The sequence below is a fragment of the Vicugna pacos genome, chromosome 8, assembly GCF_048564905.1.
Source record: "Vicugna pacos chromosome 8, VicPac4, whole genome shotgun sequence".
NCBI lineage: Eukaryota > Metazoa > Chordata > Mammalia > Artiodactyla > Camelidae > Vicugna > Vicugna pacos.
Window position 1 is genome coordinate 20,883,017 of NC_132994.1, and position 144,179 is coordinate 21,027,195.

The 144,179-nt window shown below is 36.7% G+C and overlaps 1 long non-coding RNA gene across 3 annotated transcripts; it reads right to left on the minus strand.

The window, feature by feature from the left end:
• Window positions 1–41,044: 41,044 nt before the first annotated feature.
• On the minus strand, window positions 41,045–111,565 carry LOC107033196 (uncharacterized). Of its 3 annotated transcripts, XR_012075213.1 has the most exons (6): window positions 111,440–111,565; window positions 110,087–110,215; window positions 95,569–95,759; window positions 64,906–64,955; window positions 60,125–60,193; window positions 41,045–41,248 (listed from the first exon to the last, which is right to left on the minus strand). It is a non-coding gene; the product is annotated as an uncharacterized lncRNA (long non-coding RNA). The 3 variants fall into 3 exon arrangements; XR_012075214.1 differs by lacking the exons at window positions 41,045–41,248; window positions 60,125–60,193; window positions 64,906–64,955 and adding an exon at window positions 80,375–80,458; XR_012075215.1 differs by lacking the exons at window positions 41,045–41,248; window positions 60,125–60,193; window positions 64,906–64,955 and adding an exon at window positions 94,796–94,847.
• Between the last annotated feature and the right edge of the window lie 32,614 nt (window positions 111,566–144,179).

Here is a 144,179-nt window from a genome sequence, read left to right on the forward strand (position 1 = left end):
TACGGTATTTGAAAGAAAGCATTGGCTGCTACGAATGAATCACCCTGCTCCACATATGAATGTGTGCATACATTCGGGGCCATGCCTCATACCTCTGCTAGAGTGTCTGCTTTCTGTGGACAGGGACACACCACGTAGCTTTTTGTTAGTTGGCATATGGTAGATACTCAACTGTTTGATAAGAGTCAATATTAGTAAATAATTTTTTATTGACTGATCTTGTCTATTAAACTGAGTTTACATATTTATGGCTTACAGGGCTTCAAAATTCTACCAAGAAGAGATTCATGGAAAGCAACAGTAATTCAGTTTCATAAGATGATTGAAATCTCAAGTATGTAATATGCTCATTATTGAAAGTTCATGATAATTAGAGTTGATCTTATTTTTAGAAAATAATATTTGATATTTATAATTTACACATGTTCCAAGTTTATACAGTTATTTAAAGTATTCGGTATGGGAGAAGTGAAGACATATATTCTGAAGGCATAGATACCAAATATGTGATTAGAGTAGATTTTTAAGTTAAATCTATTGTACTTAGTTAATTCATAGTCTGGTAAGAAAAGAATGTTTCTTTTTTTAAAGTCTCCAAATAAATATGCCATGAAATATTAAAGTGGAAAAATGTGCATATTTTCTCATTTGTCTTTATATAACAAAACACACATAGAAATAGATCTCAGAAATATTGTTTTACCAAAAATGTGTGCAATGAAGAGTAGTCTTCTTAGGTTGGACAAAACTCTTTTTTCTTTCATTTGATCCCAAACTGCATCAACAGAAATAGTTTTTGTGTGCTTTGATTTTTCTGAGTACTGGAGAGAGAAGCTACTATATTGCAAATTGCCACTATTGTTCAAAGCCATCAGACCAAGCCTATAGAAACCTTGATAAGAGCACTTGTAAGATTCTTTTATAGTGATAACTACAGTGGAGGAAGATACAGTCTTTAGAAAGGAATATAAGGTGTTACAAAGGAGTGTTGTGGACTATTTGAAATTCTGTGTGATAGTTATGGTACTGGATTTAACTCTTAAATTACTTTCATAATCCATCTCTTTTTGTCATATTCCACATATGTACTAATTAGCTTGGGAGGTGATAGCATCCCTATATTATAATAATTTACATATCAATGATATTGCTTATATGTACAAAGAACATTAAAAAAAACCTTTCAAAAACTATATATTATGGCCCTTATTTTTAGGGGGAAGATAATCTTTCTTCAATGTATTTCTCATCTTAAAATGGATATTTCGTAGGCTTTTCTATTCTGGAAGGAAACAATAGTTTAAAGAAATAAAATGATCATGAACCTAATGTCCCTAACAATATATCATTTGATGTAGAATATATCAAATATATAAATAATAGGTACATATAAGTAGATAAAGAAACAAGGCTGGGGATGTAGGAAGAGGTAGATAAATTAAAAAAATGTATTTGGAGGTTTTTAACTATATCAATACTTGAAAAATTAAGCAGACAAAAAGAGAAGATTTGATTAATATGCTTAAGTCTATATGTATAAATATATCAGTACCAGTATCCATATTAATAGAAATAACTTTATACCTAAAAGATAGTATATTTTATTTTTGAGGTTAATGTTAAATCAATGATTTCTTAGGCCACAAAGGAAGTTTCAATAAGAAAGAAACATTATCTTATAGGCTATGATTTGGGGTCATAATTTAATGAGATTAAAAATAAATAACAACATAAAGGTGACAAAATTAAAAAAAAAAGACTTTATGTCAAGAAACAATAAACTGTAAGCATTTTGGCAAAAGAGAAAATTATAAAAGAAAAAAATCCCTCAAAACATAAAGGAAACACTTATGCTGAAACACCAATGATGGCATAATTTTTCAGAATTTGTGAGGCACAGCTAGAACAGTACTTACAGATAAATTTATAGCCTTAAATATACTGTGGAGAATAAATAAAAACAAATGAGTTAAGTATTCAACACAAGATATTGGAAAAAGAGCAACAGAATAAACCCAAAGAAACACAAAGAAAATAAAAAATAAAAGCAGAACTCAGTGGACTGGAGCAGCCACAGTGACGGCCGTGAGGAAGTGGCGAAATGGAGACACTTGTACTAATAGTCATGGGTGTGCAAGCTGGTACAGACGTATCAGTACCTCGGGAAATTGACTCAGCGTATAAACTTGGAGCCAGCAATGGGCACAAAGTTGAGCAAAACTCTGAAAGCAAGTTTTTACATGGAATAAGTGCTGAATAGAGGGGAAAAGAGAGCCAGGAAGCTGAACTGGCAGCTAGAGGTCTGGATTCCGATAAGCTTTTCTGACAATAGGGTGTCATGGAGTGGGCTGTTCACCTCTCTGGGGCTTGTTCACTTCATTTACAAAATGTGGTAAAAAGATTAGATTCACGGCTCTCAAACTAGTCTCTTAAGGAACACTAAAGCTTTATGAATTTCATCCAGGTTTTCTCTTGATAAAATATTAGAGGTTTTTATCTGGCACTTAAATACTGAAGTTTTCCTCCATTCATTTCTCCTTTAATTTTGGTGACTGTTATTTTCCTATTCGTGTAGATTAGCAGATAGCAAAACAAATAAATTATATAAATAATGAAAACACTCTGATACAACCAAAAATGGCTTATTATTTTAATGGAAACACATGGCCTTGGTTGTGATGTCATATTTTGACATGTGATGTAGGTGTATTGTTTGCCAGTGAAATTACCCTACATTTTTTGGAGACCATTAAACAACTAAGTCTTTCTTCCATGGAGTTTCACAAAGAGCACCCAAGGGTCAGGTGTCTCCTTTTGAACAATTCAGAGCACACACTGTGGGGCTCTTAACAGTTATTTTTACCTTTGTAAATCTATCCTTTAATTACTATCTTATGAGGATAACAATTACATATTTATAGAGCTTCTGACAAGGCTGAATAATCATGAACACTTATATTGGGGGTAGAGATATTCTAAAACTAAATTATTAATATAGAATCTCACTTACACCCCTAGAGGACATTTCAATTGTTGGAAACTCCTTTTTACAAATTATTACAAAACTTTCTTTAAAAGCAAACTTTTTAGAACCTAATTGTGTGTAACTTTTATAGTATACACATAGCATGGCTTTTATAGTGCATACATAGTGTACATTTTACATAGCTTACCCTAAACAATGAGTAAATACAACTAATAAAGCAGTGGAGACAAATAACATTTTTCTTGCAACCCTTGTAAAAAGAGAGAATCACCTACCTTAAACTCTAACACAATAATATTAAGATTTCAATATTGGGATCTCTTTTTTTCCTTTCACTAGGGACAATAATATATCACACTGGCAATTCTGGCAACTATCTGATTCCAAAATTCATTGTAGAAGAGCCCAATATGTTTGTTTTATCAACTGGGGAGTACTTTCTTCCAATGAAATAGTTTATAAAACACAGCCCAGCTAGCGCACGTTGGAGCTGCGGGTGGGGGTCCTACAGAGTAAGTAAGTGGGCACAAAGCAGCCCCAGCCCCTCCCACTTTCACTACTTTTCCCTTGGACCCTCCCATTGTAAGTGAAGAAATCAAATAGAAGCAATACAAGAACTGAGAAAATAAAATTTCTTCCCAAAGAAAGGCTCCCTCAAACGGATTTGGGCAGAGACTATGAGAGTGGCCCCTCTGCTCAGGGTGAGGGCTGACACGGAGGTGGCTGAGTGAGAGCGCACAGCCACGGTGCCCTCTGTGCAGAGCCCAGTGCTCGCGTTCAGAAAGGCATCCTGAGATGATTTCCCCAACACACAGAAGGACAACCACAGACAGGTTCTGCTTATGCCAAATTATTTGGAAAGCTAAGAAACTCTGCTTTCTCCCATTTTGAGTATAAATGAGAAACAAGGGATGATGGTAAAACACTGAAGTGACTCATTCACATATCAAAAAAAAAATCCTTTTTTTCTCAAAGAGTTAAATCTGGAATATTGCAAGAGGGCTTATGGAGTCTTTTTTATTGACTTGGAGTTTATGTTCAAACTTATACATGAGATGTGATAATAGTCTTTAAAATTCCCCTGGATCATTTGGACTAAAGTGTTACAACTATAGTATTGTTTATTTTTAATAAAGCAAGAATCATAAAAGAATGCCAATAAATTTCTACATGTAGTCATAGTAGGGAGAGACGGGAAACCTTCATAATGAAAAACAGATTAGTCCTCCCTAATTATAGCTTAAATAATTCTACTCATCTATCACTTTAATGAATTGGTACATTGATAGTAACTTACATTAGACATTTAATTTCATTGAGCAAGTTTCACAGTTATTAGAGACCACAGATGGTGCTGTTATGTCTTCACTCTCCTGAATCTGAGATTTGAAGATACTGAGATGATCCTAAATCATCTTCCATCATAATCGACCCTGGTTCACCTTTAAACCATAAGTAAATTCTCCAGTATCCAAAAATTAGGTTTCCTTCCAATGTACCTGACTCCCTCAAACAAGGGAAGAGTGAAGATGTGACTCTGTAAGTGTCTCCACGACATCTCTTTATTTAAAATTACAAGTGCCTCTTGATTATCCAGAACAGAGCAATGCTTATCTATTGGAATCATCTTGCTAAGCTTGCATGATTTCTGGGAAATAACTCTCCGCTTCTTTAGCTGACCTGCATGATCAGGACCAGAAGTCTACAATGTGTTCGTGGCCAGGACAGAAGCTCATGGCAGGTTGGTCAGTTTGGGGCCCCACGGAAGCCTCGCTTCCGCTTGGCTTGCAGGCCGAGAGCCCGGCCTCCTCTGATTTCCAGAGCACACAGTCCTGTGGCATTGCAGATGGAAGGGCTCTCTGCAAACCCTTACAGAATCGAGATGACTTTCTGCTGGAGTCTCAGCTTTGCTTTCTGATTCATTTTCCATCTCACAAAGGTAGCTATCTTAATTTTACAAGTGATAAAATCCCTCCTGCAAAACTCAATATTAAATTCTTCCCTCTTCACCATCTCGGGAGGATCTAGGTAGAAATAAATTGTTTACCTAATCTGAAGATACTGTACCAGAGACAAAACCCCTCTTCTCTCTATTGATACCCTGACAATGTGTTGTTATATGACAAATCATGTGTCCACCTAGATGTTTCTAGCTAGTGAATTGAATTAAAAGAACTCTCCATTTGTTGCTGTTGCCTAATTAGTGTAATGCATTTCTTTTGCTAGTGTACGCAGATTAGCGCTTCCAACAGAGAGACGGCCAGAAGGTGACTACTTGCTTTAATATTTGGGGGGGGGGGCAAACTTCAAATGACACAATTACCTGTATATACAAATGTAAGTCCTACGTTGAGTAGAGATCACTTCCTATGTGGTTGAACTTTAGTTCTTTTCATCATGAAAATGTGCTTCTTGGAGAGGTGGGAATGACCTTTCCTGAACACTTCTAGTTTATCCTCTGCCTGGAGGAGAGAAAAATACTTTAGATAAACCATCTGGAAAACTTCTCATTTGTTCTATGAAAAAACAAACATTTTGTTCAGTAGAAACAACCCAACTGGCAAGAGTCTTCTTTCCATTTGGATCATTTCTTATCTAGCCTTTATTATTGTTGTAAATTGAATGCTGACATCTGAACTCGGCACCAAGTAAAATATAGAGGACAGCTTCCCCCTGTCCTTCTATCAGATGTTTCAGAGTTAGTGTGAAGACAGCTAGAAAGCTGTATGGAGATGGCCAAAACAAAGTAAAGACTAACGAGAAATGTGTGAGGTGTGTGACTGTTTGTTCTTTCATACCCACAGATTTTAACATGAAGGTCACCTTGTTTAAATCTATATTAGCACAAGGATGATTTTGGTGAGGAAACTTCCTGTTGCTATGTGCAACTTAAGAATTTAAATACATTTAAGGAATGTCATGTAATCAATTGTTAGCACTCTTTTTGTGTTTTCTTTGTTTCTGGAGTGGTACTGAGTGCCTTAAATCGGCACTAGTATCATCCCTATTTTACAGATAATAAGAGGTGGAAAGAGATAAATCAACTTGCTAAAGATCACGGGGCTAACACGTTTTAGAGCTAAGATTTGAACCAAGGAATTCTGTTCTCAGAGACTGTCACTCCTGCTGTATTCTGGTGGACATTTTTCTAGAAACAGCAAGTGAATTTTAAGGATAGAAGGGTACACTCAGTCACCCAATACTGTTTTAAACTAGATAGTTTTCATTTGAAATACTTTCTATTTGGACTTTTGCCATGATATAAGGTCAGTGGACCTAATGTAAGTATATGTATGTAAAATAGTGTGAGTGTGCGCAGGTGGCAAGTTACTGCTTTTTAAGAAGTAGAAGTGAAATAAATTAGGACAAAATGTAACAGCAAGTAGATATGAATTCAGGAGCAGCAAACTGGTTTAAATGGTGGTGGTTTACTGGTGGCACTGTGGTCAGAATCTTCCCCAGTGACCAAACTACTAGGCTGAACGGGCAGAGCAGGGAGGAGACACTTGTCATCTAAACACTCCCGAATGAATCCTCTCCTCTCCAGTTCCACCGTCACTGCTTTTCCCTGTGCTTCTGTTATTTCTGTCCATGTTTAGGTCAGACGGCCCATGGCTGGGCTTCTGCCCCTATCCCCTAATTCCCCAATCCATTCTCCACACTGCTGCCTGAATGAGCTCTGTACAATTCAGATCTGCTTCTCTCATTTTCCTATTTAAAATTCTTCAATTGCTCTCCCTTGCCTTCAGGACAAAATCCAAAATCGGTCTGACATCCCAGGCCTTTCATGTGTGGTAGCTATAAATAGCCAAGTTGCAAACTCTGATGTGGGAAAATGTAACTTTATTTCAATAACTCAGTATGATTTTCTGACTCTTGGAACTCTGTATAATGACAGACAACTTAATCTGGGCACTTTCCGGGTTGCTCTGTCCAAATCATGTGCTTTACAGTCAATTGGAGTTTCAAATACAGTCATAATCAGCATGCTGCCTATATGTTTTCTCCCCTAACCACATCCCTCAGGGGGTTATTCAAAGGGCACCAGGGTGAGTGTGACACACAGCGCATCGTGTGTGAGTTCTGATCTGAATGGGTTGTAAGCTGGTTTCCCTAAGAATACTGATGTCACTCCGGCCTTGGGTCCCTGGAACTGGTGGTCCAACCTCCTTAGACTACTGTTGGAAACCATTTACCCCACAATATGCTGTAGAGTGCCCTTGGCAAGTCCCAGAGTCTTCCTCTCCACTAACTTCAGCATACCTGGGGCCACTGAGAAACTCAGTATGCCTGTCTACTCCATGGGAGAGCAGTTAGAGACGTTGGCAGGGCTGTCTCTGGAATTCCTTCTTCCTGGACCCATTACACCACCCTGTGTATAACCCCTTCCCATGCCCTTGTGTCAAGGGGCACATTGGTGAGGTAGAGTTCCAGAGATAAAGAAATACTACTCCCTGAATATAGATTCTGCCATATCAACAAGTACAAAGAACTAGTACATAGCTATCATGTCCTGCATGGCCTTAGGTTATCTGAGACTGGGGCGAAAGGATCCTACAATGCATCTAACTTCCCTCTGCCTCTCCAAATACACTCTCCTCCCAGGGTGAAGGACCTCCTCTTGATGTGTGAGCCAGAAAAGAACTCTTTCAATTTGATGATGTCTTCCTTCTAACCTATTCTGTTTTACACTCTTCTCTCAATTATTGAAGGTTTGAAGCTGAAGTTGGGTGCGTTGGTTCAGCCTAACAATTCCTGATTGGGTGACCCAGTCTTCATGTTTTGAGTGGGGGATGCTGCTGGGACAAGGCCAAGAGAAGAACTGTTGATAATCCACAAATAAATATTCCAGACTATTATCCCATCACACACACTGACTTCCAGCTTAAACTTCTAGCTGGATCTGTTTCTAGCATCCATCTTGCAACACACATATGCGTATGTGTACTTCACCTGGGTAATTTTTAATAATCTTTTAATACTCAGCAAAGGGATCGTCCTACAACCTGGGAAATCTGCTTGTCTTCTCACACTGCCCACACACAACAGCCTGAATTTGGTGTCCTTCTCATTGTTTCCAAAGCAGCTTGCATTTACCTTCATTATGACATTATAATGTATTAACATTATTTCTTTACTGGTTGTATTTCTCAATAGACCGTGAATGTTTTGATTTTAAGAACTCATTTTTTATCTCTAGATAACCCCATACTCCCAATCCTTCACATTTATCCCAATTATTGGCATTCACTAGTTCTTTGCATATGTTGATTGGAGGAATGAACAACTGATGAGTAAATTAGAGCCTAAATAATTCAGAATAATGTAGGGAAGTGATACTCAAATAATTTTTTTGTTTGTATACTCCATAAAAGAATGTTGAACATTATTTACCTGATTGCACATTTTCAAAGTTGATATTTTAAAATTTTCATTCTAAGTTTAGATAATTTTAAAGGGTATAAAACAAAATACTGAGATTTTGAAATCAAACTGTTGTACTATTTTAAGGGCATCAGACAGAGTACAAATGCTGCAGTAATTTGCTGTCTTCTACTATTCATTTAAAAACTACATGAACAAGTACTTCTTAAATTGTCGGACTTTTTATCTTTTTCTTTTTCTCCCTGAACTTATATTTCAGTTCCAAGTTCCTTCACAGCCTTTTATTCTAAAGTCTTTTATGTTTGTATGTTTTTGTAGATCATCTATCATTTTCCTATACCTCAAAAAAAGGCATGGATTGAAAATTTAATTATTTCTATTAAACCTTCCCCAACCATTAACTTTAAATGTTTTTTAAAGCTCTTGTTTGTATTATTATAGTCATTATTAGTAATATATACTTGATCAAAGCATAATAAATAAGAAATTTTGATAATACAAATGAAAAATAAATTTATTGGAACTGCATCTCTTAATAAAAACTATTGGAGCATGTGCTTCTACTAAAGGAGCTGAAAAATTATTCCTTTGTTTGGCACTTTAGAGGTTTTTGCATGATTGTAAAATGCCAGCTGAGTGAGGGGTACATGTTTAATTTCGAACATGCAGAGATGTGATTGAAAGGGTAGGTGGGAAAGAAGAATTTGAAGTCCGCCCCTTTCTTGAGCAAATCAGTTTGCAAAGAGGACATATGAAATTTATGGATCTGGAAACTGGTTTTCTTAAATCAGTTTTTAAAAACCGAACAGAAAAATCTTTGTAGTTATATGTAGACCTGAGTTAAAGTCAGACCCCTGATCTAGAAGACAGTGGTATTGTTCGGTAAGTAGGAATCAGAGAAGTTTTAATTGATAAAACATGTTTACTTTTAAATAATGTTAAACAAATTGTTAGGGTTACACTGCTCTGTGGATATTCTGAACAATGGAGTTAATGAATTGAAGAAGATTTTTCACTATCAATACGTTTATGGATTCCACACAAATAGGTAACCATACACTACATAGTAATACTTAATTCTCTTGGGTAAGAACATTTTCAGATAACCTACAGTTATTTCTTACTTGGCAATTTTCTCTGGAAAAATTATGCTAAGATACACTTCAACCTAATTAAATAATCAAAAACCTCAGAACTAGTGGAGTTTAATAAATAAGGTGTCTAAATTGTGGTTCAAGATATATGTAAGTGTATCTATTGCCTATTATAGAGGTTTTCTTATTAGAATGTTTTAAATAAGCTGAAAACAGTTCCTTCTATTTTCAACATTTTTCCCCACCCTCAGCAACATGGTTTTATATGTTTGTTTATTGTTTCCACACAACTACCATAAATATGTGGACATGTCAATGCGATACTAGGAGACTCTTAAATATGTGAATATAAAAATTAAGCAAAATACACTCATGTGATGTTATGCATATATTTTATTTATAAAACTTTCACAATTCCTATAACTGTAATTAAAAAAAAATTATTCAGTCTTAATTTAATGCTTTCTTAAATATTACTGTGGCCTCCTCATTCCTTTGTCCCATTTAAGTCATCTCAGCCTTTTAAAATTTTTTTGTCCCATTTAAGTCATCTCAGCCTTTTAAAATTTTTTTAGTGCCAACTCTTGTGGTGAAATGTCTAGGGTAATCCTGTCCTAGTCCAGTTATTTTACAGCGCATGTAGATCCCCACAGAGTCTCTCCTGTTCACCCAGACCCTGCCGAAACGACACTGCACCTGGGCGTTACCCGCAGAGCGTAAGTGAGAAAACGAAGGGCGTGAGCCAGAGAAAATCTCACCCCTCAGCAGTTCACTAGTGTCATCCTCTAAAGGGCCATGTCCTATGAATATCATGACGTTTGAATGTGTTCACCTATAGAATGGAGCAGACCAAAACTCTTGCTGCAAACAACACGTGGGTTGAATTTAAAAATGATACAAATGGGCCAATCCCTGGGGATCTCAGAAGGCGAGATGAAGTGTGAATGACAGCATTTTCTCCACAGTCTTATCTTACCAGGAAATCCTGATCCACAGCGCCTAACTGGGACTCTCAACTCTCAGCTCTTCTAGCACTCGCAGTCCAGGCGGATCCGTGGCCAAAGCCAAGGGCACCCCAGCAGCGCAGAGTTGGTTCCTGTTTTCACTGGTCAACAGGTTAAGAGCTTAGAAAGAGTAATGAGCATTCCCCAGTTCACACTTCAGTGGTCAGGGGAGGTGGGAAGGAGGAAGGGAAGGTCTATAAATTCCTGGTGGAAGTTCATAAAATATATTTAGTTATGGTATTTCATATGATTGCTGTCATGAATACTAGCACTATAGCCCTGTATTTAGTTTATTAGACATTAGGATGCTTTTGTATGATGGTCCAGCACTTTCTTCCTCATTTATAATCATTTCTCTCCTAAGGAGAAATACTTTATAAATTTTGAAGAGTGGATTTTAAGATTAATTGTAGTGAGAAAAATCAACTTATATATTGATTATTGCCTATATGTATATGTATGTCTATATACTTATACACACACAAATATATATATGTATATCTATGTATACATATACACATGTGTACACACAAATGTAAATTTAAATTAAAGATGATTTGCGAATGGAAGGAGGGACAATGGGATTCTCTAAGCATTGGTATTGTGGCTTCTAATTTGACCCCTATTTTTTACTATATTTTGCAGACAAATCTTTTGGATCTACATATGGAGAGCCCTGGCCCTCCCACTAATCACATGATGACTTGGAATCACAGAGAGAAGACTCATAAATAACTAAGTTATACCAAATGACTAGTTAAGATATGGTCATGCCGCAATTTGTCTGAACAGAGAAGATAGTATAGGATGTGAATGGCTGGGACAGGGGTCTTCTGGAAAGGACATCAGTGGGAAGGGCATTGATTGTCTCCTTCCTGGGTACATGGCTGACCTGCCTCCCTGGAGGCAGAGTGTGAACAGTTGAATGTGAGGGAAAGTGAGCAGCAAATTTTGGGCCACTTGCCTAAAAGGAAGTTTCTTTCCCTGGACTTCCTCTATTTTCCTTTCTCTTGATTTGGAACAAGGAGGTACCCACGCCCAGCTTCAACTATGCTTATGAGGACAGGGCCATGAGGATGCGGGTGGGAGAACACAAGATGGAAGGAACTTGAGTTCTTGAATGACTTAATGGCCTGGGATTCCTATAGATGTTTAAGTAAGAAAATTATTATTATTATTATTACTACTACTACTACTAATATTATTATTATTATTATTATTATTATTATTATTATTCGAGGTAAGATTATTATTATTATTTGAGGTAAGATTATTATTATTATTTTTGGATCTCTTTGGTGCCACTACCTCTACCACTCTAAAAGGGCTCAGGATGTGTCTGTAGTGGAGAAGAAAGTCTCCAGGTAATGTGATTCCATGTGGCAGATATACCCCCAAAAATGTGGGTCTTTCAGAAAGCATATGGGTATAGGAAGAGACAGATAAGACTAGTCTACACAGAGATGAACACTTTCAGAGAAATGCTGAGTTAGACCAGCTTGTGGAGGAAGTAAGGGAGCTGGTAAGCAACTTTGTGCCCAAAGATGGGAGAAAATAATTTGGAGCCCTGGGACTGTGCGTCTCCTACTTGAATGTGTATCAGAATCACTGGGAGGGTCTGGTTGAGCAGACCGCTGGCCCCCACTGCGTTTCTGATTCTATAGGTCGAGGGTAGGACCTGAGAATCTGCATTAGTAATAAGATCTCTGGTGATACCGATGCTGTTGGTTGGTTGGGGTGACACTTTGAGAACCATGGCTAGAGGGTGTAGGGAGATTTGAAACATTTTCCAATTTGGTCTGTAGTTTTTTTGTTTTTTTTTTTTTCCAGAAAAGAGTCTTGACCCACCACTCATCAAGGGAGTTGGCAGCCAGACTGAAAAGACCACTCTAATCATCCATTGGATGCTGCACATGGGGATGAAAAAAATTCTTGAGTCTATGAAAGCCAAGGCTTCACAAACCTGTGCCAAAATGAACTGAAATATGTGAGAATATGCACTCTGTTACCTACTAATTCTGTTTAGAATTTGACCTTAAGCATCCTTTGCATTTATAATAAAATAATCTTGTTTTCACATAATTAACTAAACTACTGATTGAGCATTCTGTCTTCGAGGAAAATCTGTAAAGAAAAGGGGAAATGGCTGTGGATATTGGTCTTTGGAGGAGAAACAACTCTACACAATTAACTCAAGAACACAGTGCATGGAGTGCATGGAGAAATTGAAGCAGGAAGCCTTTTTATGGTGGTGACTTTCATGAACTTTATTGTCTTTCTGTCTATTAAATATAAATTATTTAGGCTCTGCCCACAAGTAAAAACTAGAAATTATTGCTTATGCAGATTCTGAGCTGCCAGCTTGTTTCACGGGCTGTTCCTGCCAACAGGTCTGAAATTCATATTTCAGTATTCAGAAGACGAGCTTTTTACTATGCATTCTTGGTCTGACAATCACACTGCAAATGTTGCTCCCTAGAATGTGACACTGCTGTTATAACCACTGTGGTATTAACATTTCTTTAAAAGACTATAATAATAGTAATAATGACTTTTTAATGATCCTCAAAATAGGTACATGTAGAATATTAGATGTAGTTACTTATAAAATGCTTTACTATTGGTTAAAATTCATTTGTACTATAATTCAATATAGAGATTTTAAAGTTATAATACTCTGATAGGGAACAATTGATGCCACTAGCTAATCATTGTTTTCCTTTATATAGTTTCTATTAATACGCACTTGGACTTAGGTTCAGGGACATGTGAATTTGCTACAGCTGACCCATAAATGCCTTTCTTTTGCAACCATGAAAACTCTTTTTGGGGGCACTTATTATTCTTTATTTTAATTATCTGAAACTTTATTGTATCTTTCTGATTACACAAATATTGTCCATCGTCCCTAACAGACTGCTAGGAAACAAGCGAAGGACCATGTATGTAGCATTCATCAAGGTCCCTCACTGCCGTACACAGCACCTGGCTCGTGAGGGGTCAAACATTTCATGAATGAGTGAGAATGAACTAAATACAGAGCTATGAACTGACTCATTTAATGCTAGCTAATTAAGTACCTATATGTTTGTGTGTGTGATTTAGATGTACATACACATACCGCCTTGATAGCACGTTCTTACTATAAACGTGCAGTGTTTTAACTGAAATTAGCTCTTTTGTCTTTCAGTATAAACATATAAACAAGAATAACAATGTCTTTTAACAGTTCGTATCGCCTCCACCCCATTGGCATTGCTAATTAGTGCTATAACTCTATAATCAGTGAGCTGTATAAATAGTTTACATAACCATTAGCTCTTTTAGATACACAGGCTTGGGGCACTTCCTTTATTTGCACTGTTTTGCCCCTGCTGAAAGGTGTTTCTCTTTTTCTGTTGGTTTTTGTCCTTGGACGGAACTATCTGGAATATGTCCTTTTGCCTTTTAGTTTTGGTTAAGCAAAAATCTATTCTTTTGTAGTTATTTTTCCTTTTTTTTTTTCCCCTGGTTATAACAATGTTTTAGGAGCTTCTGTTCTTTTTCAAAACCATTTGATCATGAGGGAATTGGAATGTTACATTTCAAAAATTGAACGCCTCATCCTGAGAAATGAAAAGCTTTGAAATGGAGGTATCCAGTGTCCTTGCATTTAGACCAGAGCTCAGAGTCTGGACTGACTTGAAAGCTGAGACATCAAAAGTATACAATGTAGCTGAGTTTTCTCAAACTAATCTTTAAGACACCTAAAATGCAAGCTTTGCTCATCTGCCTCTTTTGAGTTCCAATACCTTGTTCAATTTCTGAAGCATAAGAATAAAGGTTTTCTGGGAATTTATCAGTTAATTGAACCATGGTTATTGTAAAACTAAAGGGACAGACAAATAATGAAATGTAGGATAATTTTAACATTTTTGACTTAATTTCCAAAATCTGTTAATTTAAATAACATATTCAATATATTTTTCTTTGAGTGGTCACAATCAATACATTTAATGTATTTTTAACTCAACATATATCAGACAGTCTGATGGCCTACTAGTGTCTAAATAACTATTTACACATCTAACCATTGTTGTTACCTTAACTGACAGCAGAAAGTCTATAAAATTTGGTTCAGGAAATCTAATATACTATGTTTTCATATCTTAGCTATTTTTCTTTTGTATTCTTTATAAAGGTTTTCTAGTATTAATACATGACTGCATGCCCTTCTTTTAAAAAACATTTTCATTATGTGATATGCACTCACTGTAAAAATGTGCCTGATAGACAATGTTAATATATCTTCTAACATAAACATGTTCATATAAATAATCATATTCTATCTCTTTTCCAGTCAGGATGGAAATCATGTTTTTTTTTTCAATCATTTTTTTAATCACTTTTTTCAATCAACTTTTAAGATTTTACTTATGGACTTTTCTTTATCATTTTCTGAATATCAGAAATGTCTCTTTTCTTTCCCTTTACACTCAAGTTAAATCCTGCCTGGAAATGACACTAAAATCCCTGCTTTTATGAGAAGCATCTTTAACAAACCACTTTCTTGTGATTTCCAATTGAACATATTGTTGACACTGTGCTTTCGTCACATTTTTAACAACAGCAACAGCTATTTTAAAGCAAACACTATTTTCTCTTGGGGTTATAAACACTCTTAAGTGATCTTTGTAACTTCCTAGCAAAATAAATTGCAAAAACATAGATTGTATAAAATATAAATGAGAGCATTAGAATCACACAAATGAATTCCTTTTAGTGATGCTGAGGTAAAGAATAATGTAAATTGATGTGCTTCTGTAACAGAGTATTTGTTGAGTAATTTTGCTGCAGTAAGGTGGAGTCCGAGGAGGGTGACAATTTTTCTGAGGTGTAAGTGGCATCTATCATACTTCAGACTGAGCTGCTGGCGTGGCAGGAATTTACAAGGCAGGGCCCAGTGAGGGGAGAGCTTTGTGTCGGAGTGTGGGACACAAAGCTTTGTGTCGGTGTGGGAGTGGGGGAAGGTGTCTACGTGGATGTTCAGTAGTCCACTGTGGGTTCTCACCTCAGCACTGGGCTCCGTAGAAACACAGGAAACTTCCTAGACTTCATAGAGAGAGGGCCCTCCGGGGATGGGGGCTGAACAGAGCTGCCACAGGTTGTGAAGTGCTGGGAGATGGGGGGGTTCTGGCGCAGCTGGAGTGGAGAGACCTCCTTGAATCCTCAAGAAGGCCAAACCTTGCAGGTAAGAACCACTCCTAGGGTAAGGGGTGTACTCTAAGAACTAAAACTCTTGGAACCAAACTGAGCGAGAACTACTCTAATAAAGAATAAAACCGAGTCATTCTGGGACCCAGGGGTCTTCCACCTTGTGTCTCTTTCACCTTCAGCACTGGCTCTCAAGGTCATCATGCTGTTTGCATCAGGCAGCTGGAAGGCATAAAATCTGAAGATTGCACACGGGAGATATGTAAGGGCCAGACGTGGAAGATGTGCATGTTATTTGTGTTCATATCCCATTAATTAGATTTCAGGTTCATGTCTATGCCAAACTCTATGCAAAATTGGGAAATGTGGTCTGGCTATAAGCCAGTAAGAAATGGAATTAACTTTGGTGTGTAATTAGCCAAACTCTAAAACAAGGACTATGCATATTGAGGAGTGGAGGGCCTGTTTAGCTGGGGAAGGGAGGGAGGCTGGAAGGCTTCCATGGCTGTGAACACAGTCTACTCTGGATCATTCATCTGGTCTTGGATCCAGGAGTAGACATATCTGCTCAAGAGGAGCTGCCCGACCCTTTCCCCTCCATCCTCAGAGAGAAAATTAGCAAAGTTGTATAAACTTAGGTTAAGTGATCTTCACTCTGGACACCACCGTGCTGGGTCCAGAAAGTTCATTTTCCCTGAGCTGGTGTGTCAGCTGCTTTGGCTTCAATCTGCCATAGGTCTAGACAGATGGAACTAAGAATGCCTTCTGTAGGACTTCTAATGTCAGCAAGAAGCAGCCAAGCATCCAAAACTTTGCCTTTTCTCTGACTACAAGAATGTGCCTAAATTCCTTATCCATCCAGATACACAATACATCATATACAGGTACTCTAGGCACTTAACAATTTGATATTTATGGGCATTTGAGAGTTTAGTCTGTGAGTATATATAAATGAGTCAAAATAAATAATACACATATTTATGGCAGATGAATGTATAGACAAATATTTCCAAAGGCGCCTACGCACAATGGATTCTTTTGACATTATCAGTTAAGTTCATTGCTAAAGAACCTGACATACCTTCTTCCTCTCTGCTTTGCTTTTATTGGTACAGGAGAAAGATGGGGGAATGGGAAGGCAGGGGAAGAACGAAAGATCATGCAGATGGAAATCAAACCTCCAGAGCAGGCAACATATGGGGCATTACTGGCCATTCCAGGTAAACTCTGGAAAAGCCTCCTTTTGTCTTTGTGGACCATGATGAGCCCCTTTGTGTAGAACACCAGAGTGCATTTAGATTAAGTGTCTCTCCAGCCGGGTTCCTAAGCTCTTGAAGATGCTAAGAGCAGAGAACTGAATGATGCCGTGGAGCTTATCCCGAGCTTTAGGAGATTATCCCCGAAGTTGGCCAGCGGGCCTGCAGAAGGTGACCGGCCTGTTATCTTAGAGCACGCCACACGCAGAGATCATCAACGCCATTATGGCCCTTACTGCCCGTAAATGCCTTTAAGCGGCTTTAGATGGAAGATATATTTCGTGGACTTGGAGCAGAAAATTTCAGCACCACGATATCTCTGCTGGGCCCTTGTTTAGAAACTTCGCTCACATCTTTTGGTTTGACGGGAAAACAGCAGCTGTTTTCTGATCAGGAGACCATCTGTTCTTTATGGCTTATATTATTAACATTTACAAGGGCTAATTGGTATTTTGAAATGACTAAGGTGATTGATCAAGGAATATTCAGCTATGTTTATTATAATGCCTGCCTGAAAAATGCCAAAGGTAGCAGCAATTACGTCATATTTTCTCCACTCAAACTGTTATGTGGTCCTCCTGACCAAATTCTCTGTTTTAATCATCAGGGAGCAACATGAAAATCTTTACTTTTTGGTTTTTAAGCCAAATCTGCTCAGCAAAATTGCTTCTTGGTCAGTCCACACGAAACCTCCCTGACTAGCCTCGTCCATAACATTCTCTTTGCCACTTAACAGGTATTTCAAAGTGCACCTGGCATTTAAAAACCTATTATTATTTATTACATGTTTTATTATTATTTTATTTGTGTATTTATGCATTTATTTACTTATGTGTATTATTATTTATTTATCATTTTTACATTTGCCATTATGTCTTTTGTGTTAGATTAGTGTCTAAATAATATGCTTTCTGGAAGGGTAGGACTGTGTTTATTACTTATAATTCTATCTTTTCACATCACCACATAAAATATTAAGCCATAGCTGACCCTCAGTGAATATGTCCTAAATGTTTGAGACAGCCGTAGTGTGGGCTGATTCTAAATAATAAAATAATAGTAGAGAGCCTGCTTTTGAATTTGAAGGGTGTAAATTGTTCATATTGCTGGTTTATACAACTAACATTCATTGAAAGCCTCCCAGGAACCGTCATCTTGCCTGAATTACTATAATATCCTTCAGCTTCTTTCTGTGCCTTTAGTCTTTCTTCCTGGGTTCATTCACCACATCGCAACTAGAGTGCGTGATCCTTGAACGATGCAAATCCATTCATGTTACTAACCAGATTCAAATCTTTCAAGAATCCCTTATTTATTTCAAGGTCAAGCACAAACTTCCTGGCATGACATTCAGAATTCATCATGGTCTGGCTCCTATAAGCCTCCCTGCCCTGCCATATTTCCTCGTTTTATTCAATAACATGTAGATCTTTCTTTATATTATGGTCTCTCATGCCTCCTTCCTCTGCAAAGGCTCCTCTCTCTGCCTAGAATGCACTTCTCTCTTTTTCATCTGGAAAAAGCCTATCAGACCACAAAGCATTGACAAAAGTGCCTTCCTCCAACCTCCGCCCCTCCGACTGGCGCTGGATTATATCCCACCCTTGCATTCTCACAGTGCCCGGAACACCAGCACCTAGCCCTCTGCACCATGTTGACTGCATGTTAATTTGTTCCCCTGTTAGGCTTTTTTTTTTAATTCTTATTTTTCATTGAGGTGTAGTCAATTTATGTTAGTTTCAGGTGCACAGCAAAGTGATTCAGTTATACATATACATACATACATATATTCAGTTTCTTTTCCATTACAGCTCATTACAAGAAATTGAATATAGTTCCCTGTGCTACACAGTAGGTCCTTGTTTATCTATTTTATATATAGTAATGAGTACCTCTTAATCTCTGTTAGGTCTTTAAGCTCTGAAGTTTAAGAGGCATGCTTATTTCTCTCTTTTTAGAGTAATCACAGATTCTGGCACTCATAGTTTTTCAATTAAGTGTTGGGTCAAGATTTATAAATAAAATATTATTGCAACAATATTACTCATTGCTAATACTTTTTTTTAGCAATTAAAATGTAAGTATGAAGTGGTTCCTCTGTGCACTGTATCATTTAATCTTGAAAATAACCCTTTGAGGAAAGCACAACTATTTTTTCTCCACTGTAGACCCCAGTCTATGCTTGGACCAAAGAAATGTCTCAATAAATATTTGTTGAATAGACCTTTATAAGAATCCTCTAATGTAGGTACTATAAACATAACTATTTCATTAGGGTCACACTTAGGTTTAAAGAAGTTAAATAATTGGTTCAAGATCTGATGCTTATTAAATATGAGTTTTAGGATCTGAACCCAGGTTTAGATGATTCCACAACCCATGAACTTTACCATTTTTATGTCTACATCTCACATATAAGGTAAAATACTAGATTCTGAGAGAAAGAAAGAAACAAATATTTGGACAAAAGGATAATTATTCTAAAGCATTTAAAATCTAATCTATAATTTATACAATATATTCATAATTTATATATTTTATAGCTTATCATATATATTACTATATTATATTATAATCCACATTAGATGTAAGATTGTATATAATCTCATATTACAAGACAGGATGATGAAATTCATACTCAAAAAGTAAATGAGCTGTGGTCAGTTGGCAGTCAAGTGAGTCATAATTATGCTCTTGGATATAAGGGAGAACTAATGGAAAAGAGGTATTAAATTGAACCTTGAATAGGATCAAAGACATATAGCTAAGGAAAGCCATACTCAGCTTTGGGATCAGGTACAAAATGTTATGAGTGCATAGATTTTCCTGGCCTACCAGGACAGAGAGGGGGTGAGGAGAGTGGACATGGTGGCAGAATGAAGAAAATACTATCAGCTGGATTCACAGGGCTGAAGAAATGACTTGAATTCTATGCTAAAGAGTTTTGAACTTCATTTTGCAAATACTGATAAAGGGATTTAAAAAAAAAAGAGTAAAAGACAGCTGATCTCTGATCTACTAAGTTATATGAGGGCGACCTTGGAGGAGAAAGAGATGAGAGGCAAAGCCCATCAGGAGACCACTGCGAAGGCCAGGTGAGAAATGACAAAGATTCTACTAAATCAATAGCATGAGGATGGAAATAAAGGAGTAGTTATGAACTGTATTGCAGATTAAGAGTCCACTGGATTTTAGTGACAGATGAGTACGGAGTATGAAGTAGAGGAAGGAGTCGTAATGAATTCTGCAGTTTGTGGTATCGTAAAGCCTTGAGCTACTTCATTAGAATTGATTTAGGACATTGTCTTTCATCAGAGAACCACACTGTAACCATAGTAACGATATTTATTTATTATTGAAATGCATTTATATTACACCTGATTCCAAAGGTTATATGACAACCCATACTAACAATAATAGGTTTTGTGTTTTCAAAAAGTAAGACAATTATTCTTTTCTTGTCAGAAAAGGCAGGCTCCATTTATGTATCACTTTCTCCTTAAGGAAATTGCATTTTCTTTCTGCTGCCTTTCTAACACCAGGTACCTGATAGTTAGCAAATCAAAACCTGACATTCAATAATTTGGAAACTACCAAAATTCAATGAATAGAGTGGGAAGCAGAGAAGTTGGAAAGGAGACTAAAGTCAGGTGTTTCAGATAACAGAGGAAAGAATCAAAAAAGAGATACAGGCATGCTCCAGCGTGACATTTATGAAACTCAGGGGTATGTAACTTTCATAAGTTTTAAACTGTCCACATCATCTCTCTAGGTAGCCCACAGACAGATGAAATCTTAACTTAAAAACGATTCTTCCTGAAGAGAAATAGAATGTGGTCTAAACTCCTTGATTTATCTGTTTAATTTTAATTTTAATTTTAATTTTAATTTTAATTTTATGTGTAAGAGTTGATCATTGTTTACTCATTTGGGTATGCTCTGTGATACAAGAGCATATCACAGATTTTTTTTCTGAAAATAGTTTGTTCTGATTGCAACAGATCAACATATTCTAACTGTGTTATGCTGAATAAAAACTCCTTATTGTCTGCTTCTTATTTTGATATAGTTTTTATTATTATTATTATACTATGATATGATATGCTACTTCATTATACACACACGTGTGTACGTATATGTGTCTATATATATATTGCTCTGCATGCCATAAGTAGTGAATTCTTAAAAATAGTCTATTTTGCAGTATATTTTTTAGAAAACCTTTATTTAGTACACTTATTTCCTCTCAGTTACAGATATTTTGCTAACTTAACTCTCTTTGTTCTGTATATGTTGAGTCTGCACATAAACATCAGCAAGGGGCATTAACCACTAAATAATGTTTGGGGTGTACCTCAGTGTATAAGTTAAAGAGAATGTGAAGCCAGCTGATAATGGCTCCAGAATTGGCTCAAACGTCTTCCCTTACCCATTCCACCATCAAGACTGGACTCCAGTGCCAAAAGAAAATGGAAGCTTTTGAACAAGGTGCCTGACTCCTCCTCCTGGAACTCACCCATCATTCCTTTATGTGCTGTTGGCATCCAATTATCTATCGCAAAATTTTTAGTAACTGTCAGGACTACTGAGGTAGTGTTGTGGGAGAATAGATTCTTGCCTCGCGTAGGAAATTCAAGAGCAAGGGATAATAAGGTGAAGCCAAGTTTATTTAGAGAGATACACACTTCACAGGGAGTGGGTCTATGTCACTCAGAAGGGAAAACCCTTAGGAGATACACACTGTATAGGCAGAGTGTGGGCCATCTCAGAAGGCAAGAGAGAGCCACCGTGAGGTGAGGAGTTGTTAGGTTTTATGGGCTTGGTAATTTCATATACTCAAGTGTAGGAGGATTATTCCAACTACTTTGGGGAAGAAGCAAAGATTTCCAGGAAACGACCCTTTTTGAACTTTCATGGTCAGCCTGGGAACTGCTATGGTGCCTGTGGGTGCACCATGAGGCTCAAGCTCTACTGGAAGTCAAATCTTCTGCCATCTTGGGTCTAACCAGTTTGTCCTCTCCTCAACTGCTGCGTCCTTCCTTCAGTGGTTGTGCCCTGCCCCCTTTGCTCCCCCTTCAGTAGCACCACACAGATGTTCCTTCAGGATCCAAGTGTTCACTTTCCAGCTACTGGGAGGGAGGATGCTGACAGCTCACAGCTGAGTCCTTCTCCTTTGCTCAAGCAAAGCTGCCTCACCCAAGGTCGGACCTTATCACCGGGGACAGCCTGCATTCAATGACAGGGCTTTGCAGGGGCTGTACTTCATGGCTCTGTTGGGACATCTCTGCAAAATTATCCCAGCTCCACAGCAAGCCATGGAATTTGCTGAATCCTCTTTTGACATTGCATCTCAGTCCACCATTTTCTTTTGCTCAGTCCTCACTCCCTTACAAGGTTTGTAATCAAAAGCACTCCCAGGTAAAAATCTCACAGGCTAATCTGTCTCAGATTTGGTCTGTGACAATAACCTTTTTTATTTCAAAGAAGAACATTTTATTTTCCTCTTATGTTTTCTGATTTTGCAAATGTGAATGAAACAAACTATGTGGAGGAAACCATCCCATGAAGATAGAGTGAGAAATGCAAAGGTTATGTTATTTTGAAAACAGACATTTTGAGTGTGTGCCTGAGGTTACTATGTGACTGGGAAAATTATTTACAAATTTCATGTACCTGGACTTACAGCAAACTCAATGGGAGTCATTATTGGAATACTCCATCCCAGAAACTTGAACTATTACTTAGTTGGCTCAACTACAATTTCTCCTCAGATCTCTGAAGGCAATTAAATGAATTTTAGGGAAGAATGGTGCAAAATTTATGCTTTAATTAATTTTATCAGGTGTAGCCACTACTCATAGAATCCTGGTTTTGAATGTGTATATCTTTAAAATAACATATTTATGTGAAGAGTGGGAAAAGAATCTCCCCAAATTAAAAAAAAAAAAAGTACCAAAAAAACTTTACTTCAATCTTGACTTGGCTCTTGTTTTGCATGTTTGTTAAAATTTTGTCACCCTAGTATATTAACTCCTTTTAACTCCTAGTAACTGCCCAAAACTTAGACTGATATGAAAACCACACCAGAATTAGGATACAGAGTTAATATAAGAATTTCCAAAAGTCACATGTGGAATACTAACTCATAGCAAAAATACAAGACTCTTTCTTCTTATTTCTGTGAAGCAGCTGTGACCGTTTCTATGACTATAACTCAAAGCCAACATATGCATGTGCACACACAAAAACACACATTTCTTCACCCTCCCCAAACGAGGAAAAACAGTCACTTAGAAGTTAACTATTCATAGGAGAAGAGTGTTTGTGAAAGTCTTAGGAATTTTATTTATGAGAAGAATTTATATAAACATATATTCACAGTTCTAAAGTTTGGAATATTGATTGTACTGCACTTTGCAAAAAATACATAAAATATGTATAAAATACTTCAAAAGTTAGGGATAATAATGCATGTGCATTTTTTTTTGCATCCAGATTATAATAGTAACCATTAAGTTACTGCAGATCATCCCAGATAGGCATGAGGGAGGGGCAGTCAGGAAGGGGAATATTACACTGGTAATATTTCAGTCCTTAAATCCATTTGAAAAGCATTTTTTATGATCGCATTTTTTCTTCTAATCATTTACACAGGGCTATAAATTTTTTATTTGTTGAAAATAAAGTTCCAAGAAGAACATTTAAATGGAGACACTATGAAAACAGAAACTATATCAATGACTCTAAATTGAGGATGCTTTATGATGTAAAATGTAGAGAGGAGATTGCTCATGTTCAGTTAAGCAAAGACAATGGGTGTAATCAGCAACATGTGCTGTGCTGAGCTACCTCTCAAAATAAACTCAAAGCACTTTTTTCATGTGTAATTACTGCTGATAATTAAGTTACATTCAAAGATTCTTCCTGGATCTTATGTGGGTTTCAGTAAATAGCCATTCTAAAATTTAAATAAAATTATGCATAACTGAATCTCTCTTAATATTAGAGCAAAAATGTATTAAATTTTACTATCCACCAAAATTGAAGATTAGCTGTAGAATAGATCTGAAATACGTGTTCACTCAGTATTTATTACTAATTTAATAGTTGATATGGAAGGCTAAATGGAACAGGAAGCCATCGCTGATATAAACCAATGTATTACCAGGGAACAGAAAAAAAACAAAAATCCCATGTAGTATGGGAGGAATAAGTTAATTAAGTGGCTGCCCAAGCAAGACTTGCTGTCTGCTCTATTGCACTTTCTTATTTTCACAGGGGAAGTCTTTCTTAAGCATACACATACACACACAAATAGAGACATTAAACTTATTTTATATTTGTCATCCGCACTGCATTTTGATTTTTTTCTCTGCTTGTCATCATGAGAAGAGAAAGTCCAGTGGAGTGGAAAGAGCAGCAGGTTTGAAAATAGAATTTCTGAGTTTGAATCATGGTTTTGCTCCTTGAAAGCTGTATATTCTCAGGAAAGACATTAAATGTTGAATCTCTTTCCTCATACTTAGGCAGACTATATTTCTAGTACTCCTACTAATTGTAATTCTTTGAGATTAAAGAGTAATTTTTCTGGAGAATTTCAAGCAAAAAGAAAATGTCTAGCTTGTGGAAGATTTTTAAGGCAGGACTGTTTGAAGATAGGAAAAGCAAATCAAAAATGGCAACCTAACCACAGACATGATCCAGAATTTACCAGGGACTTTCAATTAGCCTCTTATTTTCCAATCATCCCTTATCACTACAAGGGAAATGCCAAATGGTTACGCCTCTTCAATTTATAGTCAATTATTTAGACACCTAAATTGTTATTTTTTCTCAATAAAATACCTTTACTTTTCTTTTTCCCTGATTATATAAATCTGAATTTTGAACACTGTCAGACATAATGTCTACTTTCTGTTAAAAATATCTTAATAACTCCTTTATTATCCTTACATATAGATAACATAGCCTAACTACAAACATCTATTTTTAAAAATAGAAGTAATATGTTAATTATAATATAGGGAAAATAAAAGGAAACTATTTAAAATATTCATAAGTGAGAGTTTTTATTTTGAATTTGCAATTACAGTTTTACAGTAGAGTTAAGATGCTTTCCAAACTGCATTGAATAAAATAGCTAGGAATAAATCTAATCAAAGAGGTAAAAGAACTGAACTGGGAAAACAACTGATAAAAGAAACTGAAGACAATACAAACAAATGGAAAGATACACTGTGTTCATGGATTGGAAGAATTAATACTGTTAAAATGACCATACTACTCAAGCAATCTGCAGATTCAATGCAATCCTTATCGAAAGACCAAGGGCATTTTTTAACAGAACTAGAACAAATAATTCTAAAATCTGTATGGAAACACAAAAGACCCTGATGAGCCAAAACAATCTTGAGAAAGAAGAACAAATCTGGAGGTATCCTGGTCCCTGATTTCAAACTATACTACAAAAACTACAGTAATCAAAACAGTATGGTACTGGCACAAAAACAGATCAATAGAACAGAGTAGAAAACCCAGAAATAAATCCACACTTACATGGACAATTAATCTATGACAAAGGAGGTAGGAACATATAATGAAGAAAAAACAACCTCTTTGGTAAATGGTGATGGGAAAACTGGACAGCTACTTGCAAAGGAACCAAACTGAACTACTTTCTCATACCATGCCCAAAATAAACTCAAATGGATTAATGACTTAAATGTAAGACCTGAAACTGTAAAACTCCTAAAAGAAAACACAGACAGTATTTTTGACATTGGTCTTAGCAATATTTTTTGTATATGTCTCCTCAGGCAAGGGCAAAAAAGGGAAAATAAACAAACGGGACTACATCCACATCAAACTAGGAAGCTTTTGCACAATGAAGCACACGATCAACAAAACAAAATATGATTTCACTTATGTGTGGAATCTAAGAAACAAAACACGTGAACAAACATAATGAAACAGAAATAGACTCAAACATACAGAGAACAAATTGGTGGTCGCCAGAGGGGAGAGGGTTGGAGGATGAGTGAAATAGGCAAGGGAGATTAAGAGGTACAAACTTCCAGTTATAAAATTAATGTCACAAGAGGTAATGTATGGCATAGGAAATACAGTTAATAATATTATAATAACCTTGTATGGTGACAGATGGTAACTAGACTTCTTGTGCTAATCATTTTGTAATGGATAAAAATATCAAATCACTGTGTTGTATGCCTGAATCTAATATTTTAAGTCAATAATACCTTATTAAAAATGCAATAGAATGTGCATTTCCTATATTGTAATCTGATAGAGAATAACTTGAATAATATTATATCCTATCTAAAAATTATTTAAAAGTTTTATATTTTAAAAAAATGGTTTTTTTTGAGTTAACACTCCACTCTGAAACTCTAGTGCAACTATCTTTTTTAATTGGGAATTTTGCCTACCCACATGTATTATAACAACTGATGTACTTGATATAATATACATACCTTACTTTAAATTATCTCTGTTTTATTTTGTTCTTTCCTTTTTAAAATTCTTCTTATTCTTGCTGCTTTGAATCAAGTTATGTTTTCTCTTCTTACATATTTTTAATTTTTGAAAGCTCTAATTTTATTCCATTGGTTCTTATCTATGGTTAGCTAATATTCATAACCCAACACATAATTATCTCCTATTTCAAAATATAAATTACCAACTATATCCCCACACCCAACTAATGCACTCTAATCCTCAAACTTCTTTCACAATAAAATGAGATATTTAGATATTTAACATGTTAAATTTTTCTACCCACTCCTAACTCTCACCATAAGGCTTTAAAATGTCTACTCCCATTTTTAGGCATCTATGATTAGCTAAATAAAAATAGTTTTGTACTTTAAGTCCCAGCTTTGGAGAAGTGGAGAGTGTTTTGATCAAAATTGGGAAAAGAAGGAAATATATATATATAATCTTTCAGTCTGTCATCTTCCCAGAAAACTTTACTTCAAAGTTTCCTTGTTATACATTCCATGTCTCACAAATTATATGACGTGGTTTTAAAACATAGCATCAGTGCAGTTTATAATTATTTTTGGTTTGTCTATTTCTTTACACTTGTTTCAAAAACCTGATAAATTTTGGAACTGTTCCGTGAGTGATTCACCTATGAAAAATAACTGTATCCTCAGGTCTCTTTCATCTATGAAGTCAATAAAAATAAAATAAAAATGCTTGGGAATGTGACCTGATACAAGAGATATTTTTTATCTTTGGGAAAGCTTCCGTGGCCATGAACGTGCCTTTCCAAGTTTTGCGTGTCTCCAAAAGGAGAAGGAAGACTGCTGCGACTTCACACATTGCTCTGCAGCATCACGTGATGCTCTTGTGAAAAGCATGTCTAAAGGGAATCTGGAAGGAACTGAAGTGAATCATAACCCTGGAGGCAGCAGCATTTCCTAACCAGTGGATAGAGAATATCTAGAGGTTCTTAAAGGTGCCCTCTGGGGGACTGCCTTGTTAAAATTTCTGCTTTTGCAACTACTGTTTTAAAAAAGAAACAAACAAAAGATGATCCAAAAAATTTCTCCTTTGAATTGGAACCATATGAGCTGTCTCTGAGTGAATAACAAATAAAAGCATAATTGGTAATTCAATCAGTTTATCACTCACCCAAACACTTAACCAGTGTGATGATTTTGGCCGTTGTATATTAGTTTTAAATCAGTTTTATTGTTAGTCCTAAATTAAATAATACCAATAGTGGAGCATTTGTTAAGGACTGCTATTGAAGTATGTTAATCAGGAGTGTATGAATGATACTAATTCTGATCATTCCTTTTATGATTCTCTTTACTGTATCAATATGTTGTATATTTCATCAGAATTCTTTTATAGCACATAAGGATGTCTCTAGTATCCAAAAGAACAGAAAAAAATGTTAAAATAAGAAAATACAGTTATAATTTATACAAATTGGGAATAAGATTATTCACAAATTCCTCATTTCATTATTTGAAGGGAAGCACTTTATCATGTTGAATCTTTCTTACATAAGTCATACTTTGGAAACAACACTTCAAATTCTAAAAAGAATCTAGTGACTTTTAAACCATGAAATGCAAGCACTTTGGACACCATATTGTAAATAAAGAAAAAATATATATCATATATGCTTATCAACTTTCCCTATCATTGCATAACCTACATTTTAATATGTGTCTGTTTAAAAATCCTAAGAGTATGCACTGTTGTTTTATAGTTGTTTCTTGACAAATTAAGCTATGGATTAAATGCATAATTTAAGCAATAATAGCATTAATCATTTTGTATTTTGAAAGACACAAAATCTGTCTAAATTTTAGCTGTCCACATGTAGTTACTTAAAATAAAGGTTGAGTGAATTAAACAAATCTAAAAATTAAGTTTCTCAGTTGCACTAGCCACATATCAAATGCGTGGGGAGCCTGTAAAGTGGTAGTTTTACAAAACTCCCCAGGTTCAACATGGTAGCCACATAGGTACATGTCTATTGGCTACATTATTAGTTCATACAGAATAGAACATTTTCATCACTCCAGAAATTTCCATTGGTTATTGCTCGTTTTAATGTCATGAAATTTGGTAATCAGTTGATCTTAAATATATGTGCTATATGGTATTATGTTATATATATTATATATTTTATTTCAAACCATATTTATGTATGTATTTGTGTGCTTAAAATTACTTTATTGTTTTGTAAGCAAACACGAGGACATGATGACATAATTTAAAGCTTTCTAAGAACCAGAATAGTTACTTAACTTTCTCATTAACTCTTTTAAAGGTAGACCTTATAATCTAATAAGCTGTTAGTGAGTTGGAATTCAGGTCATATTGTAAAAATCAGTAAGTGAGCACTGCTCTTGGCAGGAGTTGTATAGCAGTTCAGCAAATCACACAGAGTGGGTTTTGCCTGAAGTGTAATGTCCACGTTTTAGGTAACAGATGTGCACACGTGCTATGAAGGATAAAAAACTGGACTTGTATTCTCCATGGAGGACTACAGAACATTCCCATGAATGGAGGATGTAAAACAGCCCGAAGACAGAACTAACAAGTTTATATAGCATGCTGCTAATTGTGTGCTCTATTTTGCACAGTATTTAAGAGTAGGACCAAGAGTTCTAGAAAAACTTGAGCAAGGCAACAGTCATTTGCTCTTCACTGCCATGAAAACTTTAACTTGACTCCTGAAAAATTAAGTATCTTTGAGGATGATTCCATTCTGATTGGCCTCCTAGGTCAAATATTCTCCAAAATGTACTGCCAGACAAATAAATGAGCTAATCTCATAAACTGAGATTTGTAATGAGAGATGGTGATTTTTTGACAACCCTGGTATAGAGATATTTACGGTAATATTTGGTCAGAGGTCAAACAAACAGAGGAGAATGTTATTCCTCTTGTTTGTTAAGGCAGTGTCTGTGGAAGTGATTAGGGCATGGTGTGATGTTATGTCTCTTTAAATTAAAATATTGTCACAAGTCAACTCTGTCCATTCAGTGACTTCTGGTGGTAATGTTGAAAAGGTCTAAATGCATTAAAGCGCTGGGATCTATGGAAAGGCCATACATCTTGTGCAGAGATCAGAGATGTTCAGGGTCCTGTGGAGCTTTTAAAACTGCTGTTGCCCAGATCTTACCCAAACATATTAAATCAGAAGCTCTAGGGATGAAACCCATAAAGTGGTAGTTTTACAAAGCTCCTCGGGTGATTCTAATGGACAGCTAGATTCACGAACTTCTGACTTAGATTAAAGGATTTAAAATTTTCTTTTTAGTTTTCAATTTTTTATTAGATACCACACCTCACTTATCAAAACAGAGATTCTAATTCTTTAAAATAACTCATGGTGCATCTAGTTAGTGGTAAGGGTTCTTTAAGACAATATAATATTAGTATACATTATGTGCAAAACAATATAATTTAATATTTACATTCCATGGAAAGCATTTTCTTCTAGATTCAATTGTCTGATATTTCTTAGCAATTAATTGTAGCTTACGAGCTTCAGCACACAAGGCATTTCAGAAAGTCACTGTATTTGTATTTCATGCCACCACTTTTGGAGCTTCACCTCACCCTTAAGCAAGGAATCACAGCTTAAATTTGTCATTTAACTAACTGGTACTTAAGCCATTTGAATGGAGTCATCCTTACTCAGTTATAATTCAGGTAATGAGACTGAGGATTCCACAATTCTCTTTCTCTTTATGCTCCTCTTTTTCCCAGCACCCTATCTAACTTGGAAGACTATAAGAAATAACTCTTTAGAGTCCAATGTGATTTCTAGGGTTATTGAAGCACAAGCTTTTGGTAGACATATAACTGGATCTAGCTACACATCCAATCCTCTGTGGTTCTCAGGCCATGTCTGGGACTGAATTTCAGTCAAGGTTTTCTTCTGTTTACCTGTTTAATTAACACTTGGTTAAAAGGCCCAGCTTTAAGTGAAATTTACACGGCATAATGCTATGTGTTTTATACATTGTTTTTTACACGGATTTTCTTTTAATTACAATGACAACCCTACAAGTTAGGTACTATTCTTCTCATCTTTGTAGATAAAGACTAGAATTTAAAGAGATTAAATTTCTTGCCTAAATTCTCACAGTTAATAGATGGTAGTATTGGGACTTGGGTATAGTATTTTGAACCCAAATCCAGTGATTTTTTTATTGTGTCATGCAGTGATTTTTTGTTGTTGATGTTCACAGATATATTTTACATTTTTCTGATTTTTCATGATCAGAAACTAGTCATCACTGTATATTTAATTACATAATGCCCCAATTTTCCCCTAGCAAAGGAACCCACTTTTTCTCTTTCATGTCTCAATAATAAGTGTTCTATTCTATCTTCTGTATTTATGACACAGGGAAGTAACTGTACTATACGTGGAATAACCGCATATATAAAGCACAATACAGAAAACAAATTGGGATTTGAATTTGGAATCTAGGTACCCATGAAATTCACTTTGGAGATGAACAGAATTAAACTAGGTCGAGAATTTCCAAGTTTAAAGCCTATTTGCTATATACGTCATTGCTAACTTCAAAAGAATATCAACTGACTGGTGGGTTTTCTGTTTCATGGAGGAAGTTTTCCTTGCTGCTTTAGGTGGAGCTGATTTCTTCAGAGTATTCTCACCTTAGGATGATGGAACTGTGTATGACAGAGCTTTCTGATTTATGTTTGGAAGATTTGGCAGATTGATGATTAGGTGTTGAATTTATTCAAATAAATCCTAACAACCTCACTTTTTTTTTTTTAATATGTAGTACTTTCTCTCATCATTAGTACTGAGTTTGAAATCATTACTACTGAGTTGGGAAGGAGGCAGTCAAAAACTAAGAAGCCTAAGAACAAATGAACATATTAAGAGATGGTAGGTGTTATGAAGGAAATAGAGGGCTAAGATAGCTGACAACACTGGAGGTAAATCTACAGTTTATAGCTGGGGAAGGTCGGTGCGTGGGGCACTAGACAATGAACTAATGCCAAGATGTGAAGGGAACAGTGAGCTTCTTAAGAGTTCCAAAATTGCTGAGTTGGGAAAGAGCTGATCTTTTACAGGTCTTAAAACAGTACACTGATGCTGAAACACTGTGATCAAGGGAGGCATGAAGTAGAACTGAGGAGCCAGGCAGGGACCCATCAAAGGCTTAATGTCAAAGTGGGTTCTTGAGAAAACAAGCAGTGATGAGAGTCAAGGCTTAAGAAAAAGGACAATTTGGTGCCTGGCAAACAGAAAACATTCAATATTCTTGTTTAAAGAATATAGAAAGGAATGTAGAAGATAGGTTTTCATGAAGATAGTTTGTGTTGGTTGTGTGAAAAAAGTAGACATTCCTCTGTTGTAGCTTAATTTTACGGTGCAGATATGTCACCAAGAGTGAGAATGCGGAAGGGAGGTTGTGGGAGGTTTTAGACGGAGGTTATGGAATGATTCTATTATAGAGTAGGAAGGCAAGTGTCCTTCACAAATACATTAGAATTGCCAGACCATGTTAAATGACTATTTGGATTTTCCAATTATAAATTTCAAGCAAAACCAACTTTGCTCGATGATGTGTACTAACACTGTTCAGGTTCATGGGTGCACACACAAATAAATGGTTGAGTTTGCCCAGGGTATGTAAAGTCAAAGGGAAAAATGTCAAGGCAGATAAGGCTTTATGTAAGGTTATGACTGTAAATGATGAGTTGTAGAAGCTAAACTGGACAGAGGAGAGTGAAGCCAAGAAGCTGATGTGAATGAGAAATTGAGCAGATGCACATACTGGGGACTTTGAAAAGCTGAAGATTTGTCCTAGAGAGTTAAAAAGATCAGAGACACTTAGACAGCGAGTTGCTTTTTGTCAGAGCTTCAGTGGAGGTCTGAAGTTCAGGTGATGGCAAAGCTGACTGTTTACTAAGGCAGTGTGTATGTGTGCTGACGTGAACGAGAATCTCAGTGGAGATGATGTCAAGGAACTGAGAGTCTTGGATGTTAGATCTAAGTGGATATTGACATCGCTGAGAAAGATGAGAAGAATTGGTAGGAAGACTGGGGACAGACAAAGAGGAGGGACTGGAAGATCAGCAGATGGTAGTTATCATACTTATGAGGGGCCTGTGTGAGGGAGGAGGTAATGAGGGGTGTAGTCAGGTGGCATGAGCCTCAAAGCAATAAAGTTGCCTTTATCTTGGAAGTTTCAAGTAAAGATCGTTACCCTATATTTTGGCCCACAGGTCCCTGGAAGCTGAGAGAAAATTTAAGCTATGTAGAAGACTGCAGACAAGATGTGTCCTCAGGAGACAGTTCTTTAGCTGCACTATTCTTCCTTATAAGAAATACTTGCCATTTTTAAGGTGATTTTGAAACAATGAAATCATTACTTTCCTATCTTTTATTAAACTTTCTTAGACTTAATTTCTTCATTTTATTAATTTAATTTTCCCACTCAAATATCATTTTAATAGAAAATTAATGTCAGTTTGTGCCAGTTTTGCAAATTAATTGTCTGTAAATATATTTTTAATGCCACAAATGAAACACTTGAAATATACAGAATGTTTGATTGGTTTAATTTTTCTACCAGAAACGTAAATTTTTTTTCTACCTCTTTGGCATTTTATAAATCAAAGGAATACTAGATTGGAGTCAAAGGACTTGGAGCAAATCTTAACTCTACGGATTACTGTTTAACTTTGGGCGAGTAACCTCCAACCCACAATTTCCGCCCCCTATGAAAAGAGTAATACTTGCTCTATCTAACCTCATGAGCTTGTGATGCTATGTTGGAATATAGTGATCCTTGTGAAATCAGCTTTCTGTAAATTGCATGTGAAATATGTTATTATGTAAATGAGTTACTCCTTATGGATCCAAAATATACAACAGTAACACAGCACCTATGCGTCATGAGACTCGCACACCGTGGTTGAGAGACACTTTGAGGATAGTGTCTGGGAATTCTACCTTCCACCGAATGGGCTTTTATCTGCATTCCTATGTGGAAAGGCCAATGGCTGTATTGGCTCAGCCATGATGAAGCCATGCTGCTGCCCTCCGTAAAATTCCTTTACAGGATTTTCAAAACCCCCCAGTCAGGAGACACAGCTTCCTCCGGGAACAGTGCTGAAATCACTCTGTTTCAGTGAGGCTGATGTGTGGTGGGTCGTCGCCATGTTTGGATCTTGTTACTTCACACGTTTATACTGTGCTGTCTGTGAATAGGAAACTGACCGTGTGTTCTGATAGGATAGCCATATATGGCCATTGCTTTGAAGCAATGTATCAAGATGCTGAATTCCAAGGCACAGCTATTACCGTGTTGGCACTGACATGGACTGATGTTCCACAAATGCTTTGCCAACCACTGAAAAGCAGTATGCTAGCTTTCCCTAAATTGCACTTTCTTCTCTCAATGTTATGATCGTTAACAAAGATACCTATGAGTTTTTCTGGTAACTATGTCATTGTAATAGAGTCCATATATTATCCAAAGAACATTTGTCTTTTTGGCACTAAACATCTGGCCAAAATGAAGTAAAATATTAGTGAAATGGTCCATAACCGTGTGCATTCGGGGGATTATAACTACATAGGTGATTTATATCTTTAGCTATTCTCCCCTTGTACTCCTTTCTTCCTTGAATCATCCAGATAAATTGGTGGCTTACATCCATCCTAAATCAGACTTTTTAATATCCCATCCATTAAACACCCTAGTTGAAATATCCCCATTGTCAACCACAGTTCTGACTGTAAGCAGTTGTTCCAGACTCTCAGTTTCCTCGCCCACTGCAACTTCCTTGATCCGTAGGGAAAAAAAATGACTGTTCGTCTTCCTTATAAATTAGAAACTCCTCTTTTTAGTCCTTTATTCTTCTGGGATTTGCTTTTCTTCTTTCTCCTTCCATTCTGCCCTCTATTCTGGTGTGTTCCGTGGTTCTCAGAAGATCTCCCTCTTTCAACCCTGGTCTTACGTAAACTGCCTGGCTGCCTTCAAGGGGGCAGAAGCAGAATTTGGATGCTTTACTGGAACTCCAAGTTACACTGTTCTGCCTCCCTCCTTAGGAAGTGGATGAGGTGTCATTGTCATGTTAATGGTATATCAGGATTCAGCTGTATCCTGACAGAAGAGCTGCTAACTCTGCATTTGTTTGCAGACAAGGCCAGTTACCCGCCCACCCTCCACCCTTCCTCCCCGTGCATCTCACCTTCCAGCTTCACAAAACCACTTATAGCTTGATTACCATACCAAAGTGATGCTAACACACTTTCAGGTCTTTGAATATGCAGTGTCCTCTTCTTGGATCACCTTATCAGTTTGCCTAACAACTCTATGCAGTTTGTGCTCACCTTTCCCTGACTGTTAAATATGCATTCTCTCTGCAAACACAACACTGGATGATTAAGCCTAACAAAGTATACGCCATAAATCTACTGCAAATTTTTAGTTTCTGTGTCTTTCTCTTCAATTAGCTGGAAAGATTCTTGAGAACAGAGACTGGATCATTTTAATATTTTGATCCATATCACCTGGCTCAGTGCCGAGCATATAATACGTATTCTACAGTTACTATAAAAAGATACTACTAAAGTACTGTAGGGATGAGGAATCTGAGAAACAAAGATGTGACATAATTTGTCCGAGACTGGAGAGTCTGGCGTGGCCACGGGTTACACACACTATGACTCTTGAAACCAAGCTGGTAACTGCTATGGGAGGTCAATTAAAACATTTCTTCCAGACCTACACTGGCTCATGGTGCATCTCATTTAACAAATATGTATCCAGTCTACTCTGTGTACTCAGTGCTTTGCTAAATTCAGAGAATCGAAGTTAGATCACATGGACACAGTATGTGCCTTCAAGGATTTCACACTCTTACGCCTGAACCACTTCTGTTGCCTCATCGGGCTACTGGCTTTACTGGCTCCAGCTCCATTTTATTTCTGAAATGCCCCATAGAGAGCTCACAGTGCCCTTTGTTCTAGGGCTTGTGTGTATTTATGGCTCTTCTACTAACAGTCTCTCCATGAGTCTGGTTTTTATTTCCCTTCATCCTGCTTCCATCTAGAGAGGGAGTAAAAGTCACCTTTCATCGGATGGAATTTTCCCTGCTGTAGGTCCCAAAGTGAACACAATGGTAAGTACCCCTGCCTTCTAAAGAGCTTCCACACACTCACCTCCAGGATGGATAAAAGGAAGCCATATGGGTCCTTCTACTCTTTCCTCTGTAATCTCCCACCCAACACGGATTAGCAGAAGACTAGATTTCGTTGGGAAAGTCAAAGAGAGAAATAATTGTTGGTTGGGAAGAGGGTGCTTGGTGTCCTCCCTCTGCCCTCTCGTCAGAGGGGTTGGGTTTTTTCAGCATCTCCTTTCAAGCCAAATGAGAAAGTTCCAAGGAAACACAGGGAAAGAGTAGGTGGCTATCTTCCTCGATCTGGATGCTTGCTGAGGTCACAGACCCATTCAATGTCATTTGACTAGAATATAGTAAGAAAAAGGGGAACTCTAACTGTACTTTTCAAAGTCTGAGGTGGAACACAAACAAAATGACTGGTGTCTGACTCTTGGACTCTTACCTGAAGATCTGAAGGCAGGAGTCTAACTGAAACAGTCCACGATGTCAGGAGAGAAAAGGAGCAGCCAAGTGTTGACTCACTTCAGGGGTTTCAAAGAAAATGCAATTTTCCTGAGGCCCAGGGGATGCAGCAGAGGTGCTGAGCTTGAGATGCCATGAAGTTATCCCTGACAAGAGGGGGTAGGGCACGAGACAGCAGGAGCTAAAGGTATGCACCAAGCATTCAGCTGGAGAGCATCCCCGACTCCGGAAGCTGTCCAGTGCAGAGGCCCCTGTGTGTGTGGGGGGGGGGGGGGAGGGCGCGGCAGGGTAAGAAGGACAGTTCTGAAGGAAAAAGCTGTCATCTAGGAGTCTGCCATGACAGATGGCATCACCAGGCAAGAGAAGAAATAACAGCCACAGCTAAGTGAATGACTTTTTGTCTCTTTTCCTTTCATTTACCATCCTTTTCCTGACCTTAAATGTCCTAACAGGAGGAAGGGGAGGATGTAAGAAAGAGAAGCAGACATCTGTCCTTTTCTGAGTCAATGGTCAGACCTTAACTGGAGAGAGGGGAAATTTGGGAGTCTGTCACATCTATGGGCAAAGGAGAGGGAAGTGGGGTTCCTATCTGAATTAGGAAACGGAGAAAAAAGTAAAGTTGTCCCATGTTTGCATGATTGCAAGTTCACTCTGTTGCATAAATAAGAAAAAGAAATAAAGCTCTAAGATAAATGTGAGTAGTCTTAGCAATTATATTTCTTTTGTTGCTATTGTATATAAATCTTACCAGCATTTTTCTGGGTACCTAACTTCTGCAGGAAAACAATCATAATTCCAAATTACTTGACAAAATCATGTCTTTATTATCATTATCCCATTAATAAGTAATGTTCAGTTAATATGAATTCTAACACATATGGTATAAAATACCAACCATTCATTCATGAATTCAACAAATATTTGAGCATTTATACACCATTAGATACTATGTTACGAGGAACGTGGAGATCAGAGATGTCTGGTAAGTGGCTTAGAGTCAAAAGTCGGTTAAGTGTGGTATCTCAGAGACGTGAAACCAGATCTTCTGACTCAAGATCCTACGTGCCGAACCACTAGACTAGACCACCTGCATTAGGTTCATGTTCTCCTACTTACTGGGACAGGAGGAAATACTATGATCCCTTGCTACGTGTTGCTCAGAAAATTGCCCTATGATAACAGTCATCAAACTTGAGATTATTTGTTTATTGCTGTTCTGCCTGGCTGGACCCTAAGCCCCATGAAGCAGGATCCGTGATGATCTTGGACAAAGGGGTCCCTTCTCAGCAGCTAGCATAACACTTGAGACGTGGTGGACACTTGATACACAGTAGCTGCATTTGAGCAGTGGAATAAATCCCATCAATTCCAGGGTTTTCATTGAAAATAAGGCCATACAGATGAGCACCAACATACTCATGGGGAATCAGAAGAATTCTACATTTTAAGAGTAAAGTAAGGTTTGGCAGTCGATAACATCAGGGAATCCAGGACTTTTTATTTTCAATTTGTATATGACATGCTGGTGGATCCATGTCTCCATGTCACAGCAGTTATCAGAACTGAACTTGAAAGCATTTAAGTTAGTGAGTCTGTGATCATATATTTCCCAAGGAATAAAGAAAAGTATGTGCTGGAATGATAGTAATAAAAAAGAACTCACTCCTTTTTTTAAATAATAATTTTATCATGAAATATTCCACACTTACAAAAAATGTATGTAATGTAATAATGTGAATAATATAAATGTGAACAGTATAAATTATATAAGTATAAAGAATAATCAAACATGATAGCATGCCCACTACTTGGGGTAAGAAGGAGAACACTGTCAATATTGCTGAATTTCTCTGTCTTTCCCCAAATATATCATTTTCCATTCCGGCTTCTCCCCCTCCCACTCCCCCTTCATTTAGCATGAAATTGTGTTTCTCACAATTTCCTTTAGAGTTATACCAATTATACATGATTCCTAGGCAATATGTTTTTGTTTTTCATTTCTAAAATTATCTATATGTGACAGTATGCTTGTATTTTTCTGTAAAATTGTTTTTTTCTTGATCTTTTTGACTCTGAATTCTTTGTGCAGTTCATCCAGGCTAATGCTTGGGTCAGAGCTCATTCTTTTCATTGCTGCATTGCATTTATCCACTCTTCTGTCCATGAACAGTTGAGCAGTTTCCGGTTTTTTTATTTCAACCAGTATAGATACCATTTTTTTTAAATCATCATCATTATCACCACAACCACCACCGTCGGCATCATCATTTATTTAAAAGTTACTTAGCAGGCATTCACTCATGCAATACTCACGGTAAACCAATGAGGAAAACACAATGCTCCACCACTATCCCTATTGCACATATGAGGATATTGAAGCACGGCATGTTTTAGTAGCATGTCCAAAGTTTAGACCTAGAAATGTTGGAGGTGGGATTGGAAACTGGAGGATCTAGCCTCAAAGGCCACGCTCATAATTACTAAGTGAGCTGTCTTCTAATCATCCTCATGGAAATCTCCTGATGCACACATGCAAACGATGCTCTCAGGTATATAGAAAGGAAACTGCTGAGGATTAAAATATGTACCTTTTTGATCTTACAGTTTTTTGTGAGTTTAGACTTCCACTGGCAATGAATAAGTCTTTCCATTGCTTCATATCCCCACCAGGACTTGGTACTATGGGACTTTTCGAAGTTTTGCTCACCTCACAAAATGATACTTCATTGTAGTTTATAGTTGCATTTTCCTGAAAACTGATGAAGTTCTGCACATCCTCGTGCTTCTTTGCTACGTAAAACATGTTCTTGGCTGTTAGTCATTTTTGTTTTTGTCTTATTGTTATTTTGTATGCAGGCTCTACTAATATTTTGTTGGTTATACATTCCGTTAACAAGATGTTGTAGTTTGTGACTCATCTTTTCCTTTGCTTACAGGTTTTTTCTTTTTTTTGAAATAGAAATTTTAATTATAGACTGATGTCGATAGCATCATCTTCAGAAAGGCTTCCCCACATCCAAGTTATAGTTTCCCCATAATTCTACAGCACTTTCATGGCTCTGTTTGTTGGATTCCTTGTTTGTTTTTGTATTTGGTTCTGGTTTTTGGCTTTAATGTTTAGATCTCTACTCCAGTTGGAATTAATTTTGATATATGGTGTGAATTAGTTCCTAGTTCACTATCCAGTTGCCACCCAAACATTTTTTTGAATCTTTCTTTTTCTGAGAGATTTGAAAGAGTATCTTTGTCACACAGTAAATTTCCTTATGTACTTGCAACTACTTCTGGCATTTCTCTTCTGTTTCGTTGGTCTGCGGGTTTACTTGAGCACTGAGGTCACAGTATTTTAATTATAGAGGCTTTGTTTTATTGGTTGTTTTTGTATCTGGCAGGGCTATTTCCCCTTATTGCTCTTCTGCATAAGATGTTCCCAATCTATCTTTTCTTTTCCTTCTGTTCCTTGTTATTTGGTGTTCTTTTTTTTAATTAAGCTTTTTTTGAAGATAACTGTAGATTCATATACAGCTTTGTGAAATAATGCAGAGGACTCTCATGTATCATGTACTCATTTCCTCCAATGGTGATATCTTTCAAAACTGTAGTGCAATATCACAGCCAGGATATTGACATTGACACAGTCAAGATACAGAACAGTCCCTTCACTGCAAGGATTCCTTGTGCTGCCTTTTTAGAGCTATGATTTCCTCCCTCCCCTACTCAGTCCTTAAGCCTCTGCAACCTCTGTAACATTCTCCATCACTATAATTTTATAATTTCAAGAATTTTATATAGATGGGATCATACAGCATGTAATCTTTTGAGGTTAGCTTTACTAACTCAACCTAATTACCTAGAGATTCATCTAAGTTGCTGCTTGTGCTCAACAGTTAGCTCCTTTTAGTCGCTGAGTAATATTTCTTGGTATGGATATATTTCAGTTTGTTTAACCATTCAACTGTTAAAGGACACCTGCTTTATTGCCAATTTTTGGCTATTGCAAATAAAGTTGATAAGTGCATTCACGTACAGGTTTTTGGCAAACCTAAGTTTTCATTTCACTAGGATAAATGTAAAGAGTTTAATTGCTGGAGTGTATGGTAGTTTGCACATTTAGTTTTTAAAAAAACTGTTCCTGGGCATATTTCTGGAGAAAACTATTTGAAAAGATACATGCACACCAATGTTCATAGCAGCACTATTCACAATAGCCAAGACATAGAAGCAAACTAAATGTTCATCAACAGAAGACTGGATAAAGATATGGTATACACATACACACATACACACACACATAAAATGAAATATATACACAATGGAATACTACTCAACCATAAAAAAGAACAAAATAATGCCATTTACAGCAAAATGAATTGACCTAGATATTATCATACTAAGTGAAGTAAGTTAGAAAGAGAAAGACAAATACCATATGATATCGCTTATATGTGGAATCTAAAATATGACACAAATTAACTTATTTACAAAACAGAAAGAGACTCACAGATACAGAAAACAAACAGTAACCAAAGGGGAAAATGGGTGGGGGAGGGATACACTGGGAGTTTGGGATTAGCAAAAAAAAAAAAAAAAACTGCTAAACTGTTTTTAGACTGCCTGCACATGTTACATTCCCATTAGCTGTATGTGAGTGACCAGTTTCTCTACATCCTTGCTGGCTTGGTGTTGTCTCTTGTTTTTTCTTAATTTTATCTAGTTCAGTAGGTATGTAGTGATATCTTTCTATGGCTTTAATTTGCATTTCCTCAGTGTCTACTGAGGTTGAACATTTTTTCACGTGTTGTTTGCTTTTCATGAAATACCTATTCATGCCTTTTGTTTATTGTGATAGGTAATTTTATGTGTCAACTTGACTGGGCTAAGGGATGCCCAGATAGCTAATAAAACATTATTTCTGGGTGTGTTTGTGAAGTTGTTTCCAGAAAAAATTAGCATCTGAATAAAAAAAGAAGACGGTTCTTACCTATGTAATTGAGCATCACCAGGCCATTGAGGGCCTGCACAGAAGAAAAAGGTGGAGAAAGGACTTGCTGTCTGCTAGAGCTGGCACGTCCATATTCTCCTGGTCTTCAGGCCTTCAAAGTCGAACTGAATTACAACACTGGCTTTCCTGGCTCTCCAGCGTGCAGAAGGCAGATCTTCGTACTTCTCAGCCTCCATAGTTTTGTGAGCCAATTCCTATGATGAACAAATAAACAAACAAATCCGATCAGTGATCAGTTCTGTTTCTCCAGAGAACCTTCACAAATACATCCATATTCCATTTGGATTGTTCACTTTATTAAGGTAGCACTTTGTGAGTTCTTCATATATTCTTGAGACCAGACCTTTGACACAAAGGCAGTTAGCAATTTTTCCCCCAATCTGTAGTTTATCTTCCCATCCTTTAACAGAGTATTTCACAAAGCAAACAATTTTTAAATTTGATGATGTTTAATTTATTTTTTTCTTTAATGCATTGAGCATTTGGGGTCAAGTCTAAGAACTTTTTGTCCAGCCCTAGATCCCAAAGATTTTCTTCTATTTTTCTCTATAAATTGTGTAGTTTTAGATTTTACCCTTAAGTCCATAATCCATTTTGAGGTTTTTTTTTTTTTGTATGAAAGGTTAGGTTTAAGTTCTTTTATCCTATGGATGTTTAAGTTGTTCAAGCACAATTTGTTGAAAAGGCTATCCTTTGTCATTGAATTGGTTTAGTAACTCTGTCAAACTTCATTTGCATGTATTTGTGTGGGACTATTTCTGGGCTTTCTATTTTGTTTCACTGATTTAATTGCCTCTCCCTCTGGCAATACCACGATGTCTTGATTATTGTAGGTAAACAGCAGGCCTTAATAATAGGTAGAATGATTTCTACCACATTATTCTTCTTTGTAAAGATTGTTTTAGTTATTCTAGCACCTGTACCTTATTGTATAAATTTTACTGTTAACTTGTCTATGTCTCCCAGAAACCTTGCTATGATATTGACTGGAATGGATTTAAATGTTTAGATCAATGTGGATAAAAAGTAAACTTTTAAGTCAACTTTTGTCATACTAGAAATTAAAAGCCTTGCTTGGATTGTGATAATTTACATATTAACTTGTGAAGAGCTGACATCTTTATGATGTAGAGTCATTAAAGGACAGAGGATGACTTTCAATCAAGTTCACTTTCCTGTTTTTTAAGAATTTAAAAAATTAGCGGGGAAAGATAAATTGGGAGTTTGAGATTGGTAGATATAAACTACTTTGTACAGAATAGATAAACAACAGTTTCCTACTGCATAGCACAAGGAACTATATTCAATGGCTTGTAGTTATCTGTAATGAAAAAGAATATGAAAGAGAATATGTATATGTGTATATATATTATATATATTATGTAAATATATTATATATAATATATGTTATATATATAATATATATTATGTAAATATATAATATATATATAATTGAATCACTATGCTGTATACCAAATAGAACATTATAAATCAAGTGTACTTCATTAAAAAAATGGGGAAAATAATTCAAAATTTAATATAATTTCAGAATAATTACTTTCAAATTTATTAAATATTCTTTGCTGTGTTTATGAATGAATTAACCCTCCTATCACACCTTCTTACTTGTTATTGTTTCTATGTATGAATATTATTTTTTGTATTTTAGTTATATATTACTAAACCTGCTAACTTACTAAATTATTGTATTGTTTTGATCATTTCTATCAATATTCTTGAGTTTTCCATGTATACATTTATACTATCTGTAATTTTTGTACCTCTAATTTTTATAATTTGTCTGATTATAATAGTCTGTGCTCTCAAAACAATGTTAAATATTAGTGGAAATATGAGAATATTTGCTTTTTTTAAAAAAACCTTTATGAGAATATCAACAGGTTTATTAAGTTAAAGTGTAGAAAAAATAGATATTACTATATATACTGAAAAATAGAAATCTTATGGTGTTAAGGAAATATACACAATATTTCTTATTTCTACAAAGTAAATATTTTATGGTGTTAAGGAAGTATGCAATTTATTTTATTGAGAGTGATTTTTAAATCAGGAATGTGCACTGAATTTTGTTAAAAATCTTTTCAGCATCTATGGAAATAATTATATAATTTTCTTTTCATATCTATTAATATTGTAAATTATATCCACAGATTTTCTAATATTGAACCACTCTTGCATTCATGGAGTAAATCCTACTTAACAATGAAGTATTTTAAAAAGTGCTATTGGATTCTGATCGTTAATATAGAATATAAGATTAGCGATATCCACTAATGAAATTGGCCTGTAATTATGTATTTTTTATGATATCTTTATCAGGTTAGTTATAAATGCTACAATTGATTCTTTCTTATGTTTTGAAGCACTTTAGAAAGCACTGGCATTATCTGGTATTTAAAAGCTTAGCAGAATTCCATTGTGAAATCATCTGGGCCTTAACAGATTATTTTTATAACTTTTTCTATTTATAGGAAATTAATCTTTTAAAGACTTCTATCTTTTCTATGTTCAGTTTTGGTAAACTGAATTTTTCTTTAAAATTCTCTATCTCCTGTAGGTTTTCATATTTATTACCATATAGTTGGGTATAGCACTTTTATTTTTGAAGTTACCTTCATTTTGATTGTTATTGTTCACTTATTTTGTGTATTCATGCTTGGAGTTGACATTCTGGGCCAGTTTTCTAGGTATAATGTGAACCATTTAAATAAGTAGGTTCAGGTTTTCTTTTGTTTCTGGAAAGATCACATTATTGTTTTAATTATTACTTATATTTCTTTGTGGTGGTTTTATTTTGTTTTAAGGATTCAAATTATACATTTATTGGATCTTCTTTGCATATCATCCATATTCATCACATTCTCCTGGATAAGTTTTATTAACCCCCACAATGCCCATTTTAGTATGTCCAATCAATTCTACTTTCCTTTAGACACCATGGTTTAATCTTCAATTTATTTATGCTTTTTTCTCTTTGTTTTTCATTTATTTTTCTGAGTTTGGTGAATACTTTCCCATCTTTCTGCTTTTTGTTTCTTTCTTGAATTATTAAACCTCTGATGTGATATATTTTCATATCTGACATTGCTTGTTTAAGGAAATTTAATTGAGTGGAGTGTTGTTTTAGAGTGTTCCTCTGTTTTCTTTTCTCTTTGTATGAGTGTGTGTGTGAGGAGGATGAGGGGGTATGGGCAACAAGAGCATGTTTCATCATCCAAAATGTTTTTATTCCAGTTTTTTTTATTTTCTGTTTATACTAGCTTTGTAGAAATATTGCTTCTTTTTTGTAATTTGTAATTTTTTTTTAAAGCTTTCTTAAGAATTAGTAAGAGGTGATTCTATGTTAGCAGGTGATTGAGGTTTTGATGGCTTAATGAGTTATTATTTCAAAACAACCTCTTCACTTGGTTCACTGAATTGTAGTATCTTTTATCAATGGTGTTTTTCTTTGTTGTTGTTGTTAGTTTGTTTTGTTCTGAAGGAAGAGGTTGGTGTGTCTCCTGGTTTTGTAATCCTGTTGTTTCTTTAGAACACTTAATTTTCACCAGTTGTTTTTTATCCACCAAAGTTTCAAGATATCTTCTCCCTTTTCCATCATTTTTCTCTCCCTCAGAAGTTGTGCCTAGCCCACAACATCTACTCCCATTCCCATACAATTTTAAGCCCTTTCCTTTTGATTTCTCTATTGTCAGTGTTCTGTCTACCAGGTCCCAGACTTTCATTTCTCTCTTAGGTTGAGATTTTCTCTTTCTAGGATGATGTGAAACCATCTTCATGGCTTGCACTATCCTCATTTATTTTCTGCACAATTTGGGCTGACTCTTTTCTCTGCCCTGAGTGCCATATTTCTGTTTATCTTAGGTATTTATTTCTTTAATTACAAGGAAATTAAAGTTTGTAATGTTGTCAGTTATTTGATAGAGTGGTTTATAGGTGGTTTTATTTGTTTACCTTTATAATTTGTATGCTTTGGGGAGGAATTTGCAGAAATCAGATTTAAATGACTTCGATTATTTTGCAAGAACTTTTCTCATGTGATTTAGAAATTCATCTGTGATGAATATGCTTTCTAGATACTTGAAAGTCTTTTTTATTCTTGGTTTTCAGTTAAAAAAATCTTTTTGAATGTCAGATTATTTCTGATTTCTCAAAAATTAGTATATATAATTTGAGGATCTGGATGTATTTCTCCATTTCTCCAGAGGATTTTACTATCGCTTCTGGTCAGTAGCTGGGATAAGGGTAATAATAGTTCCTGATCATTTCAGTCCAATATGATATTAAAAGGATTGGAAGCAGGCTTCAGTCCCCATGAGTGACTACTTCATGTTCTTCTTACCCTTCGAATTCAGTACTTTAGAACCCCCACAAATGCCTTGGTGTTTAGCAGAGTCCCTCTTCTTTGTCTAGCTCTGAATTTCAATTTTTGTCTTCTTACTTGATATATCTGCAAAATAACTTTGTTCAGTTTTTTAGCTTTTAGTTCATCACTCCCAGAATAATTACTTTGTGTGGATAGTGACTTCAAAAGCCTTTTTTATCTGAATTTCCCTCTGTAGGTCTCATTTTGTTCTGGATTATTGACTTGCAAATCTTTCCTTCCTTAGACACCCTCCAATAAATTTAAAGAGATTTTTGTTATTGTTAGGTATTCTTTTATTATGTGAATTACCAGATAGTCTGAGTAGGAGGGTTGGTCTGAAAACCAAAGTTCACATTTACGAGAAAATCTTAAGTACTTTTTCTTTATCTCATTTCTGTTCTCAGAGGTTGTCAATTAGTATTTCAGCTTTATTTTGATTTGTTTAAAGCCACAAATTAGATATGGTACTAACTTATTCAACCAATGCTTGTATAGATTACCTGATATATGTTGCATTATTTTTTAAGCTTGGCTTTTCCACTTACTTTTCAAAGCTATTTCTAGGATTTTTTTTTTATCTCCCAATATAATAACCTCTGTAATTTCCTTTGCTGAATTTCTGCTGTTGTTAAGCACTTTAAATTTCTCTTTGTTTGAACATGTCTTTATTTCATCCTCATTCTTCAATGATAGTTTTCTTTGGTGCTCTGCATTTTTACTAGTATGCATCTATGTGTAGGTTTCTTTTCTTTCTTTTTTTTTTTTTTTTTTGTCCTGTTTGGAATTGACTGTGACTCTTGACTAGGTAGACTCATCTCTTTTGTCCATTTGAGGAAATTCTCGAAAATTGTCTGTTCAAATATTATTTTCCCTGAATTTTTTCTAGTCTCTCCTTATGGAAATCCAATTAGATAGATGTTAAGCCATTTTACTTTATCTTCTGTTTCTCATCTCTCTTTCATATTTTCCTTCTCTTTGTTTCTACAATTTGGTTAATTTAGTCTGGACTGTCTCCCAGTTCTGGAATTCTATCTTCACTTGTGCCTAATCCAGCTGTCAGAGGATTTTAGTGGAGAGTGGCCTTTGCAGACAGACTGCTGAGGTTTTAATCTTAGTTCTGTTATTCAGTAGTTACACAATTTAAGCAAATGTCTTAATCTGTTGTCCTTATTTTTATCTGCAAAATGAAATAAATAATACATATTTCATGAATTTTTATATGAATTAAATTAGTTAATTAATGTAAATGCTCAGAGGGGTATCTTGCACATGGTAAATCTCATTGAGTTAGTTATTATTATTCTTTATTAATATGCTCTCTAACCTATCCATTTACTTTTATATTTAAAATACTATATTTTTATTTCTAAAATTTTGTAAAATTTTTACAAATTCTCTGTCATTTTTTATTTTCATTTTTTTCCCTCCTCATGACTTTGATTCCCATTTTCATTTCTTTAGCCATAATAGACACATTTATTTTATTCTGGGTCTACAAATTTTAATTGAATGAAGCCCCATCATAAAACTACGAGTAATGCTAAAAAAAAAAACCCTATCATGAAAACATGGGTTCGTGTTATCATAAAGTTAATAAAATTGGGTTGAGCCACTCATTTTAACTAGATTGTTGTGTTTTGGGGTCCTCAGATCCCACCATCAATATTTTAAATTATGAATGTGGGAACATTTTACTACATATATTCTTTTTATATATATATATATATATATATATATATATATATATATATATAGAAAACATATTTTACTTCTATATATTTTCATTTATCATGCTGTTTTCTTGTGCATTTTTTTTTCTTTCTTCAGAACTTATTTTCATTTGGCTATTTTTCTCTCCTGCATAAGGGTGTATTTCCTTTTAAAGAAGATTTGCACTTATTATATCAAGTAGCTAAATGTGCCACCTTGTGATAATTCTAAATTAAGCATTGGCTTGGTAATTTTCAGATCCACAGATCAGATGATGATCAGCTTTAAACTATAAATTTTTAGGAAATATATTGTATTTCTCCATGGTAGGCTGAAAATGGCACCCCAAAGATATTAGATCCCAATCCCTGGGACCTGTGAATGTTACCTTATTAGGAAAAAGGGACTTTGCAGGTGTGATTAAGTTAGGGACCTTGAGATGGGAGATTATCATGGATTATGTGGGCTGGTCCTGTATGCAATTACATGAATCCTCCTAAATCAGAGGCAGAGTGGGATTTAAACATGAAGGAGACGGCAGTGTGACTACAGAGGCACAGACTGGAGTGATGCACCCGCAAGCTGAGGAATGCCAACTGCCACCAGAAGCTGGAGGAAGCAGAGAATGGATTCTTCCCTGGAGCCTCTGGAGGGAGCACGGTCCTTGATTTTGGTTCCAGAACTCTGAGAGAGTAAATACATGTGGCTTTAAGCTACCTAGTTTGTGGTAATTTTTACAGCCACCCCAGGAAACTAAGACACCCTCCATTAAAAGCCCAAGTTAAGACAAACTCCTCTGACATTTTTCTTTGTGGAGTAATAACAACAATTAAATATTTGTTGATTAAATTCATGTTGATCACTCCATTTATAAAGCATAGTCCATGAAATCAGAAGAGAGTCACAAAGCTCCTAAAACTTCATTGAGAGTTTCTTTCCAGGCTTTATTCCAGCAACTTGACTGACTCATGTCACAGTTGGTCCTGTGAAGAATGACAGATTTTCAGAAGTGTACCTTCAAGATGCCATATGTGATGGGAGCACCCTAATGCTGATCTTTAAACAGACCACCACACAGTACTGCAATAAATCACTAGGTTTTAAAAGCTAGTTAAAATTTTGTGCTACTTATTTTCCTAGACTTTGCTTTTACCCAGTAAAAGTTTAGCTCCAAGCAACATCCAACTATTTGACTAGAGAAAAGTTTCAACAACTAGGCCAGTAGTGGGCTCTGCTGCCTTTGATTTGAAAGGAATCTTCTCAGAATCTTTGAAAAAGACAAGTTTATTTCTACTTCATACATTAGTCTTCTACAGGCCTTTGATCTCTTTAAAGGTATTCATGGTCTAAATAACCACCACATTCTTATAGAAATAAGTGAAATCTGGATTTAAAATAATTGACACCTAAGGGAAATCTTATTAAATGTAATAGTCTTTATCTACCATGTAAAAGTTTTTTTTAAGATCAAACATTAAAGGTGAATAAATTCTTTTTTCCCTTCTTTAAAATTAGTTATTTAAATATGAGTAAGGCTATCTATTCATTATTAAATAGAAAATCACCCTAAAAACAAAGATAACTTAAGTAGAGGCATTCTGTCAAATTTAGCCGCATTCAAAATATACTTTCTTCAACTCAATTCAAAAGAGAAAAGAAAAAAAAAAAACAGATGGTGCATACAAAACAGTGACATATGATGACAAATCTAACTAACAAGCATTTGCATCTTTTAACATAGTACCGTTTTTCACTTAGGTGTAGATAGACGGGTGAATTCTTTGAAAACCAGTAATTCATATTTTGAGTTTAGAGATTCCTATGGGATTTTATTTTTTAGGGAATTTCTCACTACTTGAAATAAAATTCATTTTCTCACAATTGCATTTACTTTCATCAGTTGAAGTTCAAATCTTATTATACCTCAATTTTGAAAAGGAACCTGGTCTTGAATATAAGGAATTTCACTCCTGGGATCTCATTTCAGATACTAAAAGCCATATGGCTAACGAATTACTATGTTCCATGGTTTAGAAGTGCAATAGACTGTGCTTTGGAGTGACACCTGAGGGATGCACAGGTTCTTTAGAGGAGTGAGAATTAAAAGAGCAAATATATAATAATGAAGTAAGAGATTAGTCCTATGAAAGAAACAGGGAAAAATCATTTCTATGGCTCCTGAAAGGAATAATAGTACACATTTTACGTTTAACACTGTGGCTTTTGAGTATGGGGCAGATTTGCTGCACTCTAAATTGAAATAACTTTGTATCTCTCTTGTTGGTCTTAAAATTGTTTTGCTTTTCAATTTATACTGCATATGTTCTATGATTGTGAATGGTTCATACAAAGATGGGTAAGATATTATTTCATGGGCTTGGCATTCTTCCAAATTGTGACCATGAATTTCATATTTTATACGTAAAAATGCTTTGCATGACAGACCACATTGATTCCATGTGTACTCCCTTCCTTAGGTAAGTGTGGCATCACTGTATGTCAGTACAAACCACTGGCACACTCATTTTTTTCTCCAGAAGTCTGATCCCTGAAAGTCTGTGTTTTAATCACTGTAGCTTTCTGAGTGACACCAAATGAAGGTGCAATTGAACTGACTTATGATGAAGAGAATTATTTTAGCTAATGGGACTTAAAACAGAAGACAAATGCCATTCAAGTTTTTAGGCTAAACTTCTTTGACTATGTTGAAACTATTTGAAACTATTCAAATAAAAAAGAATATTTTCTTAGAGTATTTTCAAGAGTGAGAAAAAGGATCTTCAAATAAAGGTTAAAAAAATTGGGAGAAATAATTGTGCATGTGTGTGTGTGTGTGTGTGTGAAGGGAGATTTTTTTTGGGGGGGGAAGTAACTGAGTGGTATTCTTCAAGTCTGTGGAGCATCATTATGAGCAATTAACTAGCTGTTTCTTATCTTAAAAGAATTCCCTGGAATAAATAAGCACAAAGTTAAATGGGACATTTGAATCAACTTCTGAAGGTCAAGTTGGAGAAGTCATAGACTACATTTTCAAAAGCTGATTTGAAAGTCAGTGGACAGCATTAGGGAGAATCTGACTTGACATCTCTGTGTGTCTTATTGTCTTAAGGCTTCTTCACCATTGTCTGCAAAATGAAATGGTGTGGTTTTATTGCAAACGGCTGCCTGCCTTTGTCTGAAAACTTAAGTATCTTTGAAAATTAGACATTTAAAATAAAGATTATTTGCTGTAACATAAACCATATTTTGTTCAGTGGAATTTGTAGCAGTTTCAGGGTATCATGGGATTTTTCTTTGTTTCCATATTTTCCCCTTGAATTATACACACTTCCTGACCCTTTGCCAAGCCCCTGGTAGTGAAACATTATTTAGGAGATCAAACACGGATCATATGAAAGAAACATCTGTTGTAGCTATTGTTTTTCAGAAGTTCAGGTTGCCTGAGAGGTCCACAAAGCAGTATTTTCCAATCCTCATTTCTATACAATTGGGGGATCTTGGTGGCAGCAAAGGATAAAAGGCCGTTAATTTAATGTTTAAGATGTGTGTGTCCTGAAGTTATTTGGACTGAGAGTGTTTTGGAAGGAAAAAAAAAAATCCGTAGTGACTGTTTTAGTTTGTTCTGCTCTGTCGCCAACCTGGGCTACAAAACTCATTGAGAGTGGACAAGAAAAAGCCAGAGAGGAAGGGATGGGAAGCAGCTGTTGCTTTAATTGTTTCTTGATTTCCTAGTCCCGTCTCCTCCTATTGCTTTAATCCCCAATGTTTTCCTATCCCAAGCCTCAGAGCAGAGCTCGCCTTCAGGGGAGAAGCAGCTTCTTTCCAGGCCAACATTCTTCTCTGCTCCGATTTCTCCTGCCCCCTGCCTCCCAGTCAGCTGTCCAGCCTGCAGTTCTCCTCTAAATCAGATCAAAAAGGGAAAGGTAATTTATATCTTAATGACAAGGCTTGGTTCTGTGTTGGACACAGAGGGTTTAGAACCCTGGGAGGTAATTACTCAGGTTGAAAGGTGCTTCATCTGTTCAGGTTGCAGCTTCCAACAGGGTGATGTTCTCAGTGAAACTGGTGATGGCAAAACCATCTGAGACACCATGCAAGGAAACTGCATTGAAGAAACATTTCCCTTGTTCTTCAACTACTAAATTTAAAATTAACTACGAATTTTATTACTTTTATTAAAACAATCCAACCAACAACCCAGTAATCGAAAAACCTTTAAGATGCTGTATAAAATTTCCTATGTAAGATGCAACAAAGGTTGCTCAAAAAAGCCCTGGACTAGGGGCGTTCAGTAAACCAAAGCACTGCAACTCACTAGTTCAGTGACCTCAGGCCTGACCTCTAAATTTTATTCTAGCTTGTGCCATACTTGATGCTACAGAATACAGGAAAATTCAGATTTCCCCCACAATCAGCATGGTCTTTTACATAGAATGCATTCTATCATAAAGATGAGAGAATCAGAGGGAAGTAGGCAAATTATTTTCTTACCTTTACTTTAGAAGATGTTCACCTCAATGCCATTTTACGCTTAAAGGAGAAAGGAGCTGATTAATTCTTTCATACAGAATTATCATCACCATCATACTACCTATGAAAAACACTTATAAAATACTGTACTATGCCAAGGATAGAAAAATATCATACTGTCCTAAGGAATCAAGAAAGGAGTCTAAGAACTAGTATTATATGGAGAAATAGTTTGATGCTAACACTGGAAGAGAAATTTAATATGTAACTTTAAAACTTTCATTTTGAAAAAATTTTAGGCTTCGAGAAGAACTGCAAAATTAGTTCAGAGTTTTCGTATATACTTCACCCAGCTTCCCAATATCCTGCATACCATTAGTATGATTCTCAAAAGTAAGAAATTAACTTGGATGCGATACTCCTAACTAAGCTGTGAATCTTATTTGGATCTCACCAGTTTATTCCTATTGTACTTCTTCCTTGCCAGGACCCAATCCAGGGTACCACACTGCATTTATTTTTATGTCTTCTTTGTCTTTTCCAAGCTGTGACAGTTTTATAGCCTTTCCTATCTTTCATGATTGTGATGCTTTTGAACAGTGCTGGTTAATTATCTTGTAGAATGCCCTATAGTTTGCTTTTGTCTAGTCTTTTCTCATAATTAGATTAAGGGTATGCATTTTTGACAAGAGTGCCACAGAAACGATGTGCTCCTGTAAGTCTACCATACACATCAAAGGGTACATGAAGCTGATACCTCATTTACCCTTCATCACCTGGCTAGCGTGGTGTCTGCGGTGCTCCTCCACTGTAATGCTGCTGTTTTCTCCTTTTGCATTAATAAACACCCCAGGGGAGTTAAGCTGAGACTGAAAAATCTCATGTTCTCCTCTGATTTTTGCCCACTACTGTTAGCATCCGTCTTTAGCTCTTGTCATCAACAATTTTTACCATGATTTTCTAGTGGTGATTTTCCATTTCCCTTATTCTTTCTACATTTGTTAATTTAAAATATTCTGTAAGGAAGAGCTCTTACTTCTCCTTCATTTATTCATGTGTGCCAATATTTATTTATATCAGTATGGAATGCTTGGTATTTATTTTATTCTGTAGGCTATAGTCTAATGGTATATTTGTTCATTTTGTTTCTCAAAATTTTCCAGCTTTGGTCAAAAGGAGCTCTTTCAGGTTGGCTTTTATGAATTTGACTACTTTGTGCCAACACAAGATGCTCCAGTCTCATCTGCCATTTTCTTGCTCCAGCCCTGGAATCAACCATTTCACCAAAGAGCATTGATTACTTTAAATAGATGACGGTATTTAGAATGCAAGATCTGGATGGAAGATGCACTCATTGCTACTAAAATGCATTGCGTCTAGGCCCCTCTCAGTGGATAAAACTTAGAAATGCATATATATATACACACACACACACATATATATATATATATATATATATATATATATATACATACATACATATATATATATAGTAACTCAACCATACACACGCACACCTCAAGTTATTTATGTACCTATCAACATACATGGTATAAAACCACAAGTTCATACTAAGACCTCTGATTCCGATCCAATACCACAAGTTCACTCTAGCTTTCCTATATTCTGTAACTGTACCTTCCTTCTCTGATACTAAGAAACTTGACTCTATTATCTACAATATGCTCACTTATTTTTTTAAACATAGTATGTACAAAAATTCATTGTAGAATTGCTGACCCATACATACATACCCCTGGGAGAAAGATACCTGCTAAATATAGTAAAAATATTTTCTCATAGCTCTTCTTGCTGTTGACTTACAGTATCCAGTCAAAGTACTAGTTCCTGCAGTGACCTAGGTTAGTTCTCTTCTTCCCTATGCAGTGTGGATTCATCTGTAATACAGTTGAGTTCTTCTGTTGCTGTTTGTATTCTATTTTGCTTTTCTCATTCTGGTAGAAGATTTTCTATCTAAAGGCTCTATAAACTACAAAAACTCTTTGCCTGGCCTGAGATCCCAAGGATCTTCTCCTATATTTCCTGCCAGAAGTTTTATGGCTTTGTGTTTTATGTTTTGGTCTATGATTCATTTTGAGTTAACAAAATGTGGGTCAAAGTTCATTACTTACACTGGACACACAGATGTACAGTTTTCCTAGTTCCATTGTTGAAAAGACTATGCTTCCTTCACTGAATAGCCTTTGTACTTTTTACCAAAATTAGTTGATTTTGATGCTCTGGGTATATTTCTGGACTCTGTCTCATTGACTTATGTGTACTATCACCACCATCTTGATCATTGGAATAAATATTGAATTGGGTAGTGTTTGTCTTCCTTTTTTGTTCTTCATTTTCAAAATTAATTGGATTTTCTAGTTTTCCTGCTTTTCCATATGCATTTTAGACTCAGATAATCAATATTTATAAAGCAAGCCTCCTGGGAATTTAATTTGAATTGAGTTGAATAGGTAGATCGATTTGGAAACAATTTATGTCTTAATAATATTAAGGCTTCTAATTCATGAACACTGTATATTTCTCCATTTACCATTTTTTAAAATTTCTTTTATTAACATTTTATAGTTTCCCCATATTTATCCTAAATGTATTTGTTTGATTTATACCTAAGTATATAATTTTTCTGTGCTGTTGTAAATTTTATTGTGTTTTAAAATTTCAATTTCCAATTATTCATTGCTGATTTATAAAAATACAAGTGATTTTTGTATATGGTCTTGTATCTTGTGAACTTTTCAAATTGACCCATTTTAAAGATGCTTTAGGATTTTCTACACAGATGTGTTGTTGTGAATACAGACATAATTCTTTCTCTCTTTCCAGTCTGTGTGCCTTTTATTCTTTCCATGGCTTATTCCACTATCTAGGACTTTCAGTATAATGTTGAATAAAAGTTATGAGAAAGGACATCTTTGCCTTATTCTCAGTCTAATGGGGAATCCCAGTGTTTCATCATTAAGTACTATAATGACAACTCTCAACTTTTAGTAAAATCTATCTATCAGGTTGAGTAAGCATTCAATTTTTAGTTTCCTGAGGAATTTTTAAGTCATGAATCAATGTTGAATTTTGTCAGAAGCTTTTTCCCACACCTGTTGAGATGACTCGGTGACTTTCATCATTGGTCTGCTAATCTAGTGAATTATTTTAATTGATATTCTAATACTAGGCCAGGCTTGCGTTCTTCAAATGAATCCTACTTGGTGGCAATCTATTATTCTTTTTATATATTGCTGGATTTGATTTGCTAATATTTTGTTGAGGATTTTTTGCATCTATGTCCATAACGGATATTGGTCTGTAGTTTTTTTTATATTGTCTTTATCCAGTTTTGTTATTACAGTAATGCTGAACTTATAAGATAACTGAATTAATAAGAGAATTAAAGAAGAAGTATTCCTTCATCTTCAGTTTGCTAGGAAAGTTTTTATAGATGTGGTAGTATTTCTTCCCCAAATATTTGCTAGAAGCTGTCTGTGATGGTTTTTGGGCCAGGAGTTTTCTTAGGTAACATATTTTAATAATTAATTTTAATTCTTGTATAGATATTATGATATTCTGTTTCTTCTTTCTTGAGTGAATTTTGGTAGTTTGTATCTTTGAAGGCATTGGTTATTCATTTAAATTGTGAACCCTATGGGCATAGATACCAATTCTATTTACATTTTTATAGCATCAGTTTTGCTCTCATTGCTTTTCTCTATTTTTATGCTTTTTAATTGCATTTATGTCTGCTCTTAAGATCATTATTTTATTTCTTCCTTTAGCTTTGGGTTTAATTTTTTCTTCGCTTTCCAGTTTCTGAAGCTAAGATTACTGATAGTCAACTTTACTTACTTTCCAAAATAAGCATTTAATGGTACACATTTTCCTCTAAACATGGTTTTAGCTGTATCCCAGAAATTTTGGTAGGTTGTATTTTCATTTTAACTCAGTTCAAAATACCTTTTAATTTCCCTTGAGGATTTCTCTTTGACCCAGAGTTGTTTCAGTGTATATTATTTAATTTATAAATATTTGGAGATTTTCCAGGTATCTGTTTGTTTTGATTCCTAATTTAATGCCTTTGGACACTTTTACTTTATGTTTTTTCTAGTCTTTAAGATTTGTTAAGATTTTGTTTATGGCCCAGAATATAGTCTATGTTGGTGTTTAACATGTACTTGAAAAAATGTGTTTTCTGCTATATTCTGCCAATAAGTTTGAATGTATTGAAAGTGTTAGGTCTTTCATATCCTTGCTGATTTATTTGTTCTATTAATTTCTGAAAAAGAGAGGTGTTGAAATCTCCAAATATCATTGTAGGTTTGCCTGTTTCTCCTTTCAGTTCTGTTGTTTTTTGATTAATTTATTTTGAATATTGAAGAATATATATCTACTCCTGGATATGTAACAGTTGATATGATATTAATTAGATATAGACTGACACACATAAACTTCTCTCAAGATGATTAGATATAAAAAATTCTGGTAAAATATCAATTACAGTAGACTATGATTTTATATATATATATATAGAGAGAGCGAGTAATACCTAAGTCAACTAAGAAAGTTCAAAACTCAGTATCAATAAATCTAGATGCAATACAAAAGAGATATTAAAATAACCCATGAGAAAATTAAAAAAAAGAGAACAGAAGAATGAGAAACAGAGGCAATAGTCATAAAACAGATAAGAAAATGCCAGACTTGAGCTATAACATGTCAACAGTTACCTTAAATGTAAATGATCTAAATACATAATTAAAAGCAGAGATTGGCAGAGTAGGGGGAAAAAATCCAGCTATATGTTGTCTACAAAACACTCTCTTCAAATACAAATAATATAAATAATATAGGTAAGTTGAAAGTAAAAAGATGGAAAGTCTTCAGAATCTATGGCAAAAAAAGGAATTCTTAAACTCAGTACCAAAAACATGATTCATTATATGAAAAATTGATAAACTGGATGCCATCAAGTTTAAAACCTTTTGCTCTGTGAAATACCCTGTCAAAAGGAGGGAAAGAGAAGCTAAAGACCAGAAGAATATACACCTATCAGAATGGCTGAAATAATAAATACTAATAAGAATACAAAAAAATTTATCTTTCATATATTGCTAGTGGGAATATAAAAGGATATAGCCAGTCTGGAAAACAGTTTGTTAGTTTCTTGTAAAACTTAATATGCAATTGTTACATTGCTCAGAACTGTCACTCTTGGATATTAATTCCAGAGAAAGGAAAATGTATGCTCACACAAAGATCTGTATACAAGGTGGCCATAGAAGCATCATTAGTGATAGCCAAAAAGGGCAACAATCCAGGTGTCTTTCAAAGGTTGAATGGTTAGGTGATTAAGCCACACAATGGAATACTACTCAGAAATTAAGAAAAAAATGATACATGCAACAACATAAATGAATTTCCAGAGAATTATGCTGAATGAAAAGAAAAGCTAATCCCCAAAGATCACATGCTGTATAATTCTATCCTTAGAATTTTCTTCAAAGGATGAAGTTATAGAAATGAAGAAGAGATTAATGGTTGCTGAGGCCAAGGACAAGAGAGAGAGTGAGTGTGGAGGATGAGGTTATGAAGGGATGAGGGATCTTTTTGGTAGTAAAAATGTTATATATTTTGACGGTATTAATGTCAATATCTTGGTTTGATACTTTGCTATAGTCTTGCAAGATGTTACCATTGAGGGAAACTGGTTACCGGGTGTAGGAATCTCTGTATCACTTCTTGCAGCTGCACGCGACTTCACAGTTATCGCAAAGCTTAATTTTAAAGATTTGGAAGCATTTAAAATAATACGAACACAAAAAGTGCTATTAATTACCATCCAACTCCATACCAGTATCCTTTTAGAAAAATAAAAAGAAACATAAATATACTGAAAAAATAAATCCCAGGAAAACAACATCGTGTGCTCTGTGAAGATCCAGTGTTTTACATCCAGACTTAGCATCATTTACACTTTGGCTCTTGAGGCTGCTGAAGGGCACGTGCTAGTGAATTTTACTGCACGGCTTATGACACTAGTTATTTACCCTCTTTCTACCAAAGCAGTCACTTAAGTGTTCTCAGCCTTCCTTCAGGAGGCATTCTCACAGGTGGCCAGTTAACTGTGGAGGTCATCCTGTCTCCTGTTGATGCTTCAGAGGGATCACTGCCAATAGGATCAACACGACTAACACACACTTCCTCTTTTCACAACAGCGATCTTCTGGGGTGAAGTCGGCTAAGGGATTATACTCCCTTTGCAGCAAGTTCACAAGTACCTAGCATATCTCTGCTTTCTCCCTGCCATTCGTTCTGTATCTGCCAGATCCTTTGTAATTATCTCCACCTGCTCTGCCATCCTAGTCTCAGCCCAGTACTTACATAAGACTATGTGGCTTCAACACATTTTTCTTTGGGTTGGAGACTCTGAATCTTATTGCTACTTCATATTTATTCAGTGATGAAGACACAGAAGGAATACTTAGTTCTCTTTTTCTTATCTTCTTGTGTATGTAAAAATATAATGAACTCCCTTTGATAATTCAGATAGATCACCCTACTCCTCTTACTTGATGCTAACTTTTGCTTAATGAGGTTGCAATATGAAAGAATTTACCTAAACCATCTTGGAGGAGATAGGTCAATGGAATAAGGTTTTTTTTTTCTAGAAATTAACTTTCTTTTCCATGCTCTGATATGAGGACTCTGATAGACATTCCAGATTTGTATTTTTCTATCTCCAGGGAATCCCAATAATTTTAGTGGCTCCTTTTTACAGGTGAAGTGCTTCATCTAAGATCAGCTTTTTTATTGTTGTTTAAGCTTTATGTGCATATTTTCATTCTGTATAGTGAATCACCAGACAACAGTTGTTAGTGGCACTTTGATATTGCTGCAAATGGCAGGCAAGAATTCTGCCGATGAACTACCAGTGTGAGAGAGTTTTGTTGCAAAAGGTTCACTACCATATAGAGACCTTCATCACCTTTCGGTGATTTCAGTAATTAGTCCATTGCTGCAGTGTTGGATCGGCTTATCAGGCATTAAGTTTACTTGGGTGAATGGCTTTACAAAAATAGGCAGATATATACTTTTTTGGCAAAATCCAAAGGAGCTCTGAAGGGCTGCTGTACAACCCTCCCAGTGAATGTGAACTGGCTGGTATCCATGACTGGGGAAGGGGAAAATAGTATTTATGAAATCGCTTATCACAAAAATTCACCTGGAATCTTAACAACATGCTAATTCTTTGGTCATATAACCACTGCTGTCGTGGGCATCATTATTTTAATTTGCAGTGAACCACTCCAATGCCCTAGCCTGTTATATAAAAAGTAACAGACGTTAAAAAGGAAATTGGAATTTTCCAAATCCCTTCTCTTTCATGATATTGGTGGGCCTGTGATTTCTTCCACGCTGCTAGTAAGAAATATCGATGAGGTTTAACCATGAAGAACAGTGGGGGCTATTCTTGCATTCCAGGGGCCCGTGCTATCTAACTGGTGTGGGCCTGTGTACCTCTGCTGCGGACTGGCACCACCCCTTCATTTCTTAGCTGTAACTGCCCATCATACATGATGGCTGGGCTACTCCTAAGAATGACAACTGGCCCTGCCTTGTGCCTTGATTTCCACCTCGACTCGAGATCAATTACAGTCTAAAATCATCTTTTTAAGAAAGGAACTAATTTCAGAGGGATCAGAATCAAAATGATAGTCACCTGACTTTCCTTTCCCCAAATGCCAACCTCTTTCCTCAACCCTGACCCACTTTCATAATATTCTGGTTGCTATCCTCTGGTGGCACTGTGACACTGATCCGGTCTTAGCGACATTTATGCCAGTTAGTCCATCACACATCCTCTTTAATTCTTGTATTTTGCTAGGGCATTATAGTTGATTTATGTGCACATTTGTGGCCTGCTGTCTGCTCGCTCTCTCCCTTTAAAAATTTCCTTCAGTATTTTTCCACTCGCTCTCATTAGATCTTAAGTGTTTTTGTAATCCCCCACAGTTCTATGTATAGTCAACTCTTGATTATCTGAGCTAATGGAGGGGAGCATTAGCATGGATGATATCAGAGGACAAATAAATTTCCCAGGGGTTTGCATCAATTCTATGAAAGCATCTGAGTCCCGGAGGCAGGCAAAGTAAAATCTAAGAGAAACGGAGAGCAGAGAAGCATTCTGAATGAAAGTGAGATGTCACATTCTCACAGGGCCGTGAACTACTGCCTCAGCTGCCGGTGAAATTCTGTTCTACCCTGGCCAGGCTGTTGGGAGATTCTCAAGGGAGGGGCTCCAAGGAACTTTGGGCAGGAATCCTCCTCTGCTGGCCCCCTCTCTTTTGGCATCAGTGCTTGGATTAGCACAGGACAATGGAAATACAATAAATGGATGAAAGAGGAGTTAACAGGGAGTTAGTTACTGGCAGAGAAGTTAACACAATAGAGGCTTTATGAAGCAGGGAAGGGAAACACTGCTAGTGAAGGCTCTTACCTTAAGGGGAGTGCACGTTAATTGGATAAAGGTTTTCTCGTCCCTTCAGCTCCAGCTTCTAGCTCATGCCTTTAACATAACAGGCGTTTTATCCAAGTTGGAGGGAGAGGATCAAACAAGCAGGCAGAAAGAGAAAAGAATGATTCATAAGTGATAGAAGCTACTATCCACAAAATGACTTTCTGTGTAATTGAACATTCTGACTGCATACCATGGCTATTTTAGGAATAATTATAGGAAGGCTTTTCTGGGTATCTGTTTAAAAATGCTTTTCATTTTTTATCAATGAAGAACAAAACTTCACACAAGTAGATCTGTTTAGTTGCATGGCAGGGAACCAAGCGAATTCACATTCTTTGAGCAGCTACTGTATCCCAGGTAAGCACTTTCCTTATCTTATCTTATTTTTTATTATTTACAACAGTCCTATGAGATTATTACTATTATGCCCATTTGACATAGAGGCAACAGAGTGTCATAGCTGTTAAGGATCTTTCCCAAAGTCATCCAGCTGACAAATATCAAACTGGGTTTCAGATCAGTTCCTTTCTTTTGAAAGTCCCCACTTCTTGCTTTATATTGTGCTGTTTCTTGGTAATCATAGTAACTACAATTTATTAAGTGTCTGCTCTGTGAAGCCACTATGTTTACATAATTTTTAATCTTGCCATTACCCTAGATAAGTGGGTACTGATAGCTTCATTTCAGAGATGAAGACAGAGCAAGAGAATTTAAGGATGATAGCCAAGCTCCCTGGTAGGGTTAAGAGTTAAACTGTGTGCAACATGGATGTACCTAGAGATTGTCATTCTGAGTGAAGTAAGCCAGAAACAGAAAGAAAAACACCAGATGATATCACTTATATGTGGAATCTTTAAAAAAAAAAAGGACACAAATGAACTCATTTACAAAACAGAGACAGACTGACAGACACACAAAACAAACTTATGGTTACCAGGGGGAAACGGGGTGGGGAGGGATTAATTGGGAGCTCAGGAATTTGCAGATACTAACCACAATATATAAAATAGATAAACAACAAGGTCCTACTGTACGGCACAGGAAACTATATTCAATACCGGTAATGATATAATAAAAAAGAATATGAAAAGGGGTATATATACCTATATTTATAACTGAATCACTATGCTATATACCAGAAATTAACACATTGCAAACTGACTATACTTCAATTAAAAAAAAAGAGTTTAACTACATTGATTTTGAGCTATTCCCATCTTTCTTTCTCTAAATATCATGTTTTTTTTTTTTCCCCATTTAGGTCACATATTCTTTACTGTAATTAACCCTGAAATTTTGTTGTAGTTGATACAGTGCAATAGCATCACTTCACTATTATTGGGTAACAGTATCTTTCAGTTGCAGCATGACAACCTCTGTGTCTGTGTACACCCACACGTATACCCCTACACACGTGCATACCACATTCCTATCACAGAACGAAATCCAGTTTCAGATGATGCTCACAGAACACATTTATAAGGGTAGCAGAAGCTATTGCCAGCACTAGCAAATCCTTACTTTGTACCAGATAATATTAAATAGAAACCTGTTCTAAAAATTTCCTTGTGGTTCTTCCCTCAATGTGACAACCAGACTTAGCCTTCAGGTAGAACAGCATAATCTTTACTATGAATGTTTGCAAATGTAATGTGGCACTTTGATCTTTTAAATTGTAGAAGAATGGGAGAAACTGATAATGAGAAGGCATCAAAAGTCTATTTTGTATTTACTTCTGGACACTACTGCATTTCCTTCTCATTGGCTAAAAAAGGGTATGTGGTATGCCTCCTGGAAGAGTTGACCCACATGACAAGATAGTTTCTCTAGAGACTCCCTGGACACAGGAAGGAAGGTGGCCACCTTGTCCAGGAATAAGGCAACCCTGAGACCTGGGGTCACATGGGACAAGGCATATCTCCTTGCCCACGGTAAGTAGCTGCTTTGGACATCTCACCCCACATCCCCCAGCTCCTCTTCCTCTCTGTCTTTGAGACAAGAATGCCCCGACCATGACCTATCAGTGTTGACCAGTGGTTAGAGAGTAAGTTGGATGGACATTTTCTAACAGCAGGATGAGAAAGGATCTCCAGTGGAACCCCTTCCCTTTATAGGTTCTCTGATCATAGTTGATCCTCCATCCATCCTCTTTCAGGGTCTAAGCTGTAACCCACAGAGCTGGCCAAGGTGGCTTCTCTCTATTACTCCTTAGGGAATGAGATACAGCCTATGGGAGGCATATCTTGTAGGGCCCAGAGTTTCCCATAAGAGATACCTGGGAGAAACTACAGCAGAAGCCCAGGTTCTGCATGATAACCCCTCCATCGTGGTGCATCCCCAGACCCATTCCTCCATAAAAGGGAAGATGAAAAAAGAAGACTGGACTTCAGGGTGAATACTGCTTAGATCAACTTACTTATCCCATGATTTGATAACTGCTTAACCCTCACCAGCTGTGCGGTGTGAGCAGCACACTGTTCTGGAAATGTCTGGATCTCATATTTTAGTACTTAGTATACCTGTCAGTAGCCCCCTAGGTTTCCAGGTTTGAATCCTCTTGACTGTCTCTGAATATAGAGGCTGGTTCTCTGACCTTCTTTCAAGGTCATCGGGTTTTCTTTGTACTTTTATATCCTTTCAAAATTTTCTGCTTTCTTTTTGATTTTACTCCTTTTCAATTTATTTATGTGTGACAGCCTCAATCATCCAGTTATCAATTCAGTAAAATCTGTCTTGCAGAATGTCCATTTTATCATTCAAGCCTGAAATCTGTTCTGCAATCCTTTTATTTCCCTCCTGAATTGCTTTCAAAGCCCTCGGGGGAGCTGGCCTGCAAAAATAGAGAATTCTCACATTGTTTCCATGAAAGGTGCTATATAACCACACAGCAGGATTATTGTTCCCTTTTCTCTTTCATTCTGGTCGCCCTGACTGATCTGCTCTGCATTGCAAGCGCAGTGGCCTTTTTTCATCTTAATTTTATTCACTGCTGTGGTTACTTTCTTTGGGGACATCAGATAGGTGTTAAGTAAAAGACAGGCATGGGTGTCACAAGGAAAGCCTGGGCACCTCCTTTCCCTTGTCACCGGTTTCTAACACTTTGACCACTCAGCTGAGCACAGCTGCGCTGCCATGATCTCCTCTGACGAGGCTCAATTTGCCGGGGAGTTTTTGCTTTGTGCACTGAACTAGCCTAACCCAATCAAGGCAAACTCCAAAATTAAATTAATTTAACTCGTTCATCTAGGTGTTTAATGTAATATTTTGACAGATCTGCATAAACTCAACTTCCTAAATTTGGCATAAGGGAGTAAAATTGATGGATTCAAATTCATTTCTGTTGGTGAAATGCGGAGATTTGCAATCCATCAGCTGTTCTCCCTAATGCACCATCTACACAGCTCATGCTGCATCAGTTGGCTTTAAGTGCAAATACCTCTGCTTAAATAACACTAGCTGCATAGCAAAAATTAGCAGAAAGCCAGTTGTCAGTAAAGGTTTGACATATAATCAATATGTTTTTGAAACAAACTGACTCCAGGACTAAAGGAGGAGATTAAAAATTGTGCTATTTTTAACCCAAGAAGGAGAATTCAATATGGTTTATAGAAAAACATTAACTATTAGGACAAGGCAATAAAAAACCCAAGGAAGAAAGTCTTTGTGTGGTTGGGGTGGTATGTATAGATGTGTCCAGATGTTGGCTCTGTGTGTAAAATTCTCTGTCTGGGAGAGAGACATCCACCTTTTTTTTTTTTTCCTAGAGAGTTTCCTAGGTAATTAACTGAATTGACTGTGTGCAGAATGTTGAAATGCAAAATAATTAAAAAATAAATGATAGAGCAGTGGAAGGCCTCTCAAATGCTTCTGAGGTTGGGACAGGGGCCAAGAAACATAGTGTTTATTTATCAAGATATATCATGATGGTTTGAATAAATATGTGGTATGGAATTCATAAAAAAAAATCCACTGTGGTGTGAAAGGATATGAAAAGTGGCAAATCATTCATTTCTAGGTTTTCACAGTATGTATACTGCTCACACTGAGTAGGGAAATGAAGCTTCTCGTTTGGAGGATTCTAGGTACGGGAGTATTTCTTCAACTGGACAAGAACATCTTCAGGTGAATATCCACCTGTATGGTTTTTGTTTATATATATATATATATTTATAAAATGCATTTTATTGCTTTAAACAGAACAAAAGAAGAGGCAGAAAATATTTGCATATAACAAATCCTAGCTTATAAATGGAGTTTTTTAGTGGTGATATGTCTAATCAGCATTCAGGGATTTTCTTTTTTTTTAATTTGCTTCACTGTGTCTTGAGCACTGATATTAGAGAAAAGCACATCGGCATAAAGTGTAAACCAGTGTCTCAAAACACTGGAAGAACTTGGAGAGCAAACATGATTTTTCTTATTTCCTCTCAGTAATCTTTAGTAAAACAAAAGGTGATCTTTGGCATAGACTCATACTTTCATACTTTAAAGGCATTACTACTGCATTTATATCAAGTAAGCAACTATACAAAGATGCTGAGGGCCTTAAAAATAATCTTCATCAGTTAAAAGGAACAGAGGAAGCCTGAGTATACAGTGCCAACTTAAGACAAGGTTTATACATTCGATGTTAGGATCTAATATTCAGGCAAGGGTTCTTACTACTTTACTCATCCAGGTCTGGCTTTGGGAAGAAATATAGCTTCATATGCTGGGGAATGCTCAGACAGCAGTGATACGTACAGAAGAGGAAAACTTACCTTCTCTGTCACATGTCTGTTATAAGCCTAAACATCCTGGGTATTTTGACCTGCAAAATGATTAACAGGGATCAAGTCAGTGATCCACACAAGACATGCTATTCTATACCTATTTTTTAAATTTAAAATGTTAGGAAGTGGATAGTAAAAGAAAGAACTTAATCACAGAATTTTATGGCTCAAAGTCTGTGTATTCCAGTGAATCTAAAGTGCTTTGTTATTCAGGCTTTCTTGATCCTCCCAGAAGGTATCAGGGAAGACTTTAATTTTGTTTATGTCACTCACAACAACACTTGACAAGGATGTAAAATGCCGTTGACTGTAAGATGCACCTTGATTTCAGAGAGGTTAAAATGTGGGGAAAATGTACCTTTTAGAATTAATAAAATAGGGCTCATAGAGATCAAAGCCAGTTAAGTCATTTTACAAAGAATGAACTTAAGGTCCAGAGTGCCTGAAGGTTACACAATCGCTTAATAATGAGGCATGGCCAGATGCCCGGGCCATCTGCTCAGCTTTCCTCCTGATGCCCGGCACCCTGCCCTATGGCATTTTCCCCACTCACACTACACTTTCTCAAAAGTTAGTAAACTTTTCAAGTACAAATAAGCAGCCAAGTAAGTTAAGTATATTCACATGTGTGCATGTATGTGTGTATCGACATATAGATACACACACTGTTTACTCATCCATCCATTCCCTCATTCATTTACCTATTTAAAGAACTTTTCCAATGTCACCACTAGAATCGTTATCTTAAATGAAGGAGCTGAGCATCAGTTGACATTAACAATATTTTCCAGTTCTAGATTCTTCCACTCTGTTGTATTCAACAACCACATTTATTCGTGTGTTACACTTGCTCCTCAGTATTTTTGAGCATTGGCTTTCTGCCAGGAACTATACTACATACCAGGGAGGCAGCATGATTCTGTGCTTCAAGTACAATTACTCAGGTGGTTCTGTGTTGGCCGTCATGGTAAATGCTGTGAAGGAAATTGAGCGCTACGAGCGTGTAAAACAGGGAGCATAGTCTGATTTCGACCTCTCTGAGACGTCACTTAATCTGATATGTGAAGGGGGAAGCCGAATGGAGAGAGAGGAGGCATGACTTCTGGGCAAAAATGAACTTCAAGTGTAATTGCCTGGAGACAGGGAAAACTTGTGTTTGCTAGTTGCTGGTGTGAATATGGCTCAGAGGGTTCTCTGCCCACGATGGCTTTTTTTTAACAGAGGTACTGGGGATTGAACCCAGGACCTCATGTATGTTAAGCATGCACTCTACCACGGAGCTATATCCACTTCCCCCAGCAAACAGGGGTTTTGACCACAAGAATCCTACAATGTTAAGGAGATGGGGAAGAAGACTAGTTATTTATTCTTCAAACATCTGACCCAAACAACTAACTAAAATGTAGAGAAAAAAATATACTTTTTTGAATAGAGAAACAAGGATAAGAATTGACTTGTGGTATTTTGTGTGTGTGCGTGGTGGTTTTTTTTTTTTCTTGTTTATCTAGTACTTTTATCTCAGTGGTCCTAAATGTTTTACTTTCTAAAGACTTATGAGCAATGAGATAGGGAAAAGCAGGAAAATGGTACAGCACTCAAGAACATTGAAATCAAGTTGGGGAAACACACTTTAAAAGCTTCAGGGACAATGTTATAAAGAAGTGAAGAGAGTAATAAGACCTGCCTCAAACTGATGAAGCTGTAGAACCAGTAGCTTCAGTTTTGCCACAGAGCTTTCCTTCAGTTTAATTTGGCCTACCTGTTCTCAGACTGCTGGAGTTAAACCAGTAATGACTAACATTTATGGAGGACTAACAATGAGTTGGATTCGAGCTGCCCAAAATGGCGGCCACTACACACATGTACCTGATTTGAGATAAAGGTATATATATAAAGGCAAAATATACACCGGGTTTCCAAGATAGTTAAAAAAAAAGAGAGAGAATATAAAATAAAATATCTTAATACTTGTTCAAATTGATTACATATTGAAATGGCAATATTTTGGATATATTGGGTTGAATAATAAATATTAAAATCAATTTCACCTACCACTCTTTTACTTTTTCTCATGTGGTTACTAGAAAATTTAAAAGGATGCATATGTCTTGCATGACATTTTTATTGGGCAGTGCTGGTCTGGTTACTTGGGATGAAATGTCCATAAAACAAAGCCCCTGCTCTCAAGATGCAGACATTCCTCTAGAGAAGAAAAGCAGTAAGCTAAATCAAATAAATAATAGGTGCTATCAAGAATGATAAAGCACATTTAGAGGGTAGAGTTGTTGTGGGTGATATTTTGAATAGTCAATTCAGGAAACATCTTTCTGTGAATGAAAAATGCTGCCTGCTGTATCAGCAAACAAAGGATGCTGTAGCCATCAAGCCATTGGTCACTACAGCCACTCCCAATGGTGCACTCTGAGGGGACTCAGGATGGGAAAGAACAGGATACTGGCCCTAGACACCTAAGGTGCATATCAAAGGAGAGGTTTCAATGAGCCCAGACTCTTGCATCTTCCCACACATAGAAAAGCACTAAATTCCTTAACCTGAGAGCTACCTGAGAGGCAGCCTCCTGGGCTTGAGGTCCTCAGAAAAGTCCACCAAATAAAACATAATTCTCCACTTTTAAGTTGTGTATTTTTTTCAGTCAACACCTCTGATTGGATCAGAGACATAAACACACAGGAGAGAGAGAGAGAGAGCCCAGTAGATTTGGGAGAAGAACATTCCAGGTTGAGAGGAAGACCAGAAACAAGGAACCCTAAAATGGGACGATATTCAATGTAGCTGAAAGGCAATGAGGAAGGAAGAAAGAGACAAAGGTAAGGTTGGAAAAGTAAGAGAGTAGCCAGATTGCAAAGGCCTTTGTTGGCCAGAGATAAAATTTTAGGTTCTCATTCTGAACAAAATGGTGTAGTAGACTGAATGCAAAAATGTAGTAATCATTCCCCTCATATGGCCACGTGCCTTTGTACTGTGGCTCTGTAGCTCTCTCTCAGAATGAATCTTGCTGGACTTTATCACTTACTTTAATATATAGAATGCAGCAAAATTACACTGTATAATTCCTAATTTCCATGCCGAGGCCTCAACAGGACTTGCATGGGGTAGCTTTCTTGGGACTTTGCCAACTGCCATCACAAGAAGCCCAGGCTCGCTTGCCAGAAGGTAAGAAATCACCTGGACCAGAGGTTAGTCTACTCATTTGTCCTGGCTGATGTTTCAGAGAACTTGGTGAAACCGGCTGAGATCAGCTGAACTGTGCTCAGGTCAGCAGAACTCCTTTCAGTTGACTGTAGATTTTCAAGTTATAATCAATGGTTGTTATTTTTAGCCACTAAGTTTTAAAGTCCTCTCTAATGCAGGTAAAGTAAACTAATGGAGATGCAGAGGTTTTTTTGTTTTTTTTTTTTAGTTTTATGAAATGAACTGCATGTTTAGAGGTGATAAAAAAGTGATTCAGTTTGAATATATATTTGAGATTAGAGCCAAAAGCATTTTCTAATGGAGTGGATGTGAGGTGTGAAAGAAATAGAGAAGACAGGAATGACTCTAACATCTTGGCCATAGCAACTGAACAAATGGTGCTGTCACTGCTCAGACAGGGAAACTGGAGGAATAGCTCTTTGGGGAGGGAGAATTATGAGTACAGTTTTGCACATGTTAAATTAGATGTGTTTATTAGGTATCCAGGCTGAGATGTCAGATAGGCAACTGGTTAAAGAGTTCAGGAGTGAAAACTGGGTAGGGTTCTTAAATGAAGGAATAAGTAGCATTAAAAAAGTAGATGAGATGACTCAGAGGGTGAAGGGGAGAAAACCAAAGATTGAGCCTTGGGTATCCACGATTTGGAGCTTGGGAAGATGAGGAACATCTTGTATAGGAAGCTGAAAATGAGGGTTCCTACAGAGTTGCAGATAAAGCAGAGAGAAGCAAAGTAAAAACAGTTTCAGGAGAGGCAAATCAATTCTATCAATAGCTGCTTATAGGTCAAGAAAGCTGGCAAATGAGAAGTGAACATTGCATTGGGCAATAGAGAGATTTTTGCTGAGTTCGATATGAGTATGTCCTGTGGCAGGTTGAGAAAAGCCTGGTTGAAGTGATCTCAGGAGATAAAAGAAGGAAGTATGGAGTCAGAGAAGACAGAAACTGAAAAAAAAGAAAAAACAGACTCAGAATAGCTATTATAGAATTACTAGTTCTAAAGCTTATCAATTTAAGGCAGGCCTTATGGCTAATAACTCACACCAAATTCCATATATTTTGCACTATTCCTGACAGAGTTACTGAGGTTGTTTAAATCTGGAAAAAGAAAACACAAGTTATGTGACATATTTTAAAAGCTTAAAAAAATAAGGTAGTTTTGTCAGAAAAGAAAGAAAGAAAGAAAGGAAATTTGCTGTAAATTGGAACAGAGAAAAGGGACCCAAACTAGAAGGGAGGTGGGGTTAAGAGACTTTTGCTTTGTTTAAAAAAAGATTTGAGTTTTTATGGCTTGTTAAAATGCTAATAAAAATTATTTTATCTAGAGGTAAAAACTGATGATAAACAGAATGTAAGGACAATACACAGGACAAAGTTCTCGACTAGTAAGATTAGATGAAGCCCAGAGCACTGGCTGCTCTCAGGGCTGGCAGGAGGCAAAGCAGGGAGGACACCTCAAAGGAGGAGGAAGCACTGCTGGAGGTACGTGGAATTTGTCTTCTGATTTCTTCTCTTCTTTCAATGAGACTAGAAGCAAAGCAATCAGGCAAGTTTGAAGACTGTGGTGCAGGATTAGATAATGGAAGAAAAAAAGGTAATGGTCTAGAAAAACACAAGCTAGTAGACTAGGAAAATTGAGCAGAGCTACCAAAGAGCCTGAGGGTCTTCCAGGAGTCACAAGCAAACGTGTAAGCTGAGATCATTCTGCCTGGCTGTGTGGAGAGTGGGCTTTAACCAGGGTTGTGAGTTAAGTGTCACAACAGGAATGAGAGGGTTTGATGGGTCATAGAAAGTAATGTGACTAGACACAGAAGGGGAGATATGAGAGAGGTTATAAAAAGAGTAAAGATGAGAGAGTCAGGGGATTTGAGATCCTGATTTAAGGTTTTTTTTTTCTTTTTTTTCAAAACTAGAATACCAGAGGAGTAACCTGGACATACACAAGGTAGCATTTGAAGAGGGATGTGCTTGAAAACAAGATGTCTATAGAAAATGACATTTTTGGTAAACAAGGTCTAGGACATTGGTTTTCAACAGGAATAATACTGTACCCTAGAGATTTCTGGAAAATTTGTGGGCAATTTTTATTGTCATGATAACTGAAGGTGATGCAGGAATTTATAGAGGCGGCACCAAGGAAGTTAGATGCTTCAATGCTGGGAACAGTAAATCTCTATTCATTGGCTTGTAGCTGTTGCATTCACAGTAATTCTACGTCTTTTAATATGTTTATTTAACTCATTTAAAAATAGAAAACATCAGTGTGAAATTGGATACTATAGACTGGTCTACAAAGGAACCAATGTGAACTCTGCCTATACATTATTTTCCAATGAAACAATCAGCCTGCTAAAAAAAAAAAATACAAAAAAGGATGCTGATAACATTAGCAAGCATATATCATATTTTCAAGATTTAAAGAAAAAGTTTGAAAAATCTAACATTGCCTCTGGAATGATTTAAAAAATTCTTCTAATAAAAGCATAATTTTCTGCTTGCTTCATACATGTGCATATGTGGTCACAAATGGTACCCTTCATGGCAGTGAGGAAAATTAACTTCACCAACCATATAAGATGTTTTTTGGTATGCTGACATAAGAAATCCAAGTGAAATAATTTTTCTCTTCCATTGAGCAAAGATACTGCTCGACAAAAAATTGATGAGATGGCAAAAGATGTTAAAAATTAGCTGTGAGATGAACTGTAGTGAAAATGAATTTTCATTACAAGTGGATGAACCGTCCTTTGGATAATGAGGCTTTACCACCTGCATTTAAAAGGCTCATACGGAATGAAAAAAAATCATAGAGGAAATGTTATTTTTAAAATTACTGATAATAAATATGAAGGGCTTGTCCATATTTGAAATTCCCAAAAATTACTTTTATGAGAAAGGATAATCCCTCTTTTGGGGTCACTGCTTCTGCTACAGATGGGACTGCCAGCTATGGGCTGTTGGCAATGTCGGTTTATAGCTAACTTAAAAAATTGCACCAGGTGTTTTAGCGATGCGTTGCATTATTCATGAATTACATGTAGTCCTCGAGAATTTTTATGAAAAACCCCACAAATCAATGAATGTTTTAATAGTGTTAATAACAAAATTAATAATAAATTCTTTAGTCACTGATTACTTCATAGAGAATACACTCCAATAAGTGTTTGAACATCTTATTCTAGACACAAAAGATAGTTCTCAAGGAATATACTTGAAAACAGGTTCTGTTTACTATTGAATATTGTTTCATTTTAAAAATTCTACCAAAAGAAAATTAAGGATCAAGCCTGATATATTGTGAGTGGATGGGACATATTTTTCATGTATACTCGGCCACCTTAAACCGCAGCAGAACTAGATCAATTTCATTAAAATGAAGCAGGTAATCACGGGATTTATCAACAGACTTAAGCTATTTAAAAATAACCTTGCTGCTGAGAATTTTCAAAGTGTCTGTCTTTGCAACACTTTAGATATTAAAGATATTAATTGAGAACAGATTACTCTCATTTTTATTAATAAATAAGATATGATAGTTGGATTTAAAGTTCCGAAGGAACTATATAATACCAGATTGGATGATTAATCCATTTAAAATGATTGTGAAACATGTCAGCCAAGATATGCAAAAGGAGTTAACTGGGCTAAAGCACAACTTTTAGACCAAAGCACAATTTAATTAGTCTAATTATGAAAGGATCTGGATCCATTTAAGACTTTCATAGCCACATCTTTAAAAATAAGTTAAATTACCAATAGCTTTTTCTTCTATTTAACAATACACAAATTCTAAGAGATTCCAGATTAGTAGCACAGTTTCAGTAAAAGCAGACAAACTATTTGGTAAAATGTAAGATGTAAAATAGAAGAATTCTAAAAATTTAGAACCAACTACTATGAAATTAATGGAACCACCCCAATGAAAGTTACTTTAAAACTACTTACATGTTAAAAATCTTTTTTTAATTTCAGAAATCTATGCCATGAAAAGTATATACTGAATTTATTTACTTATGATTTTTTTTCAGTTTTACTCTGAAATTGTGCCCAGAGATTTACCTCATAATTTCTGTACAGCTTCTTTTATTACTTGCTTAGATTTCTTGTCCATATTCAATTACTTTGCCTGTCTCCGAGAATGTCTGCACAGCACAGACTGAATGCATCTTTGGACATGTGGCTGGCTCTGGGATGAAATGTTTCCAGGGCACTGAATTGTTTTGAAAGTACATTTATAAATAGCTTATTCACAAGAATATCAAACTTCCTCATTTTTGGTCAACAATTGACAGATTGTAATTTATCTTAGCATGTTATACATACTTCAATTAAGTATTTTTCCCCCTTTATCTGTGATCTTCTACAGATAAAACTGGTCTGTTATTAGCTTAGAGTCCATCTCTACCTTTGCTCTTTCATTTTTCTTGAACTTCTCATGTGGGATAATTTCTCATATTGCTTTCCCTGATCCTAACTTACTTATTATAATTAAGTGGGGTGTAGAAATAGGAATATAGTATAATTATGAATGTACAATAACATTCCATTATTCTAAATTGATTTAAATTTACTTAAAAATTATAGTTGAAGATAGAGAGCATCATTTGGAAGGGAAAGGGGTCTACAGAATATTTGCTTTTATAAAGGGGGTATTGGGTCCAAAATGATAGTTATGGCCATAAGTTAGCAACATTTGCTAGGAATTGGGTTGATGTTAACTTTGCTAGTTCTGATCCACAGATCATAGCCCTTTGTAGATCTATGGTCTATGTGTAGACTTTGTGTGTTAGGTGCAGCATTGCTCACATTTTACGTACCGCATTATATATATGATATTCAGTAGCTTACCCTTCTAAATGAAAAGATAAAAGGACTATAGATGAGTAGATTCTTAGTGAGTTGTTCCCCGCCCTCTCCCACTCCCACTAATTTGGTTAGAGATAGCCAATACAGAAGATTCTTTAAACATGTGGATGAGGATAGAAACTCAATCCTTAACCATTACACATTTTCAGGACTGACTTTAAATTAAATTTTAGGCTATCATTAGCTATGTACCACTATTCTCAGATTTCTTTTATAGTCTCTTGTTTTGATGACCTTTTCGTACTTCGGTCTTTGCTTAATTTCATTCAGAGGTAGAAAATATGGTAATTTTTAACAACTCCTTGGTAATTCTGCAAATAAAAAGGAAGTTTTAAAAAGGCAGATTTAAAAAGAAAAGAATTGATTTGATTCCAAAGCTGGTATTAACATATTTTAATGCAGAGGAAAGATAAGGAGCAAGATGAATCTTAAGGTTATAAGAGGTCCATCAAATTGACCTACATGAGCTCACAGAAGTTACACATTTCCTAAGGCCAAGGAACTGTTTCATGACCTTGAAGGGTATATTAGTATTTCTATTTAAGTCATTACATTTTCAAACATTGGAACTGCTCAGATTTGGTTCACTGCACAAACCAATCACTTAGAATGTTAAAGAGCATGACTTTGGTCTCCCGGAGACAGCTCTTCTGTAATTGAGCTCTCGTTTGCACGGCCTGTCTACCTTCCCTGTTAATTTTTTTTTTCTTGGTCCTTTTTTTTTTTTCCCTTGTCAGCCTACATTGTGAATGCAACTGATAGAACAAACACCAACACCTAACACTGGAAATTCTCTCCTCTGAACTCATTTGAAACACATGCTGAGGTTCTCAATCGGCAAGTTTTATAAAATGTCAGAACGTTTTAGAGCTGGGAGTGATCGTTGGATGCATATTACAATCACACAGGGAGCTTAAGAAAATACTAATGCCTCAGCCCCACCTTCAGAAATTCTGATTTAACTTGTCTGGGGAAGACTGCAGGCCCCTATGTTTTTAAAAAGTTTTCCAAGCAATTTTAATGTCCAGCCAATTTGAGAACCACTGGGCTAGTCCCATTCGATCAGATAAAAACAGAAATTCATACAGGACTTGACATAGCAAAGGGCACACAACTAGACATCAGAATAGCTGAGACTAAACGTCAGACCTCCTGACATTTAGTACAGTCTTTACACTGTTTGAAAACTCCTTCTCTGAGAGGCGTCCTTACATAAAAACTTTCGACGTAAATCCGGGATGGCCTTCAGTTGTGGAGCTAAGCACAGGTAGGCGCCTTTCTCTAAGAAACCAGTTTCATCTGATATGATACATTGAGTAAATATTCCATTTTCCATTAAAAGGAGGAGGGGACTGTGTTTTGGGCTGATTGATAATTCACAGAATGGTGATACTCAAATAGTCTCCACCCTTGAAGAGAGTCTACAGAAAGGCAGGACAGTCTGCGCTACAGCTCAGTCGCTCCGAAGCTTGGGACGTGGCAAAGATCTCTGGCTGACAATTCACACCAGAACAATCTTCAGCTGTATTATTCACAACACATCATTACTGTTGATTGTTCAGATGAAAATGGTCTCACAATTGCAATGAATCATCTGCTTTCAGAGTGACAGACCTTACAATTGCAACAGCAGGACATACAAAGGGAACGGCTTAAGGGCGGACATTTAACCTTTGTTTACAGTGTTCTTTTAATATTGATGTTGATCTTTCAGCATCCAGAGATTGGATGGACAGTCTCAACAATGGCAGTTGAAAATTACGTTTGTTTTTAAATTTTGTTTTCTTGTTTGTGTCCATATTATTGCAAGTAGTAGGGCTGACAGTATTTTTGTATGTTCTCTATTTTCTTTAATGATGTTTTGGCCAAAGAAAGGGTACATTTACTCTCTGGATGCATATGTCTAATGTAGAATTATACATGGAATTACTGCACCTTGACATGTCCTGCCTTCTTTCAAATAAAATATTTCCCTTGAACCTGCTCTTTCCTGATCATTTGGAAAACAATGGGTTAGTCAACTGTCTTGAAATTGGCAAATGTTTAGTTTTCCTTACCCACAAAAGTATGCTCAGCTTGAATGTTTGGTGTATTATTATGGATTTCTAGAATCTGGCAAACTTGTGAATATAGGAAAGAGCAAATTGGAAAAAAAAAAAACATTTAAATTGCTTTATCTCCAGGTGATAAAACTTCATGAATAGTTGAAAGGAGAAAGACATAAGAATGAAAAGGGTGGAAAATCCCAGAAAACTAAAAACAATGATTAAATGTTATGTAAATGACTATGCAGATGTTTCTAAAGCTTGTGATTATTTTTAAGTGTGGCTAGCAAAAAGGATTTATTAAAAGTTCAGTTGAATACGGTGAGTTTGAATATCATTCACATACACATATAGTGAGGTATTGAAAATTAATGAGGAATTAAATATCATGAGACTTTAAATCAATTTCTTTTAAAAAGATGTTAGAGAACAGAAAGAGAAGAGATGCTTTTACTTAAAGGCAGAGTTGGAAATCTTTTATCCAGGACACTAGAAGGAATGTTTATGAATAAAAGAATTAAAGCTCGGAATTGAAAAAATATATATATAAATCAGCAACAGTCATTTTTTATGGATTATTTGATTCAAAATTACAGCATGAGAAAAAAATGTATGCTTTAATTCAGTGTGAAGGAAAAGATTTAACTTTTTGGAAATAGACTGAGTATCTTGTCATAGGGGACTCAAAAAAGAGTTTATTTGATTGGAACTAAGAAGTCTGAAGGTCACTGCATCCAACCAACCAACCAGTGCTTGCCACTGATGTTATTCAAACAGAAATTCTTTCATTCACATTAAATAAATTATCTTGACATATTTTATATTTTATGATTAGAATAAATATAGACAAAATTATGTGAAAGTATAACTTACTCTTCTGGGCTTTCTATTATTAAAGTTCTCAGATTCTCTTATCTTTCAGATTTGAAGTATTTAGAAGAAAATCTAATAGGAATACCTCTCTCTTCTAGACTGTAAATTCCTCAAGGGCCAGGATCAAGTTTTATTTCTTTTTACATTCTCTATTGTGCTGAGTACTTACCATAAGATAGATTCTCAATACACATTTGTTTAATAAATGAGGAGGATGAATAAATAAATAAATGATTAATGTTGCTTTTCCTCCAAGATAGTATGCACAGATTGTATTTGTATGTTTTCATTCGTATTTTTTTTCTTCATTTCTCCACTTCCTCTACTGCCAAAACAGACTCAGATGCTGCTCAACACAAAATAACTGGTATATATGATTTCATGGCTATTTTCTGCAGCTTCAGACTGAGGCAGACAGAAAAGGAGAGAGGAGAGGAAGAGGCATGATTTACACAATTTAGAAGGGAGTTGAGATCTTCCCTCATTACCTCCTCTGGTAGCCCTTTAGGAATTCTTAAGCCCACTGTCTCCTCCAAAGCAGAGAGAAGGGTAGTGAATGGGGAGGAAGGTGATAGCATAAAGGGAGCACTTAGCCTCCTGGACAAGGGGAAACTAAACTAAACTAACACATGATGGTTCAAACATTTCATCCTTGAAACTATTCTCTTGGTAATTTCCACACTTGCCTTGGGAAATTTCATCAGCCCTTAAAATCTCCATTAATACTTTATTGCTGATGACACCCACTTCTTTGACGTTAATCCCAAGTTCTCATCTGAATCTTGGTCTCAGATATTGAGACATCTGTTGTGTATTTCTCTGTAGCAGTCTGGAAATACATAATTTCCAAAGTTGAACTCTCAATTCTGCTTTTGCTGCATCCCGTAAGTTTTCTCATGCTGTGTTTTTGTTTTTGTTTGTCAAGATATTTTCAAATTTCCTTTTTGATTTCTTCTTTGACTCAGTATTTAAGAATGTCGTGTTTAATTTCATGGATTTCTGTATCTTCCCATTTTTCTTACATTATTGATTTCTAGTTTCTTTCCACTGTGATTGGAAAAGACACTTGGGATGCTTTCAATCTTCTTAAATTTGTTAAAGACTTGTTTTGTGACCTAACATGTGATGTTTCTTGGATAATGCTTTATGCGCACTTGAGAACAATGTGTATTTTGCTATTGTTGAATGGAATGTCCCATATATGTCTGTTAGGTCTGTTTGATTTATAACGTTGTTCAAATCTGCTGTTTCCTTACTGTTTTCCTGTTTAGACAACTGTGTTTTTGAAAGTGGGGCATTGGTTCATGTGATGGTATTCCATAAGTCCTATAGGCTTTCATCACCCTATTTCATTATTTTTTTTCTTTTTGTTCCACTAAATGGATGATTTCAAGTGACTTATCTATACATTATCTGATGCTTTCATCTGCTTGATCATGTCAGCCGTTGATGCTTTCTGTTGAATTTTTCAGTTCAATCATTGGTTTTCTTTTTATGATGCAGAACTTCTGTTTGGCTCTTTTTCAAAGTTTTCTATTTATTTTCTGAACTTCTCCTTTTGTTCATGTATTGTTTTCCTCATTTTGTTTAATTGTCTGTGTCTCTTGTAACTCACTGAGCTTAAGACAATAATTTTGAATTATCTGTCAGGCAACATATAGACTTTATTTCTTTGGGGTCAATTGCAGGAGCTTTATTTTGGTCCTCTGCTGGGTGTCATGCTTCCTGACTTTTTCTGTTCCTTGTAGCCTTGCACTGGTATCTGCACACTTGAAGAAACCCTCACTTCTTCCAGTTTTTATGAATTGGTTTGGGGAGAAAAGACCTTCAGCAGTCAGGCTGGCTAGAGATTTTGGAGCTCTTTCAAACTTTTTCTATAGCTGTGCCCACTCTACTCCTCTCACTCTGTCTTGGGTGTGCATGTGGGGTGGGTGGAGGACATTTAGAATTCCATATCTTGTCTCAACTCTGCAGAGTCATACCAGCTGCTGAGATTCCTCCCACTCTATTTCCCTAGGGTAGTGTTGGGGGCAAGTTCCACTCCTCCCCCTCCCTACTGAAGGAGATGTCTTAAGATTATATACCTTCTTCTTAGCCTGCAGAGCTGTGCCCAGTGCTGAGAGCCCCCAGCCCCTTTTCCCTAGGATAGAGACGCCAGAATGAGAGGTGATAGCCCTACTACTCTCCCTCCTGCCTGAAGGAGCAGCCTCAGGGTCGTGTATTTCTCCTAATCCCATAGAGTTCAGCCTGCTGCTGAGATCTGCGTGTGCAAGCACTGTCTGCAGGGATGCACAGAGGAGAGCTTGGGGCCTTGCAGGCATTAGCTGCGGGTGCAAAACTGGCCTGGCTCGTGGGGCCCATGGATGCGGGCTGGTGGGATCTGTGGCTAGTTGTTGAGATCCACATACCAGTTACTATGAGTCCCACTCTTTTACTTTGTTCTTAGCTTCCCCCAGACTGTGCAGTTATGCACATTCCCTCAGTGCTCCGGGTGAGATGAGACTGAAACAGGCATCCCGGACAGCACTCCAAGAGGCTGAGGAAGCCACAGGCTGTCTTCTCCTTTCCTCTGTGGGAGAATCTGGACCAAGGCATTTTTCTCAGCTCTGAGCCGTGCTGGTTTGGAGGAGGGGCCATTCAGATCAAGTGAAACTCTTCTTCTTACTCTTCAATGTGGCTGTTTCTGGATTTTTTGCTTCTCAAGAATACCAGGACATCTCAACTGGACTCCGGAGTTCCATAAAGGTATTTTCTTTCATGGATGGCTTTTAAACTGGTGTTTCTGTTGGGGTCATGTGGGCTGGGACTTCCTATTCTACCATTTCGCCAATGTCATCCTCTCAAATTAATTTCTCACAATCTCAAATTCCTTGCATTGTATATACCAGAAAAACAGAAAACTCTTACTTGCTCTTGGAAAACCTGATAAAACCACAAGGTCTGTCTTTGGCTTGTTCCATTTCTAAATGTTTCCTTTCTCCCCTTACCTTCATTTATGCCAAAAAAATCTATATTTATCTTTAAAAATCTGACTTTATATTTAACACTAAATAGTATTAGTAATAACATAATTGCCATAATCATGGGAATAACATATTCCTGTGGTACTTAACAATTTACAAAACACTTTCCCATAAATTGTCATACCTAGATTGTCACGGTGCTTTGAGATGGGTGGGGCATGTACTTGAATATAAACTTTATGAAGGCAGGGACTTTTATTTCTGTTGTTCACTGACTCTCTAGTCCCTAGAAGAATGCATAGTACATAGCTGGTCTCAATGAATCTTTGTTGGATGAATGAAGGAACCGACAGGTTAAAAAACTGAGTGATTGTTTAGGGCTCTGCAGTTAATAAATGAAAAGATGGAGTCGTAGTGTGTTCCTTTGGCTCTTCACCCAGTGATGGCTCGGGAGTATCAATTCTAGTAAAACTATTTTATGTTACTTACTGCATGCTAATAATACATGTTAAATATTCTTTATATGTTAGTTGAGTTAATCTGTCCTCTCTCTTCTGATTAAAGGACTTATCATTCTTCTGATGGCTTTTACTTTTAAAAAAAGTATTAAGTAATAAGTTAGCAAGTGACTCTGAGACTGAGACCACATCTCTTCTGTAAGAGGTGATAAGATCTACCCTCTCTTCTTACTTCTCTTCTGAGGAACAGAAAGGAAAAACTGGAAAATGATTAAGATATTTCTGAATGTTCAATAAATTATGTCAGGCAACATCTAGTTGTGATTAACTTCCTGAGTAAAATCATAATTTGGGGGGAGATTCTTTGAAACAAATGATGTTAGTTTTAAGTAAGTGAAATTAGAATTTCAAAAGAAAAGTGGCATAATGAACCTATTCAACTAGGGTGGCTAAAAAATACATCAGAACTATTTTCTCTACCTCTGGTTGTTTACCGTAAACAGTGCTATTAGACAAAACACACACCTACAAACCCACTGAAAGAGGAAGGCACCCCTGGGACTGAGTAATGATACGCCTCCTAGCATCTGATTCCAGCCTGCTTGACTGGACTATCCTGTGAGGAGTACCGTGTCATGACTGGATTACTCCATACACATTGGCTCGTGTAGTCTGTGCAGACACATACCCATTGGTCCACAAAATCAATTCAAACAAATAAACCCTTTTAATCATGACCAGGAGCTTTGCATATTTTCCTGTTTGATCTCAGTTGCTTCTGCTAGTACTTAGTTTAGCTGAAAAACTAGTTTTATATTAAACCGTGGGGCTCTTGTTTTGTTTTCAAGCATTTATGTAGCATTTTATGGACTGCGAGGTATTTTACAGCCCCTGTGCCCGTTTTTTCTACCCAATCCCTTTGGGGGGTAACCACACTGTTGCCATTCCCATTTTACAAACTACAGAAAGGAGGCTATGCAAGGATGAGTGACTAGCAGAAGATCAGATGGTAAGGTAGTAGTTAAAAAGGTATTAGAGGTCATGATCTTTGAATTTCTCGTTTATTTCCTGTTACACTGATTCTTCTCTGGTCTTTTGCTGATCTGTCTGTGAAGGATGTCTGCAACTTAAAAACAGATGGATTTGTTAAGTGACAAAATAGGACATCTGTAAGAAAGTAGAAATGATAGCATATTTTACTGCGAACTTTCAAAGTAAATACATGTTTAGTACAGAAAATATTTTTATATCCAAATATATAGAAACTGCTTAGGCATTCTTAAATTTGAATGGCTGAGATGAATTTGTTTAATAAGCCAAGAAGGCTTGTGATGTCAAAGCTGTTAGGTTGGCTACCTGATTAGATTCATATTATTCCTTTTGGGAAAAAAAGATGGAAATTAAAGTAAAATTTCATGATTTCACATTACACAAACAGGAACAAAGAAAAAAAATGTTGAAAACAGATAAAGCTAATAAAAGAATTAATGAAAGCTTAAAAAATGTGAATTTAGTATTTGTCAAATAGCAGTGTTAAGCTAGAAACGATAAAGTTCTCTGGAATTAAGATTATAAGGGGATATTTAAAATCCTTCTTTTCAGTTGATGTCTTAAAACATAGCCTGGTTAAAATCATAGTCTCTTAAATACTTTCATGGTTCAGATGCTTTTTAAAGGCATTGTCTCACAAAAGAAAGTGCTGGCTTTATTATCAGTTCGCTATTAAGTTGGAAGACTTGTATTTGCATGAAATTCTTTCTCAGGAAAATGTTAATAGGAACCAGAATGTAAATAAGAGGAGGAAGCAGCTCCAGATATTTTCTGTGGTTCTCCTTGATAGGAAAATCTTATGTACATATTCAGTGGGTGAGCCTCACTTGCTCCTGGGCTCAATATTCAACTAATTAGTGTCATTCAAGCACTATATGCCTTTGCATTGGCATTTGATCGAATTTCAAATCCTCTATTTGAATGAATAGCACCATGAGAAGAATTCATTTTTGTGTTTTATTTAGCTTAGGCTGTGTCTACATTTAATCTCCATTCACGTTAAAGCAGTCTTTTTACTATTCTTCTGGAACAAGGCAAAGCCTCTCTGGCTGTGGCAAATCTATACTTATTTTTGCCTATTACTTTATATTATGTGTGTGTGTGTGTGTGTGTGTGTGTGTGTGAGTGTCTGTGGTAATTAATTCATACATATGCAGAAATTGATTGCAAAAAAATGCTCTATTAACATAAGGACCCTGAAACCTGGAAAAAGAATAAAATTTATTAACTTTGTTCACATCAGGTCATGCTAATATATTAACAGCATCAGGAGACATTCCTCTGGGCAGTATCCTCCCTGGTCTCTTGTTTTCTTTATGTTGCTGTGGATGAAGAAAGTCACCTGCCATAGCAGTAAACAAAGGCTGTTGCAGCCGTCAAGCTATCAGGCACTACAGCCATCCCTGACTATGTACCCTGTGGGGATTCAGGATGGAAAAAAATCAGGATACCTGCCCTAGATAGTTAAGGTGCACATCAAAGGAGTGATTTCAGTGAGCCCAGGCTCTTCTCTTGCATCTTCCCAGAGAAAAGCACTAAATTCATTAGCTTGAGATGTCTGATTTTTTGATGTCCTGACTACCACTTTCTTTTTGTTTGCAAAAACTTCTGTATATCCTGGGTCTTCCCTACCTCTTCAGAACCATCCCTCATAGACATCTGAGAGCTGTCTCCCTGGCTTAAGTCCTCAGTATGTAGACTGAATAAAATATAATTTTCAACTTCTAGGTTGTGCATTTTTTTTTTCAGGTGACATTGCCATATTTTCCAAATTTCCAAAAATACGGGTGGCTATAATAAGAGCTAAAATTTGTCAGACATTTTCTATATAGCTTTACATGCATTGCCATTTTTAACACTTTGAAAAACTATTCACTACTATTGCCAATTTGCAGATAAAGAAACAGGTTCAGAGAAGACAGAAGACCCTGTCCGAGGTCAGATAGCTAAGAAGTGATCCAAGAGTGATTTAAACATTTAACAGAGTTGAGAGCCTGAGGTTGTAATCCCTATGCTGTATTGAATAAAAAATGTTTTCTAAAGGGAAAAAAAAGTAAAGATGATATTTCAAAAATGAGTATCCATAATTTGGTGGAAAAAAATGACGCACAGAAAATGCGTTTTAATAGCTTCTTCTGTTTCTTGTGTCGACTGAAATAAATGCGCAGCCTAAAAATTAAGAGTTATGTTTTATTTGGCGGGAGGACTTAAGCTGGGATGACAGCCTCTCAGATGGCTCTGAGGGACTGCTCCGAAGAGGTGGGGGGGAGCTAGGATATATAGGAGCTTTACAGCAAAGACCAGGTAGTTGGAACAATAAAAGATTGCTTGTTATCAAAGAAAAACAGGCATCTCAAGTTAAAGAATTTAGTGCTTTTCTATGTATGGGAGGAAGCAAACATTTGGGCTCACAGAATTCATTCCTTTGATAAGCACCTAGCTATCTGGGGCCAGTATCCTGTCCTTTCTTATTCTGAGTCCGCTCAGAGGGCACCATTGTGAGTGGCTGCAGAGGCTGGGCTGCAGGCCTGTCCTCACTGGGGGGTGGCGGCAGCTGCTGGTGACTTGGTTTCAGCATTCTTTGTTTACTGATACGGTTTGCAGTATTTTTCGTTCACACGTGTATGACTCTCCCTTATACCATCTTGAGGTTGCCTCCCCTTCACAACCATCTTTCACAGGACGGTGATCCTCTTTCTCCTGGGCTATTGCAATCATGTCCTCACAGCCCTTCCTGACTTCACTGCTGCTCTCCCACAGTCAGTCTTGTCCTCACCCAAGCAACTCAACTCAGTTGATGGCACTCTTCTCAAAACCTCCCAGCGGCATAGTACCTTTCAGGGAACGAAAGGTAAAGTCTCGGGAGGCCTTACAATAATCTGCTTCTCATGCCTCTGCCCTTCACCTGCCACATCTGCCCCTGGTGCCCGCTGCTCCAGCCTCAGTGGTGTCCATGCTCTGCCTTGCCCACACCTAGCATCCCAGCCACTCGGGTGTGTGCCCTTGCAGTTCTCTGTACCTGAAACAGACTTTCCCTAGAAACCTGCATTCCTCCTCTCTTGCTTCCTTCATGGCCTTGCTTAAATGTAATTATGGAAAGGCCTTCGCCAACACTGAATGTAAAATAGACACCTTACCACGTCTACCTCACCCTGCTTGTTTTTCCTCATAATACTTAACACTACTTGAAATATTATATATTTACATGTTAATCTGTTTATTATCTATCTCCCTTCTTCCACCAAGGGTTTTGGAGTTTTATATAGACCTCCCTCCATGAGGAAATGTGTTTTGTTCAGAACGGCAATCCCAGCACCTAAAATACGCCTGGGACAAACTGGGAATTCAATAAACACTTGTGGACTGGATTAACTTGGACTGCAAGAGTTATTTTAAAGAGTTATTTTCTATATTCCCTGGGATGAGATTTTGTCCTTAGACATTACAGCATTAGGCACAATTTTAATTTGACTCAATATTGTACTTTCAAATTGTACTTTCAAACTATCCTGGAGACAGTGGAGATATAATATATTTAACAATTTTTTAAGTTTACATTTTATGTCATATTTATAGAAAGTTATGAAAGAAAGTTCATCACATCATCAGGAGGAATGTTGATCAAGTTTTACAGGGAAATGTGCAGTGCAGACTGTTGTGTGTTTCTGCAAGGGAGAAAGAACTAATCTCTCAACCAAAGTATCAGCATCTTATTAATGAAGGCAAATGAGGCATCCACACAGTTAGGAGAAAGGGGAATTTGACCTGTGTAAATTATTTAGCTCCGTTGTGCCTCAGTTTTCTGGGATTAATAACATATGTTACAGTGTAAAAGTGGACAGCATTTTGTCGAAATTAATTCTACTTTTTAGATCGTATTTTATTTCAACATTAACCAGAAAAGACTGCTCATTTAGCCCTGAACAAAACAATATGCTTGAGACCCAGACTTTGTGGAGAGAAGGTCTGCCATATTCCTTTAGTAATCCTTTCTTCTCTCACTATTACCTCGTTAAACCAAACCTGGAGGAGACAGGTCAACGTGTTCTACCAAAGTGTAGAAAAAATGGCTTTTCTGCTGTTAGTAACAAAGCCCCGATGGTAGCTATTGTGTGGTAGAGAGTACATGAGTATACAGGAAAGATAAAATGGAAGTTCTCAGTCCTGAAGGATCATGGAAGGGAGGAAAAGAAAGAGATGAGAGAGAGTGTGAGAGGAAGAAACAAGTCAGTGTGTCTTAATTTCCTTTCATTGAGCTTGAAGAAGACATGTGTTAGGTAAATTCTGGGATATACCTAGCATGGAAAGATCTTTCTTCCCCATTCTCCTTTTGGAATTCTAGAAGGAACCTGTAACATCACAGGCAAGGCAACCTAGTTAAAAGAGTGGGATGTTATGATCAGGCTGGGAAAGGATCAGGCTGACCTTCCCCCAGCCTCTCAGCTCATGTGCGCGGTGCATGTTGACTGAAAGCCAGTGTTGGGGGAGGGTATGGCTCAGTTGTAGAGTGCTTAGCATGCATGTGATCCTAGGTTCAATCCCCAGGATCTCCATTAAAAACAAACAAATAAATAAATAAACCTAATTACTGCCCCCTCCGAAAGAAAGAAAGAAATAAAAAAAGAAAGAAAGAAAGAAAGAGCAAGCCAGCCAGCCAGCCAGTGAAACAGTGGGCTTGCCAGATGCCTGCAGTCCATCCTGTACTGGAGGCTGGGCAGGCCACAAGACATGGGGGTAGGTGGAGGCTTACGGGCACACAATCTGGAGAGCTGAAGGGAGTTCCAGTTACTCTAGGAGTGTTGCCCAGCCCCAGATGAAGGGCCATGGATACACTAGCCACAGACTGAAGCCTTAATAGTCAACTGGTGACAGGAAGCATTGCCTCCGGAACCCAGAAGATAACTAGTGAAGACCCGGTGACTAGCACAAGGTCAGGGCATTCTTCTGTTCTTCCAAAGTGCAAGGTCAAGTCATCCACACACTCTTCTCTCATCTCATCTTACAGAAAAGACAGAAGGAGAGAAGACTTTACTCCAGCTAGAGACCAGGCCCTACAGCAGCTGTTTATATAATCAGACTAGATTAAATTTAGATTGGGCACTTAGTTATTCATGCTAACCAGGTGATGGGACTTCTCCCAATTAATTATGAGAAGTGAATTACATTTTCTCTTTACATCTGATATCCTATAATTTTTCTTTATTGTTACAGAGGATTGTTGAGAGATTTTAAAATAATGTTTATAGCACTTAGAATAGCTTTTCATATTTGATAGTTGCTAATAAAATGATAAGCTATTACTATTTTTAAGACTAGAGCAACATTCTTGTAGGGGGAGCAACCAAATAATGAACAAGGAATTAATAGTAAAGTTGTCTGCTCTAACTGGACAGTGGCCTGGGATTTCAGGAAACCTAAATTCCCTATATTCAAGCCCCCATCCATTTCTCTTTCTCTTGGCTGTGACATTTAAAACAATAAACATTCCAGTAAAAAAAGACTTTTGGAAAGCTTTAACCCTTAAACAGAACCTGAAGATGTCATATTTGTTGTTCATTTGTTCCGGGTACTTGATCACTTTCTATAACCTTGTATTAATCAGTATGTAATATAGATGGTTTTAAAAAAAACAAACAAGCAATTTTTTATACCAGTGTTTACAAATGTACAGTTAAGGGTAATGCTATGCAATGACAACATTCCTAAAATTAGTGACTTGTTGAGTTGATTGATTTCCAAAATAAACATGTTTAAAACATGTATACCAGCTACTGACCAGAAAATGCACATACCCGTGATGACAGAGGCAAAGCTTTTGCACACTTCCTGCGTACCATGACTATCTCAAACGTGTCATCTCATTAATCTCCACAGTAATCGCACTGGATAAATACAATTTCTCATTTTACAGATGGGGAAACCGAAGCACAAAGACATTATGTTAACTCTTCTAAGGCCACACAGCTAATCATCGGCACAGGGTTTGGAGCTCAGGCAGCACAGTTTTCACAAGTTGTTCTTAATTACTATGCTGTAGAGATTTGTTGCTTTGTTCAAGACAAATCTGCTTTGCAACTTACATTGTGCAATGGAGTAAGCTGACTTCGGTACATTTTCACCAAGAACTACTTTCTGCTTTCAACAAGAGAAAGAAACATTTTAAAATACCCCACAGATAAGGTTTCAATAGATAATCATTTAAATCATTTTGTAGATACTATACATCACACAAAAGTGCTTTTGGTATGGGCATTTGGAATAGGATTCTGATAAAATTTTAACAAAGTTTTATCAGCAGGTTCTTTGCTTTAAAAAAATCTACTCATCAGGAGATATGGTAGATATTGTTCCATTAATGTGAGTGGGCCAAAATCCTTATAAAACGAATCTGAAGGTGCTTTTTTCCCCTACGGTGTCAATATCTATAATTCTATTTCTTTATTAAAGGTGATTTGACACAATGAGCAAAATTCAAAGCCATTAGAGCGTTGGAGCATAACTGCTACATTTCCCCAGTGAGAGCACGCTTCTGAGTGCCTGGGAGAGTCTGTATAAAAAGGCACTGCTTCCTGAGAAGAAGCAATAATGTCCTCCTGGATCAAGAGTAATTTTCATGTGAAAACAGAATTTTTTTCCATCAGGAATTCTGAAAGTAAATTATTTGACAAACTATTAAGGTATAAGTTGTCCACTTTATTTTTATAATGTTTCCAATTATCCTTTTACCATCAGAGTACTTGGGCATGTAAAACAATGAAAATTACCACAGATTGGGGACTTACCAAAATCTTACTGTATTCAGGGTGCTCTTCAAGACATTTCACATACACTGAGTGATTTAATCATCACAAAAGCCCCAGGAGGTTCCCATTTTATAGACAATGAAACTGAGGCACAGAGATTAAGGAATTTGCATAGACATGACCTAAGACTGTACTGTTGGGCTCTATGGTTGTCCCACTTAACTGCTATGCTATTTTGCCTGAACAGTAGTCAAAAATATTCTTTCTGATATATTTTCAAATTTCCACAATTTCCCTACATGGTGAATATTATTTTGTCAAGACTAAAGCTCAATTTTGCATGATTTTTACAGAAAAACTTAAAGCACATCAATCTCAGATATTTTGTCTATTATTTCTCAGGAATATCCTGTCTTTGAAATCATAACTTTCCCTACAGAGATGTAATTTGTTTTAATTAGGTCATCTAAATGTCAATTATTTATGTTGACTACAGCAATTCCTAATTTTGGGATTTCACAGGCCTTCACTCTTGCCTGGCACTCGGGGAATCTTCTCTGTTTTGCATAATCTTAATTATATTACTTTGTGGAAGAGATGCAAGAAAAATGACATTCTTCTACAGTGACTTCTCAATTAAATCAAAGAGATCTGATAAGATTAAAGAAAATGCTGGCAAAGCACTGAGTGGTAAGAAAGACTATTCATGTTAAATGAGTCACCAGGAAGAAAGTAGAGAATTATATCAGGACACTGTTCACTTAGCATAATTAGTAGTTTTTGTTACTAATGTGCTAAATGATTTATTAGCTGTCAATGATAAGTTGATGTGCCATAATAATTATTCCAAAATACCATATCTTGATTTATGCAGCAACTGTAGTTCCCAAACTCTTTAACCCTATTCAGCCCTCACTGTAATTTGGTAAAATAAGTAAGAACAAGCATTGTAATTCCAAACGTAAGGGTAGAGACTGAGTTGCACAGACAGAGTTACCTAAGGAAAACCTCACAGCTGTAACAGAGAGTCCAGAGTTTTTAAGCCTTTAAATTCCCAACCCTTGTTCTATGCCTAAAACCATGGTCTCTGCATAAAAAATGCTTTTATGTTGAGGAGAAAATGGAGAAGAAAAGAGGTAAGTGGAGAGAGAAAAACTAAAAATTGCATTATCTGTTTTATACAAACTCTGGGGAATATAGTGTCTTATACAAAAATAGTGCTAGTTATGAATAAAGGAGAGCATAAAAGTGGTTCAATTTCAAACAGCCAACTTGTTTTCATTTTCTTACCTATGTGGCAATAAACCTTGATATTCTTCTTAAGCAATTTTTCTTAAGTAATCTTGTCATATAAAGAAGAGATGATAAATCACAAAAATGTGAGCTCCTGTTTATGAAGATTTTTGACGGTTGTAACATTAAAATAATGTGAACTGTAAAAAGGATTACTCCAGCTTCCCTACGTCAGATGTGGCTTGTTGGGAGTACAAAGGCCATGGAACACGGAGGAGTTGATCAGATTTATGAGCAAATGTCTCTGGTGCTGCATGGTGTGTAAAAGAATTTTGTAAGTGCTACATCTGCTCTTAGGAAGTCATCTGTGAATACTTCCTAATTTTTAAATGCCAGTGTGTGTGTTGTATGAATCACAATGAAGTGAACCCCTGCTCACTAACTCTAGCTCTTTTGAATGTGGGGTGAGCTCTTGTATCACTCAACTGAGTGCTCTGGGCTAAAAACATCCACATGTTCCAACTTCCTTCCGTGCTTCCGTAGCATATAGAAGATGTGATGGGTGTGAATTAGAACAGACCTGAGTTTTCTTAAATATTAGTGAAATTTAATTAGATGTGACATGATTATAGACCCCAGATATTAATCTGACTTTAATCTCTGCTACGTGTGTGCAGCAGTAATTGTTATTAAATGAAAAAATGACCCCCAAAAGAGAAGCTATTAAGAAATCTATAAACTTAAAATGTGTTTTGTAAAACTAAACTCCAATGCAGTTGGAGTAGTTAGGAAAACAATTTAATGGCAAATTCCTCCATTTCCTTGCTTTCTCAAGAAAGATTAAACTAACTGTACTTATTTATGATTTTCCTAGTTTTATCTGTGCATTAAGTTAAAATTCTGGTTGGAGGTTGAACAAAGTCTGATTGAACAGATAATCTTGACTGCTTTCTTGGGACATTGAGCATTTTCATCTAGGTTTGGTACAAGGAAAATACTACTTTCTTGACTAAAATTCTACTTCTATTATTCTCACTTATTTGATAACTTTTCAAAGGATATTTCCTTATCAATGTTTGTGTTTCAGTTACTGAAGGAGAGCACTGTCTTAGGTTCATAGAATATTTGGCCTGACATTAGCCTTACACTAGCATTTGCAGGGGCTGCCAGATCTTCTAATTTTATTTGAATAGTTGTCACAGTGCTGCAGAAAATAATGAGCTGAGGTTATTGGATATGTTGTCAGTCCAATCTTATTTCATTTCTTTCTCCACAGCTATATTTAAGAAGACAACATAAGACTCGGATATTGGAAATGATGTAGGTTTGGACAAGTCCACAACATAATGACTTACAAAGATTTTGAGCATCATCAAAAATTAAGCATATGGAAGTTGTTGTACACGGATGGTGACTGTGGTGCATATTAATCAAATTCATGTATTTAAAAATACATGGAGCCACAGGTTCTGGAGCCACCTGTGAGCTTATGGTAAAGCCTGTTGGATCTTATAGTTCAGGGAAACTACTGCCAGCCTAAGATTTCCGTAAGGAACCCAGATTAGCAAGCTGTCAGTGAGCTCTCCTCCATGGGTGGTGCACTGCCAGTGATGCACTGGAGAGCACACATGTAGAGCAACACCTGGACCAACTGAAAAAAGCAGTGCACCCTGCTCAAGGGAGGTGGAATATGACACCACACTGGCATTCTAGGCCAAAAGGGATGCTTGTACATTAGGGAAGTATGTCTTCTGCTTTTCCAAAGATTAGACTCTCAGGGGTGGAAGATACTTTAAATATCTCCTAGTTCTGTTATATAAAGAGTAGCCTCTAGGCCAGGCTTTATATATCATTCTGAAAGGATGCAAAGATCTATCTCAGCAAAGCCAGAAATGATGAAGAGGGAGCTGCATGCACTGGACTTAAAGCACCCACTATTCTTTAGGTTTCAGGAAGATGAAGGTAATTAAGAAATTTTTAAAAATCTTTATTTTGCATTCACTAAAAAAATGCCACATGGAGCCATAACTGTGCATAGATAAGTGGACTTAGATAATATATAGAAGATTACCCTTCATCTCACTGTGACCTCGTAACACTTCTACTTGAGAGATACTTTAATAAAATTGCTAGATATCCAGGCTCATAAATTTCTCCTAAGTCTGATGATTAAAAAAAAAACTCTTTTTTTGGTGTTCATTAGCTTTTACCTTTCTTAGCCAATTATTCTTGATCACTTCATGGCTTTGTTGAAATAAAATCACAGAACTTCTAAGCTGTTAGTTAATTCTTAATGTATAGGTTTCCAAAACAGTGGGAAAACTTAAAAACAATGGAAACACACAGTATGGAATCATAGTGAAATGTTGTGTTTAAGTTGGAAACAATAAAAGTCATAAGATATAAACTTCTCATATTAACATAATTCAGCGGACTATGAAGCAGTTTGTGTTCTTTCACATCTTTCTTTGTCATGAGAGGGCAGAAGCCAAACTTACAGAATTTGATGAGCATGACATTTAAGATATTACATATGGCTCTTTAGGATTTGGGGCTGTAAAATCATATCATAATATTCTTCCTCTTAATGTATTTATATTTAAAATATTTTTCCTTTAAAAATAAATCAACATGTTAGCACTTAGCTCTCAGTTATAAAATTATTTGGGTCTGTTTACTGTATAAATATTACACAGCAAAAATATGCAAAATAAAAAACCAAGAAAATTTCTCAAATGCATACAGCCCAGAAGTACTACTGTCAGCATTTTTGTGCATATCTTTCATTAATATTTATCTCTTCCTTTTTAAATGTAGTGGGACTAACATAATACATGGTGCTCTATGCTCTCTTTCCTAACAACAATGTATCATGAAAAATCATGTCACTAAATGTAGCTCAACACCATCACTTTAATGTCAGTCTAGTCGTTGGCTTTAAGTATATATTACAATTTGTGTAACCGATATTCTATTGTTGGATACTTAGGCTGGTTTCAGGATTTGTTGTTGTTTTGATAACGTAGCTGTCACTTGTTTTGTTTTGATAATGTGCATACCCACACACATAATCAAATAACTTCTCAATGTAAAATTCCTAAAAGTGGGATTCTGAAAGGAGATGTACAAAATGAATGAGATGAACCTTTTTCAGGTTTTTGATGCAACTGTCAAACTATATTTGAGACCGATTAAATCAATTTATATTCAAACAAGCAGCTTCTGTTCTAGAAATAATGGGCTGCCGGGCAAGAATGATCCATTCCATTAATAAATATTTTTAGAAATCCTGGATAATATAAAGTACATATAATTTGTGAATTATCTAGTAAGAAATGAAAGGACATATCTAAGTGTCAAAATTAAAGTTGGCGCTGGGATGCTAGTGAATGAGATGGTGGCCAGGACTTGTTAAGAAGCGATCTGTCCAAGAGTGGCTCTTTGTCTTGTTTCCTTATTTGTTTTTTATGTTTGTTACTATTGAAGCATGAGATATATAGTAAAAGTGCATAAACTGTATTTGGAGATATTGGTGAGTTTTACAAAGCTAATGTATTTGTGTACTCACTGTCCAAATCAAGTTATAAAACACTAGGGGCATTCCAGAAGCATTCCTTATACTCTCTTCTAGTTTTTATCTCTTTTCAAATGGAAAATACCTCATTGCAATACTTGTTTTTATTACTGCACACATACTTTCGCCTGTTTTTCAACTTTAAATAAATGGAACATTCAGTATATATGTATATATTCTCTTGTAAAATTTATGTATATTTTTGAATATATAAGCTATGGTTTTTCATCACTATGTAGTATTTTTTGGGTGAATAAACCACAGTTAATTTATTGTTAATCAAAATTTGGGATGCTTACAGTTTGGAAATATTACTAACAATGCCGAAGTTCTTGTATATTCTTTGGTTGACATATATTGATCTTTGCCCACTCCCAGCTTTCCTCTAGAAGTCTTATTATTTTAGTTTTTATATTTAAGTTTGTAACCCACTACTAATTGATTTTTATGACTGCTATGAAGTAGCATCAGTTTTTTTTCTATACAGATAATCAGAGACTTCTGTTCTAGTCATGATGAAATATCAAATACAGGATTTATATTGCTGTAATAAACCCTAAAAGTGGATAAAATAGAAGAAGTGTCAGTGTTTAGATATCAGACAATAGATGACTCAGAGCTCTGATCCTTGAAAGTAAGAAATATACAAGATGGACTCTGTGAGGGGCACTTTCAAACTGTGGCACAAAGAAGCTGAGCCCAGACAGCAGTGATCATGCTGAAAAGGCTGAAATGCACCAGAGTGAAGGCAGTTGTTCAGAGGAGAAACATCTTGAGCCTTTGGCTAAACACTAGACCAAACATACACAGAATGAGATTCTAAGAGGTCTTGCAAAGAACAACTCTTAGAAGTGTAGGGAAAGGCTGTGAGGAGTTGGAGTTGCAACTAAGCAGAATAGAGGAGCATTGACCATGAAAGACATTAAAAAGATTCTCCAGAAAGTCCATGTTTTAGAAATAGGGCTACTATGGCCTCAGAGTAATGGCTTTTCTAGAACAGCAGTTCTCAACTAGGAGAGTTTTGCCCCTCAGGAGACATCTGGCAATGCACAGAGACATTTTTGATTGTCACAATTGTAGGACATGTACTGTTGGTATGAAGTGGGAGACTGCTAAACATCCTACAATACACAGGACAGTTCCACACAACAAAGAATTATTTGGTCCATTATGACAACACTGCCAAGGCTGAGAAAGCCTGATGTAGATTTAGCCTACCAAAGCCTAAAATTAAACTTCTACAAAACCAAGTCACCAAACAATTAACTGCATGTCGAAACAAAGCACCCTCTAAAGGAAGACAATTTAATCCAGACTCTCTACAATATAGTATTCACAGTGTCCAGAATACAACAAAAAATTACTACGCAAATGAAGAAGAAAGGATATTTGATCCATAAACAAGATAAAAACAATTGATAAAAACAGACCCTGAGATAAAACAACAGAAAGAGGAATAAATTAACAAGTCAATATAATATATAGTTACTCATTTAATATCTATGTAGATATTCTATTGTTCCAGAACTATTTATTGAAAAGATTATTCCTTCCCTCAGGCAACTATGTATATGTGGGCTTATTTCTGCATTTAGAACTAGTCAATTTATCTCCTCTTACATGAATTCAATACTATTTTAATTTGTATAGTCTTATAATTCTTGATGTCTGGAAGTATTTCTTTTTTAATTAAAGCTATTAGCAGTTTTAAATGTTAAATCTTTGAAACTATGAACATGGTACAGACATTTATTTAGGTCTTCCTCAATCTCTATCATTGTTATTTTCCTTTTTGTGCATAGAAATATTACACAGATTACACCAGATTTACTCCTAAGTACTTTTTATATACTGATTAGAAATAGTTACCAGGAAAAGACAACCAATCAGTTCTGCCCATTCCAGGCAAAGTTTCCAATCAACACTAATTACATGGTGACAAACAGCTAGGGATGGTGACATCTTTGTGTCATGGCTGACCTGGAAGAATGGGCTCTGGTGCTATGGTTCCTCTCCAACAGAAATATGGCACGATGGCCAGCACAAGCTTGAACAGAAGTGAGAGTGAGTATTCATTCTTGTCATAATTCATAATAGCATAGGGAAACCTTTCACTATTTCACCGTTGTGTGATGCTTGCTATATACATATGTATAGATATACGTAATTTTTAGTAGTTTCCTTTTACTAGATGGGGAAACATTCTATCTTTAGTTTCTTAATAATTTTATAATGAATAAATATTCTTTCTTTTTCTTTACCTTTGAGATAATTATATGATTTTTACCTTTACTTCGTTATTGTAGTGAATTACACTGATTTATTTATAAGTAATAAAGTAACCTTAAATTCCTGAATGAATCAATTTTCCTAGTGCTGTATTTTAAGTTTTACATATCTCTGGTTCCAACTTGTTATTATTTTCTTTAGGGCTTTGCATTTATGTTCATAAAAGTTATTGGACTTTCACTGTACTTTCTTATTATGTCCTTACCAGGTTTTATCATTAAGATCATATTTCTACCTTCCTATTTTCTGGTATTGTTTTTCTAAGATTAGTATCCTTCCTTGAATGTTTGAATAAGTTCCCCTGTAAAGCCATATAACCATGAGGCTTATTTTGTGAGAAAGCTTTCAAGTTTTAAACTTAAAAATTTTATTTATTTACAGACATAGGATTATTCATGTTTTCTATTCTTCTCATGCCTATTTTCTTAGTAACTTTTAAAAGAACATGTAAATTTCATCTAAATTTTCAAACATATTAAGAAACATTTGTTCACAGTATTCTCTTGCTATCTTGACAATGGTTGCTGGAATTGAGTAATATCCTTTTTTTTCATTTACACTGTTGTTAACTTGTGCCATCTCTATCTTTCTTTAATCAGTCTTGCCAGTATCTTCAGTAGGATACCCTAGAATTAGATTTTGAGGCTGGTTATAGGCATACCTTGGAGGTATTGTGGGTTCTGTTCCAGACCACTGCAATGAAGTAAGTCACATGAATTTCTTGGTTTCTTAGTGCATGTAAAAGTTATGTTTGCTTATACTATAAACTATCAAGTGTGCAATAGCATTATATCTAAAAAAATGTAAATACTGTAATCAAGAAATACTTCATTGGTAAAAAAAAGTTAACTATCATCTGAGTTTTCAGTGAGTCATAACCTTTTTGCAATAGAGACATCAAAGATCACTGATTACAGATCACTGTAGCAAATATAATAATAATAATAATAATAATAATAATAATAATAATAATAGTTTAAATATTGTGAGACTTATTAAAAAGTAACACAGAGACACAAAGTGAGCAAATGCTGTGGGGAAAATGGCACCGGGAGAAGAGCTTAATGCAGGGTTGTCACAAACCTTCAATTTGGGAAAAGCACGGTATTTGTGAAGTGCAGTAAAGTGAAGCACAGTAAGATGAGTTATGCTGCAGTCCATGCAAACAGTTTACAGGAAGCATCCTTTAGAGAATGAGGAAATAGGACAGGGAATGGAAGCAGCTAAGTGAGGATGGTCTTCAAGTGAAATCCAGCATGAGCCTGATCATATGGAAAATTCTGGAATGTAAAAACAACAACAACAACAACAACAAAAACCAGAGTGTATCAATCCCCTCACACATACCTGGAAGCAAGAGACTGGAGATTTTGCAGGAATTCTATTCTTCTTATAGCAATCAGGTGTTGGCTATGATCTTCCTTGGGGGAAGCTGGGTATAACTTCTAGGCACTTTAGTGATTGCTGGACAGTGAGCGTGAAGCACTGTAGAGGCTCTGGATGATACTATATTCCTTCAGAGACAGTTCAACAGTCTTCTAGAAAGCAAACAAAATATGAGCATATCACCTTCATCTGCACATTTCAGAAGTCTCAACTGAAACTTTGGAATATTTATTATGGTCATTCCATTTTGATAGGTCTTGAATTCAAATTTTGGTTTCTCCAACTCCATAAAACTTCAAAAAAAATCTGCCTGGCATTTTTATTCTCTTAGCAGCTACTTTTTCTGAGAAAGGAAAAATAAAGAATATCTTTGAATTTTGCAGCATTATACAAAAGAAATATAGTTTGAGTGGTGGGATCAAGACAGCAGAGTAGAAGACCCTGAACTCACCTATGTCCACAAACACATCAAAACTACAACCACATATAGGGAAACTCTGAACAACCTGAAGACCAGCAGAACAGCTCTTCTATAACCAAGGCTATAAAGAAAAAACCCTAATGGACTCTGATAGCAAGTTGAAGAGAAGTGATCTAGTCAGGACCCAAACCCCTTAGCAGGTGACCAAGAAGAGAAAGGGGATATCACAGGCTTGGAGATCTTCTCTAAGGAGAGAGGGAGTGAGCCCCATATTAGGCATCCCACTTGTTTGGAAACCAGTGGGACTCACTGTAAGAAACTGAGACTCTGCTCTTGAAGAGGATCTACATAGACTTGATTGCTCCCAGCCCCAGTGCAGAGGCAGCAGACTGAGAACTGCCTGTGCTCTGACCAGTTTGTCAAGACTGCCCCAGTACGTCATCCTGGCCTGCATGGGGCTTTTCTCCAGCGTCTCCTGTTCTGGTACTGCTCCCCACTAGGGTGGAGTCCACCATTGCCAGTGCACAAGCAGGCATCAGGGAAAGATCTGAGATAGCTGGGTCCTGGCCCTGCTTCTAGCCATGGTAGAGACCTGGAGCCAACTCAGAAGTGCAACTCCAATCCCTAGATCCCCAACCCAGCCTTGGACTAAGGCAGAGACCTGGAGCCAACTCAAAAACGCAGCTGCAACATCTCAGGCCCTAGCCATGCCTTCTGCCATCACACAGACCAGGGAGAAGATCACCTCCTGCAGGGCACCTGCTCCAGTCCCCGGGGACCCAGTCTCACCCTCTGATAGGACAGCAATTACCACTGAGCCCAGGAGAAGCCCCAGCTCACACGTGGCACTGGCTCTAGCCCCCACTGCAGCCCTACCGTTCACCAAGAAAGTAGCTGCCAGCATGCCCTGAGGGAAGATGTGACCCTTGCTCACTTCAGATCCTGCTTTCCCACAAAAGCCATTGAGCACACACAGACTGCATAGAGACACTCCTACACAAGAACATGACTTCAGGACCAGCGTAGGTAACTGTTTTGCCTAATTTCATTGAGAGAAATAGAGAAAGTAAAACAAAATAAGAAGACAGAGGAAAATGTTTCAGATGAAAGAATAATATAATCCCCTAAGGCGGGGGGGGGGGGAGGGGGATTTACTGAGATAAATAATTGACCAGATAAAGAGCTAAAAGCACAGTAATAAAAATGCTCACTGAATTCAGGGAAAGAATAAAGGAACACAGAACTCCAACAAAGAACTGGAAAACATAAAAAGAACTATCAAAGCTGAAGAATACAGTAACTGAAATGAAAAATGTGCTAGAAGGAATTAACACTATTTGGTGATGCAGAACACATAAGCAAACCAGAAGACAGAACACTGGATACCACCCAATCAAAGCAGCAAAAAGAAAAAAAAAAAAGTGAAATCAAGTGAGGATATTTAAGGGACTTTTGACACATCAAGGCCAGTAACACTCATGTTACAGGGATTCCAGAAAGAGAAGAGAGAGAGGAAGAGGTAGAAAATGTATCTGATGAAATTATGGCTGAAGATTCCCCTAACCTGAAGCAGGAAACAGTTATCCAGGTCCAGGAAGAACAGAGTCCTAGGCAAGATGAATCCAAAGAGACCCACACCAAGACATATAATAATTAAAATGGGAAAACTTAAATGTAAAAAGAGAATTTTAAAGGCAGCAGGAGACAAACAAAGAGTTACATACGAGGGAACCCCCATGAGGCTATCAGCTAATTTTTCTGCAGACTTTGCAGGCTGGAAGGGAGTGGCATGATATATTTAAAATGCAGAAAGGTACACCTACAACCTAGGATACTCTACCTAGAAAGGTTTCATTCAGATCTGAAGGAGAGATTGAGTTTCCTAGAGAAGCAAAACCTAAAAGAATTCATCACTACTAAACCGAACTTACAAGTAAAGTTAAAGGGTCTTTTTTAAAGTGAAAAAGACCCCAAGTAGCTAAAGCAATCTTGAGAAAATAGAACAAAGCTGCAGATGCCATGCTCCCTGGCCTAAGACTATGTTAAAACAATGCTACGGTAATCAAAACAACATGGTTACTGTATAAAAACAGAGGGATCAACAGAATGCAATAGAGAGCCCAGAAATAAAGCCATGCGCTTATGATCAACGACATAAGACAAAGGAGGCAAGAATATACAACGGGGGAAAGAGTCTCTTCACTAAGTGGTTCTGGGAAAACTGGACAGCTACATGTAAAAATATGAAATCAAAACATTTTTCCACACCATATGCAAAAATAAACACAAAATGAATTAAAGACGTAAGTGTTAGACTGGAAACCATAAAACTCCTAGAAGAAAAACATAAAAGCAGAACAATCTTTGCTAAGTCATAGCAATATTTTTGATGTTTCTCCTCAGGCAAAGGAAACAAAAGCAAAAATAAACAATGGGGACTTACTTAAATCTAAAAGCTTTTGCATAGCAAAGGAAATCATCCATATAACAAAAAGACAACCTGCTGAATGGGAGAAATTATTTGCAAATGTTATGACTGACAAGGGGTTAATATCCAAAATATATAAACAGCTCATATAATTCTGTATCATAAAAATAAATAACCTGATTAAAAATTGGTAGAATACATGAATAAACATTTTTCTAAAGAAAATATACAGATGACTAACAGGCATATGGAAAGATGCTCCACATTGTTAATCATCGGAGAAATGCAAATCAAAATCACAATGAGATACTACCTCACATCTGCAAGAAGACCATCATCAAAAAGTCTACAAATAACAAATGTTGGCAAGGAAGTGGAGAAAAGGGTACACTGTTGGTGAGAACATAAACTGATGCAGCCACTGTGGAAAACATTTTGAAGGTTTCTCAAAAAATTGAAAATAGAAATACCACATATCCAACAATTTCACTGCTGGGTATATAGCTAAATATAATGAAAACTCTAATTTGAAGAGATATGTTTACCACAATGTTCACAAGGACATTAATTACAATAGCCAAGATATGAAAGCAATCTAAGTTCCATCAACAGATGAATGGATACAGAAATGGATAAACTGCATACACACACACACACACACACACACACACACACACACAATGGAATATTACTCAGCCATCAAAAGAATGAGTATTTGCCATTTTAAACAACATGCATGGATCTGGAGAGTATTACGCTTAGTGAAATAAGTTAGACAGAAAAAGACAAATACTGTTATGTTTTCACTTATATGTGGAATGTAAAGTATAAAAGAAACAAAACAGAAACATACCTATAGAAACAGAGAACAAATTAGTGGTTACCAATGGGGAGAGGGCTAGGGAGATCACAGTTTCCCCACCACTACACCTAGCCCATATTCTTTGCAGCTATCTCTGCTGACAGCTCTATTCCAGGAAAAGGACCTCCATTTAAATTCTTTTAGGCAGTTGCAATGAGGTCAATTTTTTTTCCTGAGTCTCTTGGGCCTTGATTCTTTTCAGCTCAAGATAATCCACATGCCAAAGAGACAGTTTAGGGTGGCAACTTTTGCTCCCCAACAACTACAAACTTGATTTCGCAGCTGCTCTTACCATGACCATAGCCACAGAAAGAGTTTTCTGCTGCCCCTACTGATGCTTGTAATTAGGTGACTAATTAAATTAATCACAGAGTGCATCTGATTGCGGAACCCAGGTTGTGTGGACTTGCTCTAGTGCAGAGGGTTGGAAAAACAATATTTATAACACTTTTAAAGGTGGCTTTGTCTCCCACTAAGATTTCTAATAGGAAGGGTGCTAGTTGACCAAAAGAATGGCAAATGTCCATGACAAACAAGAACAATAAAGAGGACCTTTATCACTGCTTCTATTCCACCTTTACCAGATGGATACAGTAAGATCAGGACAAGAAATGACAGCTAAATGGATTGGGAAGGAAGAAATAAAACCTTCCTTATATACAGAAGTTACGGTTGTATAAACAGAGAATCTAAGAAAATCTATAGACAATCATTTGAATTAATGAAGTTTGGAAGCTTTGCTGGAAACAAATTGGTATACAAAAAATTAATAGTTTTTCTATACCCAGAAACAGTAAATCAATGATGGAATTTTAATATGCCACTTATATTAGAACCAAAACAATTAAATACAAAAGAATAAATCTAATAAATGTTTAAAAACTCTGAAATATAACATTATAGGACTTAACAGAAGATCTAGAAAAAGAGGAGATAGTTTCTATTCATGTTTAGGCAGAATCAATATTTTAAAGATAATTCTCAAACAAATCTATATAATCAATGCAGTTTCATTTAAAATGTCTAATGTGAATAAAAAAAATATAAACTCAAAATACAGCGTCTAATACTCAGCTGAAAGAGTAAAGGGCCAAGAGATGATTGTAAAACAAAATTAAATCATTTGGTGATTGTATCCAAAGAATTGTGCTTATTATGCACGTAATGATGTATCATTAAGAATAAAAGTTGCTGTAGGCTTTTGATAACCTTTTTCAGATTAAAGAAATTCCATTCTATTCCTAGTTTGCTAGTTTTTAAGCATAAAAGAGTGTTGAATTTTATCAAAATGTTAGGAATCCACAGAGATGACTATAAGCTTTTTATTTTTCTCCTTTATTAACATGGAGTTTAAATGATTAGTTGTATGTCATTAACCTTTCTTGCATTTCTTTGATGCATTCTGCTGTCTTTTAATTTTAAAAATAATTGATAGATATAGTTTACTAGTTTTATTACAGGATTTTTTTTTTCAGCCAGTTTGGGAAATGAGATTTGTCTACATTTTCCTTTCTAGTATGGAATTCACATAGACTTTGCGGGGAACTTCCTTCTTTTTCAGCTCTCTGGAATGGCACTTATCAATCAGCGAACTTTTGGTCCTTCAAAGACTGGTAGAACTCACCTATAAAACCTGGATCTGATTTATTACTATTGTTTTGTGAGTAGATTTCAAGCTACTGATTCTATTCCATTAGTGGCTTTAGATTTCTTTAATGTTAATGGTTTTAGATGGTTCCACATCTCCCTGACTTTAATTCCAAGGTGACTCCTGGCAGCTACTTTACTAATACCATTTTCACCCTTTCCAGCTCCTAAAACAATCCCACTGTACCCTCTGAAAGTCAGTCAGTAATTAGCAAAATCTCCAACTACTTCTCTGAACATTCCCTTCACATTTTTGTTCTAATACCTGGCTGGCCCCTATTCAACCCTCTCAGGTCCTCCCAATACCTTCTTCACAATCTCAGACCCTTAAATAACCCACTGCTCTCTCTGGAAGGCACAGTCAGCAATGAGTACTTCAGCTCTTCTTCCTGGCTGGCCCCTGGAATACTCTCTCTCTCAAGTGATTTCTCTCACACTCCTTACACTGCTGTACCTAGACAGGGTATAGGTGTACTTCTCAGTCCTTATTGCTGCTTCTAGAAAATGCCCCCTACTCCCAGTATCACAAAAGTTTTAGAGATCACATATCCTCAATATATACTGCACATTTCGAGATGTCTAAAAATGAGTGAGGGTGCAGTCTTCTCCAGGTCCAGGTAATTAAAGTGTTCATTGTCTGCAGAGAATTAAAAAGCTATAATAAAACAAACAACGAATGCCAGTATGTTTTTTATTACCACCATGCTCCTGCAATTCTAAGTATTTACACCCTTGGGTACATCAATGCATACTACTCTTTCTTGTTGAAGGTATCTACCAACTCCTAGGTTGCTCCATTCATTTATTTATTATTTAGCTCTAGGCTCACTGTCAGTCTCTCCAACATGACCTCTTGTGTTAATTTTTCAAGATTATATCCTTCAAGTGGGTCATCTTTCCATACATTGACGTCTCAGTTTGACCTCTACTTCAGCGATCTTGTCTCCCATCACTTTAGCCATCCAATTCCATGGATGGATGGCTCCACTAGTCCTTTTCATTTACTAGTAATGGTGACATGTCCATAATCTTAATTTCAAGCATCCCACTCTCATAACTATGACCTATGTTTCCAACTCCTTATGACAATTTTATCCAATCATACTACTTTTGAACTATCCTTCAAATGTCTTCCTTCTTCAATTTTAAATTTCTAGGCCCTCTCCCTGCAGTATGGGTTGTGCAGAGGAGATAATTCTTAAAGGATTAACCCTCAACCAACAGGGTATAGGATGTCCCAGCTTCCTTGTCCTTCAGTGGATCAGATCTGATATCCATTTTCCATAGATCTTCAGAGGGTCCCTTAGAGAGACTGGGCTCCAGTTTTCTAGACTGGAAAATGGCTTAAAAACATAATATTTTTTAAAATTTACTTACTTATTTTAACCTTCCTTGTTTCACTGTTCTTAATTCCTCACTTCTGCTTTCTAGGATTCCCTAACAACTAAACTACCTGCATGAAATTCTTGTCTCTGTCTCTGTCTTTAGGGAATCCAAATTAACCAACTATGAATGAACTGTCTTTATTTCTAGTGAAAGTCAACCCCTCCACTTGGGCACCAGGACACATTCCCCTTGTCTACTCAGGGACGTCGCTGCAGTGATTCACCCTTATCTCCTTCATCAGTCTCCCTCTTCTCTGCTAATAGATATTTCCATTTTTCTTTCTACCTAGTGTTTGATTTCTTCCTTCTCTTAGAGTCACACTCAGGGGAAGGGCTTTTAAAAAAACATTTGTCTTGAATTCTCCCTCTCTTCTTTCTTAAATAGAATGTAATCATTTTAGTTGCCTCTCTTCCTCCATATTTTAGCTCTACTTCCACATTCCCCCAAAACAACTGCTCTTGAGAAGGTCACTTGTGACTTTCTTGTTGCTAAATTCAGGAGTCAAATCTCAGTCTTCATTTTCTTGATAGACTCAGAGGGAGGCTATTTAATCTTCACCTGTTTTCCTTAAGTCCCCACATCAGCAGGGCTCTGGTGCTACTAGACTTCATCCTTCTGAGGCTGACCTTGGGCCATTCCTCCTGGTCTCAAGAATGAAGGGTCAACTACGTTTAGAGTGTGGGGAGAGGAAAGGGCTAAATAGAAATATTTCTTCTGACCTATATTCTCCCTGCTTCTTTTGGCCACCTATGGCTTTGACTTTGAGTCCTCTTCTTCTACCAACCTCTCAATTCTCTACATTTCTACCAGTTTATGGTAACTTTATGGTGGAATTCAGGTTCCTTAGGGATTTTTTTTTTTACAAAAATTTGTTGTTCATTATTATAATCTATGATTCTCCCTGGTTTCCATAGTTTCCTCAGGTTTAATCTTGAGGAAGGAGTCAGCAGCCCAAATTAATTTTCAATCTTAATGGGAACTTTGAACTAAAGGGTTAAGGTTAACTCAGAAGGCTTGGGTTGCTCAAATTCTGCACATTTATATCTGGTTTTTCCTGGACTTTGTCTATGTGCCTTTTCACTTCGCTGAGATGGATCTTGTCAATTGAAAAAAAATGCACAACCTAAAAGTTGAGAATTATGTTTCATTCAGTGGACATACCAAGGACTTAAGCCTGGGAGACAGTTCTCAGATCACTCTGAGAGACTGCTTTGAAGAGGTAGGGGAGGAACCAGGATATATAGAAGTTTTTGTAAAAACCAGGTAGTGGGAATATCAAAAGATTACTGTTAATTGAAGAAAACCAGACATCTTAAGTTAATGAATATAGTGCTTTTCTGTATATGGGAAGATGCAAGAGTCTGGACTCAATGAAATCATTCCTTTGATATAACAATGATATAACTTTGATATAACTCTAAGGCCAGTATCCTGTTTTTCTCTATCCTGAATCCCCTCAGGGTACATAGCTGGAGGTAGCTGCAGTGGCTGATGGCTTGATGGCCTCAACATCCTTTGTTTACTGATATGACAGGAGAAATTTTTCATACACAATCTGTATTATTTTACTGTAATTAACTGTAACCATGATTGTAACACCATTTCAGAGTCCTGAAAGTCCTTCAAGTGAATCAGACAACACGAAGATGATCTTGGGGGCCCTGAAGCAGAACAAGATATCTCTAACAAGGGTATAAAAGGATTGGGATTTGGGAGAGTAGTATCAAAGATGTGAGGAGGATTCGTTTAGCAAGAGCTGTGCTGTGACATCCACTCACTCAAGTCTAGTGAGAAGACTTTACCAGGATTCCTAGGGGAACTTCATATGCATCTCCTAAAATGCGGCTGTCCTAGTGGATCAGTGCTTGTCTCCCTCTTGGGAGACGTGATCTGGTTACTGGCCTGGTGGTGGGAGTGACAGTGAAGGTTGTGCTGTGCAAAGCTTGACCTGTACGCTCCAAGTTTGTTGGAAGTAACAGTGCGTGTGTGCTTTCTGTGTACAATATGGGCCATGCCACTCAGCCAGCCAGCCAGCCAGCCAGACAGACACACACACACAGAGTGAGAGAGAGACAGAGAGACGCATAGAGGGAGAGAGGCAGAGGCAGCATGGGGTTTTCTGAGTCCTGTCTGGGAGGGCTGACCATAGGAACAAGGAAACTTTAGCAAAGGAGAAAATTATATGCAATTTCTAATAGACCAAACTGAGAAGCTTGCCTTAACTGGACTAACGGGACTTCAGTAAGAGATCTCTGAAAAACCCCACCAAATACACAGTAAAATTTAAATCCATGACGAGTCTGGGGAGTACAAAGTCAATTTAGCAAAATGCCTATCAAGCAAGGTTTTTTCTGCTTTACCTTTCCTCCCTTCCCATCTGTCCTGATGGAATGTGATCAGAAACCCTGATGGGTGAGATGAGGAGAGGTCTGAAGCATAAGGCAGGAAAAGAGAGAAGAATCACAGCCCTCTTCCCTGACCTGCTGCTGGATACAGGCCCAGGGAGGGTACATCGGAGAAGACTTCACTTCTGTTGACTTTCTGTTGACTTTCAGACTAGATATTTTCAATAACTGTATTGAAACTGAATTGTGATTAAACCATAGAACTTTTAGTTGCGTAAGATTGATCAAAAAAGTTTAGTACATGGAAGTTTTCATCCAGGGGCAGGTAAGAAACTTTTCTCACTAAATATGTTCCAGACAGTTGTTGAGAGAAAAAAACAAAAAATAAAAGTAACAGCAAAAAAAAATCCCCACATTGTTTTACTCTGACACCCAGGAGTCTAGCCTATAGATATTTGTTAAGACGATCGTTCAGGTTTTAACTTGCAATCTTTCCTCCCCTATGGGATGACAGAAACTCTTCAACAGGAATGACTCAGGCAAAATACAGTGTGCGTTTTTTGTTTTTTTTTTTTGTGATACTGAGCAGTATTTTTGTTTGTGCTCTTTTGGTTTTTAATTGCTGATCCTTTGCCCCAATGAATACAGTAGCACTGAGGTCAGAAGGGTGGACTGATATGGGCCATTTGTATCATATCCTCTTCACCAGGGTCCTATTGTCTAATTGACATACCTGCCCTGCACTTACATTGGATGCCTCTGGCATGATCTGAGCATCAAGTTTGCAGAAAGGCCTTAGGCCCTGTCCCTGTCAGAGAAGAAACGGAGATGAGCAAGACTTTAGGGACTTGCTCTCCAACTCCTTATTTCTTCCTAGAAGTGCATGCTCTTGGGGAGTAAAGCAACCACCCTGAGCAGGACAGTTGGATGATAATGGTCTTCTGTCTTAACGAAGGGGGAAAGGATGCTAAGAGATGGATTTGACAATGTGGTACCACATGATGCATTACAACTACTGGATTTTTCAGAAGATTTACAGAATTAAGAAACATTCTGAAAGATAGGAACTGTGCTCCCCCCCTCAAGGAGTGAGCTGTGAGCTTAGTTTAGCCCTTATCCCTTGGAAGAGGTGAACAGGACATGTCCTCCATTAGCAGAGTAAATTCCAAAAATCTGCCAAGGCGGTAGGAAACAGTTGGAAGAGAAAGACAGGCCATGGCAAGGAGGCTGTTACTATCGTAAATTTCCTAGGTCCCTCACATGGAAAGAGTTGACCCTGCTATTTTTTCTGGCAAGTAGAGACTATGAGGGTTTTAATATTCCAATACTCTTCTAAGTAGGGTGGGTTGAAGTGGAGCTAAAATCATTGGACTTTGCGCCCTCTAGTCAAATACTAATTCTCAAACTTGATTTGTCAGTGGCAGGTAGGGCCACACAAATAAAATGTTTTTAAGTTTAATTATATCAATAAAGCCACAAGCACCATGTGTACATATTCAGACTGATAGTTACTGTTCTTTTCCTATATTAACCATTTAAGTAAGATAATTATTTGCCATTCTGTGACATTTAATTACAATGCTATGACTAATCTACATAGTTTGAAGGCAAAAATTGCTTTATATGTCATTTAGGATTTGTATGAACATATTTAAACTGCAGAAAAGATTGCTTGGAAAATGCAGAGGTGGCTCCCAAGAGCTCTTGATTACCTTCTGTATCAAGATCATTTTTTAAAAATCGGCTATATGATTGCCGCATAATTTCAAGGTGACCACCTGTCAAAGAGCTTCTGGGAAAAAAAAAGGCAAAACACCTCTCTGTCTTATTTGTGCATTTATTTTTATAAACATTTCTAATTTTCCAGAGGATATGATGGGCTAAAATTTTAATGGGATTGTAACAGTTAGCAATGAGTAAATAACATGAATTCTTAGTTGATGTAAATTTTATGCCAGGTTTGAGTGATGAAGGCAAAAACTATCATTGAGACTGGAAACACATTTATTAGCAGATGTTCAGTTGTGCAGGACAAACCTACATGAATAACAAAGCTTGCCTTATTTGCACTGAGAGCTCTCAATTTCTTCTTTTCCCAGGAAGTGCATTGTACTCTGGACTTAGCTGAGTCATAATTAAGCTGTACTAAGAAAACATTCAAGTGACAATAATTTGCAAATGATCAAATTATTGTGGGCTTAGCTTAGGGCTTCACCAGCTGGAGTTCTTTCTCTGTTATAACCATATGTCTGTTAATAAATTTGATTCAAATGTAAAACAACTGCAGATATTTTAGAGACTGGGCAGAACAATTAAAAACAAATAACATTGTTCTTGTGACTTGGTCTTCAAACGAATGAACAAACCAAAATGATGATGCCAAATGCTACTTGGATAATGATTACAACATGAGAAAAAGCGGCAGTTAGCATGTTTTAAATCTAATTGCCTCAGATATTATGTGTCGACTCATCACACAGGATGGCTTAAAAGAATGGCACTTAAAACATAGTAGGTACTGTGCAGATTTCAAAGGAATCCCCTGTTATCTTCCTAAGTTTACTTCATAAATGTTTCAATGAACGTGAAGAGGGATGATCATTAGCAAAGCGGAATTACAGAGTAAATCACTTGGGGGCAAAATACTGTACTTGTCTTATAAAAGAGTAACGGTCTTGGTAAAGGTGAAGATGAAAAAGGGAATTTCTGGAGCTGCTCTTTTAAAAGGAACTATTTTTAGCAGGAGAAAAGGCTTCATCATTCCAGGAATTTGTTAATTCCCTCTTTTCTTTAAATCTGCTCTTTGAGTTCTTTGAGATAACACTATTTGCAATGTTCCACTCTCTCCTAGCATATATCCCCATTTAAATTGTCTGGGAGAGTTGGCTACAGCTCTGTACCATCTTTATAAATTCATGATCTTACTAAAAAGGATGTTACTGAAACTGCTGACCTCTCCCATCCCCATCTCACAACAACACTCTCCTGACAGCAGTATTAGCAAAATTGTAAATCTAGTAAAGAACATATTAATATGGAAAGGTCAGTACATGTCAGAAATGGTAAAGTGTGGATAACTGATAGAAAATTACAAATTGGGAACTGCTTTGAGGAAGGCAAAATACACCTTGGCTGGTTCAATATATTTGAATTTCTGAAAATTTGATTAATGACATGAATCATTGCGAATCTTTTGGAAACTAATAAAATCATTTACTCCTCTTTGTGGGCCTACTTCTTCTACCTCTTTATTCCTTCATGTCACAAACTGATTCGTTCCCTTCCTCAGATTTCTTTTATACAGTAAAATTCTTATTTTCTCTTTGTAGAAAAACAGTATGGTTTCTGGAAGGAGTAGTTATTGTTTACCTAATTACTGGAATTTTTTGAGGGGTAAATAGATATGTGAGGGAAGAAACAGTTTGTAAATACTGAAGAAAACTTAGTTCTATTTTTAAAAAAATAGCTGTATGTATAGGTGTATAAAACAATATAAAATTACTTGTCATCACAAGAGCAGCCTGTGGACACAGTAAGTACTTAATAATTGTTTTTGAACAAATTATTTCTGATTTTAGAAACTAAAGGCAAGGATGAATGGGTACTTCCCTGGGTGAGAGAAATTAACAATTGTCTATTTCAAGAATAAACACTGCTGTTCTTATTTTGCATTTTTAATGATCTGAAAGAGGGACAGCCTAGTGAGAACTCCACAATTTAGATGCTGATAATCTCCTCCAAGTAGTCAGCAGCTAGCCTCTGGGGACAAACCTCTGGGTTCTGCAAGGTAATTAGAACCTTACTGCTACATTGGGATCTTTGCATGTTCAGGTTAATTTTCTCATTTGTCCCTTCTTTAGAATAACTGTTTGAAATTTGATGATCCTGGCAGGACAACAGTTGTTGTTTTTTAACAGATTAAAAAAAAAAAAAACTGAGGCTCTGAGAAGCAAAAGGTTTGCCAAGTTCATTCACCTAGTAAGTGAAAGAGGTTGGACTGAAACAAAGGGCATTTGACTCCTGGTGCAAGGTTGCCTAACACAACAAAGGCATTAGAAGCCAAAAATTGTAGACGTTCACAAATGATTTTGATAAATCCTTAGATGTCAGACACATAACAGATGAGTAAAGGTCATCATGTGTTCTTAATACCCATCTTCTCCTTCTTCAGGCTAACGTCATGGAGGGTAGCCATGCAATCCCCTATAAAACCCTTTGCCATCACTGTCAGAAACGGAGTCCTGGACTCCAGGCCCATTGGCTTGTCCCAGTGAGCCCTTTCTCAAGTTCTTATCTTTTGGATACAGAAGCATATTACTAGGGAGTGTGAAGGGAAAGTTGACTTTAATCTTAATTGCCTGCATAACAGTATTTTTAAAAAGATCTCACTCTGTAAAATATAAAACCTTACCAACATCATAGACGTCAGGCATCCCAGGGCAGAGCAAAGGTTATTAGAAAAGAAAAGCCAAGCTTGCAGTTACTCTGTCTTCTCTTCCTCTGAATTTGCCATCAAAATACGGATGCACTTCCAAGCAGACCATAGCCAGATTACAGAAAGCAGTCTGTGCAACTACTCTATCCCTACTTAATGTACATGCCAGGACAGGTCAGGTACTTATCAAAATGTTATTTCATTTTTTTTCTTCCTTGATTTTAGAATGTTCCTCTAAAATATTTGTTCAAATAACCTGTATGTCAAAACAGCTCAACGCAGACTGTGAATGCGATTCATATGACTTTTTGTATGACGGATGTTTTGTTAATCAACATTTTAATTTTGCAATGATTATGCCATGATCAAACCAGTTACCTGACCCTGTTAGGGGGTTATTCAATTCTAGGAAAATAACTATGAAGCTGAAATCATGGTTTCCAGTATTGGAGGATCTCATGTTTTTGTTAGCCAGGAAAAGGCGAATACAACCTGGCTTCGTTAGATAGTACTTATATTCTGATGTTTATATACTGAAGTATTCTAAATCTAAAGTAATAGCATGTTATGTTTTTGGTTGCTTGTTTGTGCAATAATTTGTGATTTAATGTCATCAAAGAAATGATGTACAAAAACACATTTCATTCCTAATTGTTTGTGGAGGTGGCATGGTGGAGGGGTGGGGGCGGTGATACACGGTTCGGGGTTGGCTTTACATGCAGACAGCTGACGTGATTCAGAATGTTATGGTTTCCACTCCTGAACAGAGAGTTCATGACTAACATCTGTGCAGCAGAAACTGAAATTTCTAGGGCCTATGTTGGGTTTTAAACATTTTCTACGTTTCAGTGGTACAAGCTATTTTTCAGGCATATAATAACTTCTCATACATTTCCAAGTAGCTGAGAAAAGTGATCAAAATACAAAGTCCATAACACGTTAAATGTCTACTCACACATATATTCCAGTGCACATGTGCTTTGGAGCCAGAAAATTTGGATTTGAGCCCTGGCTAGTTCTGCTGCTTATTTTGCTTGTCATCTTGGGCAAGTTCTTTTAGGGCTCACATTCTTAGTTTCTTCATCTGTAAAATGTGAAAATAAAATCTGCCTGGATTAACCTCATATGCTAATTACCTAGCAAAATTTTTGACAATAAAAAATCATTATTAATAGTATTATTTTTATTGACACTTAATATAATACATATGTAAATACTCTGAAAACTTTAAAACACTGTGCAGTCATTGCTATAATTTTTATTTCAAATACTGTTCATATCAATATGTACAAGAATATACACAGAAATTTACTATATATATTTATATTTAAAACATTTTAAACCTAAGTTTTACAGCATCAAGTGAAATTATTTTTATTTATTTTTATAGGTGTATACAATAATTTATTGTTTAATAGAAGTGGAATTTCAAATCAGTAGGTCAAGAAGAGTTTATCAATAAGTGGTACTAAAACAAATAGCCATCTTTTTGGAGGAAAAAAGTGATTGGATCCACTGCCCCACACCACATGTCCAAATACATTCCATGAGGATTACAGATTTAAATGTCTTTAAATATAATATATTTAAAAAGAAAATTATAAAATCTGCCTATAACCTAGAATTTGAAGATTTATTTTTAGGCAAGATGGGAAATCCAGGTTGAAAAAAAAACAACTACTCTGGCTACATAAAAATGAAATGTTTTGTACAATAAAAAAGAAATATTAACATAGCAAAATAGATACATAAAACACATTCGATGATGCACCTGAACACTCTCGGTAAAACTGTGTTACTAAATCGGTGCTTTAAAAGATCTTTATTAACCCCACAAAGGCCATCCACTGAAAACTACAACAAGCATAATTACCAGAGTAACTTTAGAGCCATTCTGAATAAGGGAAGAATGCCTGGAATCAGTGCTATTTCAGAGAAAAAAAAAACCCACAGAAATAAATATTTGAAACAAACAAAAAAAATTACAGAACATGTCATTACACTGAAAGCACAAAGGAATCAAAGATTAGAGTTTAGCATGGTGTCCAAATAAAGACCTAAAGACCTCTGAGTGAATGGAGGAAATGCGCTGTGTCACTGATTCCCGGGCTTGTAACCCGGCATAATCACTACCGAGGCTCTAGAACCGTGGGACAGGCGGTTGGAAAATCTTTTGTTGTGTGGGCTCTGGGGTGAGACCCCATACCCTGCTGGTCCTTCCAGGGTCCAAACAAGCAAGTCAGCTCCCACCTCCACTGCTGCCCCAAAGTACGGGCCCTGCCGCCTGCCTGGAGTCCCGCCTCCATACCTGGTTCTAGAAGGAAACAGGTCCTCAGGCCTCCTGCGGTCCCCAGCCCCCGAGCCTAGCCAGCCCGGGCCGTCCACATCCAAGCAGGAAGACCGTCGGAGGTGATTCAGCTCGGCTGCGGGCGCCGGCGCCGGAGCCGCCCCTTTGACGGCGTCGGGCTGGAGGCCGCGGTGACGTCACCCCGTCGGGCTCCTTCCTGCGGCGCGCGCTCGGCCACGTGGAGCGGGTCAGGTGGGTCACGGTCCCCTGGAACAGAGGAGATTCTTTTCCCCGTGGATTCAGATCACAAAGGTCACAGTGGAAGGTTTGGAATAGGGGAGCACAGAACATGAAAATACGGCGCAGATGCACTCTTACTGCTGTTCACAATCAGGCTGAAGGCGAGGGCACACGTCCAGGTGGACATGAGCGAAGGGCAAGGTCTCCCTAAAGAAGCCCTTGGAGGCCAGGGTCAAATTTGTCCTTTAACGCTCTGCTTACATCCCAGAACCTTCCCTTCACGCCGGCCTCACCAAGTAGGGACTGAACTACAGGACGACCAACGAACGTGACTTGTCCCTAGAGGCATGGAGCCGCGGAGTCACAAGGATTAAAAAAGGCCTCGGCGCACCAGTGAAGCTCCGTCCACTCCCTCCCTCGGCCTTGTGGCCGGGCTCGGGAATTCCACCGGCAGGCTAAGCTCAAACGTTTCAGGTAAGGTATTTGCAGTTTCTCCCCACGTAGGGGGCTTGAGGGTTGGCTCAGGCGACCCTAGCGGGGGGGCTGGATGCAGAAACCTATTTTTATTTATAAATATAAATATAAATATAAATATAAATATAAATATGTATATATACATATTTAATATCATTTAGCCTGTGACTATAAAATTACTAGTCTAGGAATCTTGCTCTATGATCTTGGGCAAGGCATTTTTCTTTTCTGACCTGAACAGCTTTTTTTTTTTTTCCATTTTATCCATTAAATAAAGATTAAAACGATTTGTATCATACATTTGTGGGGAGAATTAAATGCAGCAAGAGTACTTAGAAATAGACCCTCAATAGACTCTCAATAAATATTTGTTGAATATGGATCTGGTGTAAGTGAACTACAGCTAGGTTGACTTCTGAGACATCCCTTTCAGTTCTAATACTGTAGCACCCTCCACACGTTTTTCTACATGTAAAAAATAATATACATATCAGAAAGAATAAATGTGTCTTAGAGGTAGAGCATATACTTTTTATTATGGAAGACCCTAAAATCTTTAATTTTCCACTAACCTGTGGGCAACTGTGACTGTTTGGATTTTGTAACCTTGAACCTTCCCAAGATCCCAGACCATGGCAGTTTTTCAGTGCATATTGTTTGATGGATTCCTGCAAAATTTAAATGATGAGAATAACACTATCATGGAAAGGAGAAGATGATGGAATTCCCTGAGGGCACTCATAGCTCTTGGGCATGCATTTTCTTAGACAGATGTCTCCTTTGGGGACAGCATGCATGTGTACCCACATACAATACAGCAGGACAGCCTGCTTCCCACATCCTCTGCTCTTTTCCAGGCCATACCCTCACCTAGTCTAATGAGGTGTATTTACATGGAGCACTGCTGAAATACTATATTCTCAGGACATAGGAAACAGCGCTTATTCCTATATGACCCAAATGGGGCATTCCTAAAAGATAATTGCTGCATGCCCAGCATTTCTATCCATGAGAGGGTTAAGGAACCTGTCCTAGCCTATGTTCATATGGCTTTTCAAATTAAGTTCTCTCATTGGTTCAAAGGTACCAGTCAGGACACAGAGATACACTTGGATCTTTAAACGTTTCCTTTATTTAATTTTCCCTTAAATCTGAACAACATTTACAGGTCTCTTCTCTTTTTTCCTCCCAAAACATATTTAACATATGTCTGTTTCATTTAGATCCTAAGTTAAAGGAGAACCGTGTGCTCTAGCAATGATCTTTGTTGCCTCAGGGCTTAGTGAATTTAATCATTTATTTGGATCCACAGATAATTGCCTAGTCAATAAACTTTGATGTGGGAATGTAAATGATTGCATTTGAAGATTGCATTTGAAGAGTTTATAATTATGTCTAAATTTTAGGATTTCTGTGAATACTTTAAAATATATTCTGGAACAGAATTTTTTTTTTAACTTGCTACTTTACTCTCCTAATTAGCTTTCCATTGGAAAAATAGTGAATCCTGGATTACTTGAAACAGATTTTGCTTCTTCTCTACTTAGAGGATGATCTTAAGACTAGAAATGACAGGGCATGATTTAGATGGAACTGAAGCTCAAGAGATACACACATGGACAAGTTATGACCTAAGATGCTAAAAATAATTGGTAACGTAACAGCTGCCTATTATGTTAAACAGGTCTTCTGGGGATGGTGATCAGTGGAAAAATGTCATTCTAAGTGGAGACCTCCTGAGCACAGGACAGAGCACAGGTAATGGTAACATTTATATCAATAATTGGGTGAGTCTGTATAAGGCATTTTTATCAAATTTGTGAATAATCATAATGATTACTATCAGTATAACTGCCACTATGCATTGAGTAATTTTATTCTAGGCTCTCTGATTTTATTTTCACAACCAAATGTTAAGCTAACCATTAGAGCCTCACCTGGCAGAGGCGTGATTTAAGAAGTTAATTTGTCTTTGGTCATTCATCTTAAATGTGATAGAGTCAGTATTAAATCTATGACTGTCTGATTTAGCCCATAATGTAGCCACTACTTTATGGTGGCTCTTCTAGGACTTACTCAAAATTAAAAATAAAAAAGGTAATAATAATAAGTAATAATTTGGAGTGCATGATGAACAACAACAAGAGTGAATTAAATTAAAATAAATATGAAGTCTACACTTTAAAAAAGTGGATTAAAAAATCCAAATGCAGTTTATAAGATAAAGAGATTTGACTTAGTGAAATTTCATGTGAAATTATGATGTGGCTTCCAAAAACTGACTTACATTAACAGTGTTTCTCCATGGGCCTGCTATTAGCATTTTGGGCAGGATAATTTTTCATCATGCAGAATGGTCTCTGGCAAGAGATTTAGCATCCGTGTCCCCACCCACTAATGCCAGTAGTACACCCAGGCAATGAGAGAATACCTCTTCACAAGAAACACCCTCTACACTTGCACTGCCTGGGTTGAGAATTGTTGAGTTAGTAAATATATACAGGTTAGAAAAGAGGACATTAAAGATAAACTGTAACTCGAACAAGTCAGAAACTATTGAGGCTATTTTCAAAACCATCTTTACTGTCAAAACAATATCCAGAAGATAACTGAGTCAAAATTGTTGGATTTTGTAAAAATCCCAGTGCTTATATAATACATTCCCCTCTTTGCCTAACTAGTTTCCATTGGATTTCAGTCACTTGCAGCTAACTAATGTGCTAACTAGTATGCTAACTAATCCTAAATGATATGCTAGCGCAAAGTCTCTAAGACTTGCGAACATGTCAGAAGTGCATAATGAATTAGGATTATTTAGCCTAAACAAAGTTGACAGAGGTCATGGTGTTTTCTAAAATTCGATAAACAAATATATCTGAGGATTTAGACTTGTTGTAATGGGCCACTGATGACAGAATTGAGACCAGTGTTTAGATGATGGAATAATTAGGAATGGACAAAAATAAAGGGGCTGTCTTGGGAGGTAGGCTCTCCTTTATTTTTCTATGTATTCAAGACGAGGCTAGTTTCTGAGATGGTGATTTGAATAAGAGGGAGGTTGGACTCTTGAGGTCTTATTCAATGCTTTTAGATCCTGCGATTCTGTATCTTTTGGGCATAAGGTCATTGCAGATTCACTTACTTTAACTTTTGATAAAATGTCCTCCTTTTCCTTCTGCTTTCTCTGAATACATATTAAGTAATACATTCTCCTCCAGACCTATTTTTAGGTGCACAAAAACTGCATAGATTTAGACAGAGATCAAAATATGCAAGCAGCACATCAGGGTCACCAGAGCTTTCTGCACCTGAAAAGAAGAAAAGAAAAATCCAAACACTTTATTAGCAACTGTACACTCTCCTTAGAACACACGCTTAGCCTGCTGTGTTCCCAACACTAAGTCTTCCCTCCTCCGGGGAGGCAGTCAAAGCCAAGCTCATCAGGCTGCAAAACATTCTGCGAAGGAACAAAGCATTCATGGTTAATGAACTGGTCCAGCAGGACTAGCCTGCTAATGGGAAACTGGTCCCCTCTCACACTCAGGTGAAAGATTTCCCCTGTCCTCTCAGCCCCCTACTTTTTCTTTTTTAACAGAAGAAGGAAAACCTCTTTGATTACCATTAAGTTCTTATGAGGCCGTGAAAATCTCCTGCCAGAATCACTGTAATTCTGCGACACACAGAATTGGCCTGATTGTTCTGCGATCAGCAAGGCTTGCACAAGGTATAGTCACTTTTTCTCCATCTCCCTTGGCTGAGGGTGCATTTATTCCCTTAAAACTGTGTACACCTGAAAAAGGAACTAGAAGAAGACATCATGAAAGATTTGGCTTAATGAAATTTTTAGTATTTCATTTCTAGAATAAGTGCCTGTGTGGAAGAACTTGGATTTTAGGCCTCACTAGGAATAATTATCTATAAAAGCAGAGCAGCTCTGCTTGCCTCCCCATGAGAGGATCGTGCCTTTCTTCTGCTGTGTAATTAATCTCCCCCTGTTTGCCTATTGCCATCTCTCCTTTTGGCTGCCCTCTGACTAACTTTTCTAATGGAAATCCCATATGCTGTACTCTAGAGCTTCTGCTCTTCCCTGTATTACACAATCCCTTACGATACTTTGCCTTTCGGTACTATTTCTATTGTAATTTTACCTGTAGGCAGGATATCTCAATTCTGTATCACCCTGTTGATCTTTATAAAGCTCTGTATTTCTTGCTTTCTTTTTAACTTTTCCCTGGGGTGTCCCTGCACAATCTAATGAAATGTTATCTGTCTTCAACAAGCTCACTTCCTTTCCAGTAGAACCACAAATTGCACCTCCGTCAGAATCAGGACCTCAGGTTCAGTTCACTTTTTCCAGACTTTGGCACCTCCAGTGCACCATAATTCACCTCTCTAAGAAACAGACCACGTACATCCTTCCAGCAGAATGTTGTTTTTTTAAATAGGTTTTTATTTTTTTATTTTTTTAATTTATTTTTTAAAAAATGGGGGGGTAATTAGGTTGGTTTATTTATTTATTTTTATATATCTTTTTATTTAAGTATACTTAGTCTACAATGTTATATCAATTTCTGGTGTACAGCATAATGCTTCAGTCATACATGAACAGACATATATTTGTTTTCACATTCTTTTTCATCATAAGTTACTACAAGATACTGAATATAGTTCTCTGTTCTATACAGTATGAACTTGTTGTTTATCTATTTTATATGTATATTTTATATAGTATCTGCAAATCTGAAACTCCCAATTTATCCCTTCCCAGCCCCTTCCCCTCCGGTAACCATAAGTTTGTTTTCTATGTCTTTGTGTCTGCTTCTGTTTTGTAAGTAAGCTTGTTTATCTTTTTTCTTTAGATTCCACATGTAAGTGATATCATATGGTATTTTTATTTCTCTTTCTGTCCTACTTAGAATGACAATCTCCAGGTCCATTCATGTTTCTGTAAATGGTATTATTTTATTCTTTTTTATGGCTGAGTAGTAGTCCATTATGTAAATATACTCCACTAACATCCAGACAGAAAATCAATAAGGCAATAGAGATACTGAATAACACAATAGAACAGTTGGACTTGGTTGATATTTTTTGGGGGACTTTACATTTGTAAAAAACAGAATATACATTCTTTTCAAGTGCTCATGGAACATTCTCTAGAATAGACCACATGCTTGGGCACAAAAGAAGCCTCAACAAATTTAAGAGGATAGAAATTATATCAAGCATTTTCTCTGACCACAATGCCATAAAACTAGAAATCAACCACAGAAAAACAAAGGAGAAAAAAACAACAGCATGGAGACTAAACAACACAGTACTCAAAAACCAGTGGGTCAACGATGAAATCAAAGAAGAAATTAAAAAAATACCTTGAGACAAATGACAATGAAAACACAATCACCCAAAATCTATGGGATGCAACAAAAGCAGTCCTAAGAGGGAAGTTCATAGTAATACAGGCCAATCTCAAATAAACAACCTGAACTACCACCTAAAAGAATTAGAAGAAGAAGAACAAACAAAACCCAAAGTCAACAGAAGGAAAGAAATAATAAAGATCAGGGAGGAAATAAAGGGCAGATTTAAAAAAAATAGAAAAAAGGCAGACCAAGGGCTGTTTTTGAAAGAGTATTTATTTTTAATGGAGGTACTAGAGATTGAATCCATTACCTGTGCATGCTAAGCATTCACTGTACTGCTGAGCTATACCCTCCCCTCCACCCAGCACAATGTTTTAAACTTTACTGTCCATTTCCTAGATACAAGCCTAGTCCAGGACTCGTTTCTTCCTGCTTTATACATGGACTTCTACTCCCATTGCCACACTGTGAAAACAAAATATTTCCATATGTATCATAAACACTGAAAAAAAGAACATTAAAAGTTTGATAGGAAAGTTATCTGTCCTCTAAGGCTAAAAAAAACACGTATTGCTATAGCAGACATCTATCCTCAGGTAGGTCTGAAAGATCAGATGTCTCACCCAAGCCCAGCAGTACTGCCCTTACCTGTCATAGGAGTATGATTCCTTGTGTTTCACTTCTATGTGTTCCTTAGTCTTGGTAGCAGCACTCAGACCCAGAACTATCACACTCAGGGCTGATTCCTCAACTTTCACTCCTTTTTCTGATGAGCATGTAATTAAGTATCTTGTATAAGATTTAGGACCTACATAGAGTGACAGCTAAATCTGGATCTCAGGTGTACTCATTCTCAGCCAAGCCCTTTCCTGTATAGGGGATACGCTAGTGATGCTGGAAGATACTGAAAATGAAATCTACTGACATCTCAATTTCTCACTTTGGCCAAAATATAAACTAGTGATGGAAGCGGTTTCTGATGAAAAAACAAATATGTATGTTGAAAAGAGATTGGTCTATGCAGTGTCTCCCAGAGAGAAATTTCACTTGACTTTAAATACTTTAGACTTACAGGTTAAGGATTGCTTATGATTCCATTTCTCTCATGGGACCAAAGACTAAATAAAATTTGAAATAATTAGCAGATGTGTCAAACATGTCTAAAATATAAAACACCTAAGTGATGTTTGTTGATGTAATTCAAATATTACAAGTGAGACACAGTGAAGTGAGGAGGATGGATGAAGAAAGCTGTGGCAAATGATGACTAATAATGTGAAAACACTGACGTTTCATAATCAGAAAAAATTACATCTGGTTTATATAAACTATATTATCATCACAAAACTCTAATATGAGTATACCTCTTGAAGCATTTGGAATTTGGGGAAAGTTTGGCATTTGCAATTTGGGGAAAACACTGTAGCTTTTGGAATGGACCAGAGCCCTCTTGAAAACTCTTGTGTTTCCTAGATGAGTAACGTACTCTCATTGGTTTTTCTACATCTCTCTCTCTCTCTCTTTTTAATGGAGGTACTGGGGTCGAACCTAGGACCTCATGCATACTAAGCACGGGCTCTACCACTGAGCTATGCCCACCACTCAATCTTTCTTCATCTCTTCACCTGAGGAGCTGTGTGCCATGCTGTTTCCCTTCCGAGGGCCTCCTGGTCAGCTGAAAGCACTGCAGACCCTGTCAAGAGCTTTTTGCCTGCTACCAAACCCTTACGTCTGGTGGCAGCTGGGTCAGCAAGCTGGCTGCTTCAGCTCTGCCTGCTGGAGGGGTGTTCTTCTCTCAGTGCTTTGAGGGTCGGTCCTGAGAAGATTTCGTGTTAGTATATCTCATGCTGTCCATGTAGGACATCTACTGTTAGTAGGCATGATTATGCATGAACATAGTCATGTTTTTAATCAATCACCACTCTGTTCTGTTACCATGAGACTTACCTCCAAGTCATAATTGTCTGACACTCAATTTCATCTTGGAGAGGAGCAGTTTCAATGAGCCAGTGGAGTCACTGTTTTCTATCCCATAATCAACATTGCACAACATCTGAATGACTTCTAATTCTCAGAACCAGGCCAATGAATTCTCCCATCAAATTTGCTTTAATTATTGGTTCCTGCCTCAGAACATAGATAGTCATAATTTTGGAGGTTATGCAGGTTTTGAGACAGCAAAATTCTTCAGTCAGGCTGGGATGGGCCATTGTTTGATTCCTAGGTATTGATTGTGCTATGCGGCAAACAAAGCTTTCAGAGATTCTTTGAATCAAGCACATACGTCTTAAATTGTATCTTTCAAGGACCTTATGAATTGTAATTATAGATGCTGGAGAATAAGACACAACTAACTTCACATGTTTGTTCATAAATAAGCCTATAACTTGAGCCTTCATTTTATATTCAGAAAGATATTTCAGTCAAACCTTAGTCCCTTTTATTTGGGTCTATTCACAGAAATTATTCATTGGAACCTAAAGAAAAAGGCCATAGTTTTCACCTTTAAAATGATTGACTTTTCTTTTATTAGTGTATCACTAAATTAACTGTTGTTTCTGAGAAGCAATCTGTTCCTTTTTTTTTTCTCTTAGTGTGGATGCACTATTGGTATTGGCCAGTTACTGCTGCAATAATGCTGCATAATAAAAATACCCAAACTCAGAAATTTACAACAATAGGCATTCATTTTTCTTCATCTTAGTCCTAACAGTCATATTTAACCTGCTTTGGGATGCTGGCCATCGTGTCTCCAAGCTGAAGCTGGGTTAGGTCAGCTCCACGTACTTTCTTATTCTTTGTGGAATGCCAGCTATCTGGGACTTATTCTTAGCACAGAGAATTACTGGCATGAATGGGGATAAGCAGGATACTTGATGTCTCCTGTGGCCTTTGCCTGGAGCTAGCACATCCTGACTTCTTCCACATTCCATTGGCCAAGTATGTCCCATCAATTCCAGCATCAGCGGGGCAGAGAAACACACTGTGCCTCTAGTGGGAGAACCATGAGGTCACGGCAAAGGGTGTGGCTGTATGGACCTAGTTAAGGGAGGTTGCAGTGATTCTGTACTACACTAACGGAAGAATAACGCTGCTGCCGAAATTTGAAATATCTGATGTTCTTCCTTTCCATCACTTTTGTGGCAGTAGCATAACTGTGACTTTGTTCCTTGAAAAATATTGGCTGAGATTTGGAAACACGATGAAGCCTTCATAGGACATAGGCTTGGGGCATGCCAGGTATCTAGGATAATGCAAAGAGAAATAGAAACCTCACATAAACAACAGCATGTGGATACAGGTAGAAGATAAAATTACAAGTCTGTTTTTAAAAAGTTAGTTTAGCAAATGAGTCTAAGAATGTCTAATTATTGAATCGGTATTCTGTCACTATCCACTTGATGTCCCAAAAGTCATTTTCCTATGTTCAAGGGAAATCATAGCTCTGATCCAACTTTCTTTATAAATTGAGGAACAAAAATTGAAAAAAAATTAGTAAGGGCCAGTCCTATCCTACATGTGTCTCCTAACTTGGTTCACTTCCCCTCCAATCAATGACATATCAGAATCAGAGCACAGCTAGCTCAGATCTCTCATGTTCTGCTAAAATGAGGATTTTGCATCGGAAATAATGGTGGTCATTGCTAAAGTAGTTCTAAAGTATTGGGAAGATATTATCGAATAGAGGAATTAACAGTCCTTTTAGAAACTCTAAAGGAGATCTAATTGTTTCAACTTCAAAGTTACATGAATAAATCTTCCTTGTGTATTTTAGTACCTATGTGCATAATATTATCTTGCATAATACAGTAGTACAATAGAAGAAAAGAATACATGAAAGCCATCTTTTAAAAATATGTACCTGCAATGATCAGGAACCGTGCAATTTAATTGTAATGGAAATCCTTTTGTTTGTTTGTTTGCTTCATTTGAGAATAAGTTGGTATCAAGAATTGTTATTCTCGAAAACCACCGAAATGCAGTGTAAACTATCTTGTTTTCTCATAAATGGAGCTTAAGAGTGTAGTGGAGAGCATGGGTGTATGTTACAGACAGGTCTGTATTTAATTTCTTGCAAGCTAAATCAAGGGAAATGAAACAAACCTGAAGATAGTTTGGGAAGCAATGCTTAGGTATATTTAGATTTAGGATGTGTTTCACTACTTTCATTAAGTTTTGTTTCATTGAGGTAAAAGTAGTGAATACTAACATACACACAGTTGTTGAATAAAGTTTGACCCAAATCATATCGGGGCAAACAATGGAGATTTAAGAGTCAGAGGTAGTATGTGCTTCTGGGTATTTCACTCCAGTTCAGTTGAATTCAGTCTGGGGATTACCTAGAGCATGCCAGACACTTCTTTAAAGTATGGAGATCCAGAAAAGAATGTATTTTGTTCTGAGACCTTAGGGAACTTACAGGGATAGCAGTACATTTACAAGGCAAGTAAGTGGCTTTGATTTGACTAGAATAAATTTGATTTCTCCCTATTTTAGTTAAGGACAACCAAAGCTACTGAGTAGACATTCTAGAGATGCTTTGCTGGATGAAATGTCAAGGCAATGGGAAGGAGGCATCTTCTGGGGAAGCAAGTTTCACAGATGATGGCTCTGGACTGAGACAATTTTAACTTTCACTGTTCTCCTTATTCCATGAGACAAAAGGCAGCGTGCGTTTGCAGAGCTGTGACAGTGAAGTGAAAAATAGAACATGTGTAAAATACTGAGCCACGCCAATTTTCTACTTTTTAAAATAACGTTATTGGCTTGATTCCTTCCATAAGTGCTAAAATTTGAAATGAAAAGAAATGGAAATGATAACATCAAATAACTGTTTATAGAATTAAATGGACTCACTAGAAGCCAAGGAATCTTAGACCCCAATAATACAATTCAGAAAAATTTCTGAAATTGATTTTATAGGAAACAGCTTTACTTTTAGAGTTTTAGCTCCAGACTTCCAACTCATACCTCACTTTTAGTGTAAGTTCGGTGTGGTTTTCTACACCTTTTACTTCTGCACATAGTCCAAGCCAGTGGGTATAAATGGTCCGAGTGAGGACTCCAAGGCCCTGAAAGCCTTAATCACCAAAGAAGTTTCAGCCACGTTCAATATGTCCCCTTTATAAAGGCAGAAAAAGGACTGTGATATGTTAGAAAGGTTATGGACAGCAGGTTGTAGTTTTCCTTAAGCTAAACGGAAGATAGCACTAATCTTGTATATCGCCAGTTGGAGTCTACACCTGATTTAAGTTTTATATATAAACAAGTATACTTTGAATTTCACTAGGGTGTGTGTATGTGTAAGGACTTCTAAACTCATCATTGCCTAAAGGTTTAGGATCTTGAGACCTTCTTGGGATATCTATGATCTTTAAAACTTCTTGAATGTTCAGATTTAATATTCCTATTTGGGACAGTTTGCAAACAACCCTGGAAGTGTGTAGTCATAAGTATGAGAAGGAGTCACTTACTTTCCATCAACCTTGAGATTTCACAATTCTTCCGGGTCAGAAATACTTACACCCTCATCTCCTTATGCCCAAGTATCATCTTCTTGGAAAGGCCATGCGTTACCACCCCAAATAAAATATCATTTCCTTCCCTGCTAATCTCTGTCCTTATCCTGCTTTGTTTTTCTTTATGCTGTTTGCACATTTTGTGTTCAGTTTTCTGCCCCCTAGACCCCACACTAGAATGAAACTCCATAGGAGCAGGAACTTTTTCTGATTTATTTATTTCTATATCCTCAGAACCTAAAACAATGCCCTGCACAATTAAGTGCCCAATAAAGGTTTTCTTTTTTTTAATGAATGAATAAGCTTGGAGAGAGAGGTTAGTTAACTGCTCAGACACCATCTCAATTCATCTTTTATTATGAACATGGTAACTCTCGTTAGGGGTTGAACAGGTAATTGAGGATTTTCAATTCTACTTGCCTGCATCTTGTAAGGGAAAATATATGCCATTGTGGTGCCTGAGAATTCTAGAAGTCACGAATATCTTGATCTATAGCTCTAGAATCAGGGTCCACTTTAGCAATAATATTTTTTATCTTTTATCTTTACATGCATTGGCACAGTGACATGCACACACACATATGTATGCCACGTGACTATTACCTTAAAAATTTACATGTTGGATATTTTATTAACAAAATTTATAATTGTTTCTCTTTTAAAAAAATCTATCCAATATTTATTTCTGTTACCCTTCATTCTTGCACAAACTGAACTTTTTACACTGTGAGTTAAATTGATCTAATATGAAATCCAGTTTAATTATTAAATTTGGTTCAATATTTAATTTGGTTTAATAAAAGTGATCTTGCATATAATGTATGCATTTAATTGATATATTTAGGACAGGATAATTTTGAATAGGTTAAATATTTAATGTAGAGTAATTTTTTAAATTATTCAGGATTAAAAATAGAATAGATCTATGTTATCAAAGTAGTGAGCAGATAAATGTCATGATTTAATAAATTTCTGCTCGCATTTGTGAAAGACTGCCATTACTTAATTTCTGATCACCAATTTGTCTTTGTCTATGGTCTGACTAGGAGCTCTATCTTATTAAAAAGGAAAGAACCTGAAGGTCTTCAATACCACAAAATCTTTCTTCCTTATCTTTGAGATACCTAACACCAACATCATTTTACCTATTTTTCCTCACATTTTAGTCATTCGGATTCTTACTCATACATTATGAGCATTATTGTGTCTTTTAAAATAGAGGATGTTTAAAATGAGTTAGCACTCCCTTCTCCTTCCTCATTCCTAGCTTACACGCCTTCCAGAATTGCTCGCTGTCAGTTTCCTAAGCCACAACTCAGACTCCATCTTTGCACTTCTTGTCTGTATACTTTCAAGTCCACAAATAACTGCTGCTTGGCTCAGTGTCATCTTTGGTTTCTCTCTCTTTCTCATCCCTCCCTCCTTGTTTAAGTCCAGGTTTTATCTTTCCTGTTCCCACTGGGTAGCTCAGGCTTTTAGCTCATTCCTCCCTGTTATTGTAGTTGTTTCCTAAATGGCCTCCCCTGTCAATTTCTTCTCTTGCTGCTGTCATTTCACTGTCATGCTGGTGGTGGGGTCCTGCTCACCATCCCTGCTCAAAAGATGAATTCATATGACTGGGCACTGCAGTCAAAGCCTCCCCAAACAGCCCTTAACATACTAGTAGGTTCTCAAGGCCCAGGATGTGTTTTAAAGTTCTCTTTTTAATTTTAATAGCCTCTTGGAATATGCGTGGCTTCTAGGAGCTGGGGGAACTCTCAGCTGATGTTCAGCCGGAATCTGGGACCCTTAATCCCACAGCCATAAGAACACAGATTCTGTCAACAATCTGAGTAAGTGTGGAAGTGAATGCTTTCCAGTCTAGTCTCCAGATGAGAATGTAGCTCTGCTGACATCTTAATTGCAGCCTTGTGAGACTGTGAGCAGAGGACCCAGTTATTGCTGTTGTCAAACTGGTGACCCGTAAACACTGAGATAATGAACGTGTATTGTTTTAAGCTCCTAAGTTTGTGGTGATTTGTTATTCTGCAATGGAAAACAGATATGGTTGTTTAAACTAAGTAATTTAGGCCAAGAAAAATTCCCCAACACTCATAGCACTACAGCACCCTCACATACTTTAAGTTCAAGCTTTAAAAAGGCTACTTGTTGCAACATTAGAGCACTTGCTCTTCTCTGACAAGGGAGTATTTGTTTACATCTGTCTGTGCTCATGAAGGCTTTTCTTACAGAGTTTCCAAAAGTGGGGGACACGTTCTACTTGACACAGGCTAGACATCATTGGTAGATAGTTATGTGCATAGACATAATATTCAATCAGTTTGTTTTTTTTTTTTTTTTTGGTGGTGGAGGTAATTAAATGTAGTTATTTATTTTTTTAATGGAGGTACTGGAAATTCAACCCAGGGCCTCGTGCCTTCTAGGCATGCACTCTATCACTAACCTGTACCCTCCCTACCTCAGTCAAATTTTTATCACAGCTCAGAGAATTTTTCCTTTTCAGTTTTCTTATCATCTAACTTAGTCTTCTTGAAATGCCAAAAAAAAAGTACCATAAACTGGATAGTTTAAATAATAGAAATTTATTTTCTCACAACTCTGGAGGCTGGAAGTCCCAGATCAAGGAGCCAGCAGAGTTGCTTTCCCGTGAGAGCTCTCTTCCTGACTTGCAGACGTCTGCCTTCTTGCTGTGTCCCCCACATGGCAGAAAGAAAGAGAAAGCAAGCTTTCTGGCATCTCTTCTTATAAGGGTACTAATCCTATTATGCGGGCTTATCCTCATGACATCATCTAAGCTTAATTACCTCCCAAAGGCCTCATCTCCAAATGCCATCACACTGGGTGTAGGGCTTTATCGTATGAATTCAGGGGGACACAGAAGAATCATTGCAGCATCCTTTTGTTACTGCTTCAGATGAGTCTATTTTATCTCAGTATTTTGTGTTGAATTCCTTTTTTAAGAAGGAATGCAGACCTGGGCTGAACCTGACTGTTCAGTGTCTTTGGTAACAACAGAAGCTACATCAAATACACAAGTTTCAACATATTTATATTTTAGCTTCAGCTTCTCTTTGTGGCAGATGATACTTTTTTTCACACTATGGAAGTCCTAAAAAGTCTTCTTTTTAAGTGTATTGATTTAAAATTTAATAAACCTTGAATCATATGAAGGAAAATATGAAATAACTATTCACAGAGGTATTAACATAGGCTTTAGATATGATCCCTAATGACTGGACTTCAGGAAACTTCGTTCCTTGTATTAAATCCTTCCTTCCCACTTGTTCCTCATGATCCAGCTCACAGGTGTCCTTCTCTGAAAGCCTTCTGAAACCTACCTTAATTAATGAGCACCCTTAGTGATTCCATAACTTAGCTCAAAATACTATTAGAGTATGTATCAACTCATTAAAATTTGTTTCTCATGATATTTATAAATTCTTGATAGACAAGCTGGACCATGTCTCACCCTTTTGAATATTTTCAGTCTTTAATATGGTGCCTGAACACAGGAGAAATGTGTAAATCATTTAAAATAAGTTACTACTATATACAGGATGTAATACTGGCCAGCACAGTACTTACATAAATAAATAAGACACCTTACCTACATTCTTCACAACCTTAAAATTAAATCACCTAAGTGAATCTTATCAGAAAAGACTTAACAATAGACAAACAAGACACAATTGAATAGGAGAGTGCTATCAGTTACAAAGTAGTATGAAATATTGTCAATTAACTTCAATTTAACTTAATTGTATTCTTCAAATTTTCCAATTAAATAAGTTTATTTTTCAAAAACTCCTATTGCAAAGCAAAAAGAAAGAAATAATTACATTTGAGAAAATTTTAGCAAGTAGATGAAGCTGTTTCCTTGTCACTAATCATTTCCGTAATAAATTTTAAACATTTAAAAGCTTCATTACCTTTTAATGTAATTTATCAATCACTTATTGTATTTCTACTAGGTGTAAAAACACCTACACTCTTTAAAATTATTAATGTATAATATAGTAGTGGCTGATGAAGAATAGCTAATCGACACAGGGAATGAATAAAGAAATATAATCTTTATCCTATTTCCGAAAACCATTCTTACAAAATTATTTATTGGTGACATTTACTTACTCTATCAACACTCAATTAGGTTGTATATATTCATTGATTTTTTTTCCTTTCATTCTTAAAAAAAAAAAAAGCTGTGCAAAGTAGACTATAGAACTGATTGTTTAAAGACGGTAAGACAACAGTTGCCCCGAGGGAGTGGAGCTGGAGGTGGTGCCTTCACTTGCATTCTGGTCTTGACTTGGCTAGGGCTCCGGCTTCCGGGGGGAGGGAAAGATGCTGCAGGTACCTAGGGGGCAGGCCATGGCCATGTTTAAAAAAAAAAAAGACCAAGAAGTTTCTTTTTAGGGTAAGTAAATAGCATATAATGTTCAGTAACAGTAACAAAAAATTTCAACTCTTAAATTTTAAACTGATTTTAAGTAACTTGTTACTTATCTAAGGAAACAAAAGGGAAATGATTTTCTTTATTCATTCAAACTATAGATGCGTCTCTGTGCTATCAAATATTGAATGAAAACTTTACAGAAAATTCTGTGTAGCTGAGTGCTTTCTGCTTTTAGAAAGAAGACCATTATCTAAATAAATTCAGTCTTCAGGTTATTCGTGACAGTGCAGTGTTTGAGCTGCAGTCGGTGTTCGTGGTGGAGGAACTCTTTGTACATGCAGTGTAAACAGCAGTTGGAGGGAAGAAAATCTACTTATATCTAAATGCTTAGCTGAACAAATGCCTACCTTAATCAAAGGAAAATATCAAAATTCCAGCTTTTTTGAAAAATAAATTTTAAGGCCAAGTATTTGGATCCTGAAATTTTTCACTTTTTATCTTCAGGTTTAGTGATCACGAAATATACTGAATTAACTTCTTCCATGTTGAGAAAAAAATGCAGTAGCATATCTGAAATTATCCTCATTGTTTAAGAATATTAATTGAAGAATTCCTATGCTGTGATTGGTTTAGCTGCAATTTGCCTGCACTTGATAATATTATGGATGCAGTTTGAATAAAAAAGCTTCAGATATTCTTCAGTATAATAAATGGAAGGAGGATTGCCATAGAAATCGCAATATTTAAAAGTCCTTAGCTTGAGCAATGAAATTAAATTATTACAGTGTTGCTCTGTAATGAGAAAGGGAATTTTTTCCCCCTTAGTATTATAGATCTATGTGGAGACATAGGGCAAAATAAGTGAGAAATGTGGTTCAATTGACCCTGGAAGGGAGAAGTTATTTCATATGTCGGTAGAGGTTTAAAACTCATTTGCCATGCATTTCTTGTTATTGCATTTTAATTATAGTGAGTACACATATGCTGACAGTGCATGAGATCATATTTGTTAAATGGTCCTCAACTTATGCAGTACTCATCAGAAAGCCTCCAGGATTACACAACATACAGTCTTTGTTATGCTTGGAAAATAAAGAGCGGCTCTATTAGGTATTATTTCAAGGATAAGGGTATGAACTGAAGAAGTACATTCTAAAACTTTAAATTAGACAGCAAGAAGACCTAAAGGTCTTCCTCAAAAGAAAAACAGGTATTAAATAGCTTTAAGGGAATACAAATCAGAATAATTACTTTGATGGTAGATATCTTGAATGCCTATATAAATAGATATAAATATCACATAGTAGAAAATGTCGTGAAGCATATATATATGTACCAAAGTGAGTTTAGTTCCTGAGAGTATTAGGCTGATGAGTCAAAGCTGAGGATTAATTCTCCATGTGGACCAGTTATCTCTGCTTTGTTCTAAAGCTACATGCTGCTGTGTTATCCCCAATTAACTTCCACAACTACACATACTTGCTCACAAAAAGGGCATTCAGATCTGTTCCCTGGTCCAGGAATAAACAGCTCAAGGATGTGACATGCTTCCCCAAATCTTTGTTAGTTTTTATTGGATCATCTTTCTTTTTCTTCAAATTTTAGCAAAGTCTTTTGTTGGATTCATGAATTTCAGATATCTTCTAATTTTGGCTTGCCTTTTCACTCTTTTCATGACCTCTCTTGATAGAGGTTCTTAATCTTAATAAAATGCAATTTTTATGTCATTTCTTTTATTGTTAGTACTTTCTTAAGTCTTCTTTAAGAAATATTTTCCTAACCCAAAATCATGGGTACATTTTTCTGTATTAAAATCTTAGAAAGATACATAATTTTATCTGTCACAATTAGATCTACAATTCATTTGGAACTGATTTTGCATGTCTACCCCATGAAAAACTGGCCCATAATTGTTTTTACTTGTACCAATCTTATTAGATTTTATTTCTACTTCAAACTTTAGATTTTATACTTCAGGTATGTCTCTTGTGAACAGTGTATACCAGAAACTGTCCAATATTTAACTGGCAAGTGTAATCCAGTCACATGTCATGTTATTACTGGTATATATGTATTTTTTAAACTAGAGTACTTTGTATTTTTCATTTGTCCTGCATTTTCCATTCTTCGTTTTTTTGGTTCATCTTTTGAATTGGTATTTATTATTATTATTATTCTATTATATTCCCTCAAATGCTCTGAAAGTTGACACTTGCTTTTTCATCTTTTAGTGAACTTCTGTTTTTTTATTGAGGTATAGTTGATTTACACTATCATATGAGTTTAAGGTGTACAGTATAGTGATTCTATATTTTTATAGATTTTACTCCATTTAAAGTTATTATAAAGTATTGGCTATATTCCCTGTGCTATATAATAAATCCTTGTAGCTTATTTATTGTATACATAGTAGTTTGTACCTCTTGATCTCCTACCTTTCTCTTGCCCCTCTCCCCACTGGTAACCATTGGTTTATTGTCTATTTCTTTGAGTTTGTGTCTGTTTTGTTATGTATATTCATTTGTTTTATTTTTTATGTTCCACGTGTAAGTGGTAACATCCAGTATTTGTTTTTCTCTGACTTATTTCACTAGGCGTACATAATACACTCCAGATCCATCTATGTTGTTGCAAATGACAAAATTTCATTCTTTTTATGGCTGAGTAATATTCCACTATATATATTATATATGATGGACACTTAAGTTGCTTCCATATCTTGACTATTGTTAATAATGCTGCTGTGATCTTTGGAGTGCATGTATCTTTTCAAATTAGTATTTTTGTTTCTTCAGATATATACCCAGACTGCTGGATCATATGAGTTCTATTTTTAATTTTTTGAGGAACCTCCATACCTTTTTCCATAGAGGCTGCACTAATTTACATTCCCACCAATAGCATACGAGGGTTGCCATTTTTCCACATCCTCCCCAACATTTGCTATTTGTAGACTTTTTGATGATAATCATTCTAGAATAACAGGTGTGAAGTGATAACTCATTGTGGTTCTGATGTACATTTCTCTGATGACTGGTGGTGATGAACGTCTTTTCATGTGCCTATCGGCCATCTGGATCTACTCCATACTCCCTTAGTTAGTCAAGGTCTCCCTCTCCTTTCCTCTAACCTTGCACAGCTGCCAAGGCCTGGGGGAGATTAATCTCAGGCTGAGGTGACATATTCACTCATGACATATTAAATTGCCATGGCATACCTTTGGGGAAGGTTGAGTCAGTTAATAAGTTAGTTACTTAGAGACAATAGAGCATCGTGATGAAAACAAGACCAGACGTGGGAGCCCAGCTTCTTTTGTCCACATCCTAGCTCTGCCTACAGCTAGCTATCACGGGCAATTATTTCACCTGTCTCTATCTTTTTGTCCTCATCCATAAAATTGGGGTAATACTTAAGGAGTTTTTCACAAGGACTAAGTGAGTGAACACATACAAGAGAACATGAACTATCACATAGTAAGTGCTAACAAATTATTAGGCATTATTATTTTTTCATCTTGAGACCCAGTCACTTACATTTCTTGATCAGTTACTGAGGGGCTGTGATTTGCACATGACACTTACTGTTGGGTATATATAACTGCCATTGTGATTGAGTTTTTTGTGCTCAGGCAAGAAGTGCTTGTGTGAGTAGAATAGGAATCAACATCTGCTTTGTTCTGAGTGCCTGTCTGCTTAGTTGGCCTTTTTTTTTTTTTTAACATAAAGGCTTCTAAACTGTACTGCAATTTATTTTGATGATCAGAAGCTCCTTGATTCTCAGTTTGATTTTATGGGCAGTTCTGTATTTGCTTAAGGATATTGAGGAAAATTTTAAAACTATTTTGATAAATTTTTATATTTAGCTTGCAATAATAAAATGCACTCATTGCTAAACATCTTGCTTATTAAAGTTTCTAAATTTCTGAAACTAAAAATATATTTTAGTCCAAAATTTTCTAGCCTCTATCCTGCTGTATTTTTCAGTTTAAACAAATTTTAATGAGTTTTTTTTTTATAATGGGAAGTTGTTTTTTAAATACTAGTGACATATTAGAAATGTATTCACTGGTATTAAGGTGAGATTGTTTTCTTGTAACTTTTAACCTTCAGCCTTATTTCCAAGAATTACTGTATATAAAAGCATTTACCTTCATACCCAAGACAGGAGCAAAAAGCCTGTCACATACTACTCAATAAATACAGTTTTATAGTGATTATTCCCCATATTTTTGCTTTTCCCACCACCTTAAGATCTTCCTTTGAACTTTGGGAGAATTCCTGCCTTATGATCTTACTTGTCCAAACAGGTAAAAGCCAGAGTGCTTGCTTCGCCAGTTTCCTCTGCAGCTGGGCACAGATATGGGACTCAGACTTTACCAGTAAGGTGAAGACTTCTGTTAGGCAGTGGGTGACTGGGGAAGAAGTTGTGTGGGGTTTGTGGTCAGAACTGTCCCAAGCTGGGGCATAAGGTCTCAAGTGTCTTTTGTGTTGGAGTAAACGGTGGGTTTTTGCCAGGAGTGGTGAGAGTAGAGCATGTTACAGAGGCCAAAGTCAGAGTGATTGCCATCTGGCAACACCTAGCCTAGCTCTCTGGCCCTGCTGAGATGCTGTGAACTTCTAATATCCTTTTCTTGACTCTTCTCTTTTTAGGCTGGCCTGAGAGACTTCGCTGTGTGTAACTCAGAATTCTGACATACAGTGTTGAATAATCGAACCCCTATTCTCAAAAAACAAACAAAACTCAAATTCCATTAAACATTCCTCATTTTAAAATAAATAAAATAGATTTTTCCCCAGGTCACCAAAATTTGGAGGACCAATTCTAAGTAACTATAAGAACTTAGAAACTATATGACAGGAATAAAATTCATGAAAATACCAAACTCCCAGATTGACATGGATTGATTGTTCTTAATGTGCATCTGTGAGCCACGCTGTCAACGGCAAAGTCACTTTGAGTCACAATGAGGGCTGCCCATCTAACAGCCCGAATCACTAGTCATGTCTCCGCTGATGTTTCTTCAGCTTCACTGGCACTTTCCTCTGATTGTTTATGAACTTGTCACTGTTCTTGAAGCTCAGTGCCTAGAACGGAAGGCAATACACCAGGCGAAGTCTGATATTTGCAGAAAGAAAGGAATTATCATCTCTCATTCTGGACATTGTACATTTATCAATGTCATTTAAGTTTATATTAGATTGGTCAGTGGAGTGAAGTTTTGAAATACAGTCGTTGATGGCTAAAGGTAAAATATGAAAATTATAGGTGTATTCTACCTTTAACCCCAGAGAAAAAGTACTCTATGAATGGAGTACTAGTTTATGGAACCACATCAAAGTCCAGATTCAAGCTAATTACAGTATTTTCCTGTGGCTCATTTTAATCACCCATGAATCAAAAAGATATCTGCACTTCCTTGTTCATTGCAGCATTATTCATAATAACCAAGATATGGAAGCAACCTAAGTATCGGTTGACAGATGAATGGATAAAGAAAATGTGGCTTATAGACACAGTCTAAAAACAAACAAACAAAAAAAGCCCATCTCATAAAATCAGAGTAAAATAATGATTACCAGGGACTAGAGAGAATAGGAAACTGGGAGATGTAGGTCAACGGGCGCAAACTTCCAGTTATCAGATAAATAAGTTCTGAAGGTCTAACACACAGCATGATAACTTTAGTTAATATGGTGTTGCATGCTTGAAATTTACTGAGTGTTTTTTAAGCATTCTTACCACACACACAAAAAGAGTGAACTGTGTGGGGTCATGGATGTGTTAATTAACTTGATCTTGGTAATCATTTCATAGTGTGTATATATATCAAATCATCACATTGTACACTTTAAATGTATACAATTATACTTGTCAGTTACTCCTCAATGAAGCTGGAAAAAAGAGAAACAGTATTCAAAGAAGATAGAGGGCAATGTAAACATAATCAAAATAATAGTTTTTCCAAGCGTTGTCTAACATGCAGGTGGCTAGTAAAAACAGTGGTTCGTGGGCCTCACCCCAGAAGCAAGGAGCAGGTGCTTTGACATATACTGAAGTGTGAGAGTGGACCATGGTAATTCTTCCCATGACAGCAAATGATGTGCTAATGATCATTCATAGCTAGATTAGTCATGTTTTGCCAGATACAATGGAATTTAAGCTATAAATTCTAATCTAGTTGGATCTAGACTTTCAATTCTATGTAAAAGTAATAATAATATTTGGAAAAATAATATTTTGCTTGCTGTGGAAATTTTTAGGTATTCACCAAGAAAGATGTTAGTTTTGCAAATTTCCTCAGAATCTGAACAGTAAAACAATGTCTAAACTAGATAGTGAAATACATACTTGAGACGTTTAAGATTTTTATTTTTTCACTGTGTTTCCCATTGCACATTGCCATGCAGAAATACACATGACTGAAGCGTAATTTAGATCAATTGGTTGGTGAATAAAATGAAAAAATATTGATCAAGACCATGAAAAAATCAATTGGATATTGATGGAAAGTTATGTAATGTAAGCTAAATCTGATAGGTTCTGAGAAAATGTGAAACCTCTTTGTGCTGAAATGACATAAAGAAATGATGTTGATTATGACTTATCTATGAATTTTTACGATCTTCAAAAGAGTAGCATCTACTGTTTCAGTGATTAGAATGGAAGTGAAAGGAACACAGTGGGGATTTGGTGAGAGTTGTCATGATAATGTGTCACTTGGTTGGTTGCATCGTTAGCAAGTTCGTGGTTTTGTCGAATTTTTAATCACATCAGATTCTAAATGTGAAGGTGAAGTTCAGCATTTTTCAGTGGTAGGCAAGGTGATGGGAAATAACGGAGAGTGGTCTGAACTCACAAAGAGCTTATGAAGCCACACAAGTCAGTATCACGTGGCTACACTGGTAACAAGTCTGGAGTTTATCCGAGGCACCCAGGGACCCAGTGTTCTCTCCCTCAGAGGGATTTAGTCATTTGGCTTGAAAGGCTTGTCATTTCAAGATTGTGACAGTTCTAAAGTTTCTCAAAGCATGACCTTTTTTTTGATTCTTGATCAACTCAGGCTCAAATTGAAAGCATAAAGAAAGACTTGAGAACAATTTCAAAGCTTTCACTTAAAAAATGCCTTTTTAAACTGCCATGCAGAACATTCTGCTAACAGGTTTTTCACTTTCACGTTCACAGTAAAGTTTTGGGAATTTAAAATCTCCCTAGCTTGGGATGGGGTTCATATAAGTGCTTTTTTACACCAGCAGCACGTTGAAACTATCGCTAGTGGAGAATCCATTTGCGATTAACTTCACACATCTTTTAAAAATAAAATTTGAAATGGGTTAGTAGTCTGTAAAATTAATCTCTCTTGAGTTTAACTTTTCTCTAATTGATAAATGCAATTTATGACCAATGGGGCATTTAACCATCTTACTTTTGTTTGCCTTAAATCTATGTAAACTTGAAATACAGTCTTCTTGACAAATAAGGTTACTAGAAACTAAATGGGAATTCTTATTTGCCACTGCAGTGGTGACATGAAGAATCACAACCTTTAGCTCAGGGCTACTAAGCTCTTAATAATGAGAGAAAGGTGTTCCATCTTCACCTATGGTAGAGCCACAATCACAGGGAACAAAAATAGCTGCCAAGGTTTCTCCCCAAAATATTCATGATAGTGAGAAAAATATTGATTTTAAATGCCAAGCAATGAAATATCTTTTAAAGTGTTCATTTCAATCCAGCTATTATTTTCCAAAAGAAACTGAATGGACTATGAAGTGTTTCATACTGCTGCTTCACATTTAGCACTTTTTTCAAGAAAAAATCCCAAGCAAGCACTTACCATTTTCCTCCCCCCTCCTGTGAGTATGTGTGCTTTTCTTCTTTACCTCTTGCAATCTCATTATTAAAAACAAAACAAAACAAAAAACCCTCATAAAGAGTAGGAGAAGACAAGCTAAATCAGAATAGAAGTGAGTTTGATTGATCTTTCACTTTAAGCAGATTATAAGCCAGATAATGTCTGTCAGATATGACATATGCAGAAGGGATATTACTTTGTTGAAGACATCACACAATGTATGTCTCAGCCCTGATGCTTTAGTGCATGAGCTTCTCCTTCATAGCATATCAAACTATACTATTATATGAGTCCTAGGATACTAATAATCTACCTTAAGACCCATTTGGGATTGATTATTTGCCACATCTTTACACATAAATGATGTAATTGCCATGACATCAATGTTAGCAAATTGTCATCTTTTTTGCAATTGATGTCTTTAATTTAAGGAGGCTTCTGGTTAAAGGTAAGAAAGAAATTGAGTCATTTAAAAATTATATCAGACTCTTCTTATGTATCACTTCAAATCCTCTTAGTGTCAACTTCAGCCATTACAGTACTGACTAGTTATGTCCAGACTTCAGCCAGGTTCTAATAGATGCAACTTGAGAGCAGTTTGTTGTGGGCTTGCCCAGGCATACTTCTTGCTTCCTGTTCTTGGGCTTCTTAGGTGCTGCCCCATAGGGCCTGTTGAAGAAAACAATTGGCATTCATCCACATACACCTTGGAAGTATGAGGGTATTGCTGTCCGGGGGAGCGTCTTGGTCAGAGGGAGACATAAGGAGCCCCTGGAAATGCTACCTCTTTTCGTCTCCTGGGTGGGTGGTTTAGGGATGCGTTTCTTAAGTTCCCCGGAAGGTTCGGGGAGAGTAAGCATCCGTGGCGGCGGCAGTGGTGAATGCAGCCGTACCTTCCTGACTGGCTATCCTCTCCTTCTGCTTTGCTTCCTCTTTACTCCCTGTGTCCTTCTGCCTCGTATCACACTGTGAAGCTACCTGCACACAGGACTTTTAAGTCTCTGTTCTTGGGGGATCCCAGAGTAAGACAGATTGATTCCAAATTAGTAAAATGTTTTTCAGCTTTGAAGGCTGTGTACAGATCAATTACTTGGACCCTAATAAATTCCAGAAATTCTCTATCAAATGATGACGCTGAGATGGAGACTTTGATAGGCAATTTCTTATTCTCAGTTCCCTTCAACTTTTTCTATAAGAACTGGGGGCAGAACTGATGGGCAGAAGCCCTCTTTTCATGGGAAATTCAGATGGCCTAACCTTCCCTATGCTGAAAGCTGGAAAATGCAATCCGAAGAGTTATTCAAAAAGTACTATTTCTGCCATAAATGCAGACTTAGTTTAAAGTCTTCCAAAATTTCCAGTGGTGGAAATAATACACAATATGCACATATCACCTACAGATAGCCTAAATGATAACTCCAAAGGATTTAATATGACACATCAAAATTATAAAATAACTTAGAATTGAATACTTGAATGGTGAGTGGGCTTTAAAGAGACTAGAAAACACATTTTAAATTTAGTGCATTTTTATATTTGTAATTCCCCCCGTTGTGGTTTCCCTATTATTACTGTCCTTGGTTTTATATCTAGAATTTTAGTTCCAAGTACTTTTTCTTAAGTAGGCTGCATTTTTTATATTTGGAAATCCTTATCATTTTAAATGGATAAAAATATATTAAAAAAAGCATAGAGTAAAAATCTTTCAAATATTGTTTTGAGGGAAACTTTAGTTTCAAAAGAAAACGTTTGCAAGTGAAATTTCTGGGCTAAGCCACCGCATTATTATTTACAATGAAAAGTCAAGTGGCTTTTTTCAAAGAAATGAAACACTTGTTATACCGCTTGGACTTCCACTTAGGTCATGATAATAGATGTAGTCCAGCAATTTTCCCCAGTGGAATATCTAATCACCTAAACCAAAAGTTGACAATATTTTACCAAGATTTACATTCAGTTCATTTAAAGCATTGAGTAGAAGTGCAACTGACTCTAAAACTCATATGGAAAATTTAACATGTAGCAGTGCAGATGTTGAGGCTAAGATTAACATTCAGGTATACTAAAACTGTTATTTGTTAAAAGTAGGATTTAATTGAAAGACAATGAAGACCCTTTCTTCCCAAAATACTCTCTTAATTCTACCTCCCTTGCACAGTGGAGATAAGAAAGAAAACTGACAGATTAAAAAAAAAATAAGTATTGTGTGTGGCACATACTAGGCCTTTTATAAATAATTTGAATTCTTATTTCTATCACCATTTCTATACTACTAGGGAGACAAAACAGTTTAGGAAGGATTAATTTCTTAATGGATGCTCTAGCTTTTTCTTTATAAGAAAAGATAACTGAAATTCTCGTATTTCGATCCCCTGATAACTCAGTGGAGTAGACTGCCACGTAATGAGAATGTCTCATTTTTTAATGCTGTGAACTTGTGCCTCCAACGTTGGTGGGCAGGTCTGCTACCTCCAGATCGCAGGCGCGGCGGAGCCGCGGGAGCTCCATGGACGTGTGAAACTCCGAGCTGCAGGCTGTGGTTTCATTAAGTGCACTTGGCTTTCCTGCTGCTTTTCTTCCTAAGCTCCACCCTGAAAAGCACAGGCCCCTTTAGCAAAATTAAGGAAAGGCAGAGTGATCTCTCTTTGGGCAATCGCCGTGTGAAATAGATTAAGAAATAGACTCGCTCATGCCAGCAGGCAGCACCTACAGACTGACAAATCTTCACAGGCTCAATTCACGGAACAAAGGGAGCAGCCAGTGTGACTGGTCTTTATTTATCTTTTCTCGCAAAGGTATATATGTGTGTATGTGGGGAAGGGGGTAGAAATTTCTCCCCAGAGAAAGCAGGAAAATAACTAAAGGAATATAAGGAAAAATGATAGTTTGAAGAATAGTTGTGTATGTTTTGTTATTGTTGTTCATTTTGTTTTGTTTTGTTTTTGCCTATCATGTTTACAAAAAATAATTACACCTAAAATACATAGCAAAAGTTTTATACTAAACTACCATTCCAGAGCTAATCTGTTAAATCATGTTACTTGTCGTGAATATGCCTCCTGGCAACCTTCAGTGCAGTTGTAGACGGTTAATTGTCCCTCTCCTCTTCTTATGTCACAATGACCAGAATTTTCTTCCAAGGAAAATGTTGTCCTAGGCTTAGGCAAAGTAGGGTCAGACTAGCCCCGAGAGCAGTGTGGCATTTCCCCAAGTTTACATCAGTTTCTTATTTTTAGATGTTGCTTGGGGGGGAAGAGAATAAAAGCATGGGACAGATCAAACCTGCTAAGTCATGGCATTTTGTTTGGAGCATACAAATCCCACACGGTTGCTGACTTCCGAAAAATTAACAAAGACTGAGAACATGTTCCTGGAGTGGTGTATGTCTGAGTGGGAGCTGATAGCTAGCACTGGTCACCAGGATCCTGGATTCATTTGACCAGTCCAGTGTTTGCTGAATAAACAGAAAGGTCACTGAGGATCCATTGACTCACCGTGACAGCCCCTGAGTGAGCTTGAATTTGTCCCTTTGGGAAAATAAATGCAGCGTCATTGAGAGACACAGGGGACTCCAAAGTTGAAATGAAGTCTATTGTTAAATGAGAACATGATCTCAGAGAGAGAAGGGGCAACTTCTCCAGTGCAACCAGTGCACTGCATCGTGCTTGGGAGGATGAACCTCAGGATGAGGTGTGAGAGACTGTGGGCTGAGCTATGGGAGATTCAGGAAGATTTGTAGTTCAAAATCAGGAGGAAATTCCCATGGAGCTCCTCACTAATGCTTAAGTGGTACATGAAGGGGAGAGGATGCCTTCTTGCAATATGTGAGGCTGTGTGAAAAGACACCAGGTGAACCAACTAATGTGGTGCATCGTGAATGTTTTTTTTCACATTTCATGTAGAGAATCTAAACCCAAGAGCCAGTGAGGGACCAGGGCAGTCCAGGAACAGCTTCAGACACAGGAGGAGTAACTCGTTCTGTAAATCCTAGAACTTGGTTCTCATGGGTGGTACTTCTTTCTAAAGGACACTGGGAGTTGATGAAGGGATTGGTTTGCTGTTGTCACAAGTTTGGAGGAATGACAGCCATTTAGGAAGAGTGAATAGGTTGCCTGCTACCCAGCACTGAGCAGGAAAAACAGCACACTGAGAAATTGTCTTAATTTTTACAGGATTTTGGAATATCCCATCAGATATTTTTGTGAGTCAGAAAATGATTTTACTTTTCTGAGTCTAGAATGTAACTCTTTTATACATTTAAACACAAAGTAAGTGTTTCTTTGCATGATCATAATGTATACTGAATCACCCAGATTGCAAATATTGTGTAAATCTAGGGAAGTGCGCACTTTATTTCATCCAGAACTGTTAACACTATTTTTTATCATATAACAAACAGAAAATCACATTACCAATGCTCTTGTTGTAGTGGAATTTGTGTAGCAAATGAAACACATCTGAATCAGTAAGCTTTTGTGGCTCTTTCATTTAAGTTATTTCTAATAGATGCAAGTGTTAAACTACTTTAGTTTGTATTCTAGTGCAGCTCTCACACATTTACAAGTAAACTATACATTGTCTTATGATAAATTACATTCCTCTTATTTCCCTTTTATGTGTCATGACATTAGATTCTTTGAAATTGTATGTACTGTAGATTATATTATCTATGAATTTCATTTCAGCATAGTGGGAAGGATGTCAAATGTTTGTAATAAAAGGGAAAGTAGGCCTGATAAGATTGAGAATCTTCTCCCAGGTTCTAGAAAATACTCCTTGGGAGACGTGGACATGAGGACATTCTGAAACCTGCATTTTCTGTTCTCTATCTATTGCAGACCTAGTGTGAGGCTTGTGATGAGTGACATCGTATTTCTTTTTTTTTTTTTTCTCATTTTACCAAGACCATTTTGATTTGTGGGATTTCTGGTAGTTTTGTCCTTCTTATAGGTGAAGATGCCATTACCATTATTTTGGGGAATTCATCAGGGTATACCTTTTGATTACATGAAAGAAAAGCAAACATAACACAGTTGTTCTGAAAGGAAAATGTTACCTTTTGCAGGTTGAATATGCAGGTTGATGGGGGTGTGTTGTTTGCTAATGCAAATTGGAGGCATCCTTATCAACTGTCTGAATGCATCTGGAAGCATCATCTGTGACTTTGATGATGGGAAAGAAATTGTTTTCCCAAACTCAGTGTTTGTCCCAGATCTGCAGTTCGCTGACATGGCGTTAGTAACGATGTGACCACGGAGACTTTGGGAATGTATAGCGTATTAGTTTGCCTGCCTTCCTGGGGCTTAGAGCCCACACATAAAGGTGTTAATAGATAGTCATGTGAGCATTAGTGTCCCTCTAAAGGTCGTCTGTTGAAACTTAATCTCAGGTGTGATGGCATTTGGAAGTTGGGCCTTTGGGAGGTGCTTCAGCCGTGAGAGGGGGGCCCTCATGTCACTGCCCTTGTAGATGAGGTGCCAGAGAGCCTCTTGCTGCTTCTACCATATCTTTGGAAAGATGGCCATCTGTGAACCAAGAAAAAGGCTTTCCCTGGACACGGAATCTGCTGGCACTTTGATCGTGGTCTGATGCCTCCAGAACTGTGAGAAATAAATTTCTGTTGTTGACAAACCGCCCAGTCTGTGATATTCTGTTACAGCAGTTCAAAAGAACTGAGACAATGGTGTTTCAATTGATCCATTTTTCGCTGTATCACAATTCTAGAGAATATGACTTAACTGAAGTCATATTAAGTTCATCATTAAAAGAGACAAGACCAAATAATGTGTCGTCAGTATGTCCCCCAAAATAGTAAAGTGGGGCATATTGGTTAGATAACAGTTGATTAGATAATGTACTTTTTGGTCATTTTAATTGAAAAGTTCTGCTTTTTTTTTTTTTTTTTTTTTTTTTTTTTTAGTATGCTAGCTTACATCCTCTGGAAAAAGATGTTTTTTAAGATGTTTCATTGGTTTAGTTGTTTACTTTCTTGAGACCCAACTGAGGGCTCAGTGTAATATGAGAGTGTAACCTGGGGTCTAGATCTTGGGTATCTGACACATTTTGTGTGCGTTCTCAGCAGACATGAAAAGGAGCAGAAAGAGCCTATTCAGATTGATCAGATGAGTTCAGTTTTTTCTGCCTACTGACAAGCTGAGCTCTGACGGAAGGAAGGACTGAGGACCACTGACCCGGATAGGATGGGATGTGATGAGATTGGCTGGAGCAGAATTGGAACAGGATATTCAGAGTGTGATTGTGTGATCCACAGTCACGGTGCATTTGGAAAGTCAGGCTGCTGAAGAGCTTTTACTGAGCCTTACTGAAGGTAGATGTTTGGATTGGATAACTCTTTTTTGATTCTTTGGGCCCAGCCCAAAATGAAAACCAATTGAAACACGAAATTCCACACCCACATGTGTTTTATTTTTACTTTTGGTTCCACATATATTTTTCCCTACACTGATTCCACCCCTACGTTTTCATTTAGGAGCCAGCAATTTTAATGGTGGACGTCATTAGAAATAAAACAGAGGAAAGAGTTATATACAAAATTGAAAAGAAATTGTGCATAAGGTCATCTATAAGTATTCACTGCCTGGCTTAGATTCCTTATGTGTTGGGTTAGGGCTTGTGTCTGTCCGTCGTATGTATATATGATGCCCACTTAGTGTGACCATAGATAAAGTATCAACAGTTTGGGGACGTAAAGAACCTCTGATAACTGTCCATAAAACACACAGAAACACAAAAGGCCTAAAATAAATCTCTGGGAACTAAAAGCTGGCATAAGGTACTCAAGTAATGGTCTAATAAAGTACACGTTAAGTAACCTGTAAGCCTCGCATTATTATTTATAGACATGTTGTTTGCACAATATATAGTTTTCTTTCTTCTGATGTTGAACAAAATATGAGTCCAAGCACCTTTCTCTAGAATTTTGGGAAGTAAAAAGCAGTATCCATGTCTTTTGCGTGAACATTTTTAACAACTTGATTGAGATATAATTCACATCCCGTGCAATTCACCCATTTAAACTGTACAGTTTGGTGACTTTTCGTATGCAACATTACTTCTTTTTAAAATTAGTAGTGGCCTCCCTCTCTGTCTCTCTCTGTATATTCCTCTGCCTCGCAGGAACAGGTGACCAGATGCTGAGGAAGCTGGCCTGTAGTGAGGTGGGTAAGTGAAGGAGTATTTCAAATAGAAAGAAGACTGTTTAGAGACTAGTGTTTAGGTAAATTTGATTATTTTAAAACATGCCCACAAGTTTTTGGACACTCCTCCCGTCAGGAGGCAGAATCCATCTCCTCCTTAAAATATGGGCTGGCCTTATAAGCTTCTTTCCAAAGAATAAAATGCAGGGGAAACAAGACAATATGACTTTGGAGATTTGGTTAGAAAAGGATGTGCAGTCAGTTTACAATGTTGTGTCAGTTTCTGGTGTACAGCACAATACTTCACTGACTATACTTTAATAAAAATGAAAAAAAATAAAAAAAGAAAAGTTTGTGCAATGCTTGGAACTGTACTTAGACCCTAGCCTTCATGCTGTGTGGAAGCCCAGTCAACCAGGAGGGGCTTCCTATAGGTATTTTGGCCAGTAGCTCCCACTGACGTCCCAGCTGACAGCCAACATCCATCATGAGCCATACGAATGAGGAAGCCATCAAAATAACTCTGGCTCACCATCTGACTAAAACCACAGTCATAGCTACATTGATACCTAAAGGAGAGAAGCTGAGAGTTCACCTAGTGAAGCTGTATAGGTAGACAGGGAGGATGGGGAGAGCTAACAGTTTAGGCAGAGGGCATAGAATGTGCAGAGACCTGGAGGCAGGAGTACACACATCAAATCCTGGGCACTTGCGAGTGTCTCAGTATGGCTGGGGTAGAGCTCACATGGCAGAGAAGCAACAAGGACTCCTCCGTCACAGTAATAATTTTGAACTTTAATGTAAGGGCTTTGAATGCTTTCATGCAAGAGAGAAACATGGTCAGATTTGACTGCAATGTGGAAAACGTATTTGAAAGAGGCAAGACTAGAATCTGGCAGACCAAACAGAACATTCTTGGAGCAATTCAGGCAAGAGAAGACAGAACCTGGAGCTGGTGGTGGTGTAGGAAGAATTGCCCTGCGTGGAGGGAACGGAACTCTTGTTCATTCCCAGCCTGCGGATCCTCAGATCTGCATGACAAATATGTGGGACACAGATAAAGCAGACTGCAAGTCAGTAATCTAATTTCAGAAGGGACGGATCTCGGGTGCATGTTTCAGGGTGCCCAAGCCTACTGAGAAAGTGGGTACCCATGTGGCATTCTGGATTGAACGCCATATGTGTTGTAACAGCCGACAGGTGCTTTGATAAGCTAGTAACAGATTTCAACCACAAAGATTTTCTTTTAATGAGAAATCTCTGCCACATCAGTAACTTATATGAAAACAAAGATTGGTGTGTGTCTATCTATGTGTCAAATGAATATTCATGCCTTACAAGTCATCTTAACATTTTCACAGTCTGACCTTGAATAAAGGGGTCAGAGCACTACTCATTAAAAAAAAAAATAGATAACCCTTTCCTTATGAGCCTACTTGGTATTGCAAATTGGAATTTGTTCAGCCCCTTTTGAGAATGATTCCTCAAATTAGGACAGTGTACTAGGTGTTAATAATGCCAGTGTGCTTTGAATAAAATCAGCATCTATAGACACAGTAGTTTATTTTTTAAGCACTACTTTTGTGTAAGTATAGGCATGGATATGTGTATTATATAATTATTATAAAGGATGCATAAATACAGATATGAAGTAAACTGAACCACTCAAGAACAGAATCTTCTAATTAATTCCATATACATTCAAAGAAGAATTAAAGTGATTCTTTGCCTGCAGAGTAGCTGATATGATAGGACAACTG